Source organism: Periplaneta americana, chromosome 5, assembly GCF_040183065.1.
Source record: "Periplaneta americana isolate PAMFEO1 chromosome 5, P.americana_PAMFEO1_priV1, whole genome shotgun sequence".
In the NCBI taxonomy this organism is placed as follows: Eukaryota; Metazoa; Arthropoda; class Insecta; order Blattodea; family Blattidae; genus Periplaneta; species Periplaneta americana.
The window spans coordinates 127,191,205-127,335,383 of NC_091121.1; the positions used below are offsets into that span (position 1 = coordinate 127,191,205).

Consider the following 144,179-nt stretch of genomic DNA (forward strand, 5'->3'; position numbering starts at 1 on the left):
AATGTAAAAGACTGCCTACAGATATTTGGAAAGTTTCAGAGAAAATTCACAAATTCAATCTTCTAACACGATTTTTTTTTGTTTTTAAATAATTAAGTAATTTGCTGGGAGACATCGTTAGATATAAACCACTCTTACACTAAACTGGAGTAATTTGAGCTTATTAATCAGATATGATTCTACTTACTGTTTTTATACGCTCACCTGTTATATAATTTTTATTTTATGCATATTTCATTGTTATTGCCTGTCCAAAGATCGTTAGGAACGATGAATATTATTTAATATCTCCTATCTTTCTTCAAATAGAGTTTATATACCATGCTAATTTTCATTTGTTTTCATAAGTTAACAATCATGCACATTGGGAGCAACATATAAGAAATTATTTTCCTACACAATCCACGCTATATTCACTTCGTTTTGAAATGATTAATCGAAGATGGTTTGCTTATTGTTTATTACAAGCACATTTGTATGTAATTTCTATTTCATACGTTTTTTTTCTATCCATACGTTTTATTACAAGCACATTTGTATGTAATTTCTATTCCATACGTTTTTTGTCTATGGTGAATATTATTCATGCTTGTTTCCTGTATTTCTTAAAATAATGTTATGTGGCATGTTAGTTTTTATTTGTCGTTATTTACGTAAAAATGATGCGCCAAAAATAAATAATAATAATAATAATAATAATAATAATAATAATAATAATAATAATAATAATAATAATAATAATAATAATAATTTCGTACTCATTCCACATCCTACATATTCACATTTGTTTTTCAGTGATTTATTAAAGAATGTACTGGTATTTAAAAGACTAATAATTTAGAAACATGTTACATAAATTATCCTTGTGCCAAAAGAGAATGCTCCCTGGACCAAATTGTCGTATTTTGCAGTGGTCGTCAATACTCCCTGAAATGGGTAATAATATAATATAATTATGTTGTACGTAGCATTTAGAAACATGTTACATAAATCATTCTTGTGCCAAAAAGAGAATGCTCCCTGGACCAAATTATCGTATTTTGCAGTGGTCGTTTAGTACTCGCTGAAATGGGTAATAATATAATTAAGCCCCGATGATGATCCGACGTGTAGCAAATGATGTAAAAAGCGGGGTATCGGGGCTGCAAGCTCCGATGGTGATCCAACGTGTAGCACATGAGGTAAAAAGCGGGGTATCGGGGAGCCCCGATAATGATCCGACGTGTAGCACATGATGTAAAAAGCGGGGTATCGGGGCTGCAAGCCCCGATGATGATCGACGTGTAGCACATGATGTAAAAAGCGGGGTATCGGGGCTGCAAGTCCCGATGATGATCGACGTGTAGCACATGATGTAAAAAGCGGGGTATCGGGGCTGCAAGCCCCGATGATGATCGACGTGTAGCACATGATGTAAAAAGCGGGGTATCGGGGCTGCAAGCCCCGATGATGATCGACTTGTAGCACATGATGTAAAAAGCGGGGTATCGGGGCTGCTATAATTATGTTATGTAGGTTAGATTATGTGTGTAGTATTCTCAAAGGTTAGGTTAGGTTAGGGTAGATTAGGTGTGTAGCATTATATGAAAGGTTAGGTTATGTTAGATTAGTTGTATAGTATTATATGAGGTTATGTTAGGTTAGGGTAGGTTAGGTTAGGTTAGGGTAGATTAGGTGTGTAGCATTATATGAAAGGTATTATATGAGGTTATGTTATGTATAGTATTATATGAGGTTATGTTTGGTTAGATTATGTATGTAGTATTCTTAAAGGTTAGGTTAGGTTAGGTTAGATTAGGTGTGTACTATTCCTTAGTATAATTCGAAGGCATTTTCAGTTATTTAGTTTTATTCATGCAAATTTGCTGCAAGTGTAAAATCGCCAGTAATTTTATTTACCAGACTTGGCAACCCTAAACATACATCTTTTTTTTTGCCTTGGAACCACAGATTTTTTTTTATTTGCGAATTGTTTACTGAATATAATTGTGTAAATTTAATTTATTGAGCGTGATATATTTATTAATTTGTGCTTTGTGAAGTTATTCCATTTCTCTGTTTAATATGATGAGTTAAAAAAATGCAGAGAAAATCTGTTATTATAATATTATTATCTTGTACATAGCAAGATCGATTATTCAATTGATGGGATATTTTATGCGGTTGTCATGACTGAGATATCTATTGTCAATTGCTTTTATTTCTCAGAAGGCCACAAGCAACAAGTTATACTCACAGTTGGCTGTGGTACGCGGTGGAGAGCAGTGCTAGTCAGTTAGAAGCTGCGTCTTGTTGCGTACAGTGCTCACATTGTGTTTAACTTTCACTAGTGTTCAGATTATTTAAAATTTGTGCTGAAAGCAAGTTCTTAATTTTTGTGTGTTAATTACAATTATTATATTTATTTGAGTTACATTCTCTTCGTTTTTGGGCCGTCTGTAGACGGACCCATTGTGTTGTTTATTCAATATGACTTCTAATGAAAATTCGAGTGATTTTAGTGAAATTATAACTACTGCTCAGGTTCATTCAGACATCTATGATGCTGTTATAAATCCACAACTGGAAAAGAATGCCATTTCTTCGCATATTGATGAAGTTCATAACTCTTCTGGAACACGGCGTAAAGTCGGAAAAATGTCCTCAGCTAGAGAAGCCGACATACATGAATTTAAATTCAAGTCAGTACATAGTAAAATGAAGGGAGTTCTTCCCCGAACTTCAGCTACTCGTTTGTATAAGAAAATGGGAACTACAGTTCCGGTGAAAACTAACAACGTTTTCCAACCACTATTAGAAGATCCAGAAATTGAAATAGATAATTCTATAAGTCAACAACCTACATCATCAAATGGATTTTTCCACCACAGAAGAAAAATCTGCAAATTCCCAAAATGGAAGTCGGAAACATAAGCCACCACCCCCTATTGTGGTAACAAGTAAAGTTGATTACTTTAAGTTGCAACAAACTCTGAAGAACTCGCTTCAAATATTAGCAGAAGGAATGTTTAGTCCTGTCGGTCTGAAACTATATGTTTCAACAAAAGATGATTTTGAGAAATTACAAGATTATTTGATTCTGCAAAAGTATAATTTCTATACCTTTCCTTATAACATTTCAAAAGTATTGAAAGTTGTTCTAAAAGGACTTCCAAATGAATCTCGTCTGAAGAAATCCTAACTGAACTTCGGAGTTTAAATTATCCTATTGAGTCAGTTCGACAATTAAGAAAAAAAGTCCAAGATGAAAACACAGGCTTAATGACATGGTTGCCTATGCCAATTTGGGTCCTGACAGTAAATCAATTACAAGACAAACCCGATATTCGTCAGTTACGCAGTCTTTGCCATCTTAGAGTGGAAATTGAAGATTACATCTCCCGGCAAGGGGCGATTCAATGTTACAAGTGTCAAGGGTTTGGCCACAAGGCTCATTCATGCCACATCCAACCACGATGTGTTAAATGTGGTGAGAACCATGAATCATATTCTTGTCAAAAACCTACTTCTATTTCTGCAAAATGTGCAAATTGCCAAGGGGATCATCCTGCTAATTTTAGACAGTGTCCAAAATACCGAGCTTACGTAAATGGAGTGAAAACCAGGAATCCTACCCATAAGAGGCAGCCAGAGCTTTCTGCCCAGTCTTTTCCTCCACTTCCTGTCACTCAACAGGTTATTAAAGGATTCCGAAAGGTAAATATCGATAATAATACTCGACAGGCACTAGATCAATTTGCTGACAGTTCATCTTTTAGTCAATTTTTTCATGAATTGAGAGAATGGTGGAACTTTTTAAAAACATTCAATATCAGTTATTATTTAAGATGTTTACATCAAACCTTCTTGCAAGTGAAGCAAAAAAATGATATTTTTAATAAAATATCAGTGTTCATTGATGGTGTTTCTAGTCTGTTTGGAAATGGAGCAAAATAAACCCAGATAAAAGTTACACAAGCCACTAAATATAGTGACCTGGAATGCCAATGGAGTGACTAGGGATAAAAATGTACTTGACGACTTTTTACAGCAGCATGATATAGATGTGTTTTTAATCACAGAAACTCAATTAACACCTAATAAGAGACTCAGCGTTAAAAATTATACAGTGTATCGCTCTGATGGAAGTAATGGCCCTTTTGGTGGAACAGCTATCTTAATTAAAAATTGTATTAGACACTACAGAATACAATCACCCCAGCTTACACACATATCTATAACTTTAATTGAAATTCAGCACAATAACGAAACCATTTTAATTGGATCGATGTATTGCTCTCCAAATAAGCCTTTCTTAGTTTCAGAACTTGATGCAATATCCTGTATATCAAATAATTTTATAATTGGCGGTGACTTCAACGCTAAGAATATTGAGTGGAATTCACGCGTAACAACAACCAGAGGTCGCATACTCTCAAAACATGCTGACAAGCAGGCTATCAAATCTTAGCTCCTAACAATCCTACTTTCTACCCTCAAAATGCAAATCATAAACCAGATGTACTTGATGGATTTCTTTTCAGATGTAATACAGTACCCCTGTTTATAGACACTTTACAAGAACTGTCCTCTGATCATAACCCTGTTGTTTTAATCATTGAAAGAGCAACTACTGAGAGGCTAATTCCTCAAGCTTTCTTAAGCAGCATGGATTGGTCGTCCTATCGGGGATATATTTCACAATCAATTTCTGCTAATCCATAATTACAACAAAAGAAGACATTGATGAAGGAATTAAAATCTTTGAAAATACTTTGAAAGCAGCAAAATATGCTTCACTAGAGAAAGAACCAATACAAAGTTATCTCCATCAAAACTCGAATTTACGTCTACTAAGAATGGCTAAACAGAGAGCTCGTAAGCGCTGGCAAAAAAACTAGATCACAAATTGACAAAGACGTATATAACATTATGAAAAATAGAGTGCACAAAATGGCACTAGAAATCAAAGTTTCGAAATTTGAAAAAGATGTTGCTGATGCAGGACAGTCAAATAAAATTTGGACAATCACCAAACGGTTAATCAAACATGATTCCTACTCTAAAAATCAACCTTTACATGGCAAAGATGGCCCAGTTTATAAGTCTTGTGAAAAAGCTGAACTGATAGCCGATTGTTTTGAGAACCAATTTAAACCTGCTAATGAATGTGACAGCTTAGTTGAACATTATCGCCATGTCGAGGAAACTGTCAGCACATTCCTACTATGTCCCGTATCCCAGTACATTTGTTTAACGAGCCCGTCAGAAGTCAAAACCATTATTAAACGCCTTAAACCTAAAAAGGCACCAGGTCCTGATAAAATTAACAACATGGATCTTAAAAACTTACCTAGAAAGGCACTTATGTATATTACCAAGCTTTTCAATCAGTGTATAGCTCATCGATATTTTCCAGATGCTTGGAAACTTGCATATATTACTGCCAATCCCAAACAAAAGAAAAATCCAAAGGTTCCAGCAAATCGCAGACCAATAAGCTTGATTAATGCCCTTGGCAAAGTATTTTAACGAATTCTTATGACCAGACTTCTACAAAGTGCACCAAACCTTATTCCACCCTATCAGGCTGCATATCAACAAGGTCTCTCTACAACACACCAACTGTTGCGTCTTGTTGAACAAACAACTATCGGTTTCAACAACAGAGCTACTACCGTAGCAATATTTCTCGATGTCAAAAGTGCATTTGACTCTGTGTGGCATACTGGTATAATTTATAAATTAATCCAATCAGAGGTTCCTGATGCACTGATTCATATTATTGCTGATTTTCTTCGGAACAGACGTTTCTGTGTTAAGGAAGACGGCTGTTTATCAAGACAAAAGAAAATTCAAGGAGGAGTTCCTCAAGGCTCAGTACTGGGCCCTTACTTATATTGTGCATATACTTCAAATCTTCCAGAAACTGACGTCACCAGGTTAGCCTTATATGCAGATGATATACTAGCATACACTACACATCGTAATGCCGATCTAGCCATTGATCGACTTCAACGGCATGTCCACCTTATAGAAGAATGGTTCCAACGTTGGCGCTTAACTGTAAATACAATGAAGAGTCAAGTCATAGCCTTCAGTAGAACTCGAAGTGTACCACAAACTAAACTCACACTGTATGGTACTGCCCTTGAATTTCAGGATTCTGTTAAGTATCTTGGAATCCATTTGGATAGTCGTCTGTTATGGCATACCAACATTGCAAATATACGAGCAAAAACAATAGCAAGAATGGTACAACTGTATCCCCTTTTAAAAACTCGTGCATTGTCAACATCTAAAAAAGTAACAATTTATAAATTGCTGATTAGATCAGTGCTTTTGTATGGTTCTACAGTATGGGGATACGCACCTAAGACAACATTAGATCCCATTCGAGTTGTACAAAATAAAGTATTACTTGTAATTCATAACAGCGGCTGGTACACAAGAAACGAAGAGATACATCAAGATCTAAAAGTGGAAAGTATCCCAGTTATCATTAGGAGATTCGCTGAAACATTTTATAAACAGGCACATTCCCACCAAAATGTGTATGTATCAAAACTAGGAACTTACAACCCTCAGTACTACACAAGACATCGTACACCTTTGTTCCTCTTCTCATAGTTATCTGTCAAATTTGTTTTCACGCTGTTCATCCTGGTTATGACGGGAGTGCAGCATCATAAATGAACTACCTCTCAGCAATAAGTAAAAGTAATTAGGAACAGTCGGGAGATCACCCAAGATTTCGATACTGTATCCAAAAGTTGACAAATTAAAAAAAAAAAAAAAAAAAATTTATACTAAATATGTTTAGTGTAAAACTGGCCTATGTCTCTATAGTGGGCGGGACATAAGTAACATTCACCAAAAGTGAAATAAATAAAAACCACATAGAAAAAAAATGAACGGTAACTAATAAGTAGCACAAAAAATGCACATGATAATATAGTTACATACCTATCGATTCATGAAGAGGATGGATTTTATTAGATGCTGCCTGACAATTGTTCTATGTAAATTAACGTTGTAAGATCTTGCTGTGTGATGGCATCTAATTTTAGTGTACATTTCAACTGTTAAAGATACAATTTTTACGATGTGATTGTCAGGAAACTCGTTTTCTAATACATGTTACTGCAGTTCAGGAAATATTTCATTTAGGCCTATGTTTATCTGTTCTAGAATAGTTCTCTTTATCTTTATACCTACAGAACCTTTAGGTGGCATGCCATTTGTTTCCTTTAACAACTGTCTAATGCAACATTCACATAATCTACAAATCTTTACGCTGTCTGCTGATGGAATTGCCAAACCCCCATTGTCTTTTCTCAATAAAAACGCTATGTGTTTGAGGGATTTGTTGCCATACAGTGATTCCTCACATTGATGACAATGCTGTTTCTACCTATTTCATGGTGGCGTGAACATTCGCAGTCTGGTTTCAATTTTTGACAGCACACCTGCGCTCCGTGTGATTCTAGTATACTATATAACGTCTTTGGGAAGAATGGACATTTCGTCAGGCTGTATGGAGATAAATTGAATATCAATAATGAGATTTTCGATCTAGAATTTTGTTTAGAAAATTTGAATCAAAAGGAATTGGAGTCCGAGGTTATAGAAGGAAACAGGAGGGACTTGAAAATGAAAATGAGGAAGACTATAAACAAGCAAATGGGCGGAAGAAGTGAGATTAGTAGCCAAGGAAGTGTGGCAGGAGTTTCAAGAAGGAATTCAATTAGCTCAGGACAATCCGAAGCGAGGGCAGTAACCACACAAGGAATGTCTGAAACAGCAAGTTCAGGAAGAATGGAAGCAGACACGTATGACGTCATTGAAAGGAGAGACGCGTGGTCGCAAATAAGTCCTTCGTCACCATGCAAGCAACAGTCACTAAAGACTGCTGACAATAGCGGAAGGCATAAGATGATGAAATCAGCTGACAGCGGGAAGAGTAGGTCATAGAAAATAGGTCAAGAAGGTGGTTAAGAAGAAACTAGCAAGACGTCCGGAGCCGACAAAGAGGGGAAGTAAAGAAGATTTGGGTAGTCCATCTACTTGTGAGGGAAAGGAAGGAAATAAGGAACCGCAGAACTACAGTCTACGAAGTTGGTGCTTAAGGGGGGTGGAGTGATAAAAGTATGGCAAAAGACATAGAAACAATAAAGTGAGTGTTCAAGGAGTAAGAGTAACTAGCAAAATAATCGGAGAGAGAATGTATGAACGAATAAGTGAATTAGTGTCCAGAGAAACAAGAGTTCATAAACGAAGTGACTAGAGAAAATTGGAAGTGTTTGTTAATAGTAATTGGTAGTGAAATGTTAATAATATTGGAGTGTCGACTAAGTTAGCGTACAATCAGAGAAATTGAAATGATAGGAAGACAGCAAGTATTTTAATGTAAGTTTACAAATGAAGGTTGAGTTGACTTACAAAAATAGTGGCAAACGGAAAATTTATCGGGATGAAAGGGAACAGTTTAACAAAATAAACATGTGATTCAGTGTCTAATGGAGAAATAGGGGAAAGAGTGATGACAGAAGTGAGGAGAGGTAGAACTGATTGTAAATTAGTGATGAAAGTGAATGAGTATGATTAAATAGTGTTAGTAAAAGTTAGTTCAAAATAAGGGAAATTTTAGACGATAGGAAGTACTGTTGTCACGCCAGGAGAAGGTGGCTGAAGTACTTAGAAGGGGCGGAGGGGAAACAGTCGCGCATGCGCACCGCGCTGTTCACTGCAATATTCCTGTTTCACAAACATCTACTGCACGTGTCTATGAATCTTTGCGACTTTGTGATAATAATAGTGGGGTTTTTAATGTAGTGTTTTATTAGTTTCAACACGACAATTGTTTTCAGTATACCACAGATCTTGTATTGCTTTAGTTATCCTTTGCTTTTCGTGTTAATAGTGTTGATAATAATATAGTTAATAGCATTTATATTATTGTATACTGTTATTTAGGTTTATAGCTGTTTTTTGTTTATTGTAAATATGTCGACAAAGAGGAAACAAGGATTGACAATCTATAGCGAAGAAATGAATATTATTAGAAGTGCAAAATAATTCTGTGATTAAAAAGAACAACAGTGCCTTTGCATTCCACTTACGAAACCTACAGCAAAGGTAGAAAAGTACTCTAATCTATCCACAAGAACAATACAGCGTATAAGGAATGAAATGAAAGGCTGCACAGAAGAAAGTGCGTTGTCGACACCTGAGGGAGAAAAAAAATGTAAACGTCCAGACTACCGAAACGCAAATGCAGATGACTTCGACGGGAGATTGACAAAAAAGATATAATTGAGAATTTTTATTTGAAAAAGAAAGAGGGCCACCGGCGTAGCTCAGGAGGTAGCGCGTTTGCCTGCTGATCTGCAGTTGTGCTCGGGAGTGAGTTCGATTCCCGTTTGCGCTGACTACCTGGATGGGTTTTTTCCGAGGTTTTCTCAAGCGGAAGGCCAATGTCAGGTAATCTATGGCGAATCCTTGGTTTCATTTCGCCAAATACCATCTCGCCATCATCAATTCAATCGACACTGAAGAAGCTAGTAGTTTTTTACAGTGTCGTTAAATAACAAGTAAAAAAATAGTACCAAGCTGCAACAAAACGCTCTACCCTTTTACAAGAGAAAATTGATTTGAAATGAAAGACAACATTAAGACGAATACTGAAGAAAAAGGATTTCAGGTGGAAGAAGTGTGCAGCAAAAAAATTGAGGAAAACACTGTAAATTAGAATACGTGAAGATATCTACAGCAAATAAGAAAGCTTAGGAAAGTGGAAAAACCGATTTTGTATCTGGACGAAATGCGGACAGATAGGCCTACCAATTTAACGTTTCCCAAGTTCTGGCACGATAAAAATGTTACGGGAGTTTTACCGTAAATGTGTCCAGAACACTCACTGTTGTTCATCAGGATGGGGGCGGTGGGGCTAATGGCTTTGTTGAGAGATTCGAATTAATATACACGGCTGGAACATAAACAGACGATTATCATGGACAGATCATACTCCAGAAATTTAAAAAAAATGTGATAATGATAGTCATAGCGACAGCACCGAAGATGCGGAATCTTTTATGTCTGACTCCATTCCCGTGTAGCCAAGTAAGTGGACGAAGTTTTCAGGTCAGAGTGTCGCGTAAAGTTCCCCCGTCCCGCCTATCTACTCCACGCGCCAACTCGTAGCGCGAAGACAGTACTTCAAATATAAGTAAACAATAAAAGTGGTGAGGTGTTCATTAGAAAGAAGGGAAAATTTTAAGGGGAGTCACGTCATAACTCCCATTTGAATTGCATTAGCGATTGTACTGCCATCTCGTGTTCGTTTACTGCAGACGGGTGGCGATCCTGGCGGTTGTTCACTTCAAAGTGTAACCGATTTTAACATAGGAATGAGCAATCTATATGTGATCTGGGCCGGGCTTTACTCTGTAGGGCTCCGATTTAATTAGTATTATTTTTGTCAATGTTGTATTTTTTGTATTTCTGGTAGGATGGAAGAGAAGGCGGAGAAACTGCAGTTAGTGTCCCGCACTCCTTCAAATGTTACAGCATAGCGGGACAAATACTGCAGTAGAGCCGAATAGAATAGAATAATATTTATTTATTTACTCATTTATTTATTTTACCTGACAGGATTAGGGCCATAAGGCCTTCTCGGCTCTACTGCAGTATTTGTCCCGCTCAAGCCCCTACAGTCTCGCCTGCGCGAAACGAGGAAACCGGGGCAAATTGAACGCTGCGCTTGCCGCCATATTGTTGGAGAGCAGACGCATAATAGCAATACGTAAATCATGCAAATTAACGCTGTGATGATCTACAATTGACAGATTATGGCCATTTTCGTCATTTAACGTAAAATTAGGACGAAATAAACATATTTAAAGTTTCATTGATATGCGTTAGAACATTAAAGAAAAGAAAATACGTACGCAGCAATTTATAGAAAACATGCTCATACATCCATAAATAGGCCTACACAATACACATTATAGCTTGTATAATTTTATGATAATCAGCAAATTGTTAGGTTTCAGAGAATATAAAATTATATTAACATACATTACTCTTAGATCACAAGACATAAATATATGCACCTTGATTACACAAGTTCTCATTATAATCAAATTCTCAAGTGAAATAAATATGTGATAATCAGTATAGACTTGTTGTTAAGTTTTAGAGAATCGAAAATTATATTACCGATACTTCTAGACCACAGGACATAGGTAATCTGGCAAAATATAATGTGCGAAGGTAGCCAAATTACATTGAATTCATTCTTCAATTGATCTGTATAGCGCTAAATGCGCTGATCGATCAATAAATTATTTTAAAAAATTCTTCAATTAATTAAGTGAATGCTATCAATTATAAAAAGTATCTGCACCTAATACATTGCAAACAATAGGTAATTTGAAGACCTAAAAACTAAACAATCACTTTATGAAAGATAAAAAAAATCACATTTTTATGTGTGGATTTTTTACATATTGTATTTTTATTTTAAATAAATAAAATAGATATATTATCATTGCTTGCGGAGTGATGGTACATAATTTTATGCACATATGTAATATCAATAAGATGCCATTCCTTGCTTTTGTTAATAAAATATATGTCCGGCAAAATGTAAAAGAGTTATTTATAGGTGAATTCTGAATCATAAGTTCACAAAGAAGGCTTAGTTATTATAGCTATTTATTTATTTATTTATTTATTTATTTATTTATTTATTTATTTATTTATTTATTATCTGTATATTTATTTATCCATATATATGGATCTTGAATGAAAGTTTATAATCTTGCAGATAAATTTATTTACGTAATAAAAACAAAAATTTATCTTTCCACTAATGTTTTAACATTGATGTGTAAGTCTAAATAATTCACTCAGTGAGATTTTTCTACAGTCTGATAAGTATTCTTTATTGTCGTAAACTACTGATTGATTTTAATTATATTAATATTGTAACAACAGAGATAATATTATATCGTACCTTTTGCAAATGGATTGGAAAATTAAACAGGGATGGTATTATCGCCACGCTCACATGGTTAATATTCGGCAGGTCTGAGCGGCCTCATGCACTAACATTCGCCAGGTCTTTGAAATTTAATTGTATTATTCTTTTCAATTTCTTCCATTATTAAATGACACTTACTTGTCTAATCCACGTGGACTAAAACCGAGGTTGCAATGTCTTGTGCTGAGGACGAATATTAAGGTATGTGATTAAAAATTATTATTAAAGAGTTATTATTAAGAGTTAAGAAAGCCAACATAACAAACTAGTGCTTATTCTTATCGAGGAAGTAGACGTGACAACGTGACGCTTAGAGTGAAACCTACAGAGCAACAATCGGGCGGCAAAATTATGTTTTAAAAGCACACCGCACGTTATTGTATGATGCCGACATGTTAAGCATGAGTCCGCGGCGATAATATATCATCTTTAAAAATTCTATTGCCATTATTTTCACACTGTTCACTAAAAACACCCGAGACAAAAAAAGGACAAGTATGACAATCCTGTTTACCGCTCTATTTCTACCAGTAGCATGGCGGCGTAAACATGCGCAGACTGGCTTCAATTTTGGACACCACACCAGCGCTCTGTGTGAGTCTAGTATACTAGTATAACGTCTTTGGTCCCGCTATGCTGTAACATTTGAAGGAGTGCCAACATATTTCTAGCGCTTTTTGCGCTACCAACCTTAACTCATCTGCCTCCACTGTAACGATAATTGTTACTTATGCCAATCTTCCTCTCGATAAAAACCTAACGCAGGTCGAGCAGAGAGTACAAGACGCGCAAAGAGTGTAAAATACTGTTGTCTTATTACAAAGATTATGTTTGTAGTAGGTAGGAACGGTTCATCTATGGAACCGCCAACATAGGAACCAATTAAGGCCGAATTCGAGCCCCGAAAATATATAATTCATCATTATAGGTATTAAAAATTACAGGAAAAGTCCAAAACCATGCACACGCAAAATTCCACTTCCGCGAAATTACAGCCTGTAGTCTGCATTCAATGACGGCATTATATCCTGGGTTTGAGCTCCGAAAATTTATAATTCTGTATTAGAGACATAAAAATTGCAAGAAAAATCTAAAAAACTTGTATAAGACAATGCACATCTTCCGCCAAATTACAGTCTCTTGTTTGGACAAAGTGACGGCAATATTTTCTGAGTTCGAATACCGAAAGTGTAGGCTATAATTGTTTATTAGAGGCATAAAAATTTCCAGGAAAAATCTACAAACTTTTATACACACTGCTCGACTTCCGCCAAATTACAGTCTGTAGTTTGGACCCAGTGACGGCATTATTTCCTGGGTTTGGGCCCCGTAAACTTATAATTCTTCATTAAAGACATAAAAATTGCAGGAAAAATTTAAAACTTGTATGCACAATGCACATCTTCCGCCAAATTACAGCCTGTAGTTTGAACCCAATGACGGTATTATTCTCTGAGTTCGAGCCTCGAAAATTTATAATTTTTTTATTAAAGGAATAAAACGTTTCAGGAAAAACTAAAAACTTGTATACAAAATGCAAATCTTCCGCCACATTACAGTCTGTAGTTTTAACCCAATGACGGGTCCTGAGTTCGAGCCCTGAAAATGTATAATTGCTTATTGTAGGAATAAAGAATTCCAGGAAAAACCTAAACTTGTATACGTAATGAACCTCCTCCGTTAAATATCGGACTGTAGTTTGAACCTAGTGAGCGTGTTATCTCCCTAGTTCGAGCCCCTTAAAATTAAAATTCATTAATGTGGGTATGAAGGACTTGCTGGAAAATCTAAACCTAAAAAAAACATAAATATTGAACCCCTTCCACTAAATTTCAGTCATCACTGTCTTCTCAGTCATTGTTTTATTCTCAGTCTCCTCTTTCCTTCATGAACTGAACTTTGAGACGAGAGAGAGAGTGGACAGAGGGAAGGCAAAGGGCAGAGAAGGCACAAAAGTGACAGAGTGAACTGAGTGTACAGAGAGTGGACTGTGAGTAGGCCTACAGAGAGTGGAATGAAAGGACAGGCAGTGGACTGAGAGGACAGAGAGGAGACTGAGAGAATAGATGGAGCACTGTGGGGATAGCGAGTGAACTAAAAGAATAGAGAGGGACCAGAGAGTAAATTGAGAGAAGAGAGAGTGGACAGAGAGGATAGAGTTGACTGAGAGAACAGAGAGTGTACTGAGAGCACAGAGTGTGAACTCAGAGGACAGAGTGAAGACAGAGAGTGGAATGAGAGGACTGAGAATGGACTGATAGGACAGAGAGTGACTGAGACAAGAGGGAAGGGACAGAGAGTAGACTGAGGTGACAGAGAGTGGACTGAGAGAACAGAGAAGAGACACAGTGTGGATCGAGAGGACAGAGTAGTCTGAGAGGACAGAGAGTACAGAATATGGACTCAGGTGACTGAGAGGACAGAGTGGGGTGAAAAACTGAGAGTGGATTGAGTGTACAGAGACTGAACTGAGAGGATAGAGAGTGGACTGAGAGTGAACTGGGGAAACTGCGATTCAGAATTCTTTCCTCTCAGTCCTCTCTGTGCTCACTCACTGTAATTTCTGTACCCTCTCTTTGATATTTCGTTCCACTCTGTTTCCTTTCCCTGTTCTACTACCTCAGTCCTCTCTCTCTCTCTCTCCTCTCAGTCCAATCTGCGTCTTCTCAGTTCACTCTTTTTCTCCTCAGCCCACTCCATCCTCTCAGTTTTATTTGTATCACTTTCCGTCCTTTCAATCCACACAAAGTACTCTCAATTCACTCTCTGTAATCTCTGCCCCTTCTCTGTCCTCTCGGTCCACTCTCTGTTCTCTCAATATACTCAACTTTCTCTGTGTCCACTCTCTTTTCTCTCAGTTCACTCGCTGTTCTCTTAGCTCATTCCCTATCCTCTCAGGCTACATACTGTTGTCTGAGTCCTCTCCCTGTCGTCTCCGTCCACTCTGTCCCTTCATTCCATTCTCTGCCCCTCAGTTTACTCTCTGTAATCTCTGTCCACTTTCTGTCCTCTCAGTCCATTTCCTTTCCTCTCTGTCTACTCTCTGTCCCCTCCGTCCACTCTCTGGTCTCTCAGTCTACTCACCATCCTCGCTCTCCACCTTCTTGCCACTCAGTTCAGTCTCTGTTCTCTTAGCTTACTCCATATCCCTCAGTGCTCTATCTATCCTCCCAGGTTCCTCTCTGTCCTCTCAGTCCACTCTCTGTACTCTCAGTTCACTCTCTCTACTCTCAGTCCACTCTCTGTACTCTAATTCCAGTCTCTGTTCTCTCAGTCCTTGCGAAAGTTTCTACAGCTATAAGACATTTGTAACAGCGTTGTATCAACATGCCAACAACACCTAAAGGAACGGCAAGGGTTACGCAAGGAATTTATACGATTTCGCGTTTTCCTAACTATATAAGTGCAATTGACTGAACACATGTGAAAATACAATCACCAGTGGAGGAGATGCAGAAATCTTCAGAAATCGCAAGGAATTTTTTTTTCAATTAATGTGCAAATTGTCTGATTCTTCCTTTTTGATTCGAGACATTGTGGCTAGGTGGCCAGGCTCATCTGATGACTCACATATTTTTAATTCTTCAAGAATTAAGAGGCGATTTGAAGATGGAGAATTTTGTGCAGCCATTCTAGTTGGAGATAGTGGATATACTCTAGAAAATTATCTCATTACACCACTGACAATTACACACACGCCAGAGGAACAACTTTTTCAGGAGGCCATCATAAGGACTAGAAGTCGAGTAGAGAGGAGCTATGGGGTATAGAAAAGATTTCCTGTTTTAGCTACTGGAATCAGACTAAAATTGGACAGAATTCAAAGTGTAATTGTGGCAACAGCTATTTTACACAATATAGCTTGCAATGAGAATGAAAATATACCTCCTGTTACTGATGACCAGCTGGATGCCATTAACGCTGTGCATAACTTCCCTCTAGCAGCTAACAACCACCCAAATGTAACAGAAAATAATGTCAGGCGAAACCATCTTATCCATCAGTACTTCCATGATTTGTTGGGGAACACAATCACCATAATATAGAATCTAACGATGACATGACTTAACTGTAACTGTGTTGTATAAAATATTACTACTGATACACAAAAATTTTAACACATTATAGTGTAGTCACAATTTATGTACAAATCCCACTTTATTTTCATTACGCAGTGATGTTACAAGTTGAAATAAATCTGCATTTGTATCAAAATTATATTAATGTCGGATTTCAATGAAAGAAAGTAACTAATTACTTGAAATATGCAGTGTGTTTATTTTATAACATATAAGAAATTAGCTGGAGGGAATATACTGTCACATTATGTTCATGTCTATTAAAATAATTAGAAATGAAACTAACAATTGATTTATGGACATTTTGATGTCATGTCATAATTAGGCCTAGCCTACTGTTTTTTTCTCATGTATTATTCCTATATTATAAATAAGCCATATATAAATTATGTGATAGGTGATAACATGCAATTAATTTCGTTTTTCAATTGGAATTAAGTTAAACTACCTACTGATTAACTTGTTATTCAATTATTTAAGAAGCTACATAAATTTAAATATCTTCTGTTTTAAGTAGCATGATAATCTGATGTGATATGTTGAATATGGTATTATTAATACAGTGAATGATATAAACCGAATGACATTATGAAAATATCAAAATGACATCATAACATATTACAACCACTACAAAACTGAAGTTATCAGTATATAAGTTACCTAATGTGATTTAATATGTTAGATTAATTTTTTTTAATTTAAATAAAAAAGAACATATAGACTTGAACAAAATAAACACCATAACTACTTCAAAATCTTGTGAATTCAGTTAGCTGTTTGTTTTAAGGTCCAATTCCCTTTTCCTAACTTCAAGTTCAAGAATTCTTCTTTTCATCTCATGATCAAACTCCTTATTTTTTTATACGAAGTTCTGTGAGTTTCATCCTCACTCTATGTTCTTCTTTCATATTTATGTTACCGGTACTTTAAATTCATGCTCCATCCTTTGGAACTGAATTTGATCCTCTGTTGCTTGTTTTTGTAACTGCAGAACTTGTTTTTCTTGCCATAATGCCATAAGTTTATTTCCTGTCAATGAACTGTCTAGTGATGGTCTTTTCTTCTTTACTAGGAGTGGACTGGAAGTAGGTTTCCTCAGGTCCCGAATATTGAATTGACTGCTACATGGAATGGCTTCTACTTCATTAATTTGTATATTATCCTGAGATACTATTGGTATATATCTTCAATTACCTGATCAGTGGGATTTGAATCGTCATCTGCGACAAATGCTTGGGATTCAGAAGCTACAAACTTGTACAGATTCACAGATGAAAAGGGAATTACATTGGAATTTTGAATTGATTGGATTTGAGGAGGAAATTGTGGTTTTCCAATGTTTGCAGATGGATGCTCCACAGATGCGAGTAGTGATGACTGGCCAGGACAATCTGAGTCACATACAAATGGTAGCCCCTCAAGTTGTATTGTGCCAATAATCTCTTTTATTTTAATATAAGTTATTATTAAGTTCGGTTGATTCGGACCTCCACCTGCACCTGATGTGTATTTTTTTATCTTCGGAAAATCTCCTTTTACAGATCTTTTTGAGGTTTTCATACTTCCCCCTTTAATCTCTTACCAGTACTACAGTTCCACTAATTTCATTGAAACTTTCTGCTAGCTCTTGCCAAGCTTTTTCTTTGTCTTTTAAAGATACACTATCAGTTTTCTTACACTCTAATATATCTTTCTTTGTACTAAGTAAAGAGAGCAGTAAATCAATTTCTACTGGACTAAAATTCTTACTTTGTTCCCTGAATTCTCCATGTCTAAACACAGGACCTTACAGTGTACGTTAATCAGCTTATGATAATCTGATCAAAATTCATAATGGACGATGAAGCAATCATACAGTGCAACCAACCGTTTACTGAAATAAAAATAATACAAGAGGATGACACCTATTGTGAATATTTAGGCCCTGGGTTTAGGTCACTGGAAAACAGGACAGAGCAAATGTTGGCACCCTAACCTCTTTCTTTAACTTTATCCCTTCCATTACCAAACAAAAATTTGAAACAATAATTGTGCCAATTCACCAAACAAAAAGCTGTTTTTATTACATTATTTATAAATATTCATTTTTATTGAGCATGTATTTAACAATGATTTCAACATCCTACTTTAAAATGCTTTCTATTGCTCCCTTGCTCTGGGTATTTGCCCATTCTAGCCAATTATAAATTAGGGCCTGTGAATATTACATAAATAGATAAGGTCACATACTACAATGTTAAAAATAAAAGCTATTTCCCTTAGAATTATCAAGAACCTGGGTACATCAGTTAGGCCTAATTTAGTGGGTTACCGAACACGTTAAAAAGCTGGAAGTTGTCTTCTTGAAATTAATTAAGATCGTGATTTTCGGAGGGAAAGGAATAAACTAAAGGAAATTAATTTTTATATTAAAATGGATCCACACATGCCACCAGATAATGCACATTAACACAAGACACAAATTATTGTACGATCTTGCCTATCAGAGAAAAGTGGAATCGAGAACGCTTTCCAATAAATTCAAGAAAACAGCTGATTAAATGATACACAACACTTCACATGGGTATAAATGATTTATTTGTGAAAACTACTAGATGCAATCCTTCTTTATTCGCGTTGATTTGATTATAGCATTAATTCTCTGTAAACAACTGACATCGTGATCTGTGTCTGACATATTGAAAATCTGACGCGCCATCAGTAATCTTGCCTCCGATTGGCTAGTTATTCAGTGTAGCCAACACATGAGAAGCCATGGGCATCTAGTGCCAACATTAATTTAAACGGGTGGGCTGTCAGATATTTATGGAGAAAATGGAAGCATGTTTAAACTGAATAGTAAAGTTGAACGGGTTTAATTTATCCCAAGTTTAACTATCTTTGGAGAAAACGGCCCTAAACGATGCAATATAACTGCCGCCATTTGTTATGTTGAGTCTCAGCTATTGTGAAACGTACCTGCTAAAACGGTTTTAGTACATGTTACTGTTGGAGCACAAGCTTTATCTATGGTGTGGTAGCTCCTTTACTTGTGTGTGTCTTGCGCATGCGTAGTGTCCCATCATTGGAATTTTTATGTTTTGTTCTCCAAGTATTATAAAAAAAGTTAGGCCCGTAACACACTTGCAGAGTTTTCGCTAGCGAGAAATGTGTTGCGAGAAAGAGGAGGTTTTTCTGAATTTTGGGGAATTTTTTATTTCAGATAGGGGGATTTCTTCTTCCTTCGTTGGCGACACTGCGTGGTGCAGAATTTAAATTTTATGTCTGGAAAGCCTGAAGAAACGGGTTACGAAGCCAAGCCAGGAAGAGGTTTGGGTACGCAATGTAATGTGGAGAGTTTGGTTTTGATATCTAATACAGTAAAACTGTGTAATGGATTTGACGTCTTAGTGCAAATTAAGAGGACAATAAGGCTATGTAAGTATAAATTTGGGTATTATGAATAAGTTAACAATATTCTTGTCCGATAGGCTAGGCCTATAATGTAGCTATGTAGTCTACAATTAAGATCTGAAGATTAAGCCTTTTTGGTTTAAGGCTGGAAGGAACTAATATTTAGACTGTTCGACCCTTTACTGGTTTCGTTGAGGTGTATAGTGATACAGTGGTTTTAGTTTGCAGCCAGAAATACCCATTCGAGATGTTCAGGACGCAATACGATAATTTCCCAAGATTCGTTACACGCAAGGGTGCAATCCATATTCTGGAGTTTATCCATAAAGGGGTCTCCTTTGGTGTATCTTTCCTGGAAAAATGCTATACATCCCTAGGTACTATAGAACACCATTAGTGCTGAGGTAGTTCTCTTCGTACTCCGCTTACCATGTATTCCATGAGCCTGTGGGGAAAATTAGTGCTATATACAACTTAAGTTCCTTAACTAAGTATTAAAATTTCATAAAGAGCAAAAAATATATTTTTTAGATTTGTATTTTTGCTATTTTTCGCCATCTTAATGCAATTTCTCTTTGTTTGCTTCAAGTAAAGTTTTAATTGCTGGGTTGCTCATGATTATTTCATGATTACTAAGGAATCACCTGACCGGAGCCCTTAATTATTGAAGAACAGTGTCTTCATATGATCTCTAAAAAATCTGAAAGCACGTACGCATTTCTTAGATACTTTAAATTAGATTCTTGTTTGACTGTCACGTCCGTCACTAAAACTCACGCATTAGTTTTGTTTATGAACATTATTTTTAAGATAGTAAAATAATACTTCAGATTCATTGTATCACTGACAGAGGCTATCTAATGGTGCTTCTTTTGGGGTGAACTTTACAGTCGTTGACACTGTTAAGACATTTTCAGCAAGTTTTTATTTGTTATCCTCATTAACTGATGTTATTTTTTCATTTTAATTATTGGAATATGTAGGGAATAGTTCAGGGATTATAATGATAGGTTTGAAACATTTTCATTAAAAATATTGAATTTATTATAGGATACCGGAACACAAAATCTGAAAAAAATATCAGTGATTGGCATCTACATAGACCTAGCCTATATAGTTGTTGGCACTACAGTTATTGGCATAGCTAATTTAACAAAATCTTAATCTTCAGATACCTAGGTACGGTATATTCCAATTATTAGGTTTGCTATTTACATAATCCATACACTTGTAACAGATATAAAATATCAAATTCATTAGAATTGAACACTTGAGATCCATATTTAGCCATATATTTTTCATGCATACAAGGCACATTCCTTCTTTAACATCTTTAACGTGTGATTTAGGTTTTGAAATGCCTTGAATATCAATGCATGATTTGGAGGTTGATGGCTGTTGATCTTCTTCCAAATTACTCTTTATTTCCTGTTGAATTTCAGAGATATCAGTGATAAGCACAATTTGAAGACCTGATTTATATCTTAGCCTCTGGTTATTCAAGCTTCTTTGTTTTCAATTTACTTTCTTCTCTCTTGCGTTTTCTATTCATTTTAGCTTTTTCTTGTTTTTTCTTGGTTTCCTTTGCTTGAAACAAATCCTTCCAAGATTTGCAGGCTATTGCAAAAACCATTCCTTCTGTATTTCTTTAAAACTTTTATTTTAGAAGTAATTGTCCAGTACAGAACTTCGTGGAGAGAAGAAACAACGTCTTTGCCTTCTTTCCTTACATTACTACTTGTATTTTGGTCCTTTCCATGTGCTTCTTGGAACTCTGAAGTGCAATTTTGGTCTAAGATTCAGTCGCTGTTCTCCCAGATGAATTGGAGATCGATGATGCAATATGTGACGTCACAGACGATGACAATACTTGAAAACATGAATGAAATCGGGAGCTCACGCCCCCAATACCCCTACTACCCCCACTTTTCATTTGTACTATCCTACATCACTTCACTACACTCTCTTCCTCACATATTTTCCTCGATTTTACCCTCTACCTACTTTATTCTACAAATTACTTCATCTTTATACTACATCTACTTCACTACATATCTTTTCTTAATTTAAATTCAGGAATCCGCCCCTGAACACGAGTTCTACTCTTTCAGGGGTGAGCTAAAGTTTTCCAGTGAAAGTTACTTATGTCCCAGGCACTATAGGAACTTGATAAAATACCTTGGATTTATAGTATTCATTAGTAGAAATTTATGAGATCACTGGGAGAGCTGTAAGCCCACCCAACCCGCCCTAAATACGTACCTTACCTATATAAGCCAAGAAAATCGTCGTGCGTGAATGAAGAATACGACCATATTTCCTTAATGTGACAGTGAGTTTCAGTGTTACCAACATAATAATAATACTACACACCTAATAAAACCTAATCTAACCTGTCACATAATAATACACACCTGTAGTCACATTCCTCACATTTGGTATCATTTCGTTTGCATGTATTGCCAACCCTGCTACTCACGTCAAGAGCCACCTAGTGGGAGTGGATCGTAATGCCAGGAAGAAAATATGGCGAGTTTCATAATAATTACATTAGTTCATTAATTACACAATTAGTTCGTTCAATGTATGTTTTGTGATATATTAAATGTGTTAGTGTAGTGATAATTGCACACATATATATATATATATATATATATATATATATATATATATATATATATATATATATAGTACGATAAAAATTGAAATGTGTTGTGGCTGTGATAAAAGTATTGGCAGTGATAAAAGTGTGCAATATTCGTTCAGTGGCCGGTGGATACTCTACCTTGTCCTAAATTCCTAATTATACTTATGGGTAAATTCAAAATTTGTTATTATCGGTAATAAAAATTATATTATTATCGTTATTGCTATCGAGAAGTAGAAGACTGTATGTGAGAAAGGGAGTGCAGTGGAGTGGTATAGGGTGGGAGAAAGAAAAGTGTGATGTCGAAGGCGGCAGCCCTCGATTAAATTCATATTTTGAAGTATTGCCATTGTGCGTGACACATCATGTATCGTGTCATCGCTCTCCTATTGGTCTAGAAAAACAGTGACTGATTCCTGGATTTTACCACGATTTTCTATTGTTGTGCTGCCATTTACCTCATTTATGTGTAAGGGAACATTTTTCAATGGTAGAATATTAATGACATCTAAATTTTCATTATTTTTAATTTGCATTCCTTCATTTTCACTATTTTTATTTTGCACTTCTTCATTTTCTATACTTCATTCACTCTGAGCAGCGCTTCCTTTATACACATCAATAAGGGTTTTTGAAATGTTATTGTTTCCTGATCATTCATTCTCTGAAATTTAGATCTTCTATGTAAGGAACTTCCACTATTGCCTCAAATCTTTGATATGAAAGATATTTTTTTTTAATCTTGTGGTTCAGGATGCGATTTTTTACCAAGACACTTTGAAAAATTAATGTCATTAGAATTTTAACCCTACAGATTGCTTTGAACCATTTGGCAGGAGCGAAAAATTATTTTGTCAATACCTTCTCAGGGTTATCCCAGTGCCATTCTAATACTGCAGTCCTCCAGGCCATCTTCAGTGACTTGAATACAGCTACATCGACTGTCTGAATAATTCTTGTGGCATTAGGATGTAGGGTTATAGGTGAATTTTAAGCTCTGAGCGTAATACCATAATTCTTGAAGCTGCCTTTTTTACATTCAATCACGAATGACATTAAGGGCTGCCTGAAGATCAACTGGATTGTACCCTTTTCGTTTCTTCCCTGTTTTCCTTTATTTTCACTTTCTCTGTTTCTATTCATTGTTGAGTGATCTTGATTGAAATAAATTACAAATTGATGTGAAACACTTGGCAGTGCCAGTAACTGTCTTATCCTATCATAGGCACTCACAGAAGTAACATTGGCACTCATGCCAATTACAGTTAATTTTAAATAAAAATTAATGGGGGAAAATTACGGTATGTGTATAATAAACAATAATGATCAAGTACATGGCATTGAAAAGATCATAATATTTAAAAATTCTTCTCAACGCAGTTATTCGCATGGGGTGCCAACAACTGAAAATTATTAGCCTATTTTTACATTACAGTTACTGGCATCTCTGTTATTTGTAACAACAATGGTCGAATGGTAGCCTATGATTCTTTACTGTAAGTCGTGAGATACATATTCCTTATATAATTTGTGTGTATTAAAATCTTGTAGGCCTATGTTGTTTTTAATAGAGTCCAGAAAATGAAAACTCAAACCAGTTCCTTAACACTCTTCTTAAGAAATAGCATATAAAATGAAAATCCAATACATTGAAGACTATGAAGCCACCATGACAGACTCTGCACGTGTCATCAATCAGAGGTGCCACATTATAATCAAATCATTATTATAAGTCCCGCAAGCAAAACCGTGCCAATCAGTGTACAGGTGCTGATTGTTATGTAGTTTACCCTATTTTAATTGACATTGCTTATATTCTGAAAAACAGTATAAACGATGTGACATATTTATTTGTGATGAACGTGACATTACATACAGCAAGCCCAGGATCACTGAAGAAACAAGACAAATAATCTATGATTTTTATCAGTGTTCAATCAGCAGAGCAAATAAGATATTTTAAGTTGTTAAGTCCATAAAGAATCATGTAACAAGGAAACTAACTAAGAAAAGTATTATTTTAATCAACTTCGTCCAAAATATGTGTGGCATGTTTTACAGTGTATATTTGTGTCAGTATCATCCTAATTTGATGTAATCTGATGTAACTCTCATCTAAATCAAATTGTTGAATTCTTTGTAAGTTCATGCATATGTATATACACTTTTTGCTGGTTGAGTGGAAGAGAAGGCCTTACGGCCTTAACTCTGCCAGCTAAAATAAATCATTATTATTATTATTATTATTATTATTATTATTATTATTATTATAACTTGACTGTGCAAAGAAAGAAATTAAATGAATCTCAATTATTTTTATCAATAAAGAATCAATATTGGAAAATCAACAAATATTCTCTGGGTGGACCACCATGTCAGATGTACCAAAGATACAATCTAATGTCCACACCTGTGGAGTAACAGTCAGCGCGTCTGGCCGCGAAACCAGGTGGCCCGGGTTCGATTCCCGGTCAGGACAAGTTACCTGGTTGAGGTTTTTTCCGGGGTTTTCCCTCAACCCAATATGAGCAAATGCTGGGTAACTTTCGGTGCTGGACCCCGAACTCATTTCACCGGCATTATCACCTTCATCTCATTCAGACGCTAAATAACCTAAGCTGTTGATAAAGCGTCGTAAAATAACCTACTAAAATAAAAAAAATACAATCTAACCACTTTTTGTGACCATGCAACACAGATAATTTGTTGAAGGAAAAACAGGTGCATCAGAAATGATTTGTGTGATATAAAGTTTGAATATTATGTTAGAATACCGTTTTTACTTAGTGTCATTTTTCTCAAATGTGTTAAACTCAATTAGGCTATGATCTTAACAAGGCCTACTCTTTGGATGTGTCACATCTGTCACACACTCCTTAAAATTTTTAAAACTTACATTTATAAATAATTCAGCATGAAACTAAGGTGAATGCAATCTTCAGTGCTTGAACTCTATGTATAAATTAAAGATATTTTGATAACTATACAAAATTCGCAGAAATAATTACTTATACTTGCACTGCTCATATCTGAGGCTCAGTCACTGTCACACCATTGCATTTGTAAATTACAGACTGTCACACCCGTCACATCATTACATTTGTAAATTACAGATAAAATAGAGTAAATGTTTATAAGTTAACTGCCATCATGTTTTATTTTCCTCATGCCTAAAAAGTGAACAACATTTCCTGCAAAATGTTTCACAGTTTTTTTTTTTTTTTTTCAGGGAATGGTACCAAAATCCAGTCCCCTATGTTCACTCATTTCTTAGAATCTTCCTGTGTCACTGAAATGTTAATACTATCATCATCTCTAATATCTTTTAAAAAATACCTTTAAAATGTAATGGTCAAACTTTCTAGCAGTGCCACAGACTGCATTTAGATATCATGCACTTCATTTTGTACTTATCATATACAACATTTTGTATAAAATCTGATATGCTCCTAGACACATCTGGTAATGATGTAAGTAGCAGTGTCATGATAAATACAGAGGCATAAATGTTCAGGAGTGTCAGCCCTAAGACAGATGTGTTGTGGACAAAGTTCACCAAATCTTGTCAAGCCAATTTTAAATTTTAGGTAATTATTTTGAAATTGTTTGTAGGTATCACTCACAATAAGGAACAGGTACTGCTTTTGTACATTCTCTTTTTCACCTTCTGAATGAATGATGACATAATCCTTGGTCCCAGGCATTTGTTAGAACATGCTGTTATTGTTATAGAAAGCTGTAACAGCAGCTTTAACATCTTCTGTAATGTTCTCTTGCTGCATTGTGATCTGGCAGTCTTCAGTGTTGCAACAAGTGCCTGAACAATGTCCATTGCAACACATTTTCGAGGGCTATGAGAAAGGCCACTCTTTGCTCTTGCTACAGCTTTTCCGAATGAACAAGGTGACTTATAGCTTTGTGATGGAGATGTCTGAAATCCCTACCTATTCCAGAATCTTTACGTGAATTAGTTCAATCTTTAGTAGTGGGGAATTTTACTCGGATTCACAGTTCCAATCAGATCTCTGATCCAATTGTATTACAAAAAGGAGTTTTCCAAGGGTCACATTTATCCCCATTAATTTTTAATATGTCAATAGATTTTATTCTAAAAGAACTTGCAGAGAAATAGTCCGTGATAAATTTGGTTTTGAGGTTTCTGAAAATTTAGACAATCTAACTATGGCTGCCTTTGCTGATGATTTAGTAGTCATAGGGAAAGATATGTCAGCTGTCCAGGACCTAGTATGAATGGTGAAGGAGCTTTTAGAGGCATTGGATTACACATTAATTCTAATAAATCAACTTCCATTCATCATCGTCCTTACAGGTATTAGGCCTAGTGGCCTGTTACGGTCTCCGTCCATAATATTGTAAAAGGAAAGTTATGTGAAGAGGACCTGATTCTTTATGAAGATTGTTTTATAAGAGGGATCAAACAAGATGTAACTATAAGATATTTGGGTGTATCATTCAATGAGGAAATAAAATTTGTTAAGTCTGAAAAATGATTTGGAAAATTTAGTATCCACCTCCATGCTCCGTCCAGATCAAAAGCTCAACATTGCTAACCAGTATATATGTGGCCTAAATTTATAAGAGGGATCAAACAAGATGTAACTATAAGATATTTGAGTGTATCATTCAATGAGGAAATAAAATTTGTTAAGTCTGAAAAATGATTTGGAAAATTTAGTATCCACCTCCATGCTCCGTCCAGATCAAAAGCTCAACATTGCTAACCAGTATATATGGCCTAAATTGACTACCCATTACAAATGGCTCCTATCCATCAGTTACCAGGAACATTTTTAGAAGATATTGACAAGTTAATCCGTAGTTCTGTTAAACAAATGCTTATGTTGCCACCTGATACATCTACTGTACTAGTATGTTATATGCAAGCAAAAAATATAGAGGTTTGGGACTAGTCAGAGCATCATGGGAAGTGTTCTTGCAACATTGCAACATCTGTATCACTGTAATATTGAATGAAAATCCTTATGTGAATAGTATGCAACCTTTGATGTCTGAACTTAATTCTTCCTGTCAACATCTAAGTCTCTCTTGTCCAATTGAACTTCGTAAATCTGTGACTAGGAAATTAAGAGTGGAATTAAGAAATATAGAATTCGAATCGTGGAAAGCAATGCCTGGAAGAGGCAGAGGTGTAGAATTATACAGCGAAGTACCTAAAGCCAATGCTTGGATTTTTAATAAGTCTGGACTATCTATATCTGAATGGGTAATTTGCCTTAAAATGAATGCCAATTTAGCAGCACTTAGAGGAGTACCTGGTCGCTCTTTAGACGAATCCTGGTGCAGACATGGATGCCCGGAGACTGAAACTTTTGCCCACATCCAAGGTCAGTGTAACAGAGGTTTACTCCTCCTAAATGCCAGACACCATCATGTTCGATCCTTAATTGCAGCTGCTTTGAAAAAAAAGTCTTGGATAGTAGAAGAGGAAATTTTTTGCCTTGCTACTAATGGCTCCTTTAGACGTATTGACATCATAGCGTATTCCCAGACTACCAAGAAAGGATATATAATTGATCCTACAATAAGGATTGAAATGGGGAGTAGCCAGCTGGAGGATGTGAATCAAGAAAAGATCAAAATTTATCTGCCAACAGTTGATTAGGCCTACTTCAAAGTAAAATACCAGCTTGAAAACAATGAGGTGATTAGTCTTTTTATTGGAGCTCGTGGTGTGATTCCCAAGTTCTTTGAAAGCTTCAGGAAGACTTTTGAACTATTACAGAGACTTACTACTGACATCACAACTTCAGTTTTGAAATGCTCTTGCCAAATTTTGAGTCATCATATTCACTCTGTTTAATTTTTTTTTATCACTTTATAATATTCATACATGTTTATTTTAATTTTCTGTCAACAAAATTTATGTAAAACGTTCAATATTGTAAAATTCATGTAGGAGAGTATACTGAGTCCTTCTGGGCTACCTCCAATGTGAGGCAGTTAACAAAATTAATTTTTATGTATGATATAATATCTAAATCTCCATCATCAATTCCTTGTAATTTCTTCTTCAACTACCATTGACACTTATTGCACTCAGTAGTTTTCTCAATGCCTTTCTTTAAAAAAAATAATAAGATATTTACTAAATTCTTCACTACAGATCCATGTCTCTGCTCTGTATGTTATAACAGCCCTTATTAACGTCTTGCAGATCATTTTAGAATCTCTTGATTGACTGAATAATTTTGAGGGAAAAATTGTTCCGGAGCCGGGTATCGAACCCGGGACCTTTGGTTTAACGTACCAACGCTCTACCACTGAGCTACTCGGGAACTCTAACCAACACCGATCCAATTTTTCCCTCTATATCCACAGACCTCAAAGTGGGCTGACAACCGTCAAGCAACCAACTTCGAGTGCACACTAACTCCGTGTGACTTAGATTGTGGTTTTCTGTTAACGAACAGTGACTTGTATTATGCAAATCAAGATTTCAGGTATAACTCCCTGTAAAGTTGATTTGAATAATTTCGAGGGAAAAATTGTTCCGGAGCCGGGTATCGAACCCGGGACCTTTGGTTTAACGTACCAACGCTCTACCACTGAGCTACTCGGGAACTCTAACCGACACCGATCCAATTTTTCCCTCTATATCCACAGACCTCAAAGTGGGCTGACAACCGTCAAGCAACCAACTTCGAGTGCACACTAACTCCGTGTGACTTAGATTGTGGTTTTCTGTTAACGAACAGTGACGTGTATTATGCAAATCAAGATTTCAGGTATAACTCCCTGTAAAGTTGATTTGAATAATTTCGAGGGGAAAATTGTTCCAGAGCCGGGTATCGAACCCGGGACCTTTGGTTTAACGTACCAACGCTCTACCACTGAGCTACTCGGGAACTCTAACCGACACCGATCCAATTTTCCCTCTATATCCACAGACCTCAAAGTGGGCTGACAACCGTCAAGCAACCAACTTCGAGTGCACACTAACTCCGTGTGACTTAAATTGTGGTTTTCTGTTAACGAACAGTGACGTGTATTATGCAAATCAAGATTTCAGGTATAACTCCCTGTTTAACATACCAACGCTCTACCACTGAGCTACTCGGGAACTCTAACCGACACTCCCCGCATATTTGGTTGTCAGTGGACTGACACAATGCATACACATTCTTATGTATCAAGACAAATCGGATGAATGGATAAGTCAAGCTGTTGAAATTGTTCTCCTTGTGCTTTGGATAAATGTTGTACCATTGTAACAAATTTTCGTTCTCATTAATGCAGTTTTTTTCCTCACTTGACTGAAAGAGAACGAATGCATAGTGTGCTTCAGCAAGACTGGGCTGCAGTTCATACAGTGCAGACTTCATTGCGTGCTATTGCTAACGTCTTTGGTGACAAAGTAATTAGTGCAGAATTGTGGCTCTCCCAATCCCTAGACCTAATGCCTTGCGACTTTCATTTGTCAGATAGATAGATAGATAGATTTATTGATATAGTTCACAAAGTACAAAACTTAATAATTTAACAAAAGATCTATATACAAATGTAGTTCTACATAATAAATATACAATTTCCTAAACTAATTAATCTATCGCAAATTTCAATAATTTATTGATTCAAACTTGCACTTACGTCTTGTTTTAGTGCATGTTTAAACCAATCGTGATAACCCTTAAGACTTTAAACCTTATTTATTTGCTCCTTTTCAAAATTTAATTGTAATATTTAGGTCTTATTTTACATAATAATTTATTATTCCAATTAGGTGATCAGATGTCGACTTACTGTAAGTCATGAACCTGAAATAGCTGAATCGGTACATTCCATATGTAGGTTAATCTTTCTTTCTTGCAATGTTTTCATGTCAGCAGAAACGTTTGCGTAAATTCTATGAAGACTACCACATACCTGCTTAAAAACAAACTTGACAAGTTGCTTACATAATCAACCTCAATTTAGTTTCATCATTGTGTCGCATGTACTCATTATCGATTCAATGCTATTATGATGACTAATAAATTTATTATAAATGCATTCTTATTGAAATTAAAATATATTAGTTAACCAATTTATAAAGTCAAATTTACTTCTGAACTTTTACTAATTAATATAGCTATCGGAATACATTAATAACTACCTTAATTCTCTGTTTTCATTTTTCTTATTATTATTTTAAAAACGTTGACGTAATTCTATCTTATTTTCAAAACCTGTCTTCTTATCGTATTTAATTAATAATAAGTTTTTCTGATTTTAGGAAAATTTAATCTTTGTTGATGCCTATCTCTTAGTAGGTAGTTTCGTTCAGTATCTATAGTTTTGATTGAATCTACTTTATTTCTGTTAGAGTTTCTGTTTGTCATTTTACCTCTTATTAACTGTTCGTCACCTGCTTCTACTTCATCGGTCGGTATCGCACAGCTCCTCCAAATTGTAGCACTTCCTCTTGCGCACCCCGGACTACCAATGGCATGTGGCCTTCTTATTAATTGATCTTCACTTGCGCACCTCAGACTACCCTCACTGGTCGTTCTCTCAGTCTGTGCCCCAGCTCCCCAAACAGCATCTTCACTGATTCCAGCCTCTTCTTTCATACTAGATTTTCCTTCTTCACTCTTCTTTCTTCTAAAGGGATCTGTGAAAACAGTGCTGTCTAGTTTACTTAGGTATGCTCTAATATCATTCACTCTCATAAGCTCATCAATTCTTCTATTCGTTATTTCTGATTTCTTCTGCCCACTTGATGAATTACTTTTCTTATCAGTCCTCTCTACGCTTCTAGACTTTCTGTTTCGTGATGCACTTCTGTTTACATGTGGTGTCGCTGATGCTCTATTTCCACAAGTCTCTATTTCTTTATTTCTGTTCTTGTTGCAGCAACTGAATAAATCCCCAGTGAATTGATTATTTAAGGCCTCTACATTAACTATTTTTCCGTTTATCTTCATTTTATCTTTTACTAAAGTTGCCCTCAATCCTTTACCTCGAGCTTCTTTTAATATTGGAATTAGTTTCTTTCTTTTCTCTCTAATTTCTTTTGCAAAGTCATTTTAACTTTCATTTGTCAGACAGTGTATAAATCAAATCCGCGAATCTGCAGGATCTGGGCACTTGATTTCGGAGACCCTACTCCTAAGGAGTTTCCTTCACGTCAGCTAAGGAACACTCCCTTCACTTTCAGAGAAGGTTAACTCACGAGGCCTCAGGTGCTACTGTTAGCCTGCTAGAGGACTATCCCGAATGTGGATCCTGCTGCCTATTCACACCACATGTCTAGCCTCAGGGAATGTTATTATTGATAAGTTAAAGAGATATTAATCTTTCATACTTGAATGTTATGTTTTATTTAACGATGCTCGCAACTGCAGAGGTTATATCAGCGTCGCCAGATGTGCCGGAATTTTGTCTCGCAGGAGTTCTTTTACATGCCAGTAAATCTTCTGACATGAGCCTGTCGAATTTAAGCACACTTAAATGCCATCGACCTGGCCCGGGATCAAACCCGCCAGCGCTATACCAACTCGCCGACCAGGTCGACTTCATACTTGATCCGATCTTGATCCTTGTAAAGTAGACTGGAAAGGGATGTAGCATTGCTTTCGATCCTTATTCTAATGATAGAATTGAACGTAGTCCTGCAATACAAAACAGTAGTTTTCTGAGATACTTAAACTGATTATAGCCTCATGTACTTTAATGTTTTCTTTTAGATGGCTGCCTGATGGCCTTAACTCCATCATGGAGTAAATAAAGTCATATAAATACAAAAGCATGATTTAAAATTGTAGAATTTAAGCTTTACATTCAATCTGATCATCTTGTAAGCATACCGAATATCATCAAAATATGAAAACTTAAAATAATAATAAAAAAATTATAATAATAAATTGGTTCACTTGCCATAGTATGTCCGCAGTATCTAAAGTGTTTTTAATTAGTTAATTTTACGACGATTTATCAACTGCGATGGTTATCTAGCATATGAATGAGATAAAGGTGATAATGCCAACAAAATGAGTCCAGAATTCAGTACCGAAAGTTACTCAGCATTTGCTTTTAATGAGATGAGAGAAAACCCGAAAAAACCTCTAAAGTGGTAACAAACATCCTTTTAGTTCAATAGGTAATTCACTTGCTGTTAATGTTTGTTAAAATATTAAAAAATGCGATTTGTCAATAATAGGGATATGTTTTACAGGTATTCTTCAATTGAAAATGAAGACGACGGGGTGAATCTTCAGAGATCATCGGTAAGTGAAACTTGGGAAAGGAATATGTTTTGAGTTGAATTAGAATGCTGCCAATGCCGATGCTAAATTGGAATCTTATAGCTTATTGTATCTTTAAGTCTGCTATCTAAAACGAATATTCTGTTTAGTTTACTTTGTAATTTCCATTTTGTCTTAAGTAGTAGGCTATAGAGAGAAAATATTGTGATGCTGCAAAAAAAATAGATGTCTAGAATTTAATGGAAATGCACATTTTCAGCATCCCTGCTACTGAAAATGTCATTTTGTATACAACCATTTCTCTTAAACTAAGGGATAGATTTTGTTCATATTTAGTACGCCTACCCAACAAATTTAACCAGGATGATACATATGAAATGTAATGTTTGCTAAAAGAATTAATGGATCCTTTAAAAAACGTAAAATGATTTACTCGAAAATGAACCTAAAAATTTTTCTCATTTTTATCTTATACATGTATAAGATATAGGCCTATGTAATTTTTTGTGATGGAATAGGGATTAGAATTATATTAACTATAAAGTGGTATTGTTACTTAGTATATATATTTAATCAGGCGCCCATACATGCCTGATATAAAATTACATTGACTATATTTGGGTAGGCAAATATCATTTATAACATTACGAAGATTATATCTTCCTAAAGGAGGCAAGTAGTCACCTATTGAACCTCGTGCCAAGTGTATTACATATGCAAGTTGCCGTTACAATCATTACCAAGACACACTGTGGTTAAGTTTGTTTGTTTTCTAAGCTTCTGTGATTGGACATAATATGCATTGCTTCTCATACCACAGTTAAGTATTCAGAAATATCTGATAACAGACATGGTATGAGAGGTGGTTAAATATATATGAACTAGCAGTACTTCGTTATAGTGCATATGATTCCAATCTCTAATCATGAATGAAATGACATAGGCATTATGTCCCCAATAAATATTCATATACATACCATAATACCAATGGAGAACTTCAAACCAGAGCTTTATATCTTAAAAAATATCTGTATGAATTGCTTTACAAAATTAAGGTAACCCTCACTGTTACATAAATGTAGCAGTTCAAACAGACTTAAATTTCGTCGAAAAATTGTGGAATTTTAGCGTCACTTCAATATTTCTTCCAACTAAACTTTTTCGGTTAACAAATATCCACACGAAATAGTTTTCAAAAATAACGTAACTTCAACTATTACAAAAATAGAGCAATAAAGAAGGGACTAAAATGACAAAAAGAAACATAGGGTTTAAGAGACTGAGGAGAGATTTATCAATAAGTCTCGAAATGTAACATACAATCAGGATTTGTTCTTCGCCATAAATAATTTGAAAGTTAGGAAAGAACAGATAGAAGAGTCGCCCATTAGAATGAAAGATTACTAGTATGTGCTTTTAATTTGTAAAAATATGCTTTGTATTTGAGATGGATTGCGATATGTTATTTCAATTTGAATAATTGGTTGCTTCTCAAGTAGTACCGGACATAGAATTTCCTTTTCATGCATGTGTCAATTTTAAATAGGTACTAACTTTTGTAAAACCAAATTCATATTAGAAGCGAATACAATATACAAAGAGCTTTATTATGGAAATTTCTGCAAATTTTAAATAAATTAAAATATTTTGGCTTGTAGGATCATAAAGAATACCTTTTTAGGAAATTCAGGAAACAAAAATAATTATAGTTTCTTATTGCATAGTAGATGAGTTCATTTATGTATGTATTTACATGATTGTTTAAAAACGTAAACAGTAGTAACATTTGCGACATGAAAAAACTGATTTTTTTGTGAAGGATAACATGCAAATCTGATAACATTTTATGGAGTTGTCAGGTAGCTCACGAAATCTTCAGAATAACGCAAGTTAAACTTCATTTGACTTGAACTCAAAATATAACTGAAGTGATAAAGAAAATGTAAGAAAGTTTGAATGTGACTGGAATTTTATATTAGAATCTTTGGCTAACATTTTTTTAATCAGCTATTTAGTGGTATTGTATCACGCAGTTATTTAGTGTTGATGGAATTGGTGATAACAAAATGGTATTTGTAATAAGAGTCTGAAATTTTTCCATGGGATTACCTAACATTTACCTTACAGTTGGAGAAAAAACAATAACCAGAGCCAAGCACATTGAAAACACAAATTATACTTGTTATTACTCTTAGATCACGCTAGTGTTAAAGTTAAATTAATGATTGTACCCATTAGAACTAATGCTCATTCATATACTCAGGTGCCATAACTTAGTACAACTATCTAAAACAGGGTGCTTCTAGTGGTTCTGCAAGAATGTCCTAGGGGTTTCCCTAAATTATTTTAAAATTCTATTTTATATGTAGAGGATACTGTAAAATGTACAGGTACAAAATCACGAAAATATAAATCAATAATAACATGAAACATCACCAATTTATAATAAAATTATTATTATTATATTATTATTATTATTATTATTATTAAAACTTTAAAACGCAAAATAATATTTATTATTTACAGTAGAACCTCTATTATCAGTGGTAGTGAAAGGGGTGGGCTGAATGGTTAATCAAAAAAATCTGATAATCCATACCATGAAATATTTTCGTAAATTTAGTGAATAATACACTTTTGTAAATTCCTCTGTAGCCTTGTATTTAATACGCTAGGTAATAGATTACAAGTTCACTAATTTAAGTCTCATTATTATCAACGACGGGTTTTGAAGGGCAAGAAAACTCCTTGTAATAGCTGCCTGTGGAAAGATAAGAATAGTGAGAGTCTCGTGTTGTAGATTTACATATTTTATACACTCCAAACTCGTATTCTGTTGCGAGATGAACCACAGTTTCTCTTTCCCCAAACCACTCAATTATTTACACTCCCCCCACCGGATACTTAGCACAACAAGATTTCTTTTGACACCTGTAGAAGACATTTTATACAGAAGTTATACAGTACCACAATTCGAACAGTAGACTATACTGTGTAAGGAAAAAGGCTTGTAACACTGGTCAACAGCAAAATTGCGACATGAGTGGTATATACAATTTTTTATTAATTGGGCACCCCTTATGACGAAACTGTTACTGAAAGTTGTCAGTTGCTTCGTATTTTTATAGTATGGCATATACTTATGACAGGAAGTTGTAACTAGATAAGAATGTAGAGGAATATAGGGGATGAATAAACACACTTAGAAGGACGAGCTGGGTTTATCTTAGGTTTGTTATGGTGAGGAAGGGACTAAGATAAACATACAAAACAAGAATTCATTTACAGTAGATCTCCTCAGTGCCTGAGAAGTGTTTCGGAGTGCAAATGTGATTTACTAACAGATAAAACTCAAGTAAAAACTTCGTCTTAAAACGCTACAAAGAAATTTGTGACATAGTGTAAAATTAATTTATAATAGTAAATAGTAAATAAATAATAAATAATAGTGATAAAATTTTAGGTGTTGTTAACAATGCCACGTAAGTGCATAAATGATCCTAACAGTTTTTGTTACATTTGCGGGGAAGTGGTGTTTGCTGTGGAGCGGAGAAATATCACTCCTGTTATAAAACAGCTTACAATCTTTATTTTGGTGAATTCTGCAAATTAGGAGACCAAAATAAGAGTTGGGGCTCCACATATCTGTTGTAAGACTTGCTACACGAATCTTCTGGATTGGTTGAATCACAGGAGACCTTCGATGCCTTTTGCCATTCCAGTTATTTGGTTGGAGCCAAGAAATCACACTGACTGTCTATTTTGTATGGTACCACCACTCAATGACGAATTATAAAAAGAAGACCATTGTATATCCCAACATACATTCTGCTACTCGTCCTGTACCCCATAGTGATGAGCTACCTGTTCCTACACCCCCTGAATCATATTCCATAGATTCGGAAGAAGAACCTTGTGATCCAGAACCATCCACATCTACAGATCCTGACTTTGCACCTGATGTTAAATCTGAACATCACAAAATTAGCCAAAATGAACTAAACGATTTAGTGAGAGACCTGGAACTTTCTAAAGCCAAGGCAGAGCTGTTAGCCTCCAGATTCCAACAATGGAACTATCTTGCCGAAAATGTGAAAGTGAAATTTTTTCGTGACCGTCAGAAACATCTTGAGAAATATTTTTCTGTGGAAGGCGATTTAGTGTTTTATAGTGATGTTAGTGGCTTATTGAGTGCTCTGAACATTAATCACATTTCTGATCAGTAGCGGTTGTTTATAGATGCCTCAAAATTAAGTCTCAAAGCTGTATTACTCCATAATGGCAATCAGTTGCTGTCAATTCCTATTGGTTATTCAGTGCATATGAAGGAATCATATGACAGCCTGAAACTCCTTCTTGAATCAATTCATTATAACACTTATCAATGGAAAATATGTGCAGACTTCAAAGTAATTGCAATATTAACTGGACTCCAACTAGGCTACACTAAACACTGTTGTTTCATATGCGAATGGAACAGTAGAGATAGAGCTTCTCATTTCATTAAAAAGGAATGGCCTTTACGTCAAGCTATGGAAACTGGAAAAATGAATATTAAACATGAACCTCTGGTGGAATCTGAGAACATTTTAATTCCTCCACTACATATGAAACTTGGTCTCATCAAAAACTTTGCTAAAAAGTTGGACCGAAATGAACCGGCATTCAAATACCTAGTTTCAAAATTTCCTAAAATGAGTGAGGCCAAGTTGAAGGAAGGAGTTTTTGTTGGCCCACAGATTCCTCAACTTCACCAAGTTGAGTTATTTGAATACTTTTTAAATGATGTTGAGAAAGAGACATGGATTTCTTTCAGAGAAGTCGTAAATAATTTTTTGGGAAACAAACGAGCTGAAAACTATGTGGACCTTGTTACGAATTTGCTGTCTTCTTATCACAAAATGGGATGCAACATGTCCCTTAAATTACACTTTTTACACTCCCATCTGAATTGTTTTCCTGAAAGTTGTGGGGAAGTAAGCGATGAACATGGGGAACGTTTCCACCAACAAATATCATTAATGGAAAAACGTTACCAGGGAAAGTGGAGTGCAAGAATACTTGCTGACTACTGCTGGACAGTCATCAGGGATGCTCCTCAACTCGACTACAAGAGGGAAGCAAAGAGAAAGCACATTTAGAAAAGGTAAGCGATGTTTTACAAGGCATCAGACAGATTTTCATAGAAAAAATGACTATCGAATTTTTCTTAATATTACTCTGAAACCAGAACCAACCTAGCATTTTTGTTATATTCGTGTTCAGCATAGTGTGATCCTTTAGAAAAGTGAGGTTACATTCATGTCGCAAACAAAAAGTCAAAATTTGTTGTCCAGTGTAATCAGTGAGGGAAGTGGGGAAAAAACCAGAGGCAGTATGCTACCCCAAGATTTTCCTCTGGCATACCTCGATTTAAAAAGAGGCATACCCCCTCCCTTACAACATAGACATAAATAATGTATACAATAAATTGTTTTGTACAGTCAGTAATGTGAATCTTTGAAGCTTACACAACACTTTAAATTTCTTAATAAAATACGAGTAATTTTAACTTACTTCGGTTATTTACTAGATCATTTTATAATGTCCTTTGAGACTTATCATTTAAAATAATGTTGAAGCTTCAAAGTGCCTTATTTAATTATTAATAAAAAGTGCAATAAAAAAATGACACACTCACTAAATTGGCAACAATGACCACCACAGGGTACAGACCACAGCCTTCTATACTTGAAGTACTCCGTTGTAAGCATTCCAGGGGTTGAGCTTATCAAATAAGCTTGTCTAAATACACGCTGAATACAGTTCCAGAAGGCTGTGGTTTAGATTTACGAAGCAAACAGATAGTACTGTAACGTTTTTAAAATAAACAACAATGAAATTTTATTATCTCAACAATAGGATTTGCTCTCCACACAGTAACACAGTATTCGTTAGTGCACTCCACAGACGACAATGTCAATTTACTTGGACTATTATGAACAACAACGAACTGTTAATCTTAACTAATATTTACAAAGCACTATTTACAAATCAAAACTGTCAGTTCACAGTTCTTCTAGCTCAGTCACTCGAGTTCACAGTATCTCGAACCACAGACTTCCAGAGACAGTCCACTGTACTCGAACTCAGGTCCCTCCAACTGCGTCCACTGCACTCGAACTCAGGTCCCTCCAACTGCGGTCCACTGCACTCGAACTCAGGTCTTCGGATGCTGACACAGTTGCGGACGCACACTCGAGTCGAACTCTGTACACAAGACTGACTGGCTTGCTCTGTTCACTGGCTTACTGACTGAACTAATCATGAATGAATCTGTCGTTCCTTCGCGTCCGTAATTTATAACCACAGCGACGTAACCGAGAAAGTTCGAATTCGCGATTTTTCCACTTCGACGGATTTCTTGGCCTTTCTAGGCAAGCAGAGGATGCGCGCGCAAACTCCCTCGCCACGTAGGCCCTTTCCCCTCTCTTCTCTCCTCCGCGCGCCGTCCCTCAGTGCTTCGTGGGGCCCGTGTCGACTCGCGCGATCTGCTCTCTTGCGGGACGCTGGTCGTGAGTTCGAATCTCACATCGCTGTCACATTGCTCCCTCCTTAGGGCTGCTCGTCCCGGGCAGTCCCTTGGTAGGCTGCTAGTCGGTCCAGATGCACCACCATCATCTTTCCTCGAGGTTGTCGCTGGATGCGGTACACCACGTCGTTGATCCGGGTCACCACACGGTATGGTCCATCCCAGGCACGCTGCAGCTTTGGTGATTTCCCTTTGGTCCTGGTAGGTCGATACAGCCACACCAGGTCGCCCTCCTGGAATCCTGCAGAGTTGGCTAATCTGTCGTAGCGCACTTTCATCCTGTCGCTGGCCATCTTGAGGTGCTCTCTGGCCAGTTGGTGGACTCCATTCAACTTCTCGGTGAGTTCTGCCACGTAGTCAGTTGCTAGCTGGTCGGCGCTGGGTGGCGTGCCAAACAGCAGATCACAGGGCAGGCACAGCTCTCTCCCGAAGACCATGTTTGCCGGTGTCATCCCTGTTGTATCGTGGACCGAAGCTCTGTAGGCCAAGAGGAACAGTGGAACTCTGGCATCCCAGTCTCGCTGATGGTTGGACACCACCTTCCACAGGTGCTCCTCCACGGTTTTGACGTATTGTTCCACCATGCCGTCGGACTGTGGGTGGAGGGGAGTGGTCCGGGTTTTATGCACCCCCAGACACTCGAGCAATTCTCCCATCAGGTTGGATTCGAAGTTGCGCTCCTGATCGCTGTGCAATTCCTGGGGCATCCCGAATCGGCAGATGAAGTTGTCAAGCAGCGCGTCGGCCACCGTCGAAGCCTCTTGGTTGGGAATCGCGTACACTTATGGCCATTTTGTGAAGTAATCCATGGCGACTAGCAGGTAGCGGTTCCCGCGATCCGTGACCGGGAACGGTCCAGCAACGTCGATGGCGATCCTCTCAAAAGGAGCTCCCACGTTGTACTGCTGCATGGCTCCCCTGCTGCGTGTCCTTGGTCCGCGACTGGCTGCACAGGTGTCGCATCTTCGGCACCATTGTTCCGTGTCGGTTCTCTGATGTAGCCAGTAGAACCTCTGCCTTAGCTTGTCCAGCGTCTTGTTGGCTCCCAGGTGGCCTTCAGTCACTCCAGCATGAGTCTCCTCCAGCACTTCCTTCACCTTGCTCCTGGGCAGGACAAGTTGTTCTATGCGGGTCCTTCCATCGGCCGACTCCCAAATCCTCTTCAGGATACCGTCCTTGACAGTGAAGGATTCCCACTGGGCCCAGTAGCTCTTGTAAGTGGTGCTATGGTTGGCGATATCGGCCCATACTGGTCTCTGGCCGGACTCCACATCACGCAGTAGCTGTCCAATGTTTGGGTCCTCCAGCTGCTCCCTCCTTATGGTGGCGTTATCCCATCCTGGGCTCGGCTGGGCGGCAATTGCTCGGACTCCGTGGGCGCCATCCCGCTCTTCTACTTTCAGGCAGTGTTTGCAGCCATCTGGGCACGGGCGTCGTGATAAGGCATCAGCATTGGAATGGTTCTTCCCCTGGCGGTGTTCAGAGGTGAAGTTGTACTCTTGCAGACGTTGAACCCAATGGGCGGTCTGCCCCTCCAGATTCTTGAAGCCCAATAGCCAGGTGAGTGCAGAATAGTCTGTCCTCAGATGGAATTCCTGGCCATACACATATTTGTGGAAATGCTTCAGGGCTTCCACAATGGCAAGAAGTTCTCTACGCGTCACACAATAGTTTCTCTCAGCCTTGGATAGTGTTCGGCTGAAGTAAGCAATCACCCTCTCTTGCCCGTCCTGTTCCTGAGAGAGTACTCCGCCGATGCCTACGTTGCTAGCGTCCGTGTCGAGCGTGAACTTCCTTCCAGGGATGGGATATCCCAGTACAGGAGCAGTGCAGAGTGCCTCTTTCAGCGACTGGAAGGATGATTCCGCCTCGTCCGTCCACTGGAATTGTCGTTTCTCCTCGGTCAGCTGGGTTAGAGGCTTAGCGATATTGGCGTACCCAGCTACGAACCTTCTGTAATAAGTGCAGAGGCCGAGAAAGCGGCGCAGCTCCTGCTTGTCCCTCGGTCTCGGCCATCCTCTGACGGCTTGTAGCTTCTCCGGGTCCGTGGCCACTCCGTTGGTCCCCACCACATGCCCCAGGTAGCTGACCTTCTTCTGGAACAAATGACATTTCTTCGGGTTCAACTTCAGCCTGGCTTGTCGCAGTCTCTTGAACACTTTCCTCAGGTTCGACAGTTGTTCGCCGAATGTCTTGCCCACCACGATGACGTCATCAAGGTACAGCAAACAGGTGTCGTATGTCAGGCCTCTCATTACGGACTCCATTAGTCTCTGGAATGTAGCCGGGGCGTTGCAGAGGCCGAACGGCATAACGGTGAACTGCCATAGTCCCTGGCCTGTAGAGAATGCCGTTTTCTGCTTATCCTCTGGATGTAGCACCACCTGCCAGTATCCTGACTTGAGATCTAACGTCGAGAACCACTCTGCTCCGGCCAGGGTGTCCAAGGTGTCGTCAATTCGTGGAAGGGGAAAGCAGTCTTTCCTGGTGACGTCATTCAGTCTTCTGTAGTCCACGCAGAAACGCAGGTCCCCATTCTTCTTCTTCACCAGCACCACAGGTGATGACCAAGGGCTGTCGGATTCCTCGATGACCCCTCTTGCTTTTATGCCCTCCAGTTGGCTGTCAATCTCCCTCTGTTTAGCTAGAGGGACGCGTCGAGGAGGCTGTCTGATTGGGCGAGCATTTCCGGTGTCGATGCGGTGCTGAACTTTCTCCGTTCCCCCGTAGTCGTTTTCAGACAGACTGAACACGTCTTGAAATTCTGTCAGTAGATCGTGAACTTGTCTTCTTTCTCCTTTGCTTAAATTCTCCGCCAATTCTCGAGCCAGCTCTTTCAGTGATGGGTCTAGATCTGGACGTGGTCGGTGACACTCCTCGTTATCTGCCAGAGATGTCACAGACACTACCGGCTCGACGCTACCTAGTACAGTTCCACTAGGCACCTCCTTGTCCCGATTGGTGACATTCAGGACCCTCACTGGTACCACCTTCTGATTCGGGAGTAGGGATCTGGCCACATAAACCCCATCTATCGGAGTTGTCTGCGAATCGAGGAGCAGGTTTCTCTTAGGCTGTCCGTCCAGTCTTGCCGTCACCACCATCTCGCAGCCTGCAGGGATTGTCACTTGATTCTCCAAGGTGAGTCTGCTGGCCATGGGTTGGTCTTCGACGTCCCTCAGGAACACTTCATCCTGACCAAAACGCAGGATACGGCGCCTGACGTCCACCATTGCATCGAAGATCCGCATGGCGTCGAGTCCCAGGATGACGTCTTCAGTGATGTTGGCGACGAACACCCACATCTCCAGTCTCCTCTTTCCCAAGGTCAAATCCAGGAAAACCTCTTTCTGGATGGGCAGGCTCTCGCCTGAGGCAGTACGTAGCTCATACCGGCGCAGCGGCGTCCTCCCAGGTAGACCACGCACGACTTCCGGTCTGGCGATAGTGAGCGACGCCCCAGTGTCTACCAGTACTCTGCATGGGCGGCCTCTTACTCATCCGTCAGCAATCAGCCCATCGTCGCATCTTCTGTTAACCGTCTTCAAGATCAGCCGAGGGGATGGTGATGACGGCGCCGACGTGCCCTTCATCGCATCGGCCCCATTTAGTTTTCCTGTTTGTGACCAGATCGGTCACAGTCCCTCCTCAAGTGCCCAGGTTCGCCGCAGGACCAGCAGGTTGGCACTCCTCGCCTTCGTCGCTCGGGTGATTTCGGTTTACGTTCCTCGACGACGGCTGCCGCGACGCTCCTAATCCGGTGCGATGCCGAGACGTTCGCAGTCAACTTGGCTGCCTCCATCCTGAGGGCCGCCGCCAGAGCTGCGTTGATGGTGCAATGCTCTTCCAAGAGTAGCTGTTGTCTTATTTCCGGGTCTCGAACTCCGCTGCCGAAGGTGTAGGCCGCCTCTCCAGCGATGAAGTCATTAGGTAGGCCCCTGAGGGCCTTATGGGCCAGTTGTTCCACCACCATCGCAAATTCTTGTAGGGACTCGCCTGACTGTTGGACCCTCGTTTTCAGTTGGGTCCTGAATGCTGCCGCAAGTTGATGGTCACCATAATGTCCCTCCAGGGCCGCCATTATCTCAGCAGCTGTCCCATCTTCTGGAACGCTGTGAAGAATCTCCGACGCCTGTCCCTGAAGCGCGGCCAGCAGCTGAGTGGTTTTCTCTGCCGGCGTCCACCCATTATGCTCTGCGATGGCCTCGAACTGGCGACGGAATATCGCCCAAGACGTCGTACCGTCGAACTTCGGTGTCTTGACGTTGTAATATCTGGCTGAAGGCGATGGTTCCACAGGGCCACTATATGGAGTCTTCAACTCTGTGGCCGCTTCTTGCATGGCCCGTCGAACCTCCTCGGCAACTATCTGTTTCTGTTCTCTAGCCTGGCGATCCACCAACGCGAGGATGTGCTTGTTTTCTTCAGCATGTCGGTCCATCAACGTGAGTATGTGCTTGTTTTCCTCGGCGTGTTTGTCCATCACCTCACTCGTCTTGTCCAGCAACTCGCTCGTCTGCTCTTGACGACGCTCGAGATCGCGGATTTTGCCGTCGAAATGGTCTATCTCCTGTCTCAATTCGGTTACTGTCTCGTTTATAGTTGTAAAATTCTTGTTTAGGTTGTCAAGATCAGCTTTGAGTTCGTCTTTCACGATGGCGACAATTCCATCTACGTGGGCTGAAACGCTTTCAATTTGCGTAGTGACGTCATCTTTCACTCCGCTTATGTCGCCTTTCACTCCGCTTATGTCACTTTTCATCTCCGTTTTCACTTCACTTATATCGTTCTTCAACTCACTGATGTGCTTGTTCATTTCGTCTTTCATTTCTGCTTTCATTTCCGCGATGGCTTGCAGGATCTGCTGTAGGTTTTCCATTGTCGATAATATCCCGGTTCTGACACCAGTGTAACGTTTTTAAAATAAACAACAATGAAATTTTATTATCTCAACAATAGGATTTGCTCTCCACACAGTAACACAGTATTCGTTAGTGCACTCCACAGACGACAATGTCAATTTACTTGGACTATTACGAACAACAACGAACTGTTAATCTTAACTAATATTTACAAAGCACTATTTACAAATCAAAACTGTCAGTTCACAGTTCTTCTAGCTCAGTCACTCGAGTTCACAGTATCTCGAACCACAGACTTCCAGAGACAGTCCACTGTACTCGAACTCAGGTCCCTCCAACTGCGGTCCACTGCACTCGAACTCAGGTCTTCGGATGCTGACACAGTTGCGGACACACACTCGAGTCGAACTCCGGTACACAAGACTGACTGGCTTGCTCTGTTCACTGGCTTACTGACTGAACTAATCATGAATGAATCTGTCGTTCCTTCGCGTCCGTAATTTATAACCACAGCGACGTAACCGAGAAAGTTCGAATTCGCGATTTTTCCACTTCGACGGATTTCTCGGCCTCTCTAGGCAAGCAGAGGATGCGCGCGCAAACTCCCTCGCCACGTAGGCCCTTTCCCCTCTCTTCTCTCCTCCGCGCGCCGTCCCTCAGTGCTCCGTGGGGCCCGTGTCGACTCGCGCGATCTGCTCTCTTGCGGGACGCTGGTCGTGAGTTCGAATCTCACGTCACTGTCACAGTACTCTTTGCTGTGAAGAAATGTATAAAGAAATTTTTATGATCACATTTTTTCAGTGACGGTATGTTATTTTTCACTAATGGTATGTTTTCTGGCTATAGAAACCAGTGGCAGTATTCCATACCGTCGCATACCATCTCACTTCCCTCACTGCTTGTAATAACACTCTCTAGAAAAAATAACGTGCTAATACAATATACAGTACTTTATATATTTCTGCAGAAAAAACGAGAGAAAGACAGACGGATAATTCACCAATCAGTTAATAGAGTGACAGATAATCGGGGTTCTACTGTATTACTTTTATCATTGGATTGTTTGCATGTGTGTCCACCAAAAGAACAAAATATCCTAAAAGACTAAATAAATGCAGAAGCAGAAATGAGGTTACCACTTTCTGCCATAAAATCAGATTTAAAAAGAATCTGCAGGCTTAAAGAACAAACGTATTCATCCTATTGAACAGAATTATTGAGATACTAGCTTCCAAATGTTTAATAAAATTATTAAATATCGATCAAAGACGTCAACAGGTTGTTTAGTCCCATTCATTTGAGACTTATGAGATTTGAAAGCGAGTAAAAAAAAAAAATTAAATAAACTTTGTGAAAACCTTCTTGGAGAAAAACAGAATGGGTTCCATAAAGGCCGATCTTGTCATGATGGATATTTCTCAATGAAGCTACTGGTAGAGAAACATAGAGAATTTAATATACAAACTCATTTTGCTTTCATTGATTTTAAGAAAGCTTTCGATAATGTAAATAGAAATAAAATTGTTAGAAATCCTAGCACACAACATTTGCCACAACAGTTTATAAATAATTACACAGTATTTATAAAACAAATTTAATTGTAGTTAAAATTAATAAGGACCTCAGAAAGACTCGAAATTAACACAGGAGTAAAATAGGGTAGGGTTGTTGCCTTCCCCCGCCCCCCTTGCTATTTGTAATGTACATGAATAAAATTATTCAGGAATGGAGACAAATTCAACATGGTCAGTGCCAGATAATTATTTTAAAAATAGATTAATTGATATTTGCAGATGACCTAGTTTTAATAGCACCTACAGAAAATAATGTACAATACTCAGTATATAATTTAAATATTAAAAAAGTGTCCGGCTTAAACCCAGTATAAAAAAAATATTTATTACATGAAAACAAATGGAGAAATTCCAGTTAAGTAACAAAGAGACAAAATATTTTATGTTTTGTGGTTGAATCCGCAAAAGTAATGCACATGTGCTGTTACTGTATACGTCTGGAAAGTGTAACCATAGTTTCAGTTAAGATGTGGACTCCGCAGCAGAAAGTGTTCTGCGTGCTTGCTCTTGCCGAAGTGAAGACTGTAGCATGGGTGCAGCATCGTTTTCTATGGGAGTACCAGCTGTGACTGCTGATAACATTCCAACCTACACATCAATTGTGGCATGGGACAGACAGCTGCGTGCAGCAGGAAGCCTCCATAATGTGTGATGTGGACTAATGAAGGATAAGGTCATAGGCCCCTACCTCTTCACTGAGAAAACTGTAACTGGAATCATCTATGTCAACATATTGACGGAGTATGCTCTGCCTCAGCTTCCCGTTGGTATAATTTTGCAGCAAGACCGCACCATGCCATCATGCACTAGTGGTACGGGACATTCTGGATGAAGCATTACCTGGGCATTGGATTGGGAGACAAGCTGAACCCATCGCTTGGCCACCGAGATCACCAGACATTACTCCACTTGATTTTTTTCTGTGAGGTTTTTTTGGAAACTCAAGTGTATCAAACAACACTAGATGGCCTTCCTGATTTACGCTGCCACATCTGTGCAGCTATTTCGAACGTAACATCGGTAATGCTGTCAAACACATGACAGGAAATTGAGTACAGGTTGGACGTGTGTTGTGCCACTAATGGTGTGCATATCGAGGTGGGATAACATGTGTAAAACAGTTTTTATTTGCTGTCCATGTACGAAAAATTAACATGTCTACAAAAATGTTTTGAGTTGATATCGTGTAGAAAAAAATTACATGTGTAAATTTATTTTTTTTTTCAGTTGCTGGATAATTGAATTTTCCAGTTAATTGGAAAACTATTTTATAGGTTATTTAAAGACATAGTAATTGGTACACTCGTGCAAAGATGCCACCATTTTGCAAGTGCTGTCCCCAAACCTACCTAGATCACTTACCTGGCTATCTCGAAAAGGGGCTGAGACCGTGAATTAACTGTTCCATCACTTATCGAGCGGGCAAGAAGTGCGTATTATTCACGTAATAGCTAATTATGCACCCAAAAGAGGCACCTAACATCAGCATCTTGTGATATCATCTCAGTGTATGTACTGCACATCTATATAGCATGTAACAGAAGTCTGCAGAGGGAACACAGGTTCTTGTCCACTTAAAAAATGGTGACTTCCATTCTCACTTCCAGCGATCTAGATGCCTGTTTCTTTGTTTAGCGTGTGCAGCAACTGTGTGAACATTGATAATACTGCAATCTAGCGGTGGTAGTTTCAGGTGCCTAACTAAAAAAAGTAGGTCGCTACTTCAGTTTGTAATTTACTTACTGACTTTCCCTCGTATTTTTATTTTTATTTTCCTTATTCAAAAGTGCCATTGTTTTGAAATTTCCGGATATCTGGGTGCCAAATATTAGGAATTCCACTGTACCTTGAAGATTAAGAGTGTGAGCTCTAAAAGTGTCTTATTTTCACATTCTGATACATTTTGATCATATCTTGTACCGGTATTTACAATTATTGTCTTACGGCAGTGACAGATTTCAGGAAAGATCCTCAATGGCCTAATGGTTATCGTGCCTATCTCTGATTGATATCTGGATGAGGACAGTACATTTTTAGTGTGAAAAGTTTTAAATATAGCATCCATTGGATGAAGTAGCGAAGCCATTTACGGGGTACAGTAGATGAACTGCTTGTAAAAAGATATCTTTGCTCATTAATAAAGATGAATAGAGTAAACTTTAATGTCCACAACATAATAGTCTGAATTTGTGGAAGTTCTAGTGTTAAGAAAGTCTGATGTAAGACATTCATAGTGACTCTTGATATTAAAAGATGTTTTGCCCTACAGTAAATAATAAAGTCAAAATACTATAATGCAAATGATTTAATGTTAATCTTATAAAGGTTACCTTAAAGCAGCAACATAGCCTAATTACAACGTGTAAACAATTTAAATTGTGAATGTATGTACTATTTGTGTATTAATTAATTTATTTATTTAATGGTTTTATTATGTAGATCCTGAAGCCGTCAAAACACAAGAAAAACCGAGAGCCATTGCAAGACTTAGACTTTAGATTAAACAGTGATGCAGATGGATTTTATAATAACCATTCATATACTAGAAGAGTTAGTTTTCACAGGGCTGTGCAGACAAAGTAAGTACGTGTATATATTTATGAATTCTAAATAGAAATACTTCTACCTAGCTACCAAATGAGATTATTAATTATTGTTGTTGCTGGTGTAAAATATAGGAATATTATTTAATTTCTGATCTGATTTGTGTTGTGCACGCTTCTTTTTACTTATTTATTTATTTATTTACTTTTGTTGATTATGAGACAGTTCTTAATAGTGACGCAATAGCTTTGTTAACATGTGTATTCTTGTATGCTCAAATTAATATTTGGAAGCTCATACAAAATAGATTAAAAATAAATGTTCATAATGAAATTAGATAATGGACTCAGGTTTTTTTATAATTCTTCGAGTTAAAACATTTGGTGATCCCAAATCCCTGTCCAGGAACATAACATTGCAAATACAGGGTGGAAGGCAACCACTGCACCAAAATGAAACTGGTAATAGATCATGAGGAGAGATTTGAAAAATCTAAAAAAGTTTTTTTTTTCTAACATTCACCATTTTAAAGGAAATTGTTATGTTTTTATGAAACATTGGCAACATTATGGCTACTGCAGTAACTCCAGCAGGTGCAGAATTCACTGACAGAGCTGAGTTAATAGTTCAAGATGATGTGACCTGTAGCAGACATAAACAAAAACAACTCCTTGCGTTCGTCTGTCTTTAGGATAGGAAGGCAATGAAATAATGTACTTGTGGCTTAGTGATTGGAATTTTAAACGGAAATACACATCTTGTGATATCAGAAATAAATTGTAATAAGTTTTACTACATTAAATTACCACTCCTCAAAATGAGTCATTAAGGCACACGGTATTATTGAATGCAATTTTAGACTGTAAAAGGTTAACTTAACGTAAATGTTAAATGATGTACCAAATTAAAACAAAACGTGGAAACTGGATATCTAAGCCAAATGAGAAAAGTACAAAAAAAAAAAAAACTTTCTCGAAAAAATTACATGCAATTTACAAGAGATGCTCAAAATGCCCTCCATTGGCAGTGACACATGATGAATGTCATAGAAAACTCTCGCTGACTCTTCTCAGTATATCATTTTGAGTGACCCTGTGAACAGCTTCAACCACACATTCCCTCAGATCTTCTAAGGTATACACTTCTCTTTAGTGCACTTTATTTTCTAAGCATCCCCAGAAGAAAGTCTAAGGGATTGAGATCAGGACTTCTCACCAGCCAGCTGACATGTCTATCGTTGAGGAAGGTAATGTGAGGAGGTACTCCATCGTGCTGATACCACAATTCTTGCCTGGTTTCCAGTGGGATATCCTGCAATAACCCAGGAAGATTTTCTTGGAGAAAATTTATGTATGAAGCACCATTCAGTCTTTGAGGTAAAACCACAAGTCTTATGATGGTGTCCCCAAAACCCCTATCCAAGCATTAATAGAAAACCTTTCCTGGGCCATTTCATGTCAAATCAAACAAATCTACATACGTTTTCCACCACACCATCTCAATTTTGAAAATACACACATCAAAATTGTCTAAGGAACACAATATTTTTCATTTAATTCTCAATGAAGAAACATACTACATGATATGCAAGTATTATTATGTATTATTTATGTATAAGAAAACATTCTACATGGTATGGAAATGTGTAATAATGTTAAAAAAAACACGCATAACCCTGTTCTCAGAATGAAAAAGTTAAAGTTTTAAAATCTCAATGCTTTGAAATCTTTACAATACTGCTATTTTTCTCAACTTCACACAAAACTTTTGTCATTAGTAACGAGTAGCACCACCTCTTGCATTCAGTACTGCTCGACACCTTGGCATTGAAGATATGAGATGAAAGATTTCATCTTGACCAATATTCTGCCAGTGAATTTGGAGACGTGCGAATAGCTGATCGAGAGTCTCAATGTTTTCAATGTCCTCTAGAAAGCTTTTTTGAAGGTTATCCCACAAATTCTCAATTGGATTAAGGTCTGGGGACTGAGCATCTCTCGTATCTTTTCCCTTCATGAAGCTAAACTGGTCTTCTTCCAACTGTTCTTTCATCTTAGAATATAAACGTCAATTCAGTATTCACAGAAGAATCTTCGCCGAGTGTGATCTCAGATAGTCCTGAACTCATTACATTTCTTGGCATTATTTTTCTTCGGTATTGAAAGCAACACTGTCTCGATAAAATCTTCAGGCCAGTCGCCTTTTTCATATATTTCGTTGCATAATGATAGAATTTCCTTCTTGTCTTCACCCAAGCATTTCTTCAATTCAATGGGGATTCTATCAACTCTTGTTGCTTTCCCATTCTTCATTTCCCTAAATGCCATTTCAACTTCTTCCCTTAAAATAGAAAATCCTTTTTCGTCTTCTGATACAGCTGCTTCGGCTTCTATAGCCAAGTTACCTGGACGATTGCCTGTCTCATATAACTCTTCCACATATTTCGTCCATCTATTCAATATTCTTGGTTTGTCTGTTTTTTTCATTTCCGATTTCATCCTCTATCAACCACTTGGATTTGCTTTCCGTATTTGTGAAGTCCAAACATTTTACTTCGTGGTACATTAAATTACTGTATATCTTTCTCTTCACTCTAGATCCTCTATTTCTTTACATTTATCGTTCATCTAATGGCCCTTTGCCTTATCAGTTTCTCTTCTTAGTTCGTTATTAAGTTTCCTGTAGTTCCTTTTACGTTTTGTGTGTAGATGTTTTTTTCATTTTCTCCTTTCCTCCATCTTCAACGTTTTCCCTATGACACAAGGTTTCTTAATTCTCACACCTGTGTATCTTATTGTTTCTTCTGCTGTTTTCTGCATGCAGCTTTTTACACGAGTCCAGTACTCATTACTATTCTCAAGTGTGGATTCTAATGTAGCGGCTTTCTTCAAATTTTCTTCCTTCCTTTTTATTCTTCAGTTTCTCCATGTTCAATTTCTTCGTCACCTGTCTTCCTCTTATCTTCTTCAGATGAATATCTACTTCGCCCGTCAGCAGGACATGATCTCAGTTAATATCTGCTCCTGGTAAAGTCTTCGCTTTCATTAAGCAATTTTGGAATATTTCCTGTACCAGTATGTAGTCTATGCCATGTTTGTAGTTTTTCTTGGGAAAGGTAAATTTGATTGCTTCCCATTGATATAACCATTTAAACGTGAAAGAATTGTTTCACATACAGTACCTTAAACTCTTATTTCAACAGTAGAGAGCAGAATTTAGGCAAAAACCTATTTTTTTCCTTGATACATACATGCTTGAGATTTAATATTTACATTTTTCATGGAAATATAGGTATAAATAAAGGAGTTTTATAGTGCCTAAAAATTCCTATTTCGACATTAGTGCCTATTTTTAAGTTTTTTCTTAATTTTTGCATCATTTATCGTAACTGTTTACTGTTTTTCTTAACATCCTGTACCGTTTACATTCCAAGATGGATAACAACAACTCCTTCTTAGCAGTGAACAACACAGTAGAGAAGTACCTTCGGACCACCTCTTCTCATTCTTACAATCTTTCAATCCTAAAATTCCAACTTTCAGTCGGCCTGGGTAGTTGTATAGCGCTGGCGTTCTGTGCTCGATGTTGCGGGTTCGATCCCAGCCCAGGTCCGTGGCATTTAAGTGTGCATGGCATGTAAAAGAACGCCTGTGGGACAAATTATTATTGTTGTTGTTGTTATTATTATTATTATTATTATTATTATTATTATTATTATTATTATACTGTATCTTCCTCTGTCTGTCAGCAATTTAACACAAACTTGCTGGGTTGTACCCAAATAAGCATTCTCTTACATTCCAAGACAGATATAGTAGGTGCCAGGGATTTTGGCAGATGGATTTTGTTAATGTGAACTCGAGAGCGAGTTACTCACCGCTGCAAGATCGGTTGTTATCTTTGTCACAGCTGGAATGGGTAGGCCATAAGAGTAAACATGCACGCCCGAATATTCTATTGGACTCTGGATAGTCACCTCCAAAAACTAAACAAATATTACAGTAGTCTATATGTGTCTTTGGTTCGATTAATTAAAATGTGTCTCAGTGAAACTTACAGCAGAGTCCATATAGGTCAGTTTCTATTTGATGCTTTTCCAATTCACTGTGGGCTAAAGCAAGGAGATGCAGTATCACCTTTATTTTTTAACTTCACTCTAGAATATGCCAGTAGAAAAGTTCAGGATAACAAACAGGTTTGGAATTGAACGGGTTACATCAGCTTCTTGTCTATGCGGATGACGTGAATATGTTAGAAAAAATCCACAAACGATTAGGGAAAAACCGGAAATTTTACTTGAAGCACGTAAAGCGATAGGTTTGGAAGTAAATCCCGAAAAGACAAAGTATATGATTATGCCTCGTGACCAGAATATTGTACAAAATGGAAATATAAAAATTGGAGGTGGAAAAATTGAAATATCTTGGAGCAAAAGTAACAAATATAAATGACACTCGGGAGGAAATTAAATGCAGAATAAATGTGGGAAATGCCTGTTATTATTCAGTTGAGAAGCTTTTGTCATCTAGTCTGCTGTCAAAAAATCTGAAAGTTAGAATTTATAAAACAGTTATATTACCAGTTGTTCTGTATGGTTGTGAAACTTGGACTCTCACTTTGAGAGAAGAACAGAGGTTAAGGGTGTTTGAGAATAAGGCTCTTAGGAAAGTATTTGGGGCTAAGAGGGATGAAGTTATAAGACAATGGAGAAAGTTACACAACGCAGAACGCACGCTTTATATTCTTCACCTGACATAATTAGGAACATAAAATCCAGACGTTTGAGATGGGCAGAGCATGTACAGTAGGAGCGAGGAATTTTGGCAGATGGATTTTGTTAATGTGAACTCCAGAGCGAGTTACTGCTGCAAGGTTGGGACAAGCAATGGTTGGGACATGAGAGTAAACATATCCAAGTGGACTCGAACAGTCACCTCCAGAAACTATGCACATATACTAGCTAACTATAAAACTGCAGTAGTCTATAATGTTTGCATGCATATGAAAAGGGACCAGTTCCCGACACACAGTTTTCGAGATAATTTCAGTTGCTGTTGCATAACCTTTTCCTCGTTACTATGAAGTATAAAGACAACCTATATTATAAAAAAAAGTATTCTGTAATCAACAGACTGACTGACTCATCACCTTAAACCCTAGATGTAGCTTCTGTTAATCTTTAGTCAAAAGATAAAACAGAGTTTTATGAAATATGATAAAAAAATTATACTGATTTATTTTTTGAACCAACCGACATGCAGCCTTTAAATTTAAAACAAAGTCCCCTTTATAAAATTGGGTTAGACTATTTGTCTCTCAGAATTGTTTCTAAAACGTATAAAGAATGTAAAAAAAATCAACTTCATGTACTCCCTTCAAATAACTTTTGAGAGTTTTTCTTATCCCCTAACGGGGCAGAGAGGAGAGAGAAAGTATTTGACGGTTTTAAAAATTCACTAAAGTATTTTGAACTAGCAGGCGTAGAGACCTAAAATTTAAAATGACTAATTCTCTACATTCTTGGCTAAACATTCTTAGATTTTTAAAATACCATCTCCTAAGGTACTGGTGAAAAGGCAGAAGGTAGTGAGCAATCTTATGTTATCTGATCTCGACGAAAGTAGATATCTGGGGATCTTTGAGATCACAGAATATGAATATGGTACTATTTTGTCCGAATTTATCCCTGAAGTTGTGGAGTGGGACAAAATGTGTGAGAAATTAAATTTGATATCACAGAGGTTTTCGAAACGAAAATTACGAATAATAAAATTTATGCGAATTCAGTATGACAGATCGAGTACTATGAATTATATTTAAAAAACCAAACATCTGGTAGCACAGAATAGACAAAAACACAGTTAACACATGCATTTTTAAGGGGTTATGTAAAACCTTTCGATAGTATAAATTTAGTAAAATCCAAAAAATTAATTTGTACATATGCTGAATGAATTTTGTGCAGGAATTTGGTATAGTCATCAAGCAATACTTCTAGATTAATAAACATATTTTTAGAATCATAAAATATTTATTGTGAATGGTAATTATATTTTTCAATTGGTGCAATTTGTGCAGGAAAATTAGTTTCCCCGATATTTTTTACAGTTTTGAATATTTTTAAATACTTTCTTCTCTGTTTTATTCACAATACGTTTGAGGAACGTTCATTCATTAAATAGAAAAAAATGATAATTTCCTCCATTTCCTTAGGTGTACAATACCTCCTTAACCGAAAATTGTCCTGTTCTTCTAAGGCACAAATGAATGTTGATATTTGCGTTCACAATTATTGTGCAAATTATAGTAACTAGGTCAGCTGCATAAACATCTGCAGATAAAATAATAACTCATCTTCTACAAAAAAAAAAGTGATTTTTTTTTTTTTTTTTTTTTTTTTTTTTTTTTTTTTGCCAAAAATTACCAAATTTTCACTTTTCTTGTGGTGCTAAAGTTTACAAGGCAAAAAACGAAAAGGATAATTCAAGTTCTGGCCTTTCGTTTCAGAAGGCCGCCACAAAGAAAAAGAACCTTGTTATTGGAGAAAAAGCGAAATTGCTATCACAGACTATGAAGATGGTAAAAAAGTGACACATTTTTTGCGTTCCGTAGTTTGGGGACGTCTTAAGAAATAAGAATTTAAATCTGTTAATGGCGGATGCGACAAGTGTAGTAATTACCACGGTAAAAAAATCATCCATCAGACTCAGACTAAACAACACAAGAATCGAATCGACGTCTTTTCTCGTGATCTATTGCTCAGAGATTGCCTCATTGTCTAAGCATTACCATTTCTTGTAACACATGCTGCATATGAATTAATTCATTAAATTAAATTCTTATATTCATCTCTTTCCATTAAACCTTTGGAACATGAGGTTTCTTGCCTAGTTTATCGAATTACGTATTTTCTTATTTCAGCATGCCTCTTCTTTTGGTTATTTATCGCTCTTCATATCGAACCGCTTCTGCAACTCATTCTCATACTTCATGAATGTTTGTTATTAATGAAGACAATTTGACACAATTCATATCTATTTTTCGCCTGTCGCTTCATGAAGTAATAAAAATTTGCAATAATTTCTTTGTTCTGGTTATGCAATGCTTTTTTTCCTCTTAATTTAGAAAATGCAGGAAGCGAACGAAAGACATTTATGGCACTCCCATGAATCGGACTGTACTATGGTGTGTTTATTAATTAATAATGACGATACGAGAGGTGAGTGTGAACATATAAACAAAGACAGACAGTGTTATCGCAATTCATTCTTGCAGTTCTCACAAAACATTGGCTCGCCTACTGGAAATGTCATTGAGGTCATCTGCCAAAATCGCTGCCTCTGACTATAACAACCCCTTCCTTTTTTCTCACTATTTGTAAGCACAGCAGTGAGCGACACAATAGCCACCATAGGTGCTGATCATCTACTGTGAAGCAAACTATGGAAATGTGATTGGTGAATGAAAAGCACTAACTTAAATACAAAATGTCTTCATTTTGTGTATGCATGTGTTTTTGTGTACCCTTGTGAAATGTGTGGAAGTTTCTTTTAATTCTAGAATTTTGCATTAAATAAATGTTGAATCTTATATTAGTGACATTCTTTAACAAGAAAAGCCTATTTTTTTATTTTATAGAGCCTAAATAAAGGAGTTTAAGAGCCTATTTTAGGCACCTAAAATGCCACTTTTTAGAGTCTAAAATTCCGCTCTCTATTCATCAGTCTTGAAATGTAGAAATTTCTCGATCATTAACTGAATAATAATTGAAGGAGTAAACCTATAGTGTCGTCCACTATTGCATTAAACTGATGGGACTTCATAAAGAACATTATGAAAGGGAATATGACATCTGCTTTCTATTTGTGGCCATGAAAACTTAAGTTGTTGTTGTTTTCTAATGCCAGGCGTTTGACAATAAAGTCATTTGACCTCTTGCACTCCAATATTTTTCAAAGATATTATCATGGCCAGCCACTGAAGCACAGATTTTGAGGTATGAAAACTTAAGTTCACTGAAGTTCACTGTCACCTTTTCTAACCATGAACTTGACAAGAAACGTCTGTTTCGTCACGCAACAATGAATCCAATATACCATTGTTGATCATACATTACTGCAACACATTTCCCAACTTTTAAAGTATCAGCATTTACTGAAATTGCAGTTTCACCTGTCACTCTTGATACACTTCCCTCTTCATCTGAAGATAGTAAATACATCCTTAGTTTCATTGTGTTTATTGGAACAAATCTGTGATGAACTTCTGGTACCAGGAACTGTTTTAGCATACTCGAGCCTATTCCATATTTTTGGGCATGGGTCTGGATCTCTTCATCACTTTTATAATAGAAAGTAATGTCCAAAACTTTGTTTTTAGTCCAGTTATACAAGTCTTCTAGGGTTAAAATATGATTAGTCACTGTGGCTTGTAGGCTAACATGAGTCGCAAGTTGTTTTACTGTGCCTCTAATACCATCACATGAGCTCTTACCATGTGATGTTGCAAAAAATTCCATTCTGCAGTAATTTGAAAATTAGTTTCATGGTAACATAAATTGAAAAAAAAAAAAATACGATTCTTATACTGTGAACTTGCTCCATCACTGAAATAGTGCACTTTTTTCAGCTGGAGAATTATTGTCACCAAATGTTCTAAAATACTTTTCAAGAAACAGTGAACTGTATGAGCTGTATTGTCAAGAGAGTAATTTATTATATAGAAACTTAAAGAATGGGGTTTTGACATTGTTAGATAATGACTGATTATAATACTCTACAAAGGGATGTAATGTAGCCTGAATTGTTTCTCAGTGAAATCCTTGTATATAGTGTGTTGGCATACAAAGGCGTAGTTTACTTCAAAGTACAACAATATAACAGCTTTATATTGTGGTAACAGCTTATCCTTCAGTGTTCTGACATAAGAGGACTGAGATTTTGCTGTGTAATGATGGACTCTTAGTTGATCTGTGGTTCTGCAGATTTTCTCAATAAAAATCTACAGTACTTGTTACGGAAGTGATCCTTACATGTCCATCATGAATCCACTGTTGGTATGTTACATTATCTTGCATGTCAAAATCATTTTGTTCATAGAGTTCTTCCAGAATGCTCTGTAGGTGTTCTTGGCCAGGACAATTTGAGTAACTGTGGAGCATACAATTCCGAGAATTTATAGAACACATTGTATTTTTCAGAAGATATTTGTAGTTCTTTCTCTCTGGCAGTTATGCAAGGGAAAGATAACCTTGTGACCTATGCGTGCAATATGCCAACCTGAGATAACATTTTGAGAACGACCGAACATTATTGATTGGCATTGCAGGAATATCACAAAACACTTTAGATCAGAGGAAAGACAAATATTTTATCTGTATGAGTCTTGGATAACACCGATTTGACTTTCCAAAAATGCTGGCAGAAAGGAAAATATGTTAAAGCTATTGTAAAAGGAAACAAGTCCTAAAGACTTATAATAATACATATAGGTTCAAAAAGTGGATTTTTTATGGTGGTCTTCTCATTTATAAAGATGGCTCACTCAACTACTGGTGACTCATCGAGAGAAATGGTTGAGGGAGTGAGTAATTCCATACTTGCCACCTGACTTTGTAATAGTGCTTGACAATGTCCCCTATCATTCAGTGCAAGTAGCCTTCCATACCAAACAAAGAAAGAAATTGTCGCTTAGTTAAGGAGACATGGCATCTCTTGTGAGGAATTTTATTTAGTTGATTAGTTAACGACCTGTATCAACTAGTAGGTTATTTAGCGTCAATGGGATTAGTGATAGCGAGATGAGGCCGAGGATTCACCATAGATTACCTGACGGTTGAGGAAAACCTCGGAAAAAACCCAACCAGGTTAGGGAGTCCAAGCGGGAATCAAACCCATGCTTGAGCACAACTTCGAATCGGCAAGCAAGCACCTCAACTGACTGAACTGTGCCAGTGGGTTTGTGAGAAAAAGATTACCAAAACAAAATATAAAGTATCTACGTAAAGATTAATTTTTTGGTCCTACAGAATACATGTTATGGTAACAATTGATATTAGAGGAGAAAAATTCGCTCTTGCGCCAGGGATCGAACCTGGGCCCTTGGCTCTACCTACCAAGTGCTCTAACCATTGAGCTACGTAGATTCTTCGAGCAACAGTGCATTTTACTGTGGAATCCCGACCACCAAGTCACTCAACTGAGTGTGCTGGAATCGAGGAAAAGAAGAAGGAACAGGCATTGGAAACATACGAGATTCGTTCAGGATTGATGTGAGTGATGGACAAATAAAAGAAGCATACAGAATCGGGAAAAATGTAAATAGACCTATTTTAGTTAAATTCTCAAGTATAATGGCAAAAGAAAAAAAATTTTGAGTAAACGAAAGTGCTTAAAAAACTCAAATATTGGTCTGGAACATGGTTTTGAATATGAAGATGCAGGAGAAGAATATTGATTCCTTTTATGAAGGCTGGAAGGAAAAATAGTCATTTCACTAGATTATATGGAGACAAATTAAAGATAAATGGAGAGATGTTTGATGTAGAATTCGGTTTGGAAAATTTGAACCATACATAGATAGAGACAAATGTTAATGAAATGGAAAAAAGAGAACTGAAAGAGGAGATAAGAAACTTTATAGTAAAACATACGATGGAGAACTATTTGGAAAATTAGAAGGTGGAGAGGTCATCACACAGGAAAGAATAGCAAGCGATGGAATGAACCAAAAAGAGAGACCAGCTACCAAAGTAAAAATGCAGAGTGCAGCAACAGCAGTAGATGAGGATGTCAACAAGCGATTGACAGAGAAAATGATGACAGCATCAGGTAGACAGGGGAGAATCGAAGGACGTCATACAGGAGCTGAGAACAGCAAAAAGAATTCAGTGAATCCAGCTGGAAGAACAAATATGGGCCAGCAATTACAAAAGGGATTGAGAGATGAAGAAGAAACCAAGATAAGAAGTCAAGATTCTACAAGAACTGGAAGAGATGAAGTAACATTAGTGACACTGAATAGAAGTACGTCAGTGGGAAGAAGTAAGGGACAGAAAAGTTATAACTTAAAGAGGTTGGTGCATGAGTGACAAAACATAGGAAAGTGATAAAGTGAAAATAGTATGCATGAGTGACAAAACTTAGGAAAGTGAAAATGGTACTGGTGACAGAAAAGACAGTAAGGCAATGGAATAATATTGAAAAAGGATAAGATACAAGTAATAACCAGGGAGAGATAATAAGTAAGTGGTCATACAAATATAATAAAGAAAGTGGGAATGGAAATATAATGATAGTGCAGAAACTACTTCGTCTGAAAATATACAGATTAGATTAGTGGAAATAAGTGGTCAGTAAAAGTTAGTGATTCAAGTGAATAAATAAGATGACAACTATGGAAGAGTTCAACTTAATGTATACAATGTTGGGAACAATTAATAAGGATCTCACTTCTATCAACCACATGGACCATGTATTGTAGGTCCCTATCACCATGTCATGGTGCATCCTCAGGTTGCAGATAGAGGAGACGGCCTCTAGATATGGAGGGTAGCTGCAAATATATTGAATAAGCAGTCATGGACAGCCGATGAGGGGTGATCCTCCAGCTTTGGAATTGGATGAAGGGCTAACAACCCATCACCATAAAAAAACAGCTTGTTACGAAACTCCAAAATAAGAACTGCATGCATTGTATTCTTCACCTGACATAATTAGAAACATTAAATCCAGACGTTTGAGGTGGGCAGGCTAGTAGCACATATGGGCAAATCCAGAAATGCATATAGAGTGTTAGTAGGGAGGCCGGAGGGAAAAAGACCTTTGGGAAGGTCAAGACATAGATGATGGGAGGATTATATTAAAATGGATTTGAGGGAGGTGGGTTATGATTGTAGAGACTGGATAGGGACTGATGGCGGGCTTATATAAGGGCGGCTATGAACCTCCGGGTTCCTTAAAAGCCATGAGTAAGTAAGTAATCAACTATATGTATTTCCTGTTCCTGTTTGCGAAGTCCAAACATTTTACTTCGCCATACATTAAACCATATTTCTTGTATATGGCAATCTAAGTAATTTCTCATAATGTATTACCGGTAGTTCTTGTTCTTTTAGTTACCGTAATTTCACACAACTGTGGTCCAACATCACACCACTTTTTAGATTTCTCATTGTAATTTCCAAAATAATGCTATTCGAATTTTTTTTTTTTTTTTTTTTTTTTTTTGCTATCAACTGCAGAAAGGTCAGAATTTAATATCAAACACATTTGTTATTCCACATGTAGTTTATATATGGAATTTTTTTTTATAAACTATGGACTATAGCCTAGGTCATATATGTAACAGATAACTCATCGCTAAGTTAAAATCAACAGCACTTTGAAGAGAACAACCGCCAGGATCGCCACCCGTCCGCCGTAAACGAACACGAGATGGCAGTACAGTCACTAATGCAATTCAAATGGGAATTATGACGTGACTCCTTATGTAACAACTAGATGGCAGTGTAGTAAACTGACAAAAGTTGTTAACCTCAAAGCCTATAAGGCCGACCTATCTGGGTATATATGATCTAGGACTATAGTTGTATTATGAAGTCACAACTATAGTCCATCGAATATTTCCTAATATAAATCGCTCATGTTCTGTAGTTGAGAGGATGTTTTGCAGCTATGTCATACAGCAGTCAATAATTTTTAATATAAAATACAAATTGTCAGAATACAGTAAGAAAAATTATTTATTTCTTCATTTAACACAACTGCTTATTCTTTAAGAAAAATACAGTTTGTATCAAATAATAAATTCAATATAAAACCAAAACAAATTCAAGATAACCATTCATAATCAAATATTCTCAAACAGGTACATAATCAATTTGTAAATTTTTTGCTCAACTCCATAGACACATGGAAAAGCTTTCTTTTCGTACTTTGCTGCTTTCGCTTACTCATAGATTGTTTAATATCCTTTTTAGGATAAAAAAGGCAGTCTGCCTTATTTGGCCACTTCCATAGGTTTCCAGATCTGGTCATGCATTTTATATATGACCCATGGGTCTCCACTTTCGTAACTTTCCCAAGTCAGTATTCTCTTTCATAATCAGAACTACACTCCTCACTTGCAGGGAGATAATCATCATTCTGGACCTCATGGTTTGATGTATCTTCGAAGGTTTCTTCAATATCTGACAAGTTCAATGAAGCATCTGATGCCAAGGAATATCCACCATAATCTTCCTCGGTAGAACTCTCTACTGGCTTCGCCTTACGAGAATCTTTCTTTCTACTTGAGCAAATTGCAATTTTGGAGGTAGATGGTAATGTAAATTTTTCAGTCTTCTGCTGAAATACTTTTACCTGGCTCAACATCAAGCTTCTTCTTTCTCTCTTTATTGATGTTTCTTGTTCTGCTGCTTGATTCCTTGTCATTTCTATATATTTTATGAATGTGTCTGAAACAGCACTTCCTTCTGGGTTCCTGACGTTTGGATCAGAATATGATGGCAGGCATTCTAAAACTTTCACTGCACAAAGAGGAAAGATTTCAGTCTTCCTAAATTCAGCTTGCAAATTGGCTTGCGACATCGGAAAAATGTTATGCAAGAGCTTATTTAACAATGAAGGAAATACATTGTTGGGGACTGTTAACATGTTTCTGCCATCTGGTGTTGCTTTTCACTCATCAAGTATTTGTCGCCAGTGGTATTTTAATGGCCCAAAACAAGCTATGTCTGGTGGTTGCATCAGATAGGTCGCATTTGGAGGGTGCAAAACCTGTGATAATTCATTCTTGTGACATTCTAAAAGCATTCCGCCCAATGTCTTCCATATGGGTTCTTAGTGAATTCTGGTACTTTCCGGTCTTAGCTACCTAGGTACATTTTCACAATACACCTAAGGTCAAATAAAGTTATCGGAAATCCAAAATTGGATGTGGTTATAGCATGTTCGATGAATGTGTCGCAATAGGGTTTATAGGACCTTTCTGTCACCTTTCTACTGAGAATTTTATTAGGCGGCGCCATCAGAAACTATAAAAAAACATTTTGTAATTGTAAGAACTGAAACCAGAAGTCGGAACACAACTATGGTCCACAAAAATGATAGGACCATAGTTGAACTCCAAGTACAATTTTCTATTATTCTTCCAATAAATATGAAAATACATATGCAACTGTAAAAATATTCCTTAAATGTATGTAAGCACTAAATTACCTGTCATGTAGACCATCAAAAACACAGAACTGCTTGTTGTGGTAACCGATGGCCAAGAAAGTTTGCAGGTGACGAGGTAACATGCAAAACATAACTCCAATTGACAGTTGACTTGCGAAAAAACATGCCAGTTGGGGTGCGTTCCATAAGCCTTACAATATTACTTTATCTATGCTCTCTACTTCAATATTTAAGTAATCACTAAATGTCACTTGAAATTCAGATATCGATGTTTTCGTGAGTGCGGGTGTTTGGACCATAGTTGTGGCTTAGGACCATAGTTGTGTGAAATTACGGTATTCAATTATATTACGAATATTCGTAAGAATCTGCACGGCAACGAATATACTTGATTTTACTGCTCCAGTAAGTAATTTTAGCGTCATATTTTGAAGTAAATTGAGTTTATCGAGCTAGTTTTTTGTGATGTTATCAGTATTGCTCCACAATATTGAATAATTCGTTTGATGTATATTTTGTATGTTGTATTGAGAGTTTTTCTTGTGCATCCTCACTTTTTCCCTGTCTAATATAACTTTTATGTTCTTCAGGGAATTCTGCAGGGAAGAAGCTGTGACGGCTAATTGCCGTACTTACTTGGAAACATTCAAAAACTCTGATTCATCTTCTCACCAGACTGATAGTAGCAGGTACCAAATTATTCATATTTGTATATGTGACATGTCAGATAATGATTTACTTGATATATATTGTTAGCATACATGCTTCATTCATGTTCTTTTCCTCTCCATTCAGTTCCTCTGTATTAGTCTTCCTTTTCTTCTTCATTTTCTACTTGTGGGGTAACAAAATTGTGTCTTATAAAAGGATCTCTTGCCACTTCACTTAATACAGTCAACTCTGTTATAGTGAACATTCGGCTATAGTGAACCTAAATTGTTGGTCCCGACCCGCATACATTAAAAAGTACCGGTACATTAATATTTCCATTTATAGTGAACCCTCACTTCGGTTATAGTGAACCTAAAATTATAACTTCATCAAGAAAATGTAATTTTAAAATGGCCAGAACGGTAATTTAGGAAACCCTTTCTCTTATAAACTTCCAAGAATATGTTGAGAACAAAATCTCAAATCTTAAGTGCATTGAAAGACAAAGGATTTGTTCAGCTTCCTAGACAGCTTGAAACATGTTAAAGAGAATAGTGTACGCAGTGAGGGATAAAGAAAGGATTAGTTCTGACTCCTTTAAAACTTTAAAAGAGGTTATTAGAAGAATAGGAAGAGAAAGTGTTTTAAATTTTTTATTTTTTTTTTATGTTATTGGGTTATTTTACGACGCTGTATCAACATCTAGATTATTTAGCGTCTGAATCATATGAAAGTGATAATGCCGGTGAAATGAGTCTGGGGTCCAGCACCGAAAGTTACCCAGCATTTGCTCATATTGGGTTGAGGGAAAATCCCGGAAAAAACTTGCCCCGACTGGGATTTGAACCCAGGCCACCTGGTTTCGTGGCCAGACGCGCTGACCGTTACTCCACAGGTGTGGACCCAAAAGGTAAATACAAGAAGGATTACAGTATAATGTTTCTCAACCCTTCCTCCCACATCTTTGTAAAAGTGAACCTGGGGAAATTCCAACGCCAAGTACACAGCATACCTCTAGTGCAGGGGTCGTCAGCACAGAGCGTGCTGGGCCTAGCCTCTCTTACCTACGGAAAACGCAGTGCACTGTAGTGCTCTCATAGCTGCTAGCGGGTATGCTCTCTATCTCTCCCTGTTGCATGACGGTGCACACGGGACGGCACCGCGTACCCATTGAACATTTCAGCAAGTGCTGACGACCACTGCTCTAGTGGGAAGAGGCGCGAAATCGGTCAGTGCCTACTACCTACATGGCCAGATTAGATTCAAGTTTCGAACTGTGATGTCAAAGCATAAAGTGTGTAAGTTGGGAGATACAGCGAACATTAGTACTGGCATTGAACATGGTGTGTCCCAAACGGGCATTAATACTGTATGTATAGCAACATCAGACACTTCGGTTTTAGTGAACCTCGGATATAGTGAACGAAATATGCTTGTCCGTAGAGGTTCACTATAACCAGAGTTGACTGTATTTGTAATATTAGTTTGATCTTTCAGCAGTATATTTTAAGACATATCATAGGAGAAAATCGATAATATTTACATTCTGTAGAAACTTAATATTTTATGTTTGTCAGCATCTGTTAAAACCCGTGAACAAATTTGATGGAATAACTGTATTTTTATGAATGGAAATTATCATATTTAACCTTCTTGTTGCATATACACTGCTACACAATGCATGTAAATGCTAAATATTTCTTTTGTGGTAATATATTTCTTTCCCTCCTTTCCCCTTTTTGTTCTCTTTATCGGCCGATGAATTTATTAGCATAGCCATTTTATTGTGAATTTTATTTAATATTCGTATTTCTTTTCTTTTTATTATTATTTTGTTACATTTCCATTTTGTTATATTCTACCTTACGTTTTCCATATTAACCATTTGTACTAAATGAGTTGCTTTTACTAAATTCCAATGTATTTTACTTTCTTTTTTCTATTATTGTATTATTTTCATGTTGTTTAGTGTAGATTTTATTATGCTATTATTATTTTTTTTTTGTAATATGTTAGTATTCTGTTCTTTAACTTTTTGTTAAATTTTAACTGCTTGTAAACTTTGTGACCTGGTAGAGTGTAAGAGAAGCCCCTATGGCCTTAACTCTGCCAGTATAAATAAAGCATCATTTATATTCTTTATAAAATGTAATTTGTCTTGTAGCCTAAATTGTTTGTTGCACTTCCAATAATTTCAATGATAGCCTACCTAACTAGGGTTTCTATTAAAGAAAAAATTTAATTAAATATAAATATTCATTTAGAATTGATTAGAAGGCCGATTATTAAACCCTGGTTGGGACGGCTATCAATTATTATTATTATTATTATTATTATATTTCGTTCATTGTTTCAGCTCTCTGTCAGCATTCAGTTTCACATTTTCTTTGAAATCAGCAGCAACAGCAAACTTCGGGGATTTGGAAGAGCAGCGACAGTGTGAAGATAGTGTATTTTTATATAATTGTAAAGAGGAAGAAAATAATTATGGTCTAGACACTTGTGATCAGTCAAACGACATGGAATTCACTGAATCTATTGACGCTTATAACTATAATGCTCATCACAGAGGAAACGAGTTATCTAGTAACATAGATATAACAGAATCTTCGACTTACCACATTAATTTAATTGAAAAAAACTGTGTTTCGTCTAATATGTTTCCTGAATTTCAATCACACATTGAACCCAAAAACAAAGCAATTGAGAACAATAGAAGTGTTGCCAGTAATGCTTCTCTTAATATTTTAAATTCAAAGTTTACGCTGGAAGAACCTGTAGAAATAAAAAACAAAGAAACAACTTATCTCTTGAGCAAGGACATGCCATTTAATAAAGTATCAAATTTCAAATTGCAAAACAGTGTGCAAAATAAATCAGTTGATGTTAACAGTAATCAGAGAAGAAAAATAATGGCACATAGTCTAATAAATAAGAATATTAGCCATTCTGATATTGCTTTGAATAATCAAAATATAAATGAAAGTTCTGAACTCAATGAGAGTCTGCAGTTAACTAATCCTATAAAAAGACCGACATTTTTTAATAGTGGAGAAGGGGAAATGTTCAGAGCATTTATACCACAGAAGTATGAGTGTGATATGATTTCATCCTTCGGAAAAAATGTTGCTTGTGCTCTTTCCTCTGTTGACTGCAGTTCTAATAATATCCACAATTTAGAATTTACTAAAGAAATGGAACCAAAGGATGGCAAAAGAAACAAATCAATTGCAAAAGCAAATGATCATATGGAGTTTTCTGAGAGTGATAAAAACCGTTTTCTTTCTTGCTCAGATTACTTTGGAGAAGAAGTAATTCCTGAAAGTACAGAAGTGCCCAAGTACAGTTGTACTGTTGGTAGAGTTGGTAATGTGAATTCTATTAGCAGTGGTAGTTCAAAAAATCCAGAGTTACGTTTTGATATCAGTGATAAGTGCATTAGTCATGCAGTTGAAACTACCATGGACTTAACTAATACTTTAACAATTGCCCCAATATTTAGACCATCAAATGCAACTACACATATCAATGATTCACCAATACCATTAAAACAAGGGGAAACTGACTGTTTTGTAATGGTAAATCCAATGACATTAGATGTTTCATCTGAAGAAGAAAGGAAAATCCTGGTGCCTACCTTCACAAAAAAGTGTGACAGCATGAAAGTATCAAGCAAAATGAAAGAAAGACAAATTTTGATACCCTCATCAAATGAGAGTGATGACATGGAGTTATCAGGTACATTGACAGCAACACAAAGTTTGATGCCCACCTTTTCAAATAAGAGTGACTGCATAAAATTAAAAAGTACATTAAATGAAAAACAAACTCTGTTTCCCACTTTCTCAAATTCTAGTGACAACATGAAATTGTCAAGGACAATAAATGAAAGAAAAGATTTTATTCCTTCATTCTTTAAAGAAAGTGACAACATGGAATTGACAAGCACATTGAAAGGTACACCAACTTCAGTACACACATCCTCAACAGAGTGTGAAAATATGAAATTAACAAACACATTGAAAGATACACAAAGTTTGGTGCCCACGTTCTTAAATGAGAGTGAGGGCATGGAATTAACAAGCACATTGAAAGAAAGACAAATTTTGATTCCCACTGTTTCAAAGAAGAGCGATATTGAATTAATGAGCTCGTTGGAAGGGACACAAACTTCTATGCATACTTTTTCGAAAGAATGTGACAGCATTGAATTAGCAAGAACATTGAATGAAAAACAAATGTTTATGAACACATCAAAAAAGAATAACAACATAGATTTAATGGACACAACAGTGGAACAACAAACTCTCCTTCCTGCTTTCTCAAAATCGAGTGACAATATGAACTTACCAAGTACAATAGATGAGAAAAGAGATTTTATTTCTGCTTTTTATGGAGAAAGTGACAACATGGAATTGACAAGCACATTGAAAAATATACGGACTTCAGTATCCACCTGCTCAAAAGAAGGTGACAGCGTGAAATTAAGCACAGAAAAAGAAAAGCAAAGTTTGATATTCTTTTCAGCAGAGTATGAAAATACGGAAGTAACAAATACATTGAAAGATGCACAAAGTTTGATGCCCACGTTCTTAAATGAGAGCGAGGGCATGGAATTAACAAGCACATTGAGAGAAAGACAAATTTTGATTCCCACTTTCTCCAAGAAGAGCAATACTGAATTAATGAGCTCGTTGGAAGGGACACAAACTTCTATGCATACTTTTTCGAAAGAATGTGACAGCAATGAATTAGCAAGAACATTGAATGAAAAACAAATGTTTATGAACACATCAGAAAAGAATAACAACATAGAATTAACAGGCACAACAATGGAACGACAAACTCGGCTTCCCACTTTCTCAAAATCGAGTGACAACATTAACTTACTAAGTACAATAGATGAGAGAAAAGATTTTATTTCTGCTTTCTATGAAGAAAGTGACAACATGGAATTGACAAGCACATTGAAAAATATACAGACTTCAATGCCCACCTGCTCAAAAGAAGGTGACAACGTGAAATTAAGCACAGAAAGAGAAAAGCAAAGTTTGATATCCTTTTCAACAGAGTGTGAAAATACGGAATTAACAGATACATTGAAAAATGCACAAAGTTTGATGCCCACATTCTTAAATGAGAGTGAGGGCATGGAATTAACAAGCGCATTGAAAGAAAGACAAATTTTGTTTCCCACTTTCTCAAAGAAAAGCAGTATTGAATTAATGAGCTCGTTGGAAGGTACACAAACTTCTATGGATACTTTTTCGAAAGAATGTGACAGCAGTGAATTAGCAAGAACATTGAATGAAAAACAAATGTTTATGAATAACAGCATAGAATTAACGGGCACAACAGTGAAACAACAAACTTGGCTTCCCACTTTCTCAAAATCGAGTGACAACATGAACTTACTAAGTACAATAGATGAGAGGAAAGATTTTATTCCTGCAGTCTGTGGAGAAAATGACAACATAGAATTGATAAGAACATTGAAAGATACACCAAATTTAGTACCCATTTTCTCAAAAGACAGAGACAATATGGAATTAGGCACAGTAAATGAAACACACAGTTTGATATCGTCAACAGAATGTGAAAATACGAAATTAACAAGCACATTCAAAGATACAAACAGTTTGATTTCTGCCTTCTCGAACCAGAGTGACAGTATAAAGTCAACGAGCACATTCAAAGAGGGACGATTTTTTATGCTTGCCTCAAATGAAAGTGGCAGCATGGAATTATCAAGCACATTGAAAGGTAGACAAACTTTAATGCCCATCTTCTCAAAATCGGATGAAAACGAGGAAATAAGTACATTTAGAAACAGAGAAAGTTTAATAAACTACTCCTCAAATATTGACAATATGGAATTAACATTAAAAGAGAAACATCGCTCGGAAACAACATGTTCAGCAATACAGGGAAACCTTGGTGAGTCCTATCAAAAGGAAAGTAATAGTAATGTTCTTTCAAATACTATAAACAGATGTGAAGTTCCATTAAGTGAATCTGCTTTAACTCATGGTGGGGTGTTAAAGAACATAAGACCAATGAACTGCAATGAACTGTTAAGTCGTTCTGGAAATGACACAACCACAGAATTAACAAGTGTGTTGTTGAATTTCAGTCCTATAACAGAAAAAAGTACGTCCGACATTCGTAGTTCCATGAAAATAACAAGTCAAGTAAATCAGCAAACAAGTTTTCATTCAGTAAATATGTCAAGTGAATTACGTCTTCCTATAAAAACCATACCCATGAGTGAAGATGTAATTGAAATGTCTACATCATGTAAAAATAACAGTAATATGAAACAAAATGGTAATTCAGAAGATATCACTAATTCACTTCCAGAGGTGTCTAATATGGAATTGATAACCAGAAAAAAAGTGGATGGTGTGACATATGCGACAAATAAGTTGGTTGATTTAGATCTTGCCACTTCTATGAATAAGGTTATAAAAGAAGTTTCCAATGAAACTGACATGAACTCTACACGTAGTCTGAATGTAAGTCTTGAATCATGCGAGGACACTCAACAAATACCAACTAATGATTCAAGTGTTCTTAGATTGAACGATAAGAAAATATTAATGACCTCACATAAAGAAATGATTAAAAATGTTCAAATATGTAGGCAAGAATCTGACAATATGAAGGAAGACCAAATTGTAAATAGAATATTAATGAAATCAGGTATTCCTTATGGTTCTGTAACTCCACATAATATTCCCATGAAAGTGGTGTTGAACGCTAAAAATGGTTGCATAACTGAAAGCAATATGCAAGAAAATTCATTGTTGAATGTTAGATCATTACATAATATTGAACAAAATGCTTCATATGACTGCACTAATTTGAATGAATCACATGAAATTCCATTGGAAGAGAAGAATCCTGAAATGTTATGTGAAGATAATAGCATCATAAATCTTGATCCGAAAGAAAAACTTGACAATTTACAACTGAAGAATTCAACATCACTGTTAGATGAAATGAACTTGAGTGATATTGAAGACTTGTCAGTTTCTGATTTATCATGTAAACAATATAAACTATTAGGTGAAATGAGCTCGAGCGATACTGAAGACTTCTCATCAGTTTCTGATTCACCATGTAAACAACTTATGGAAAGTATAAAAAATGCAAATAAAAGCATAAAAGAGATAATGTCCATATCAAATGCGCAACACACGTTCAGTAACCATTCTGCTCATTGTTTGGCGAATAACGATAATGAAGGCAGCATATTGGCGTCGGAAGTACACGTTATTAGTGAAAAGTGCAAAGTGAAGTCAATTACAGATGCTGACACAAGTTTTAAAAATGAACATTTAATAATTGATAATAAAAATGAAGTTGTAACAAGAGAAGCTACCAGGAATTTTTCACAGGAAAATATGGAAAAAGTAACTATGCTGCAAGAAAGTGATACTATCACAAATGGCAGTTTCATGAAACCTTCTATAGAAGAACAAATTAGGGAGCAGGAATTAAGGTCAGTGATATTGCATTATTGTTCATTTTATATGTCTTTCCTGCCACATTTTAAAATTTTATTTTATATTCGCAAGTTTTTTGCATGTTGTGTGTCAGTCAAGTTAGACTGTTTATCCTTCATTTACCCCTTTTTCATTCCCTTCTCTCTCAAATGTATATTTTTGTTGCTTATGTAGAGATACCATCCTCTCAATGAGATTCTGGCTGATAGGTTCATCTATTATCAGACAGTAAATTTCATTTGACGATATGTGTCAGAGGAAGAACAATAATTGTTTGTATGCATCTGAAGTCTGATTAGTGTAATAGGTAGCTAGTCGGTGATGTATGCAATGGAGTGAGAAAGGAACTGGCCACCCTACCCATTATCTCCTGGCCTAGTTGCCTTATAAGTGGTGCCTTCTTAGTATCATTTGTGAGGTTCAGACCTGTCTTCGGACAGTTGACTAAACAACAACTGGAGATACCATTTTCTGCTTTAAATTATACACAATTTCAAAAAGATTGCAAAATCTTTTGTGAGGTTGTAGGACAAGGACATTTGGAGCTGTTTGAGATAGGGAATGCATATCTGCCGAAACATCCTCTCACAGCAGAGCTACGTATTTGTAAAAGTGCAGCCTCTGCAGATGGACACGTTGCTTGAAATCACTGGCCCATTTGGTACCTGGTAACTGCATCCGTGTTTCAAAAGAATTGTGATAAAAACTTTGTGGGGTTGTAGGGCAGGACATTTGGAGTCCTTTGAGGTAGAGAATACATGTCTGCCAAAGCCTCTTTTCAGAGCTGCGTCATTGCAAAAGTGCTAACCCCTACAGATAGGCAAGTTTCAAAAGCCCTTTCTGTGCCTGATAACTATCTGGGCAGGAAACAACAAGCAAGCAATACTTTAGGCAAGAATTGGTACATTTGGGTAATAGTAGGCAATAGTGTCTCCATGTATCAATGTTAGGTGTGATATGGCTGCATTGTCTCTTGCCCTGAGTTGCAGTCTGTGTTGACACTGTACATTGAATGCATCGTCATTGATCATTCCTTGTTCAGGCCAGTAAGTAGTGGAGCAGTGACAAGAGAAGAGCATAACATAATCACTTGTTTACATTTAATTTATTACGAACTGAGATACTTCAAATGTATTTCAAATTGAAAATAATGTTTTATGACACAAAATAAACACAACAAATGTTCAGCACAATCATTATGTTTGTTTTGAGGTCCACAATTTATGACTGAGCCACTCCTCTCTCATGTCACTATTTTACTGTGCTAATACATCTGATCAGGGATTATCACATTTACAGTGACATAGCTCTGAATGGAGACTTTGGCAAACATGCATCTCCTATCTCAAATGGCTCCAAATGTCCTGCCCTACAAATCCACAAATGATTTTGTAGTCTTTTTGATCATATGAGACTTTTGGATTTTAATGTACATCTGGCAATAATAGTGGTAGTTGTGAAGTTTAATCATGAAGTCCCTCATTTATGAAAAACGAAATATGAAATAAAAAAAAATTAGAATTCTAGAGTAACAAGTCATGCTTTGAATATATATTGCAAGTTGAAGTAATGAAATGAAATTGGTTAGACAAGTGAAAATTAAAGAAGTGTAAATTATTTCCACAGTGAAGGTGACACACTAAGTCCCTCTTTTCCCAGTAACCACTGTTTTTCATTCTCCAATAGTGTCAGTGATGGAAAATGTCGTGATGGTGCATATCCTAAATACAGAGTGTTTGCTTCAAATATGGGCTGAGAGAATGGACCGAATTGCAGTTAGCTGATGTTATGTCACTCTAAGACCATGTAATGTGTGTACCCATCTTGCAGTTTAGTTCCGTAGGTGCCTTTGTTCTGCAGTTTGCAGTGTAATAATTCTCCTGAAGATCAAGACGTGTTATGCAGTGTGCAGAGTGATATGTCTCTTAAAAATCAAGATGCATCATTATTTTTAGTGTCGGTTTTTTTCAAATGTAATTTCAGTATATGTGTCTTAAATTAGATAGATCATTGAAATGTCAGCTAAAATGTTCATGTTAGAATAGTGAATTTTTATGTATGACACATATTTGGGAAACCGACTCATGTCAAGACGTGTATGCAATTTAGAGAAAGATTCCCTGACATTTCAGTTCCAAATAGAGAAACAGACAAATTGTTCTTAGATTAAGGAAACTGGGATCACTAAATGCTATATTTCCAAAATCGAAATGAAGGATTCTAACAGAATAAAAATGCTATGAGATTGATGCACCAGTGGAATGTTCTCCAAAGAAATCTCTATGTCTTATTTCACAGGAAGTAGGCATTTTTAAAACTTCCACAATTTTTATCTGATTTCAATGAAAGTTTAATCACTAATTAATTCCTTCCATTAAGATCAGATGATGTTGAAATTTTCAAATTTTTTGATTTGTAAATCTGATCCATAAAAAAAAAATAGAAAAATGTATAGGCCTGTTATACCAATAAATCAGATTACACGTAAATGAATAAAGATTTTTTCTAGTTTCATGGCTTAATGTCTAGCTGAATAATTGAGTAATGGAATTGTTTACTGTTTTTTGCTTTTTCTTTAATTTAATTATTTATTGTCTCTTTAACTTATAGCTAAAGTCATATCACAACATTCTTTATAATAAAAACTTATTTTGACAATAATATCACATTTAACAATTTACATTATGTAATTTTATCAAATAATCCAGTTCGTTTAAAAAATTTCAAGACACTAATGCAACTAAAAAGGTTCCCAAGAGATCTTGCTATATGCATGGAGATTTTTAGTTATTATTAGAGAGTGAAATATTTCGCGAAAAAATATTTGTCAGCATCTAATTACAGTAAATATACATCCTTCAATCCATTTATGCCTGATTTGAACTCGCGAAATCCATATCAAGTCTGGAATTTCTTATGTTTTTGCGAAAATGACGCGATTTTTTAAGCAATTCGTGAATAATGTGCGCGAATTTTCAATTTTTAATGTTTTTGTACTACAATCGATAGCCATAGCATAGATAAGGTTGATATTTATGATCGCTAGTATTGCACATTTGAATCTGAATCTGTTTTAGTTCAAATACCTGGTCTGAACACACTCCTGATGTATGTGATGTATGTAGCAACATTCAAGAATCGTGTCGTAAGCGTTGTTAGCCTGCTGAATGCATCCTTTGTTCATATTATTTTGGAGCATGTTGTGTGTGCGTGTTTTATTTGTTTATAGTGCCGCGCATAGGCGAAAGAACATTATTGTGTCCCTGTGAAAGTAAGGCTACGAGAATGCCTAATAATAAAATATCTGCAAGGACAGAGTTTTCCAGTATAAAAAGCATGGGTTTTATTGCACAGACAAAAGTACAGTCATGTGTAAATTTTGTGATTGTCAGGTCTCATGGGAAAGAGAGATACTGTTGAAAAACATTTGAAATCGGCAAAACATGTATTGGCAATTAATTTTCGCAAGGAAGACAAACGAATTGCAGAGAGTGGTGAAAAACAAGCTGAGCTCTGGTGAAGAAGTGGACATTATTTCTGTACTGCAAGGAATGACCATAAACTATCCTGATTTTGCACAATCTGTACTTCGAGTTATGTGGATGCCATGTGGAAATGCAGACTGTGAATGTTTCTTTTCATCATACAATAATGTTTTGTCTGATAAATGCCAATGTTTGTCAACAGAAAATGTCAATCTTTTTTCTAAAATGTTTTTTGAAAGGTAGGGTATTTATCATGCTATTAAAGCTATGTATTTTGAAAATATCGAAAAATTCAATTGAAAACACTGATTTTCCCATTTGAAAATCCCACAGTTGAACTCGACAAAAAATTCCAATCTCTAGTTATAATCGTAGCTGATTATATTGAGGACAGTCCCGGAAGATATCTTTGACAGAAAGATTTTCACTGCAAGTGTTACAAACTGGAGGAGGTTTCTTGTTTAGTAAATAATCATAGGTGAGCTTGATATATCCAATACCTAGTCAGTTGATGAGAACCTGATTCCTTTGGGATAGATGTTTGGTTGGATAGGATAAACTGGAAGCAGATCTAATTTCCCTGAGTTTGCTAGTAGATGTTTGAAATCAATTGGTGTACCATGTATCATTAAATTTTTTATTAAGGTGAGTGGCTATATCATTATGCCACGTATCAATATCCATTTCCTATATAGGAAAACAAGTTGCTTCTTTCGCTGCCATATCGATTTCCATGCAAACCTTGATGGAAAGAGATCCAGACTACGATGCTTTGTTTTGATTGTAGATCTCGATGTAGTAATATTGAATTTCATTGATCAGTGGAGATTTAGAGAATGAGTTTATGTAGGGCTTTTTGTAGAAGATTGAGAATCAATAAAGAGTAGATGTCAGTTGTCATCAGAATGTTTCATTACATTCCCAAAGGCTTTTTTATTTCATATACTTCAGAAGAGTAAATGTGTACAAGCTATGCAGCATTATGTGAGTAGAATAGACTATTGCACATGCAGTACCGTCTTCAATTTTGGAACCATCCTTATAAATATGAAGATAATTTGGATATTATCCACAAATTTCGTTGAACAATAGTTGGTAAATTTTTCTCTTTGTTCTTTTGGATATTTACAACATATGGTACATTGATCCTCCAAGGTAGTAAATTTGTTTGTATTTTTGAACAGAAATCCTTCAGATTTCATTGAGGTATTTCTTTAATCTTACAGAAAATGGTATGGAATGTGTTAATTCCGAAAGCATTTCATCAAACATATTGGAGAAGACATACATATACAATCTAGAGTTCGAAAAGGCAGCTGTTTTGAGAGCATAATTAATGCTTAGTTGTTTTCGTCAAATGTATAATGGTGCTTTACCAGCACCTTTTATAAATATACTGGTGATGGGACTAGTTAAAAATTGCCCCAAAGCTATATGTAGAGCTGAAGTCTGTATTGTATCAAATGTTTTCAAAATAGTAGGTCTTGCTGAATTATACACTGCTGTTGTTTAGTCAACTGTTCAAAGACAGATTTGAACCTCATAAGTGACACTAGTAAGACATCACTCATGAGGCAACCAAGCCAGGATATAATGAGTTAGGGTGATAAGTTTCTTTCCCCCTCCATTGCATACATTGCTGATTACAGTGGAATTCATATCTCCTGACATTGTGCAAGCGTGACATCAAACTGCAGAGTGGATGATGCATGCTACACCAAATTCGTCTGTTAGGAGGGATGAGCGGGCAGAATTAAAAACATGTTCCGTTCTCAATAAGAAAACAGTGTATGGTATTTAAAAAACATAGCTTTAAAGTGATGTTTGCTATTCCAAGGGGAAAACCAATGGTGTGTCTTCATCCTCTGCTATCATCACCAACATCATCGTCGTCATCAACACCAATATCACTGTCATTTTCATCAGTATCATCTGTGTCACTCTCGTCTTGTAAGTTAATAATAATTGGTTTCACAATATCTTGACATCCTATTTTATTCGTGAAATCCTCTTCTTTCAACTTCTCTGCGTGTTTCACATAAGCAATCTAGTTTTCCCTAGTCATGCTATTAAGTTCGTCATAAATTAGTTTTTCCACATTTGACATTCTGAAGATCGTATTTTTTTTTTTAGCGACTTCCATTTCTCCTGGGCCAAAAAATTAATTCACATTATATTGGCAATGATAGGACAGAAGCCTCACAACTTCATGCTCCTTTCAGTGGCCAGTTGATCGAGTTCATATAATTTTATCACTACTTTTGAAAGCCTGAAAAATTTTGTTTCTAAGGGAGAGGAATGAATGCCTTTATGTTCCAGCCACTCCATGATTTCATGTTTTCTGTTGGACATTTTGGGGATTTTGTTTATGCGAACAGAATGATAGGGTGCCATTATAATTATACTGCTTTCTTCTGAAAAATTAAAGTCACTTCCTCGCGATAATCGCTAGTTCTTTTAGACTAAAACACCCATTTGCTATTAGGAATGAAACAAGTTTTTGCCGAACCTACATGACAAATAGTCTGTTTCCCTACAGGCACTTTGAGACCCCCATTTCTAGACGAATCCTGCCAACATATTTTGAATGTATGATTTTGGTTCACCCACGTTTTGTTCATGTAAAATATAAGCCTAGTGTTACCTGATTCCCTGATGTGGTGCATTGTGCACAAGAACTACAATCTGGCCGCAACTATATCATTTCATTCCATTACAAATTTTCGTTCATCATTAGTTTTTCTGTACCAGAATCCGTGTTGTATCATAGTCTCTGAGTGGAAGAAACAGAACCACTGTAACCAGTTTTTTCATTCAGCAAAGGCGATAATTTCTTAGTTGTTGAGAATTCTCTTGTATTATAGAATTAACAAATGGTGCAGCTGGAGGCAGTGATTTTGGCAGGTGACCTTGATGACATTTCCAGTAGGCAAGCCAATATTGTTTGTGTAAGCTGCATGAATGAGATGCGATAAAATTCTGAGTCGTTTATATTTTCATACCAGCAGCTCATATCAATTATCATTATTATGAAACACTCAACGGTACAGTCCAATTCAAAGAATACCTTAAATAGCCTACATGTAAATGACTTTCGTTCGTAATGATTTTACAATACATCTCCATTTTCTAAATTAAAAGGAAAAAGCATTGTGTGTGTGTGTGTGTGTGTGTGTGTGCGTGCGTGCGTGCGTGCGTGCGTGTTTTTTTTTTTTTTTTTTTTTTTTTTTTTTTTTTTTTTTTTTTTTTTTTTTTTTTAAGGGTAGGATTATATATAACAGGGAAATGATTCAGACAGCAAATTTTGTTTAGGGTACTGAAAGTGTTAGGGCTGGCTCTGGTTTCTCGCTAAAAATGTATTTGAAGGACTGAATACTTTTCAGTTAAAACGTGTAATAAAATTCTGTGAGTTTTATTACAGTATCTAATTTTATGGTCCTCAAGTTCAGTCAGCCTCTAACTGAAGTACTTGGGGGGATAAAATTGTCAAATGTATAGGACTGTCATCCCTTCTGCTATACTGCTACTAATGCCGATTATCTGCAAAAATGAAAATGGGGAGAGTCTCTCCTTAAACATAAATACTATTTATAGAAAATCTATATATAAAGATTCTAAGTTAGGTTAGGTCAGGTCACGTCACGGTGGCTATGGGAGGGTTAGGATGACCCTTTGCACTGAGCCTATTGTGCACCCTGACTGTTATGGAATGAATGAGGATGAGAGTGTACCAGCCCATCAGCTGCATGTGACCCTTCACCCACTCACCCAATGGGGGCCTTCTATCCTCACCTGCTCTAAGTTCGTATCAACAAAGTGACCATGCAGCACAGGATCCATTCCAACAGTCCTTCCAAGGTGTCGAAGCTCTTAAGGAATGAATCCTGGCAGAGAGATTTCAGAAGGCTGGGAACCCAGGAACGGTTATGAGGAGGATGCCCCCTCCTGTAAGCAGATGAAGACATGCGACTTGACCTGAATATGTCTATTGAACAAGATAAAGAAGATGAATGATATGATATGAAATCTAAATTCTTTTTCTACACAGGAGGGGCAGGGAAGATGGACCCTGGCAATGAAAATTCCACCTAGCATTTGTCTAAGTAACTGTGGAAAACCACGGAAAAACCACAGACAGTTTGGTCGGCCTGGAAATCAAACCATGGACCTCCCAAATGAGAGTCCCATGCGATATGCATGAGCCTGGCTCGGTTGTAAAAGATTCTAAAAATATAATAGAAAAAAATAATTATCATTAGTTTTATTATTTCAATAAAAATATTGGTTTTGTAAACCAAAAATAAGGAACACCTTTTAGAACTTTAGAGAAAAGATCATATTTTCCACAGACAGTTGTGGGCTTCTGAGTCCTGTAATATGGATAACTTTACTTTTAATAATTTGATAGCAGTATGTTTTTCTGACTGCCTTGTCTCCTTTAATGTACCACTGCACTTTTTCCTATATTGTACACCTAAAAATAGTAAACTGAATTACCTGAACACAAAAGCAAAAATATAAGAAGTTCTCTTCGTGGAATTCTGGCTGTTACCATAGTTAGCATAGAGGACATTGTGTAATTAGTTTATTAGAAACCAAATCATTTTCATTTAAAAAAGAAAAGGTTTGTTCAGTGATATAGTGTATTTAAATTGGGGAATCAATATACTTTTTTTTTTACTAATGGTGGATACTTGACTGTTCGTTGTTTATCCATATGAAGCTAGTTACATAGAACAATTTACTGACATAGTCATTGCCCAGGGTGTGCAGTAGAAGGCTAGTCTATGCTACATCCTGTATGAGATGAGGTATGATGGAGATTTGTAGGGATGCCACAGGGGAACTGGAGTGCCCCTGTATTATCTTCAATGTACTGTTTATTGTGAGTGAATTTAAAATAATTGGTGTAACGGTGCATCATTTCCATCTCTGTGACAGATTGCATCTATCATTCAGCCATACTTCAACTATTGCAAACTACCATACTCACTGCATAGTGGATCAGTACCAGCTGATAATCTAAATTACTTATAGCTATGTGTTTAATGTACATTAGAATGAGATTTAGTAGATAGTGTCGCATATTTTTCAATTGTACAAATAAAAAAATATTTTATTTAACAGGTCTGGATGTGTTTGGAGAATTTGTGACTTCAGTGCAGAAATGTGGATTTTTGAGTACCTTGACAGATCACTGAAATTATTTGTAAAACTTGTTCCATGTCACATTAAACCTGTTACCGACATATACCTTCTTTCCAATGTATCAGGTAAGCAATATTGGTGAAATATCAGTCATTCACCACTTTTTTCGTTTGCTGATTGTTTCAATAAAATTTTATTGCTTTCAGAAAATACAGATCCTATTCTGAAATTGATGCACTACATTCTTCAAAGCACATTTAATGAGCAGACTTTGAAATCAATTTGCAAGTCTGTAGAAGATATTATGAAAGTTCTGGAAGCATTGTCAAATGAAGTAAACAAACTGAATGAATTTGCAAGGGATTTATTTTACTTAGATATGATGGAGATGGCAAAAATTGAGAGTAACTGGTAAGATTTGATTATATTTTTACTTTCAGAATAAAATAGGATGACTGTATGAGAGGCTATAACAATTATTGTGATTGTTTTAAAATGATTCTGTGGATATTGATTATTCAAAATGCTAATGCTTCTTAAAAAGTAGTGTTAAAAAATTGATACAGACTTTCTGATATATTTCACAACAGTTGATTTCTTGTTGTCTTGTTGCTAGCGTGATAATTTTATTACTGAATGTAGATTAGTTTTTTTTTTTTTTTTTTTTTTTTTTTTTTTTTTTTTTTTTTTTTAACTATTATTCGAAAGACATAAATAAAATAATTAAATGGGAACTTTCTTTTTCGATTGCACACAAAAAGGACCTTATTTATAGTTCCAAAGGTAAGACATTTGACTGCATTTGTATATTATACAGTTTAAGTAGATACGTGTAATTTGCACAGATTTAAATAAAGTAGAGAGGAACAGAGATTAAGAGTGAGAATAAGGTTCTTAGGAAAATATTTGGAGCTAAGAGGGATGAAGTTACAGGAGAATGGAGAAAGTTACACAACGCAGAACTGCATGCATTGTATTCTTCACCTAATATAATTAGGAACATTAAATCCAGATGTTTGAGATAGGCAAGGCATGTAGCACATATGGGCGAATCCAGAAATGCATATACTGGGTGTTCAGTTCAAAATGTGTCTTGGCTCGCTGTATGCCGTCATGTGGCTAGCTGATGAGCCTAGAGAATTCAATCTTCCTACACTTCCGCAGCTCAGGTGTATAATCTAAGAGGCAGAGAAGTTGGCTAGCAAGTACGGCGTTCATTCTGAAGAGTATGTGCCGATACGTACGGTAACGCCGGTAGTGGCAGGAATGTGAACTGTTTGGAAATACGTACTGTCGGGATAAGGGGAGAGGGTTAAGATGATTACTTACGTATTTGTTGACATTAACTTCGACGGTCAACATGGACACGGAGCATTTGATTTGTGTTGTGGAATGTTACCGTACGCAACCGATGATAACAAATACCCTGCGTACGACTTGCCGGCGCAAAACACAGTTCGAAAGAGGTTATGGTAGCACACAGACCGTACAGACTGCCATCTGTTGCTATGACGTTCAAGTTATACCGTACACATTCTCAAGTTCAGATTGAAGAACGCCTTAAATAATAGGCAACTTCTCTAACATATAAGCTGAAACTCGCTTCAAATCGGTGACCCAACAACAGTGAACACTCAGTAGAATGTTAGTTGGGAAGCCAGAGGGAAAAAGACCTTTGGGGAGGCCGAGACGTAGATGGGAGGATAATATTAAAATGGATTTGAGGGAGGTATGATAGGGACGATGACAAGGCTTATGTGAGTGTGGTAATGAACCTGCGGGTTCCTTAAAAGCCATTTGTAAGTAAGTAAGATATTCCATATTGTAATAATTATTTGTACGCGGGCGCGCACACACATACACACACAATCGAACCCATTTTTAAGAAATCTCTAAGAATTACTTTCCTCCCCCCCATATTTAGGTGTTTCCCTTAAAAAGGAGGGGGTGGTTATATAAAATGGGAAGGAAAGACTTAAAATAGCTAGTACTAACACTTGTGTTTAATTTACAGAATAAATTCATTTGTCAAAGTAATCATATTTTGTGATTTAAAATCTGCAATTCAGGCTGCTGTTTCATTTACATCAGAAGTCAGGAGAGTGAGAGAAATCTATACAAAAATTTAAATTTCTGCATACAAAAGGAGACAAAAAATAGTTGCTTTACAATGAATACCTTCTCATTGTGGAAGGAAATGAAAGGAACTGCAGTCTGAGATTTCGTATTATTCAGAGGTAAATTTACATTAAGAAGTTATTATTAGAGGGCTCATGAGAGAGACTTCTCTCTAAATATTGTCTTTCAGATCTTCTAAAGTGTGGGCATTGTATCTATGCGGAGCAGTCAAATGAAAAGGGTCAGATGCCAAAAAGTATGATAGAACATTTACAGTGAAACCTCTCATTACAGACACTCCTCATGTATGGACAGATTTTTATATCCCTGCTGAAATATAGAAATAATGATAAATTTAACTCTCGATTACAGACACTCTCAGACATGGACGCGGACAGCTGTTTCACAGTCCTAAAGCTTGCTTTACCTCCTGACTGCGGACAGAACTTGGATTTCAAGACCTAATGTGTTACAAAAATGGAAAATTTAGTTTTGAGAACTGTACAGAAATTCCTTGACATGAAAGAAGACAATAAGGATCTTGTAGGCTACCACTAGCCCAGCTGGCTACCCCTTGTTAGCTGAAAGCGGGTGGATAAACAAAGTCATAAAACTTAACCTGTTTGATGGGTCCAAGGCTTCTGCGATCTTGAAATTGTATTCGACACATGATAGGATTAGTAGGATTATTCTCTTCACTTTAGTCAGTTGTACTGTTTCGAGAGACATGGCACCTGAAAATAAAGGTTAAGTTGAAAATTGTAAATTACAGTACTGCATAATAATTGTAGTACTGTATTTTCCTTTGCAGTCTTATCTACTGTAGTTTAAAGTTGCAAAGAATTTATTGTAGTATACTATATTTAGAATTAAATTACAGTAATACATTTCATTTAAAGCATGAAGGGATACATAATGCATATTATAAATTTACTGTTAAATTGGGGAGCCTCCCTCCCAATAAAGGACACCTCCCAGATGCGGACAGATTGTTATGTCCCTTCGATGTCTGTAAGTGAGAGGTTTCACAGTACTTACTTAGCTGAAGCTTTTCCCAACAAATCTCTGAATCATATTCCTCATGGTGTTGGCAGTATGTGGGCGGGCATTATCATGAAGAAGGATAATGCCGTTCGATAGCATTACAGGGCGTTTTGACTTAATGGCGCATCTTAGTATCTGCAAAGTTTCTTCATAACACTGTGCATTGATTGTAGCCCCATGCTCGAGAAATTCAACAAGCAGAGGACTCCTAGAATTGAAGAAGAATGTCAATATGGCTTTACCGGAACTTGTGTGTATTGCTTTGGACTTTTTCGGTGGGGGAGAATCTATGTGTTTCTGTTGTTGGCTTTGCCGTCTGCTCTCCAGTTCAATATGATGACACCACAATTCATCCCCAGTGACAATACGAGACAGAAATGCATACTCTTCCTCATGGTATCATTGCAAGTAACCCAGTGAACCAGCCATTCTGTTGGTTTTTTGCTCCTCCGTCAAGTGATGTGGAACCAATTGTGCGCAGAGTTTTCTGTAATGCAGGTGCTTTGTCTCAAAGACGTGTATGTGACTTATTCCCACCAAACGACGAAGTTCTTCCACAGTGATCCGTCGATTTCCTCGTATAAATCTATTAACCTCAGGAATAACAGCAAGAGTGATGGCACGATGAGCTTGTTCTGGGTGAGCATCATCTTGCAGTGACACGTGTCCCTCTCGGAATCTTTTGTGCCATTCCAGTACACGCGAACATGACATGCTGTGTTTGCTGTAAACAGCAGACATGCGATGATGGATTTCTTTTCCTTCTACTCTTTCACCAGTCAAAAATCGCACTACACCTCACTGTTCTTCTTTACCTGCCTCCATTAGTGGTGATGTTGGACGAACATACGTATCTCTTACCTCACTTCCAGCACAATAAACGAATGGCTAGTGTGTAAGGAGATATTGTAACTGTGCTTTCGCTAGTTGCCACCAGATGTCAGTTCAACAATCAAATTCCAGTCGTACCAACTTGCCCGCCATGAGATATATGCATGGTGACCCGTTTTCATTCGACTGCCCCTCATATATGTCACTTGTTTCTTTAAATTTTGCCACAGATACAAATCTCATGACATAATATCAAGAGAGCAATTTCCAGTTTCATCCATCTTTCCTTCTGTTTGTCTCCAATGTCAGTTTTTTCTTTCTAAAATAGACCAGATATTTCTTTTGTTTCAATTAGAGCATTGTATAAGGTGGATTTGTTGAGAATGGCAGTATCAGAAATTTCTCATGAAATGTTCTTGTCTCCAATTACCCAATTTTCAGAGAAATAAATCATAAATCAGTGTTCTAATACATATTATCTCTTGACATAACACTTAATTGATTATTAGCACTGACTTTGCATTCACTGATGTTTTAGCCAGTAGGAAGGAGTAATACCTGATAAGATTGGAGCCAGTGAAGTGTATCAATCAGCACATGAGAGCAAGTTGCAGTTGTTTGAAGACGAGGCTAGTTAGTATTCTTCACTAAGTTGTGTGTTGGGATTAGTTAAAATGTGCACCAGTTGTTACCGTGTAGCATCCTTGGGAGTGTGTCTCGAAATATTGACAGTGGTAATGCAAATAAAGTTTGTGTGTCAACAATTGGACGTAGTAAATCCATATATAGTATAAAGAGTCAGCTAAAATAATTAATTATGTAAGTAAATAATAGTATTTTAAGAAGGAGCAAGGACAATGGCATGACCCACTTGCAAAACCATAGCTGCAACAGAAGTACAGTGCTCATTTGTTCTGTGACATGAGAACTCACATTCAGTACCCATTGATTTGCTGCAAAGAGCACTAAGAATTTTGCCTTAGTCAAGGCAGTTCAATTTGCATAAAATACATACACTGCTCTTGAAATTAAGTTACAACTAAAGTCACTGTGTCTACACAACTCTGCTTTCCTATTTTGGGCACGCTGTGTTAGTTTAAAATATTTTGCCATTATAGCACATATTTTGTTCAACATTGACCGTGGTATTTCTCGAAGCAATTGGTTTTTGCAAGTGGGTCATGTCATGTCGTGTTCCTCCTTCCTTAAAATATTCAAAAGCAGTACATATCGTCACCTTTCAATGAAGAGGCATAACTCAAAAAAAGTCGATTTTAGAAATATGCCTGTTTTGAATTCATCCATATGTAGATTACATCATCATTATCATCCTCACAGATTGTAGTCCTTTGAAGAACTATTACAGTTTACCAAAGTTTTCATTCCATTAAAATTTCACTGGTCTTCAAATTAAGTTACAACTAAAGTCACTGATTCTACGCAACTCTGCTTTCCTATTTTGTTAGTTTCAAATATTTTGCCATTATAGCACATATTTTCTTCAACATTGACCATGGTATTCCTCGAAGCTTTTGGTTTTTGCAAATGGGTCATGCCATGTCGTGTTCCTCCTTCCTTAAAATATTCAAAAGCAGTACATATCATCACCTTTCAATGAAGAGGCATAACTCAAAAAAAGTCGATTTTAGAAATATGCCTGTTTTGAATTCATCCATATGTAGTTTACATCACCATCATCATCATAGATTGTAGTCCTTTGAAGAACTGTTACGGTTTACCAAAGTTTTCATTCCATTAAAATTTCAATGTTCTTCAAATTAAGTTACAACTAAATCCATTGATTCTACACAACTCTGTTATCCTATTTTGGGCACACTTTTTTTTTTTTTTTTTAGTTTCAAATATTTTGCCATTATAGCACATATTTTCTTCAACATTGACAGCGGTATTCATGTCTAAGCTACTGGTTTTTGCAAATGGGTCATGTCATTGTGTTTCTCCTTCCTTAAAATATTCAAAGCAGTACACTTGGTCAAAATGAAAGTGACCGGCCTCTTGAGCAGTTAAAATTTACTAAGTCCCTTCGGGGGAACACACAATTCACTACCATAAACCTCTGTGCACCACTTTAGTTAATTCCATAATACAAGGTGCTGATTTGGGCTGCCTCCAGAGCATGCTTCAAATCTCCGTAGTGAATTTTTTGTTTTGATCTTTCTTTTGTTTTTTACAACTCGTTTTAGTGTAATATAGTCAAATCGTTTTGCTTATGTTACGTCATGTTACAGATAATTACAAAATTGGTGAAAATTTGTGGTTATAATTCTAGGAAATCAGGATATATTTTGTCATCAGAATTATGGTTTTTCTTCTTGTTTACAATTACTACATTTAGGCCCTGATGATCACGGATTTAGGCTAGAATAATAATCATATTCCCTGTAGCACAACTTGCAAATTAATTATTGTCAATTATTTAATCGTCAACATATTTATTGAATGTTCCTTAGGCAATAGGGTGTAAAGCAGCAGGGATGAATAAAATAATTAACACAGCATTTTAATACCTCCACAGCATGCTTGGCATGGAGCAGTGCTAACTTCTATGTAGACATTCGAGTTCGAATCTCTGTAGTGATTTTTTTGTTTCGTCCTTTCTTTTAGTTTTGCAACTCGTTTTAGTGTAATATAGTCAAATAATTTTGCTTATGTTAATTCATGTTACAGATAATTACAAAATTGGTGAAAATTTGTGGTTATAATTCCAGGAAATCAGGATATATTTTGTCATCAGAATTATGGTTTTTCTTCATGTTTACAATTAATATGTTTAGGCCCTGATGATCACGGATTTAGGTTAGTATAATAACCATATTCCCTGTAGCACAACTTGCAAATTAATTACTGCTAATTATTTAACCGTCAACATATTAAATTTACTGAATGTTCCTTAGCAATAGAGTGCAAAGCAGTAAGGATTAATAAAATAATTAACACAGCATTTTAATATGAAAGCCCCTGATTGTCATCTTTAGTGTTACTTCTAGTTAGCATCAAAAGTTTCTATTAACACGAGAAAAATAATAAAGCAAAAGGTATTGTAAGGATAAAAAAAAAGACGAAAACCTGTTATATTTTCACTGATGCATTTAAAAGGCAAAAAAAAAAAAAAAGTTTAGTAGCTCCAAAAAGATTTGAACTTGCAATCTTACGAACACTTAGCTAACACTATACCACTACGCTAAGAGTACTGCTGCAGTAAGAACGGCATTGTAATGTGCAATGGTCATACTCAGGCTTGAGAACCTGTTATATATAATGTTTGTGTTACAATATTCATTGTTTAAACACTCTGAACGATCTGTCTGTTTTAAATCTCGTATATGAATTATTTTCTCGGAAGATTTTAGTGTTTAATAGTTGTGTTCCCCATTATAACTACCTACTAGAAGAATATACGCAATCCTTTAAACAAAGCCTGGCTGTTCCGAGCTCTCACGGAAATACCTACCCGATTCGAACTTAATCTCTCAGATGCCGATCAGTTTCATTTTGACCAAGTATACATATCATCACCTTTCACATGAAGAGATGTAACTCAAAACGATTTTAGAAATATGCCTGTTTTGAATACATCTGTATGTAGTTTACGTCACCATCATCATCATTATCATCCTCACAGATTGTAGTCCTTTGAAGAACTGTTATGATTTACCAAAGTTTTCAGTCCATTAAAATTCATACATTGTTCTTCAAATTAAGTTACAATTAAATTCACTGATTTTTAGACAACTCTGTTATCCTATTTTGTGCACACTTTTTTTTATTGACTTAAAATATTTTGCTATTAGCTATAGCACATATACTGCGCAAAAAAATTAGCAGAACAGGTTTTTTGTCTCCTGTAAATTCTTGGTATAAGACAATAGCTGTGCTGTAATATCACCACCATTTGCGTTAGCATCTTTTCTATTCAGGAAACATGACATTTGGTTTTCACCTTCATCGCAGTGCAAGGGAACCGGATAGTAATCCATCCATGCTGAAAACCAATATGATTTAGATTGATCTTCTCTGTTTGACTATAGCTGTTTTAGAACATATCAGAGGCTACTGTATGGTCATTGTTGTGCTCTAATTCAGATGTTATTGCAAAAGAATTACAAAATGGTTGATATCAGGGCAGTTGAAATCACATGAGTTGTCACCCTCATTCAGCAGGGATGGGCTTATCTTCAGATTGCCAATGACCTCCATTACTTTGTGTCAGTTGTGTATAGAGCTATCAAACATTATAGGGAGTCAGGACAGTACGAAAGGAGACATGGGCAAGGACGTAAACGAAAGACAACTGGAAATCAAGACAGACTTTTACTTCTTTTTGCTCTGCATCGACGTACATCCACTGCTTGTGATCTGCAAAACAACTTCAAGTTAGGTATGAAATATCAGTAAGTGACCAAATGGTCAGAAATGTTGTGGGAAGTTAATTTGAGAGTTCAGAGACCTTTATGTGCCCCTCGTTTTGAGGTTCATCACAAGCGAGCAAGGTTAAAATTCACTCTGGAACATGTAAATTAGCAACTTTGACATTGGAGGCAAGTACTGTTCACAGACGAATCAAGGCTCTCCCTGACTTCTTGTGATGGACGATTACGTGTCTGGAGACGTCGTGGAGAGTGTCTTGATGAACCTAACATTGTTGAAATTGACACATTTGGTGGGGGCTCAATTATGGTCTGGGCCAGCATCAGCTTAGAAACTAAAACCGCTCTGACTGTCGTTTCTGGCCTGCTAAGTGCAATTGGTTTTGTTGAGAATATATTGCAACAACATGTTCTGTCTGTAATGGAACATATGGGTGCTGAATTCGTGTTGATGCATGACAACATGAGAGCCCACTTTGTCGCCGTCTCCATGAACTTCCTGAACGAGCATGAAATTCCTGTAATGGATTGGCCAGCGATTAGTAGGCCTACAGATTTAAATTCTCAGTAGTGAATACATATGGGATATGCTTGAAATATGCATCCGTAGGCACCATCGAAACCTGCAGAACCTCGAAGAGCTTGCAATGGCACTTACTGAAGGGTGGATGAATATACCCCAAATCAACATTCGATGTCTTGTGAGAAGCATGTCTTGTAGGTGCCAAGCAGTAATTCATGCTCATGGAGGGCCACATGAAGTACTACAGTAGCGTGCAAATTAATCTGAACAACGTAATTACTTATGCAAAAACACTCAAACAGGATAAAAAAAAAGGATCTAATACATACCTCAGTAATCTATGTGGCCTCCCTTATTCCTAATAACAGCTCTGAGACGATTTGGCATGGATTCCACTAATTTCCCGCAAATATTCTTCATTTCTTCATCGCGAAACCATACACCAATGAGGGCAGAAATCATCTTCTCCTTTGTAGAACAATCCATTTTTTGCATTCTTCTTTTGCAAATTGACCACAAGTTCTCAATGGGGTTGATGTCGAGTGAGTTGCCTGGCCAGGGGAGTACCTGAATATTCTTCTTGTTGAAGAATTCTGTAGTTTTTCGAGACGTATGGCATGGTGCCAGGTCTTGTTGGGACACACCTCTGCCATCCGGAAATGATTTTTGCAGCTGGGGTACGATTCTGGTTTCCAATAAGTGAATATATTTGTCAGAATTCATCATTCCCTTGATAGGTATTAATGCTCCAGGCCCTTCATGTGTAAAACAACCCCAAAACATTACTTTAGGGAGGGTATTTGGGTGCTTGTTGGAGATGAGCTTCTGTTACTTTTTCGGATCCTTTCCGTACGTAAGAAACACTGTGGCCATGGATCTCGAAATGAGACTCATCGGAAAAAAGTACATCCTTCCAGTCATTCACTGTCCAGTGTTGATGTAATTTTGCCCACATTAAGCGTTTTTTGCACATAACAGGAGTTAGCAGTTGCTTCTTAATAGGCTTACGAGCCCTTCGTCCAGCTTCCAAAAGCCTACGCCGCACTGTTGTGACGTGAATATTCGCCCCAGTGGTAGCCATTAACTCGCGGATTAAGTCGACAGCAGTTAGTCTAGGATTTAATTTACTTTTCCTGACAATTAAACGATCATCTGCAGGTGAAGTCTTCCTTTTCCGGCCACAGTTTCCTTTTTTTCTGGGGTGTGATGGATCCAGTCTCCCTGTATCGTTTTATGATCGAATTAACAGTAGCCAAACCGATGTGACATTCTGCAGCAATTTGCCTTTGTGTCATAGAAGAATGCACTGCTAATGTTATAATTTTAGACCGTTTTCGTGGAGTTGTATCCATTTGTGAAGACGACAGAATGTACACAGGATTGCAGTATTAAGTCTTCAACACAGCTGAAATGCTTATAAGTACAAAATGACAGGCAAAATGTCACATATTATAAAAAAATAATGACAGACCTTCAACAATGGAATTACACGTACTACAGATGTCAATTAAAGCGGTATGAGCAGCTGTGAGGCCAACAATGACAGAAAATGTAAAAATATGTCGTGTTCGGATTAATTTGCACGCTACTGTAAATCCAAGTGGAGAATAAAGTGTTAGAATAAAGAATCAGATTTTTCACTTTGTTTTGTGCAGTATCGAGTAAGATGACCATTGTTGACCACAACTTGGTTGTAAATGGCCATGGAAAGTAATTTGTTATAAAATATAGAGTCTGAAGTTCATGCTGTACTAAGGAACAATATTCTATGTTTTCATTGTTCAATAAAAAATTGATTTCAAATCTTGCTCCGCTAATTTTTTGAGCAGTGTATTTTCTTCAACATTGACTGTGGTATTCCTGTCGAAGTTATTGATTTTTGCAAGTGGGTAATGTCACGTCATGTTCCTCCTATATTCAAAAAGCCTGTCATATGAAGAGGCTTAACTCAAAGAAGTCAATCTTAGAAATATGCCTGTTTTGAATACATCCATATGTAGTTTACATTACCATCATCATCATCCTCACAAATTGTAGCCCTTTAAAGAACTGTTATGGTTTACCAAAGTTTTCATTCCATTGTTTCTTAAAATGTCTTTTTTCTGTTGGATTATAATTCAGGATTGCTTTTTGTATTCTATTGTTTGACATTAGATTTACATGTTGATATTGATGTATGTAAACCAGAACAGGTATTATTTGGAGCTTGTTCAAGACTATTTTCCTGTAATATTTCATATAACCTGCTGTGTGGCTCATAAACTTTAATTTCTTTTGTAGTAATCCCATTTTCATCACGTCTTGAAAGAGTCCAAGCCTCAATGCCATAACACAGAGCAGGTTTTATAAAGGCGGAAGCATGTATGCCTTTGGACTAATGATGGTTTCATAATGGTGTTGATGATACCCACAGATTTATTAAATTTAAGAATTTTGTCTGTTATATCTGATTCTGCTATAAATCATATTTTATAACCAAGATAACTGAATTAATTTATTCTTTCTAATATTTGATTACTGATACAAATTTTGCTTGGTATTTGTTCTTTCCATAAAAAGCCATAACTTAGATTTATTCTTAGAAATTTCCATTGAATACCTGTCTGCTATTGATTTCAAATTATGTACAGATCTTTGTAGGTCATCTTCTGTAGAGGCTAAAAGTAGTTTACATACTGAGGTAAATTACATATGAATGTATTCAAAATCGACATATCTTTGAAACTGACTTTTTTTAGTTATGCTTCTTTGTGTGGAAAACAACGATGGCATGATTTTAACTGACTGTGTATATTGTGACGGCCACGTGAGGTTCGATCTCACGACCGACAGAGGAAGGGCAAAGTCGGCCGTGTTGGGCGGGTTGCGCACGCATCTGCTTCCTGGGGCATGTGCTATGGTGGGGAGAAAGGGGAAAGAGTGACTGCGGCAGAGAAGAGAGATATCTGGATGATTCGAGAGTGGAATCTTTCGCGAACTCTCCAGAAACTATAGTTTGGTTATAAAAGAGAAGATGCAAGTGAACGTTAGTCAGTCAGCCCGTCAGTAAGCCAGTGTTGTTACAGGCAGATTTGGACAGTAAGCGAGTTAGTCTTGTGTAGCAGTGAAGCCAGCTTCGAGACCAGAGCGCGACTTGAGTTGTGTCCATAACTGTGGAGCCTGAAGCCCGGAGTTCGAGTGCAGTGGACCGCAGTTGGGGGACCTGAGTTCGAAGTTCAGCGGATCTGAAGGTCTGGGGTTCGAGATTCTGTGAACGCGAGTGACTGAGCTAGAAGAACTAGCCAAGACAAACGAACTGTGAACTGAGAACTGACAGTTCTGTGTTGTAAATAGCGCTTTGTGAATGTTAGTTAAGATTAACAGTTCATTGTTGTTCGTAATAATCCAAGTAAATTGTCATTGTCGTCTGTGGAGTGCAATAACGAATACTGTGTTGAGTGCAAATCCTATTGTTGACGAGAGCGTTTAAGGTGAATTGTAGAAAGGAATTATTGTTGCTTTAAATAAAAGTTACATTGTTGTTCAGTATAAAAATTTACAATATATTGATTTACCACGTCCAATTTGGTGACAAACATTCATTTTCATCATCATTTGAGACATAAATTCTCAAGAATGCCACATGATAAGTGGTTTACACTTTTAACTAATCCCAACACACAATTTATTTTCGGGTCGTAAGCAAAGAATACTATCTAGCCACTTCTTCAAATGTGTTGCTTCCCTGGTTTCAGTCTGAGCAGGCACTAACTAAAACACTAGTGAATGCAGAGTAGACACCAAAGCAACAATAAATTGAATTTGAACTACATGTGAGTTAACAATGAACCAGTTTTCTTTTGAAGTATGTTCCAGACGTTTTTAATTTCTGAATGATATAATACTTCATGTTTTGCATGTGGATAGAGAACCTCCAGTGCTATTCAGACTGCTTGTAGACTGTTGTATAGTTTAAAATTGGCATTATATAATGACATCTGTTTCTTGAAATTAACATTTTATTCAGCATTTCTTTTGTAGTTAAGTGAAAAATTGTTAAATTTGATAGAAAATTTGCATTATTTATTGTGATTGACCTTCATACTAAGTTAAGAACTGTGGGCTGTAGGTAAGAACACACTATACTAAGCTGCTTCATGAAATTAGGTCTTAGACCTGTTAACATGGCATCAAATTTGTTTTCTCATATCATTGTATATTTTATTGGCACATTCGTTTGTATATACATGTTCAGATGATACTGTTTACAGAGGGGAAAAAAATCAATTCACTCAGACATTCAATTTTACCAGTAAAACCTGTATATAGTGCTTCGAAAAAGCTTTTGAATTGATCAGTAATAGTATATTACTACACATAGCAATGTTCAGATGATACAGGTTTTCTCAAATACTCACATGGATTTTTCTCAAGCTTCATGACTCATCTGCCTGCCATGTGTTTGTGCACAGAGTGCATAGAAAACAATTGTGAATATTAGTCTCAAGACTCAGATAAGTTTAGTTTAAGAAAGCCCTGTTTTATTGAACAAAATATTGCATATCTGAAAGAACAAACATTTATACAGCAGTTTTCAGCATGGAGGGAAATAAGCTGTATTTTAAAATCGGACTTTTAAGAAATGGAAGAAAAGCAGTGACAGGAATTTTGTAACTGGTTTTTATTATTTCCATTTTTTCTCTGTTAACATTTACAGTATATTTCATATAAATCACAAATTTATACACAGTTGCTTCTTGCCAAGGAATGGATCATGCATCTCTTTAAAAAAGTTGGCAAATGCAGTTTGAGCGAAATGAGCTGAAACATCTTTTCATCATGTGTGCACATTTAATATGTGATGGAGCCCTATGTCTGTTGACTGAGATCCTCAAAATTGTAACCATTTTTTTTTTCCTGACAAAATTATGCAATACTCTGCAAGCTTCCACTGTCCAAATAGCTGCTTCTATATGAACATCAAAAGGTCAGTGAAATGTTTTCTATGTATATATGCACACTCAACATATCTTCTAACTCTAATCAACTGGTAGTTATGGAATGGAACTATGACCCAGCACTGCGACCTTTTACAATCTGTTGTGCTAACCCTCAAGCTAAGTGCATTCCCAAACCCACATTGGCAGACTATACTAAGGTTCACTGCTTACCTAGGTTTCTAACAGGCAATCTCACTTGTCCCTAGGCCAGCCCTTTCTGTGCATCTCCAGCCGGCATTCAGGGAATGCTATGGATTGATAGAGAAAAGTTGACAGAATTATGTAGATGCCCAATATAGGAACCTTGTTTGCCACAATTGTCATTATGGAGTTTTCAATTTAAAATTTCAGGCCTGTCCGGGACTTGAACCCAGATCACCTGCGTGACAGGCTGAAGGTCTGACCACTCAGCCACCACAGGGCAACTGGTAGTTAAATATCCTTTTCTTTCTATCCAGACTGATACCTATAAACAGTTGCAATAAATTGTCATGTAATGAAAAACAGCATCTCCAACGCAAATTTTCTTGCGAAAATCCATTTAATGTCCTGTGTCATGGTCTATGTTGAGTACCTTCCGTTGACTTCTTCAAAAATTGTATTTCTTTGAAAATTGATGAATCAGTCTTTTCCATGTGATCCTACAATCAGATATACAAGATGGTATTCTGAATTTACAACTCTAATAAAACTATTGAAAAAATAATCTTTATAGTTAAAAATATAGAAATATAAAAATATAGAATATATGGTTTTTTAATTCTTATATGCTTTCCATCCACCTTGCCAATACAGTGAAAAAAAAAAAAGCTTTTGTCTCAGAACTTTTAGCTATTTGCTCCCATTTGTCACTTGAATCTGATAAAGCCATAAATTCACTGTACAGATTATTCCATATACTTTCACTTATTTAACTAACTATACTGCTGATAGTTGAAATACAACTCGATATGAAGTATCAATAAAGTTCTTTGAAGGAACACCCATATGCAAAAATCTGTAAAAATGTAAATTATATATCAATTTCATCTGTTCAGAATTTAAAAAAATGAGAATCTGTTAGGGATACTTGGACAAAAGCTAAGATTCTTTTATATATTATTTTAATGTACCGAAGTACATATGATATTTCCATGCAGATATTCTGCGTCATCATACGATGAAAGAGTAATGGAACGGAGAAAAATTCTCTCCATCGCTGGGATTTGAACCCGGGTTTTCAGCTCTACATGCTGATGCTTTATCCACTAAGCCACACCGGATACCCACCCCGGCGCCAGACAGAATCGTCTCAGTTTAAGTTCCAACTCTTGGGTTCCCTCTAGTGGCCGCCTTCTCCACTACGTCATAGATGTCTATGAACATAGGACTGAAGTCCACACATGTGCTGAGGTGCACTCATTATGAGTGACTAGTCGGCCAGGATCCGACGGAATAAGCGCCGTCTTAAATCACGAAGTGATATACGCATATCATATATATATATATATATATATATATATATTATTTTAATGTACCGAAGTACATATGATATTTCCATGCAGATATTCTGTGTCATCATACGATGAAAGAGTAATGGAATGGAGAAAAATTCTCTCCGGCGCCGGGATTTGAACCCGGGTTTTCAGCTCTACGTGCTGATGCTTTATCCACTAAGCCACACCGGATATCCACCCCGGCGCCAGACAGAATCGTCTCAGTTTAAGTTCCAACTCTTGGGTTCCCTCTAGTGGCCGCCCTCTGCACTACGTCATAGATGTCTATGAACGTAGGACTGAAGTCCACACATGTGCTGAGGTGCACTCGTTATGAGTGACTAGTTGGCCGGGATCCGACGGAATAAGCGCCGTCTTAAATCACGAAGTGATTTACGCATATCATATATATATTATTTTAATGTACCGAAGTACATATGATATTTCCATGCAGATATTCTGCGTCATCATACGATGAAAGAGTAATGGAACGGAGAAAAATTCTCTCTGGCGCCGGGATTTGAACCCGGGTTTTCAGCTCTACGTGCTGATGCTTTATTCACTGAGCCACACCGGATACCCACCCCGGCGCCAGACAGAATCGTCTCAGTTTAAGTTCCAACTCTTGGGTTCCCTCTAGTGGCCTTCCTCTGCACTACGTCATAGAAGTCTATGAACGTAGGACTGAAGTCCACACATGTGCTGAGGTGCACTCGTTATGAGTGACTAGTTGGCCAGGATCCGACGGAAAAAACGCCGTCTTAAATCATATGTACTTCGGTATATTAAAATAATATATATATGATATGCGTAAATCACTTCGTGATTTAAGACTGCGCTTATTCCGTCAGATCCTGGCCAACTAGTCACTCATAACATAACAAATGCACCTCAGCACATGTGTGGACTTCAGTCCTACGTTCATAGACATCTATGACGTAGTGCAGAGGGCGGCCACTAGAGGGAACCCAAGAGTTGGAACTTAAACTGAGACGATTCTGTCCGGCGCCGGGGTGGGTATCCGGTGTGGCTTAGTGGATAAAGCATCAGCACGTAGAGCTGAAAACCCGGGTTCAAATCCCGGCGCCGGAGAGAATTTTTCTCCTTTCCATTACTCTTTCATCGTAAGATTCTTTTACCAAATGTTCAAGACCATAGATATCAGCAGCTATTATTTTTAATAATACTACAAACACTAATGTAATCTGTAAGAACATCGATGGTAAATTAAATCAGTTGCAACTACTGGAGACATTGATAGAAATAAAAAAGCAAATATAGAAACCACAAATACCAAGGAATATGATGAGGGAAGTGTATAATCTTTGATTAGAGCTAATATTAGCAGATCCATTCAAAAGATGAGAAAAATGAATGAAATTGACACAAAGATGATTTACATTTATAGACCATCAGTTAAATGCACCTAATAAAGATCAGGATAATCGTCATTTATAATTTTCTAAAAGTTCGATTCCTTCACTTGAATCATTTTATGATGAAGAAACATTAAGAGTTTCAAAGTGGAGTTCTGTCATTGATACAACATAAGAAAAGAAACGTAATTTCTCAAAACTTACCTGCACCATTACAACCAGAACAAAACATGAGCAGATATGTAATGAAATATATTGCACATCTTGATTACACAACTTTTAACACTGTATCACTTCGGAATATGTATGATAAGACTTTCTTGTGTTAAATTCTAACGTACCTTGTTTACATGTTTCGACCTTTTATGGGTCATCCTCAGAACTGGTCGTTGTTGGTCTTGGCACCTCTTGTTTTGTTTCCTGTGAGGGTGTGTTCGTTTGGTGTAATGTAGAGTCAAAGAGTGTGTGTGTTCTGAAATTGAGTTGTGTGTTGAGAATTTCGTTGGGGTGTGTTTTCGTGTGTCTGTATATTTCATATTGTTCTAGTGTGTTTAGTTTCTGGCTTTTTGGTTGGATGTGTAGTATTTCCATGTCTGTGTTGATGTCTCTGTGACATTAGTGATGTGTTCTGCATATGTGGAGGTGTTTTGTAATTTTGTTATGGCTGTGATGTGTTATTTGTAACGTGTTTGAAACGATCTGCCTGTCTGTCCTATGTAGAAGTTGTTGCAGGTGTTGCATTTGAGTTTGTATATGCCTGTGTGGTTGTATTTGTTTGTTTTTGTTGTTTGAGTGTTGAGATGTTTTTGTAGACTATTGTTTGTTCTGTATGCAATATTATTGTCTGTGTGTTTGTTGTTGTCTTTGTTTAGTATGTATATCTGTTCTATGTGGTGTAAGAATATTTCTGCTAGTATGCTGGAAATGGGTGATTCCATGGGTAGGCCTTCGGTTTGTGTGTAATATTTGTTATTGTATCAGACAACATCATATATTGGCACAGATACGTAGATAACATACTAATACTATACAAAGGAAACAAAAGACAGATCCAAAACCTACATCAACACATAAACAAAATATACCCAAGGCTACACTACACATTAGAAATTGAAAGTAACAAATCCATAAATTTTCTAGACATCACAATAACAAAAGTAGACAATAAACACACATTCAAAGTATACAGAAAACCCACAACAACAACAGCACACATACACAACACATCCAACCACCCCACACAACACAAACAAGCTGCATTCCGAACAATGGTACACAGACTACTCAACATACCAATGAACCAACAGGATTACAACGAAGAGCTAAACACAATCAAATACATAGCACAAGAAAATGGATACAACCCTAACATAATAGACAACATAATACGTAAGACAAAACATAATCACAAAAAACACAAGAACACAAAAAATACATCACACTAACATAACGAAAACAAAAACACACAAAATTGCAACCTCATTCAAGAAATTAAATTACAGCATTGCATACAGAACAAATGACACTCTACAAAAACATCTCAACACACAAACAAACAAATACAACCACACAGGCATATACAAACTCAAATGTAACACCTGCAACAACTTCTACATAGGACAAACAGGCAGATCGTTTCAAACACGTTACAAGGAACACATCACAGCCATAACAAAATTACAAAATACCTCCACATATGCAGAACACATCACAAATGCTAACTCACCCACAGAGACATCAACAAGACATGGAAATACTGCACATCCAAACAAAAAGCCAGAAACTAAACACACTAGAACAATATGAAATATACAGACACACGAAAACACACCCCAACGAAATTCTCAACACATAACTCAACTTCAAAACACACATACTCTTTGACTCTACACTATACCACACGAACGCACCCTCACAGGAAACAGAACATAGGCACCAAGACCAACAACGACCAGTTCTGAGGATGACCCATAAATAGGTCGAAACATGTAAACGAGGTACGTTGGAGTTTAACACAGGAAAGTCTTATCATACATATTCCGAAATCTTATATCTTCAAAATATGCATTATGCATGAATTTACTCCCAAAAAAGGCCAAAACATCCATGAAAAAAGTGCAGTTACATGGAATTGATATCATAAAACGAATATTTGCAAAGTTTCACAAGTGTAACCAGCTTATAAAAAAAAAACATGCATTTGTGTGGAAATCAGTGCTCTAGTGATAAATATATGTTAAAACATTGTATGTAAAATAAATTCATCTGATTTTTTTCTTTTCAGTTTGTCATACATTGTGGCAGATATGGACAGTCATGTTATGTTCCATGTATGTGTAAACCTAAGTAAATGGGAGGATGTTTCACCAGCTGATGTGTCAGTTGAAACTCTTATAGGTAATGTAAGGTAAGTTATGTTTTATATGTGTTTTAAAATAAATAATTATAGGAATCTCTCTTTAAAGTCTAAAATAATATTGGCATTAATTAATTTTGAGTTTAATGAAGGAGATCTGCTGTAAGGAGGAAAATATCCTTATTCACATGAAAGACAAAATTATCTTGTAAAAGGGGTAACTTTTACAAAATAGAACTCCATGTACAGAGCATTCCTATGCAGACCAGTCCCAGGTAGTAATGTTATGTTGGCTTAATGGTACTGCAGAACACCTGTTCCAAGGAAGCCAAGTGGTAAGGGGTGCAGTGGGACCAGTCTGCGTAGGGAAGCATGCACAGACTGTCTGTACACTGGTATATGCAGCTCGCTGCTTGACAACAGATTTTGTTAATTATAGATTGAAATGGGATCAGTCCGCATAGGAACTCTCTGTACTAGGAGATTTAATAATAATATAGGGAAGAAAAACATGACAAGATTCAATGTGTGATTGTGATTAGGAATGTAAGAAGTAAAGTGTACTTGAAAAAATTTCTGAAAATATTGCTAATTTTTGTAATTAAGACACAACTAATCAAAACATAAAAAAATGTTGGTTATTATCTGTAAATTATGAGAATATTTGTAATAACATTAAGTTATTTTCGATGTTATCATTTAGGATATTAGCTTTTACTTTCTCTTTAAAGGACAGTAGATATATTATGTTACAAAAAAATCTATTGGATATTTTCTCAGAAATACACATTTTCATCATCTCTGATCCTGAAAAAAATATTAATGCACTTCGTAGAAGCATATTTCAAATACAGGTTCATTAATTAATTTATCCAGATTATAAATGACCAATTAATACAGTACATTACACATTTTCAAGTACAAACGTTTAAAAATTAACAAAATAAAATAAGTCTGCCGTCATCCAGACTGTAGCGAGCTTGAAACACTTGGACACTTGCTTGGACAATGCCCTAAAGGCGAGCTGCTGATCAATGCTAGACATCATTGTGTACGACATGCTTTGGCGACATCGTTGAAAACTTTAAATTGGGAGATTCATGAGGAAGTACATTGTGTATCATCAGATGGTTCTTTTAGATGGGCAGACATTATTGCTATTAACGGACGCTTAAAACGGGCTCTTGTTCTTGACCCTGCTATCCGTTTCAAAAGAAATCTAAATCAGGCCACCGAAGTTGATATTGAGAAGAAGTCTACATAATACCTTGTCTGCCATATCTTTCTCAAAAGTACAACGTCCCTCTTAAACAATGGTCTGTCATAGGTTTGCTGTTTGGCAGTAGAGGTTCAATTACAAAATTCACATGGAATTATCTTAAGGAACTTCAGATTCCTTTGGATTATGTAATGTCTATTCTTATAAATATTATCAAGGATTCTCTTCAAATATTACATCATCATCATCATCTCTCTATTTATATGACTCTGTTTGGAGAAATAAATTATTACTAAAACTCCAGAAATTAGGTATCTCCAGCAATATGTTCAGATGGATATCAGAATTCCTTAGTCAACGATTCATTGCCACTAAATTCAATAACTCACTTTCTAGTTACAGACAAACATATCGAGGTCTACCTCAGGACGCTGTCCTCAGCACAACTTTATTCAATATTTATATAAATGACTCACCCTCCCTATTAGAGGAATCAAACATGAAAACAGCACTATTTGCAGATGATATAGTTTTGTGGACTTCCGGATCTTACAGACATAGAGACAAAATTCAAAATTCTGCTCTTAAAGCTCTAAATCAACTACATGAATGGAATACATCAAATTTGATGACACTCAATTTAAGCAAAAGTAACTACCAAATATTTTCACTCGGTAAAAAAGAAAGAGAATTCAATATCCAATACAATGGCCAACACCTTCCTAGGACTTATGAATCCAAATATCTTGGAGTTATTTTCGATAGTAAGTTAACATGGAGCAACCATTTGAAATACATTTCTGAAAAAGCTCGTAAAAGATTCTCCCTTCTAAAAAGACTAGCAGGAAAGAAATGGGGATGCTCTAGGAATACTTTGAACACTACATACAAAATGTTTATACAGCCAGTGCTGACATACTGCGGAGAAATTTTAATTACTTCACCTTTCATAAACGACAGAGAATATGTTCAAAACCAAGCTCTCAGACTCATTACTGGTGGAATCAAAACAACTCCATTAGATTCTATGAGATTCCTCACTAATATTAACAGCATCAAAATGACAATAGAAGAAAAAGCACTGATTCAATATGAAAAACTTATTAGATTACCAGGAAACAATTGGCATTCATACAGTCCTCTCTGTAGATTGAAAATTCAAAAAAGTTTCATATCCATTGTTCAAGAATTAAAACAGAAAATCAATATCCCGAATTTAAAAGAAAACTTACAAATTAAACCAAACCCTTTAACTCTATTAAATATAGAATATAATCTAAATTTAACAGAAGAAATACTGAAATCAGAAGTAAACACTGAAATACTAAAACAATTGTCTTTAGAGATAATTAATATTAGATACCCTCCACAAAACTGGCTTCATTTATACACTGACGGATCCTTGATCTCCAGAGAACAAGGTGCCGGTGCAGGTGTTACGTGCTGTCTCTTCTCACTTTATAGATCTCTTGGATATGGAACAACAAGTTTTGATGGTGAAATCAATGCAATAAGTGAAAGTCTCAGGAATCTTCTATGCCACATCAGTAAATTTAAAAATGCAGTTATATTGTCAGACTCCAAAGCAGCTATTCTATCAATAGTCTCTAAACACACACCTTCATCTCAAACAGCAGAAATAACTAAAATGCTCTCTCAATTAATATCACTCAATAAAAGAATTGTATTCCAATGGATACCATCCCACTGTGGAATCCTGGGAAACGAGAATGCAGATGCTTTAGCAAAGAAGGGCAGCACTGCTACTTACAGACCTGTTACTAAATCTACGTATTACTCTGTGAAAAGATTTATTAAATCTACATACTTAGACTTCAACAAACAAAATTTAATAACACAATCCCAAGGGAAAAAATGGAACTCTCTGTATCAAAATCCACAGTTAATTCCCGATTTACCACGAAAATCGTCTGTAGCTGCATTTAGATTGGCAACAGGCCATGATTGTTTGGCCAAACACCTGCATAGAATTGGAATATATCAGTCCCCTAACTGTCCATTGTGCAACTCAAACCAAGAAATGGATTCGGAACACCTCAAAATCTGTGCTTCAGTGGCTGGTCATGATAATATATTTGAAAAATATTGGAGTGCAAGAGGTCAAATGACTTTATTGTCAAACGCCTGGTATTAGAAAACAACAACATCTCTATTTCAATTAATCCACTTATATTTGCCTTCAACAATTAGCTTTCTTTTTTCTTTAATGTATCACATCACATAATATTGTACATGTTTATTGTATTCAGGACCCTTGTGGTCACTCAAATTCTTTGAGCTGATGTCTATAATTTAGAAAAATATATAAATCACTATCAGAATTATATATAATATGCAGCCCAAAATTCAGCAATCCATTGTGCAGGGAATACAACGGATATTGTGGATCATGTTATGAGCAAAGTTAATCTTTAGTAATTTATCCCCAATTCTTCAGATTCTGCTTACATCTCCATATCCCAGTTCCAAGTCTATTTATATTTTTCTGTGTTACATATGGGAAGTGGTATCTGGCAGGAAGTTCCTCTTTAATGTTCTTCAGATGTAATATAGGCTTATAATTGCAGTTGAAGCCAATAATTTATATTCAAGTCTCTTCTCTTCAAAGAAGTGTGATAACGTTAAACATATACATATATATTACGAGCAAAGTACTAAATTCAGGTATTATATAGAATAACTAGGAGCTGTATAGAAACCAGGTGATTTTTGACAAAGAGTAAATTTCTTACTTTTTAAAATGTGTTTCATATATTTCCTAGGCATTGTGTGTGTACGTGTGTGTGTGTGTGTGTGTCTCTCTCTCTCTCTCTCTCTCTCTCTCTCAAGAGAGCAAGTAAAGAGATAGGTGTGAAAGTAAATCCTGAAAAGACGAAGTATATGATTATGTCTCGTGACCAGAATATTGTATGAAATGGAAATATAAAAGTTGGAAATTTATCCTTTGAAGAGCTGGAAAAATTCACATATTTTGGAGCAACAGTAACAAATATAAATGCCACTCGGGAGGAAATTATATGCAGAATAAATATGGGAAATATGTTTTATTATTCGGTTGAGAAGCTTTTATCATCCAGTGTGCTCTCAGAAAAACTGAAATTTGGAATTTATAAAACAATTACATTACCGGTTATTCTATATTGTTGTGAAACTTGGACTCACTTTGAGAGAGGAACAGAGGTTAAGGGTGTTTGAGAATAAGATGTTTAGGAAAATATTTGGGGCTAAGAAGGATGAAGTTACAGGAGAATGGAGAAAGTTACATAATGCAGAACTGCATTCATTTTATTCCTCACCTGACATAATTAGGAACATTAAATCCAGACGTTTGAGATAGCACCTACAGGCAGGGCTTGTAGCACCTATGGTCGAATCCAGAAATGCATATAGAGTGTTAGTTGAGAGGCCGGAGGAAATAAGACCTTTGGGGAGACCGAGACGTAAATGGGAGGATAATATTGAAATGTATTTGAGGGAGGTGGGATATGATTATAGAGACTGGATTAACCTTGCTCAGGATAGGGACCAATGGCGGGTTTATGTGAGGGCGGCAATGAACCTCCGGGTTGCTTAAAAGCCATAAGTATTGTTATTGTTATTATTATTACTATTATTATTATTATCATCATCATCATATTAGTGTGTTTGATTAATATTAAAATATGTTAAAAAAGGAAGTGCATTATATTTTTCTTCTATTTGTATTTATTTCTACCAATTATGTTACCTAATGACTTTAATTTATCAATAATATTAGTCTTCACCAAAGAGAACATGGTTGTATTGAAGACAAGTAATGTTATAAAATAAATAAACATTATGTTCTTCAGTTTAAGATTCCACGTTTTAATGATTATTTATCCACTTTACGTAATAGTGAATAATTCTATGTGTTATTTTTAAGTGTTTTAGGCACCGCTTCATGGAGCCTGTTTCTTTCTATCTTATTTTTTACTTAGCTACAGCGTTTAACATTTACGTCACATGTTAATTTATTAGCTGTTAGTATTATAGACAATTTTCTCAATTTTATTTCATCTGTCATATATAACAACACTGAAAGTTAAATAGGCCTTTCATACAAAATAACTCCGCAAATAGTTGTAATCACGCAAATGAAATTTGCAAGCACCATTTTGCAATGAAGAGAAGCACTTTTTTCTCGTCAATTGGCAAAGCAAAAGCGCTTTTAAAACACGCTTGGTTTCACTTTCAAAGCACGTTCTAAAATCGACTCAATCTATCTAAATTTTAAATCTGCCGCCACAAATTTGTACTCGGTTCAACCGAGTAATGACGTCACAGTACTGCTCCGTCCCCAGCCCTAAATTAAACTTTTTTTTAATCAGAAAACTAACTAAACATATAAAATTACAGTTCAGTTTTCACACAGTTGCATAGAAAATTTGCTTAAGCCAAGATTCTTATAAATCCGGGAGGTCAGAGAAGATGAGGTCGACCACACTTGTGGTGGATTGATGGAGTGGAAGAGGATGCCAGAAAGTTGGGGTGCAAGAATTGGAAGGCTGCTATACAAGATAGAAATGGATGGCGACAATTACTAAGGGAGGCCCAGGCCCACCAAGGGCTGTAGCGCCAATGATGATGATGAAGATTCTTATATTTTACAAAAGTTGTTTTAAGATACTTAATTATTAATTTATTCAATTCAGTTGAATGCGTAAAAATACTAATAATTAAATATGAATATATTCTCAAAGACTTCGAAATTTTTCAAAAGCAGTTCTAAAAATACCAGTAAATGAATATGCAAACTGTACCTATCTTTTAAAAGAATGAAGAGCATAAACATATTAAATTACCAAAAATTAAAGAGTCCTATTTGTTGCAACAAGGGAGGAATGAGTGGCACTTAGAATTTCACTGTATTTTATTTTTCACACAGACAAGTAGGATTATCAGAAATGTGAAATTGGTGTAGGTATAATTGTGTGATAATGTGACCCGTTCTGGCTCTTGTTAAAAATGTTTGAACATGTCTGGGCAAGTTTTTATACATTTCCAGGTCATTTCCCTCATTTCTCATGAAAAACAAAAACTGAATAGACTACAGTGGATTATAGTGGACTTTATGTTGTCAGCAAACAGCTGGATACATTAAAAAGGTTGATTATTTTTCACACAAAAGTGCTTCATATTTCGGCACCTGGTCTTGTATATACATGCATCTGATGAATTCTTGGCTGCCTTCTGTAAACTGAGGGGTGGTGGCTGTTCAGAGTGCAATTTCATGATTCGGGACATTTTCAAGCCACCCTAATTCCTTCTAAATGGGCAGAAGGACATTTTTCATCAGACTTTAACTTCATTTTATTTGCCTGCTGTTCAAGATTAGATGTAGAATCTTTTCTTCCCACAACAGCTTCCCTGTTAAAACAAAGATTGCATAAAATCTTGACCTCATAAACTTCTGTTTTGTCCACACCTGTGGAGTAACGGTTAGCACGCTGGCTGCGAAACGAGGTGGCCCGAGTTCGATTCCTGGTTGGGGCAAGTTACCTCGTTGAGGTTTTTTCCGGGGTTTTCCCTCAACCCAATATGAGCAAATGCTGGGTAACTTTTAGTGTTGGACTCTAGACTCATTTTACCAGCATATCACCTTTATCTCATTCAGACGCTAAATAACCTAAGATGTTGATAAAGCGTCGTAAAATAGCCTAAAATAAAATAAAACTTCTGTTTCCTCATCTTTGTCATCTTTAAGAGCATGTCCACAGATAGAATGAAGTTTTCGGTCACAGTCTCGACATCTATGGGCATCAGAGATTTCTTCTGAGCAGATACAGAGACGACATTTGAGATGGACATATGGGCGAATCCAGAAATGCATTTAGAGTCTTGGTTAGGGAAAAAGACCTTTGGGGAGGCCGAGACGAAGATGGGAGGATATTAAAATGGATTTGAGGGATATGATGGTAGGGACTGGATTAATCTTGCTCAGGATAGGGACCTGTGGTAGAGCTCAGTTAGATGAAATTGTTTTTAGACGAAAGTTCCTTTAATGTTCTGTCTCATGCTCCGTGACCAATTTCCAAATGAGTTTCATGAAGTATGTGAAATTGATCAGAATCTGTAACATGATACTGAAAATTACTGGTTCTTTCTTTAATTGCATAAATTAATTTGCCTCTATTCTCAACAAGTACGTCATATTATACACCTTGATTACACAACTTTTAACATTATATCACTTCAGAAAATGTATGATGGCCAATAGCAGGCCGAAACATGTTAACAAGGTAACATAAAATTCAACACGTGAAAGACATATAATACATTTTCCAAGATACGTCATACCTCTTCAGTAGCCAATAGTCCCGAGGTTCCTTCTTTGTGGTCGTTTTAGCCTTTAACACATCCTACACGAGTTTATCGTAACTTTCATCCATGAGAAAAAACATAATTTTCAGCACTGTTACTTCTAATTAGAGTTCGTCACATTACCGAATTTTCATCGAATCAGTCTGATCCTGTGGAGATTCTGACTCAGGTGTAACAATCTCTTGAGACATCTTGAATAACACTGAGGAAAATACTGGTCTCCCTTGTAGCGAGATGAGCTAGTATGCTATGCAAAAATGACAGAGTTTGAATTTAAATACGAAATATTGTACTTGGCCTGCTTCGATTTTGGCATTCTTAGAATGCCTAGAAATTGTGTAAAATAATTTGTATTTCATACTTTACTTTCTCATTTTTGGCATTCTTTACAATTCCTAGACATTTTATAAAATACGGATTTTAAACATTGCCGGTAACAAATAAACCATATGTTTTGCATTATACAGTTTAGTGAAATGAAAACTTAGGTCATAAAACTAATGTCAATGTCTGAGCTCAACTATTAAGATTTATTTAAAATCATCCATCCTCAAGTGAGGTTGACCACTGGGATCCAGAATTAACAAACATGAAAGATAAAGGAAAATGAAGTGAGTAAAATAATTATTCGAGTTGTACATTAAAACAAAAATTTATGTGTTAACATATAAATGATAGTGCAGAATTTGAAGAGAGGCCTTCAGAATTTCCATCACAATCTTCTGAACCTCATAAAAGGAAATTTTAAAGGATTTAAGCATATTACATGTAAATTTTGGTAAACAAACCCTTACTCCAAATAGTAAGCCTGTAACATCCCAATTGTAAAGCGAAATGCCATATTTTTCACTGAGATATGGAAGACAAGGTACATATTTAGCTCGCTTGTCATCATTTATCTGCAGTGCCTGATTCGTGTCTCGTTCAAAGCAAATTGTAGGGTCTAAGACCATCACTTTCTGGGTTCTTCTATTGATGGCAATTATATCCACCCTTTTATGAGAATCATCTTCAGACACACAATGAATCTCCTCATGTACTTCCCCTCCTCTGTTTCATAGCAGGTTGGCAATTGCTGTACGGGCAGTGAGATGTGGAGAGAGAAATGTTTTTAGCATCTGTAATACCAAATATTTAGAGTTAGTCTGTCTGTGCGTTGTCTTTACTTCTAAAACCATAATTTAGCTACTGCTTTAAGTATGTCATATGTATGACACTGTGTATAAATTTTTACATAATATGAATGTAATGTAATGTGCTTATATATCATGAAATTTGTTTTCAGAGAGCAAGAAATCAAACAACTAGTAACTGGTGCTGCAAGAGGTCCGAAATGTCTTAAACATTATGTGAATATCATTAAAGAATATGTAGCTGTACTTGCTAAAATTTAATTATTAGTGCTTTAAACCATTATTTGATTATATTACCATTCATACAATAAACTTGCATTCGTGCATTCAAGTTAAAAATAATTATTCTGCTTGGCATAATGTAGAATCGTTTCTTACAAAGTAATTCTATTTTCATATAAAACAGTTTTATGTACACAGAGTGGAATGAGCCCTTTTTGTATTTATTTACAGTGATGAATTGTGGGCTATTTTTTGTGATCTTCGAGAAAAGAACTCTTTGAACCAGCCAACTTTTATGGTCCATATCAAGAAAACTACTTACTTTGATGATATAGTTTGTATAATGTTGTGGTATTCGTATTCCTCTAAAATGTGTAAGCAACAGGGCATACTCTGATTGGGTATGCGAATTGAAGTGAGCATTGTCGTTACATAATGTTCACAATACACCAGTCATTTTTACATGTTTGTGAAGCACAGATCATTGCTTTTCAGTGTCGTAACTGTGTTTATTAATTTTTATGATAAAATAAGAATGTCCAAGAAATGGTAGCTGTAGCTTTATAAATAAATGCATATCTCAATTCTATTTTGTACAAAGTTGTAGGATGAATTTTAGAATAAATATTTTATTCCTTGTGGGCTATTGCATAAAGTAAAGTAACATTAGTAACTGTTAAGATAATTTTAGCAAAATCTCTCTCCAGCTTTTGTTTTACTTCAATCATTATGAAAATAATAACGCAGTACTCTGTAATTCTCTTTGAAGTTCATTATGGTACTGGAAGACTGTCTTGCCAATGACTTGAATTCCACATTTGCGCTGTAATTTACATTTTCCCATCATTTACATGGTTTCTTTTGCTCCCTGGAGTTTTCTTACTTTGATAATATACTTTCACCTTGCATTTACAGTAACCAAATTTCAAGTTTCTTGCAGTCGACAGTTCAACTGTTAGGAGAAACTACTTTTGAATTAGGACATGCATTTGTGACGAACTCTAAACTAATGTCAAGCTATTTCTTGTGGTATCCATGACACTCGCATTATGTTTTTTATAAACATTTCTAAATTAAATTAGTACTGTTTACTCGCTGATACTGCAATACAAGAAACTGAACAGAAAGGGAGTTGTATGCAAGTAAAATGTCATTCATAACAAGAGTAATATTTTTTCCACGATATTTAGTTTTTCCATGCTAATGGCTATATTGGTATATTCAGTGCTCTTTTTTCCTAAAAAAAAAAAAAGTATAAGGGGACTCTTGGACTCTACTTAATATTTAAAATTTTCCAATATAGTAAATTCCATAATGTGAGAAAAGTTGTGGTATAAATTATATTACAATTACCTTTCCTCACAGCAACTTCTAAATTGACATCATTTCGTTAGTACTGTAATCATCATGCTTTCTCCCTTTACTCTTGGTGTCTGTTGCAAGATGTCTGTCTTTCATAAACCAAGAGTTTACAAAACCAGAGATTTAAATAGCTGCAGATGAACAACAGATTGCTGACAGTAGAAAGATGTAACGAAGCTCTTATAGGTATGATGATGAGATTCATTTGCGAAAATCCACGCTCACAATCACTAGTGGACATGGGAATACAATTCATAGTGTTCACAAGAGAAAGGAGGGATGTTGACATCTTCTTTTCCATAAGATAATCCCGGAAACCTCTAAGGATTTGTCTTTCAGGAAGTCCAAAACATTTACACAGGGCCTTTTTGTCTGTTTCACCATACATAATTCCAGTTGAACAGTCCAACACTTCGGCACATTCAGGAATGCCATGTCCTCTGTTCGTAAAAGGTGATTCTCCATCTGTTGTTTCAAAGAATCATAAAACTTGTAAGGGTCAAGACGATGGCTTCTTGATACTTTTTTGTAGGACTATTCCTCTGAAGTTTAGATGTTTTTCTGCCTTGAGAGCTACGCTGTAATGAGGGTCATGATTAAATTTCCTTTCCTCAAACACCATAACTTGGATTTTAATCTTTCGGTGTGATGTCTCGTGACTGCAGCTCGAGACTAAGTGCTGATAACTCTTGAAGGGCATCACACCTTAAGGTTAGATCGAGGTTGAAGTCAACTTTGGTGACATACTTGAGCAGCTCCACTTATATATTTCTATGAATTTCTCTTTCCATTATCTTTAGCAGCTATGGAGTGAGCAACCAAAGCATTAAAATTCTTTTCACACAGCTGACACACTTCTAAAACTCGATGCACAATGCCAAACCAAAACTTGTGAGAAATGCTTGCTCATTAATGTGACAACTCCTTTATTGCTTCCCATTATCACTGCTGCCCCATCTGTTGCAACTGCAATGAGAGTTTCATTGAGGAAATCCTAGGGTTTTCAAACAGTTTAACGATGTGTTAAATATACCCTCAGCAGTCACATCAGACACCTCAACTATATCAACAATCAGGTATGTCATCTAATTTTTTATCATATGCGAGTTCACTCACCATTATCCATCAACATCGATGAAGTTTTTGAGTTTTGACATGAACTTGATTCCTCACTGCTAAGTTTTAGCTTTTTAGATGCAGGAAAGTAAAATAGTTATTTTACGGCTCATCGCATCAACTAAATATTGCTAGCTCTCAGCTTCACAGAACAGAATAATATGACAACACAAGCCAAGGCCAAGCCAGAAACAGGAAGTGAATGCAGTGTTGCCAACCCATGATGTTGACCTGTTTTCTTTGACGCTGACATCATTCACGTGATTTTTCTTGAGAAACACAAATAAATAATCAGTAGTAAACATGAAAAACTCGCTTAAATTAAAGAACATGATCAAACACGAAAACTAAAAAATGTAATCATCACAAAATTTGAAAAGTTTAAAAAAAAAAAGTGAAGAAAGTTTATAATTATTTCCTGGGCTTCACGGCTAGTAAAAGCTTAGAGGTACAGATCCCCCAGAAAAAGAGCACTGGGTATATTTGATAAATTTTGTATTGTGAAGGGCATTTGTGATTTTCGAATACCTAATAAGCTGGACTGTCTGTGTGTGTCTATATACACACAGTGTGCTATTGTGATATTTTGCTGCCAATGCTCTTATGTGGCTGATAGGCCAAGCCACACACTCAAAAGCACTGAGTGACTGGTCCTGGCAAATAGAGCACACAGGATACAATATCAACACTTAACTGTAGTTATTCCTCAGTGCTCTGGAACTCAAAATCTCCAACATTTCGGAACTACATACAAGTTTCATCATCAGATCAAATATGTTAGGGTAACCGGGGCCTATTGCATAAAAGATACTAGTGACAAGTGACAATTTACCAATATATAGATGACAAACAACAAGTCTTAGAAAATTTCTGTTGCATAACACAATTTTACTAATTTGTCATGACTATTATATTTTACAAGTGAAAGACAGCCATATTGACAAATTCTGTTTTAGAATATTGCGAAAAAAGTAGTGCTATAATAATAAAATCAGATGTAAATATTATTTAATTTTGCATTTACTTAATTAAGAAAGACGAAAGACAATTGTAGTCTGTGATGCACACAAAATATTCAACATTTATATGTTTTCATTGTTTTAAATATTTCGCGAAACTATCTTTGCATCTTGGTTCTTAATAAAGTAGGAGAAGAAAACGATGTATTACTATTTAGACAGTTTTCTTCCAATTTGGTAAAGAAATTAAAATCAAAATAAATGAAAACAACACCACACATGTGTTCAATCAGGACGAATAGAAGAAATAGTGTACGCACTTCTATGCTTACCCATTGTTGGTGGAGGACCTGACAACTAGTGGCGCTTCGATCACTAGGATCTATCGGTTGTCTGTAGTTGCTAAAATGCTTTGTTGCTGAGGGTTATGTAGATGTCTTCAATTTGTTGTGTCTTAAATTAAATTAACCAGTGACAAAAGAATATTGTGTGGTGGTTTACAAAATAATTGCAAAAGTTGCTAGGAGTTGTTAATATGCTTTGTTGTTGAGGGTTATGTAGATGTTTTCAATTTGTTGTGCTTTGAATTAACCAGTGACCAAATAATATTGTCTAGTGGTTTATAAAATAATTATAAAAATGCCTTACTGTTTTGTTCCGGGTTGTAGATTAGAATACAGTAGAAATAGTGTAACAAGACATTTCTTTTCATCTCCCAAAGGAAAAGATGAGTTTGGGAAATGGGCCAGAGCAATTCCGCAAAAAAATAGGCAGCTTTCGGTAAATAACCGTATTTGTGATGTGCATTTTTGCGAATACATAATTATAAAATCAGACTGTTTTATTATAAAAAGTCATGACAAATACCACGAGTGCGTTGAAAATTACAATCAGGAGCTTGTACCTCACATTTTTCCTAATTTACCGAAATGATGAAACATATTAAAATAAACGTTACGGAGTGGTAATATTCGATGAGGTCAAACTCAGAAAAGAAATTCAATTTAATAATGATTCCCTAAAGTGGACGAATTTGTTGATTTCGGAGATCTCACGACTGATGTCCAAAAGAAACAATTAGCAAATCGTGCATTAGTATTTATGTTTATGCCATTTATTCAAGATTGGACTCAACCAATTGCTATTTCCGCTAGCAGAAATGCTACTCCAGGTAATATTCTCGTTAATATTCTTATACAAGTTACCCTACAATAATTAGAAGCAGGCACCTAATCATGGTGAGTAATTTAATTCATTTAAAGACACGTAAAATATCATTCAACTCTTTATATACTAACATTTTTGTAGGTTTTGTTTTCTGTCTCTGAATTTGCAACTTGTTACGAAAAGATTAATTACTTAAATACTGAACTTATAATTGCTTTCACGTTTCAGACCCCATTGTATTTTCTGTTACGGACATTCATAATAGTATTACCTGATAGAAGACTATTAATTATGAATAAGGGACTATAAAGATATGTAAGTTACGAATAACTGGGTTAAATGGAAGAAATTTTGCTTTTAAAAAGGACTACATTCAGTGTAACAAGTACTGAGAACTCCTTCCGAGTCACACTCATAGCAGTTGTGGCAGATCCGTGTAAACTCACAGAGTGCGTACACTATTTCTTCTATTCGTCCTGGTTCAATCAATTGGTCTGGTACTACTGGTACCAATTCAAAACATACATGAGCGACAATTTTGCCATAGGAAGAGAGCTATGATATGTATCTACATATTATCTTTCAAATGAATATTATTACTAATTTTTAAATTATTGTTATTAATTTTTTTTATACAGAGTTTGATTACTATTAAAATAGTCTTCTTTTGGTAACAGGTCTATAGGTAAAATCTTGTTGCAGGATCTAAATAAGGCTTTGCAGTAGCAAGCAATGTCTCAAATTTAATTTTTAACATGCAAAATCTTTCTTTAAACTGTAACTCTTGAAAATCAGTATTTATTCTTGGCCTGTTTTCCTCTGCCAATATATAAATTCTTCTTCATTCTCACAGCTTAAAGATTGTCATATTACATTAAAAATGTTACTTTTACACTTTTAAGAACGTTGACCAAGAACAAAGGATTGGTAGAAAACATGGTGGCGATTCTAACTATTTTACAAATGACAAATTTTTATACTAAAAATGAAACTGTTAGTAATTACTAGTGCTTGTCACTTGTGACAAATATACAAATACAGATTTATGCAACGAAAATTACTGTTTTTTTTTACTAATTTGTCGCTAGTAAAATATGAGTAGTAATTTTAGCTTTATGCAACAGGCCTCAGGCATCCCGTTTTTAATGTGATTGTCCCTTTTTCAGCCTCTTATACTCTGTCCCAAGAAAAATATGCTCGGGATGCCAAATGTCCTTTTTTTTTTTTAATTGTGTCCCATTTCCCTAAATTATTGTTAAAATAATTCTTTTTCTTTTATTTTATTTAATGATCACGTAAAACATTGATTAATTCTATACTGTTTCCACCAGATGTCACCATAATGAATTCAATAAAGGCCATGTTAATCACAAAACATCATTTCAAAAATGTGTCTTGCATGGACTTCTATAGTTTCCTGAAGGAAAGGCCAACACTTCTAGAACAAATTCACTCATCAAATAAATATGATGCTGATTGCACAGTTCATCATCATCGTCATGGAGAACAGGGGCGTATTTTGCGGACTACCGGGGCTACCGGCGGTAGCCCAAGGAAATTACAAAAGAAAAAGTTTATAATATAACATAATGTAATAATTTTGTATTATTAGTTTTACCACAGTAATTAAAATTAAAGTAATTGTTAGATTTATATGCGCTCTCTGCTCTCGAAAAGAAACAAGTTGTCAAGGCGGCATCACTGGAGAAACTGCTTGCTACGTGAGGTAGCCTGTGACCGTACCGCACACGCTGTCCTTCGCACAACTGCCCATCCCCCCGCTCTCTTCTGTTTCCATCGTGCAGTGTAAGGCCGGGTGAGTTTCCGCTCTCGTGATCGGTTTCTTCGCAGGCACGAAGCAACAATACGCTTAGCACGCTAGCTCATGAATGTGATTGTGTTCTTGCAGTGCAGTATTTTAAATTTGTGATTTGTTCGAGTGTCTAAGAGTTATATTAATTGTGAATTATTAAGTTTTTAATTTCCCAATTAAGTGATATTGTGAAAAATATGGCAGAACAAGTTTCTGGAGAGGTTCGTGTTGAAAATGACTGTGTAATAGAAGGTTTATTAAAAGTGCCTTTTAACCGTCGTACATACAACGAGGAAGTTGAAATTGTGAAAATGGAAAGACCAACTCCTGAGTTAAATTTGTCCATGGACGTAAAAGAAAAACAGCGTGAGTACACACGCCATTTCACTTCAACATCATATGGTAAGTGGAATTGGTTGTGTGGTAGTTCTAAACTGTCTAAACTATTTTGCTGGTCATGTTTGTTATTTAACTGCGAAACTAATGTGTGGTCAAAAGAGGGTTTTCTAATATCAACTCCCTTCGAACGGCAGTCCTAAAACACGACAAATCAAAAGCTCATATTTGTAGTAGCATGAACTTTGCAAACTTTGGGAAGACAAGAATTGATTTACAGCTAGATAAGCAAAAAGCTCTACATATCAACTAACACAATGCTCCTGTGGAAAAAAAATCGGGAGATTTTACTGCATCTTATTAATGCAGTCTGCTTTCTAGGAAAACAAGAATTGGCTTTTCGGGATCATAATGAGAGTGTGGAATCAGACAATAGAGGAAATTATATTGAATATTTAAGTTCCTTAAGTGAATTTGACCATTTACTGGCCAATCATCTTGAGAGTTCAACAGTATTTCGTGGTACTTCTCCCGCAATTCATAATGACTTAATATTTGCTATAAGTGGGGTTATGATAAAGAACATAAAATCTGAAATAGAAGAAGCACCTTTTGCGGCCATTGTTGTTGATGAAACAAGTGACTGCTCTAATCAGAGTCAATTGTCCACTGTTTTAAGATACGTCTATAGTATTGCCAATGTTCAAGAACGGTTTATAGGATTCACAAACGTCAGTTCGGGCAAAACTGCTGCTGCTTGGTTTCAGCATGTGGAAGGTGTTATAGCAGAATACAATGTCGGCAATAAGTTAATTGCACAGACATACGATGGTGCTTCAGTTATGGCGGGAAATATTAATGGCTTAAAAACAAAAGTTCAAGGAAAGTATCCTCAAGCACTGTTTGTCCATTGTTACAGCCATGTTCTCAATTTAGTTTTGCAACAAACTACTTTATCCATTCCAGAATGCCGCATTTTTTTTTTCAAAACACTGTCAGGTTTAGCTGCATTTTTCTCATCATCTCCTAAAAGATCAGAAAAACTCAAGAATTTATGAAAAAGAAACTCCCAAAAGTAGCACCAACTAGATGCAATTTTACATCTCGGCTTGTAAATACAGTAAAGTAATACAGAGAACAACTGACTGCTTTCTTTGAAAATATCATTTGTAATGACTCTGAAGAAAACTGGGTTGATGATGTAATTGTGCAGGCTCAAGGATATTTGTATTTTTTTCACACAGTTTCAGAATATATTTCTTCTTGAAGTCAATGCTAGAGTGTTCGCACATACAGATGTGCTCTACAATATTCTTCAGACAAAAAGTTTAGACATAGCATACTGCTTGCAAGAGGTATCAAAGTTAAAAAATACTATATTCGAGTTCAGACGAAGTGGGTTTCCGTCCATATGGAGTAATATGGAAAATGAAAATTCTTCAGCCAATACAATGGAACCAACATTAAAGCGAAGAAAAGGAGATGATGAATTGAAATACAGGCAGCTGTACTACAGCATACTAGATCGTATGCACATGGAAATTACTGACAGATTTTCTGATTATGGAAAGCTTCAGTTCACATATCTTCTAGATTCTCAAAAATGTTCTGCTTATAGAGAAAACTTCCCGAATGAGGCACTAAATTATTTCAGTCCTATAACAGTCACTTTGATCCAGTACATTTGAAAAATGAATTAAGTGTAATATATTCAGCAGAGGTCTTTGATTTTTCGAACAAACCTATCCATGAAATATTATCTGCCATATATGAAAACCAGCTGAACCAAGTTATTCCTGAAGTCCTTAAATTGGCATCAGTAGAAAGAACATTTTCTGCGTTGAAGAGAATAAAATCCTACTGTAGATCAACTCATACATAAGAACGTTTATCCGGCTTGGCACTGATGTCCATTGAAAAGTCATTTCTACAGAAACATCCCAAGCGGCCCAACTGTAATTTCAATGACGAAGTCATCAAAGTATTTTCGTCCCAATCAAGACATCTGGAATTCATATATAAATAGGTAAGGAATTTTATTATAGGGACTTTAAAATATATTTTGTGTAATAATAGGGTCAGTGGTAGCCCAGGCCCTTCAACCAGTATACGCCACTGATGGAGAATGTTAAAATAGTTTAAAGTTAATATGAGGCAAAACAATTTTGTTAATAAACAAGTTCAGAATACAATGACATGGATATAATGTAAGATCCAATTAATCTGAAGTATTTTTAAACAGATAAGTTAACCTAATTAATCCAGACTAGTAATATAAACACAATGACTTAAGCCAAGTATCCATGCTACTCTATTATGTACACTTAGCGGCAAAAAGAATGGGCCGACTCTTGGTCGATAGAAATGCTAAGTTCTATCGCGCGGTTCACTCGTGTAAAGTAACCCAGTGCAAGGCTTTGCTGTGGTGTCTCTTCATTGAAAGTCGTCCGTCTATAATGTAATAAACCTTACGAGCAGTGTGTGGCCCAGTGGTAAGAAGTCTGACATCCGTGCCAGAGGTTGTGAGTTCGCCTCCTGGTACGGTACAATTATTTTTTTTTTATTTTAACTTTTACTTAATTTATTAGTTTAAATGTGAAATGGCATTTGTTAACAAACTTCGTTATGCCTGCCTTGTAAAAATATTATTGCCCATCACCTGTGGGCTATTAATAGGTGAGACCTGGTCTATATAAACAAAAATACTTGTTTCACATCCTAAAAAAAACCAACGCATATCAAACACAAATAATTAAATTAACAAAAACAAACAATTTGTTAATATATCAACAAAACAAGGCTGTGGTGGGGACTAGCATCTCGTCCACAAGCCACCTGCGTCAACATCTGCCCTCATTCTGCGCGGCATGGAGTCCACAAGATTATGGAACAGGTCTAAATTCTTGGCCATCTTCTCCCTTGCATCTAGAACTCTGTCCCACAATTCATCAGGTGTCCAAACAGGTGGTTGTTCTGCCAATTAGAGCGTAGGATCCTTTTGACTGCAGCCCACAAATTTTGAAACGGATTCATATCTGGTGAATTTGGAGGCCAATCGACTGGGTCGACATCACGCCTCCTCATAAACCATCTTTGAATCCGGTTGGCGCTGTGTATGGGATGATTATCCTGCTGGAAGAAAAGTGTTCCTTCTGGATATCGTTTTCGGGCGGAAGGGATCATTACATTTGCCAAAATATGTTCGTAGACTTCTGCCGTAAATAGACCGTGGATGCATTCCAGAAGTCCTGCCCCATCGTATGACATCCACCCCCAACATGACCCTCACGCGAAGCGTATCGGTGGTCATTCATACAATAAACTGGGGCAGTACTATCATTGCTATTGGAGACAATTACCTGGTCGGAGAAAATGACATTTCTCCAATCGAAGTCCTGTTGGAGAGTAGCATATGCAGAATAACCTATGCGAACCAGGGCAATGAGTTATTGTTTCTGTGCCATCTTCAAGCGTAATGATGAGACAGAACATTATATTAACAGATAGCAGTATTGCTTGAAAGAGAGAGGGAGGTTTATTATTATTAGAGTTTGGGCATATTCTAAGATATATTGCCACATAATTATAGCTTTGCGAGACACATATGATGGCAAATTTGTAATAAAAAAAAAAAAGAAGATTGGGGGAGATTTGAATCTTGAGCTACTACTACTACTAACTTGTTCAATATACCAATGCCATAACAATTTACACTACTGCAACTGTTTATATCAGTTCGGCATAATACATGGTTTTCCTATTCATATTTGCTCCGGTCGATTTTGTAGTTATCAATTTTATTACTATTTCACTCTTCAAGGGCCCTGATGTATCTAGAATCAACCCACCATTCGATTTTATTACATATTTTAGTCTCTTAAACAAAATACAGCAAATTTAAATGGTTTAATTATGTGTTACCTAGTGAACTACAGCGTTGACGAGACGAGCATGCGCAATGTATGTCTCTGGAACTTAGAAATTGTCGGCCGGCCCATTCTTTTTGCCGCTAAGTGTACTTGCATAATTATTATAGCCTAGTTATTGAAAGCAATGTATTTATTACTTTAAAATAAATAAAACTGGACCTTATTGCTCATTGACATTATACTGAACATAAGTACTAATGTTTATATAAAATATTGATTCATGTCAACTTTAGTAAGTGTCCCGGTTTTTTATTTTGAAAATCTGGTCACCCTAACTGTATGTAGTTCTGAAACATGATGTTACATTCCAGGGCATGGTGGAATATTTTTTATTTTAGTAGGTTATTTTACAATGCTTTATCAACATCTTAGGTTATTTAGTGTCTGAATGAGGGAATACCCAAAACACATTCACTATGAAAGTCTGAAATCTCAGTGAAATTAGTTTGAAATTAATATTATTTTCTTTAAAATATTGTTTTTAGTTCCTTTTATGGGGTTTGCTTATGTAAACGTTGTCCATTAGATTTCTACACAAAAATCGTAAGAAGTAAAATCAGGGAAATGTGGTGACTATAATAATTGTAACACCAATAAGCCAATCCTTAAACACCGCTCTTGTTTAATTGGAGTGTCTACTGGTAACGAAAGTAACCAAAAAATAACTAATTTAAGTAATTGGAAACGAAAATGTAACGAATTTGAAGAACTCGAATGATTGTGGGTATGAAATTATGCATTTTGCTCTGCTTCACTTATTTAATTTAAGTGCTGCTGTCTGAGGTGTGGTGGTTGATAGTCAGCAATTACATATTCAAGTTCAAATGCTCAATCGATCATTTTATTGGTGATATTGGGCACATGGGTACTTTGCCAAGATGGTTTGGGTGTTTAAGAACATTAAAATGGCACATTGGAATAGCAGAATCAACCGGCCTGGATAATCCATTTATAAATGTCTATATTGATTCTATGTATATTTTTTAGATACAAAAGAACAATATTAATGATCAAATAAACAGGTCTTAGTTGATTTAACATGACGAGAACTTAATCATGATCTGAAGTTAACATGAATATAATGAACAATAAATTACAATCCGAAATCAGTATTACACAAAGGACAATTAATTATTGTCGAAACTCTATTGTTAATATCAATGCAATAAACAATTTACCATTCTCTGAAATTAATACAGTATGATATAGTTTGTTTCACATTTGACATGTAATCTCAAAAGGTTAGTCAAGCAGACACAGAGCAAGGCAATCTACCCTATTTTCCAAATTGCACCAATTCATTCCCCCACTACATTCCTTCCCTGAGATCAACTCTGCCTGTTGCTGCTTCACTTGCCTACTGCACTCAGTTCCAGTTTGCATCATCCCCCTCCCCCTTCCTTCTGTGCTTGCTTGATTAATGGTGCCCCACCTAAGATTAGGAAAGATAAGGATAGCCGCCTGTGAACAAATGAGGTTCAAATGGTGCCATTCGAATTCAAAATCTAATAGAGTCTAAAGACCGGGAGAGAAATTGGAAATTGGCTGCATAGCCATTGAAATGAAGATCAAAGAACTTGAGACAGGTCGTAAGATGACTGAAATATGATGCTGCAACGTTTTTACACTGCAATTAATTCCAATTACTGCCTTACCCATCTTACATACATTATTTTTCCCACCTCTGTTTGCATCTCCAAACTTTGTGTTAATGATGTCGTCACAAGTCCTACAATCTTATCTTGAAAACTTTTGCGATTACCTTTTCTAACAATGAAGCAAAGTCTGTTATTTTAGTGTTAATACTATTGGGAAGAATTGTACTAACACAAAGAAATACTCAGATTTCTTGTTAGATGCGTCAATACTTAGCATAACACATTACACACAATACCTTTGCTCTTAGCATGAGCTGCAGAATATTTTGGTTAATAAAGCTTCAAACAAAGCAGATATGATATGATAAACGAATGAGATTAATTAACAGATTTTGTTGCTGTTTTTCAATGTACTGCATTTAACAATGAAGCCTTTAGCAGTCAAGCCTTCCAGTATTTAGAAACAATTCAACTTTTATTGGAGGCAGCAGGGCAGAATGACAGATGTTTTTCGTCTCTATTACCTTCACTATTATATAAAAATTAAGATTGGAAAAGGAAATGTTATTGGCATGTATATACGAGAGACATTTTATATTGATTTACACTTTCAAATTTTGCGCTATCCATGGTCGGCCATTTGGCTTGGCAGTACAGTACAGAGGTATGTAATTCCTGCAACTACAGCGCATTTCCCTAACTGTTGTCATTACGTAAGTGGACAGCATGGAGAGTGCTGGACGACGTGGTTTCTGTGGGAAGAGGGTGTAAACAATGCAGATATTCACACGCAATTGGTGGCAGTGTGTGGTGAGCATACACAGTCACGAAAAACTGTGTACAACTGGGTGGATGGCTGGAAACGTCACAGTATTGATTGAGCTTTGGTCTCTGGCTCATGATAATTGAGCCAAGTCTCATCGCCAGTCACGAGTTTGGACATGAAGCCTTCTGGATCCTGACTGTGGCGCTGAAGGAGAACACTGCTCATGTCCTTGCGCTGTTGTCTGTGTGCTGCAGTCAGCAACTTGGGGACCCATTCTAAGGTGTTCATGCACTATGCAGTGCAGAGTGATTCTGGCAAGTCCTGTAGCCTCCTCCAGTTCCAAGAATGTGATGCACCTGTTCTCCAGAATATGCCGCTCCACTCTAGAGAAGTTTACTAACGTCACAGCCACTTTCTTTCCAAAACTGGTTCCCTTGTTTGAATGTGTGGCCATGTTTCCAGCCATCCACCCAGTTGTACATGGTTTTTTGTAACGATGCATGCTCACCACACACTGCAACCAATCGCCTGTGAATATCTGCAGTGTTTACGCCCTCTTTCCATAGAAACCACGTCTTCCAGCACTGTCCTTGATGATCACTCTCCATGTTGTCCACTCACATAATGACAGCAGTTGGGGAAATGCACTGTAATTTGCAGGAATTACACTCCTCTGTATCGTGTTGCCACCTGGGGGCAGACCAATGTGCTACATGCTTGCAACTGTAATGACAAGCCAAATAGCAGGTCATGGATGGTGGGAAATTTGAAAGTGTAAGTCAATATGGAACTCTCCTTGTATAATTCAATTTGCAACCCCCTCCCTTTCTCTAGTTCCTCTGAAAAGTTAAGGTTTGGCTATGTATCATTGTGACAGAAGTATTATTATTTTTAAGCAATGTTTCAATAAAAAGTTGTCTGGACTTGATTTTCTTTATAAAGCTTTTCAAACTCACTTGATGTTACATGTTTTAATGAGAAGGGGGAGAATATTGTTTACAGTAATTTTTTACTTGTGCACGAGGTTTCAATGACACAAAATCAAACCTTTCACTATGACTTTGTATCAATAATCCAGTAATCAACGCAGCAAAAATCTTATTTACTGGTACTTCGAGATGTCATGGGTATTATTTCTTTCTTCTACTTACAATTAGGGAATTGTGTATTATGATGATATAATCACAATATGTATCATATGAATAAAGACAATTTATTTCATTTTTATACATTGTGGTGTAATACTTAACAAAGCTTCAGATTCTCTTATACTTTCTGTGTATATACAATTTTGTTTTTTTTTTTTTATTATAATTTTTTATCGTATGAGTCTTCATTATAAGTGTATAGCATTGTACAAAAAGCATTGTAATATTCATAATATTGTGTAGTAAATAAATAAGCATATTCATAACAGCTTTTAATTTGTAGTTTCAATACATATTCTTCTTTGGTGTATAGGGCACTGTGTGGTGGTCATTGTATCCCCATTCATTATGCCCTTGTATATAACAACTCTTACAGTATAGATCATTGTCACAATCTATGCAACGAACAGTAGCATTTTCATTACAGATGATACACCATGGCAATTCTTCCTGTAAAATAAAATTATAATACACGTAAGTTTAAGATAATGAATATACAAACTATAGTATTTTTCCCCTCTAACTTTCTAGGGGGAAAAAACTATGTAATGTTCAATACAAATTACACATGAATCTTACATCATATCAATATGAAGAGGACTCAATTGTGATTCTCAACATGAATCATAAAATAACATGGAGTGCACAAAAATGTTACTTATTAAAAGACTACATATAGTGGTATAACATGGCAAAGCTGCTGAGTATGCCACTTATAAGCAGAATTGTCACATTAATGAAAGACATGTGACACTGTCAAACTGTGTTGAGTTTTACTATTACCACTATGCCCCAATTTGCCTGAGAATCTCCACCTCTCTCTTTCTGAATGCCAACTCTTTAGCAATATGCGAATAGCAGATTACACAAATAATATACTCTGAAGCTTCTCAAATTCTACTAATTATCATTTTCGGATATCATACATCAATACATTGCTCCTGGATGAATAACATTTGTGCAATCTCACATCAAGTGCTTTTCTTGGTAGGTCCACTTTCTGGCATGCCTGGCTTCCAAATTTGGGTGGGGGGGGGGGGGCACATCTCTCAGTCAGAGAGAATATGTTCTTCGATTTTTGTTACGTTCATAGTTCTGTGTACTAATAAAATATAAACAGAGTTGTGTCAGTCGATGCTATAACACTGTAATGCACAGAAGGATGGCTAGTATCAGCAATGTTACTCTGTTGTCAGCAGATGAAAAACTATTAAATAAGGGTAGGAAAATATAAAGTCAGTCGATGCTACAACATTGTAATGCACAGAAGGATGGCTAGTATTAGCAATGTTACCCTGTTGTCAGCAGATGAAAAACTATTAAATAAGGGTAGGAAATTATAAGGTCGATTATGTGTGTTCGGGAGTTGCTCATTCAAAAGGGATAAACCATTATTTAATGCTTGTGAAATATATAATTCTTCAGCAATATGTATACATGGATTGTCATTCATAGAGTGAATGGTCCATAGTGTATCATTTATATTGGTTAATTCGTGACCTTGTTCTATCAGATGCATTGAAAACGATTTTCGTCTACTATATTTGAAATCAGAAACATGTTCATTAAACCGGGTTCTGTAATTTCTGCTAGTTTGACCAATATTTGCTAGAGCAATTTTTGCATTGTAGCATATATATGCCACTATTTTTAAATTGATCTCTATTATGAAGTTTATGTTATTGTAATATAATTGTAATAACTTTGTTAATTCATATAGCTTATCAGACCCAACATGGTTTTCAAATTTACTGCTGTAGTTCTGAATCTCTCATGTATTGTGGGTCCCTATCACCACAGCATGGCACGTCCTCAGATTGTGGATAAAGGAGATGGCCCCCAGATATGGAGGGTAGCTTCGAATATATTGAATAAGCAGTCGTGAACAGCTGATAAGGGGTTGTCCTCCAGCTTGGGGGTTGGGCAAATGGCTAACAACCCATCACCGTAAAAAGCAGCTTGTTACAAAACCATACAATAGGCCTCGAAATGGGACTGATTCTCTGGCACGACCACAGCAAAGGAATAAGGTTATGAGATTTGGTACTTGGAACATAACTAGTCTTTATAGAACAGGTGGGGTAACATTAGTAGCAAAAGAACTAGCTAGATATAGAATAAGCTTCGTGAGAGTACAAGAGCGTAGGTTAGATGGGAATGGCATATCACAAATAGGAGATTACTTGTTGTATTATGGGGAAGGAAACAATGGGCCGTAAGAATAAAGTTGAGCATATCCTTTTACTCTACTATTTTGAAGGATGTGCTTCAGATTTTAATAATAAAATGCAGAGCAAAACCTTTTGCTCTTGATGACGCAATAGGAAAAGAGCACTTGCTTCACAGGAAGAAGCATTTGCTTGGAGCGCAACCTTTTGCTTCAGAATTAGAAAAAAATGTATGAATAAAGTGAAGCATATCCTTCTAAAAAGTGAAGTCTGGTCAGGAGCAGACTCATCTCTGTGGTTTACTGATGTGGTTGAATTACCAGTCGCATTACGTCGTGAAAAATACTACAAATTGCGTTGGTGTACTGTTGGGGAGCAGTATAAGAGTTTATATACATTTAATGAAGAAAATATCCAATGGATTACATCTCATTTTCTGGAAGAAACACAGGAGAGAAGAAGAGGGGCCCAAGTGCTAGCGTGCTGTCTGCAATCCCGGAGGCCCGGATTCGATCCTCGGCCAGGTCGTGTTGGAATTTGTGGTAGACCAATTATATGTTGCAAAGAGTTTTCTCGGGATACTCGCGTTTCCCTCTATCATTCCATTTCATCTATATCTGCAATAGTAAAAATAGGTTAGAGTGAATTCTTGGGAGTAGTACGGGTTTCCGATGCTGATATAGGAAGGGCTTGGAGCTCCGGCCGCTGGGGTTTATCGTCGCGAAACGGGACCTGGCCAACCTGTCAGTGTCAAATTCACGAATGCCACTCAGGTCACCTGTCGGATTTGGACAATCATCATATACAGGGCGCACAATGGACCAAAGGGTGCTCAAGTGTACGAATCTGTGTCGGGTCCAGCCCTCGTAAAACCAATCAGCCACCCAGCCAGCCATCCTTGGAAATAAAAATGAAGTTGTTTTTTTTTTTTTTTTTTTTTTTTTGCGGTTCATGGTCGATCGGAGATTCCAATCAGGTATTGCAGAAGAGATGGGTATACGTCGGACCACTATGAGTAAAACTGTTATTAATGTATTTAAATATAATGGAAAAAGCGAACAAATGGCTCAAGTTATCATCATTACAAGATATAACTGTTGCAAAACCTGAATAGTTATATAAATTAAATTTTCCGAGTGTAATCAGTGTATTAGACTGCACTCGTGCGTATTGCTAAACATACACAGCATGGTGGTATGGTGATAAAATTATGAGTAGGCCTATGTTGCAAGCTCCATGCAAAGCAAAGGAATGCTTGACTAGTGTTGCAGTTAGTTGGCTAGGGTCCGTTCTTGACTGTAGAATATGGAAAAATTCATCAGTTCGTGATGTGTTTAGTGGATTTAAAAATACTGTCCTATTCGGTGACGGCTTCGAACCATGGCTCATGGTATCATATCGAAATCGGATTTTTAAATAAAGAGACAATTATTTATCATAGAACGTTCCTTTGGCTAACTAGGCCTAAGAAGCAGGTTTCCCATTCTACATACTGTACAATTGCTGCCTCAAACATTCCAACAATCATATTGTTTGTTGCTTTGTTTTTCACTATGTAAGCTAGGAAGTACCTATATGATCATAATTATGACTTTACAGACAATATATAGGATTTAAATGAAAATGAAAATACTGAAGAGCAAGAGGAACCTGCCACTGGAAGGATTTCAAATACATTCACGTCACTGCATTGGTATAATTTTACTACTCGTATTTTATTGATGCACACAGATTAACGTAGAAACTTTAATTAACTATCAATATTTCTTATAGTAGATTTAATTATAATATTTAATAATGCTATTATGGGCACTTCAAAGACGCATGTTAAGAGGAATTTATTACTATGCCGAATTTTCTTACAATAATTTTTATAATTTTCTGAAATGCTGCCGCTTTTCTTTCCTTTTCACTTTTGGAACTTGTCACTTTTTTAAATATTCCAGGATGTGTAGCTAAAAATGTAATTGTACTTTCAAGGGGCACAAAGCTACCGCTGTCTGAATCGGAAGATGCAGTTTTAACCACGTGGAATCCTTATTTAGTTGTGATTGAAATGTAAAGTAAAAGTAAATCCATGGCTTTACAGCCCTGAAGGGCCAAGACCGACCAGCCGGCTGCTGGCCTCACGTTCACATGCCGAAGTAGAGGTGGACGATCATCCAACCAGAATGGAGGTATCGTGTGGTTAGCATGATGATCCCCCCAGCCGTTATAGCTGGTTTGCGAAACCGAATTTTCGCTACCTATCGTAGCTCCCCAAGTGCATCACGATGCTGGGTGGGCACGGTCCCATACACTGGCCGAAATTTCATGAGAGAATTTCTTCCCTCACGAGGACTCGAACCAGCGCGCATTCCGTAACGCGAGTCCTAGGCAAGATGCCTTAGACCACGACGCCACGGCGCGGGACTGTGATTGAAATGAGTGTGGTTTATTAGCATCAGAAGGAAACTTGCTATGTCATTGGGATATCTACCATTGCTGCTTATCTCATTTCTTTATGAAACCGAACACCCGCACTCAGCTGACAAAGAGCGCCGACAAATACACAGTACTGCAACATGAAACGACACAACAACATTCATGAGCACATGCTCCTGTCTTAGAAGCATAAGGTCGAAGGATAAGGTAGAGGTTATTCTTACACTTTGAAGCATATGCTTATACTTCAACCTCTTGCTTCGGAGCACATCCTTATACTTCAACCTCTTGCTTCGAAGGAAATCCTTCAGTTTTATTCATATGGCCCAATAATCACCAATTAGGAACAGGATTCTTTGTTCATAAAAGAATAAAATCAGCCGTAAAAAGGATCGAATTTATCAGTGACAGGATAGATGGTGCGATATCGTAGTTATAAATGCTCATGCTCCTACAGAAGAGAAAGACGACCATATAAAGCATAGCTTCTATGAGGAATGTGAACACACTTGATCAGTTATCTAGATATCACATTAAAATTTTATTGTGGGATTTCAATGCTCAAACAGGACAGGAGGATATTTTTAAACTCATTATTGGAAAAGAGAGCCTACACACGAGTAATGACAATAGAGTTAGGTTAGTCAACTTTGCGACATCAAAAAATTTAATTGTCAAAAGTACAACATTCTCCCATAAGGATATGCATAAATATACTTAACTTCGCCAGATGGATTGACACACAACCAAATAGATCATATCTTGATAGATAAACGAAGACATACTAGTATAGCAGACATTCGAACTTTCAGGGGGGCAGACTGTAATTCTGACCATTATTTGATAATTGAAGAATTAAGAGAAAGATTATCAGTAGCCAAGCAAGTAGAGCAACAAGTTAATATTAGCAGATTCAATATCCTGAAATTAAAGGACGAGGAAACTAGCAACATTATCAGATCGAAATTTCAAATACGTTTGCCACTTTAGGAAATTGAGACATTAGACGTTAATAGTGTGTGGAAAAATATCAGAGATAGTATCAAAATAGCATCTGAGCAGAGCATAGGTTATTATGAAACTAAGAAAAAGAAACCGTCGTTTGATGAAGATTGTTCCAAAGTAGTAGAAAGAAGGAAACAGGTAAAACTGAAATTCTTACAGGATTCAGTTGAGGCAAACAGAGATAAATATTTCAATGAAAGACGTGAAGCAAGTCGCACACTTAGGAATAAAAAGAAAGATTACTTGAAGGAAAAACTGAATGAGATGGAAACAAATAGAATAAAAACATTCGAGATTTATATAAGGACATAAAGGAATTTAAGAATGGATATCAGGCAAGGGTAAACATGATCAAGGATGAGAATGGTGACTTGCTTGCAGACTCTTATTCAATCCTGAACAGATGGAAAAACTATTTTGGGCAACTACTAAATGTACATAGGCCAAATAGAAATGATCCAGGCGAAATTCAAATACAAACTGCTGAGCAATTTATATCCGAACCTACACTTTCTGAAGTCGAAATTGTGATAGAAAATCTGAAAAAGGACAAGTCTCTAGGTTTCGATCAAATTCCAGCAGAATTAATACAAGTTGGTGGAAGCATATTATCTAGCGAAATTTATAAGCTTGTACTTGCTATTTGGGAAATGGAAATTGTACCAGAACAATGGAAGGAATCCATAATTGTACCTATTTTTAAGAAGGGGGACAAAACTAACTGTAGTAACTTTCGAGGAATATCACTTTTGTTGACACTGTACAAAATTTTGTCCAATATTCTTTTGAGAAGATTAATTCTATATGTAGATGAAATATTGGGGATCATCAGTGCGGTTTTAGGCGTAATAGATCGACTATTGAGAAGATTTTTTTATATTCGACAAATATTGGAGAAAAAAATGGGAGTATAAGGATACAATACATCAGTTATTCATAGATTTCAAAAAGGCATATGTCTCAGTTAAGAGAGAAGTATTATTAACATTCTTATTGAATTTGGTATTCCCAAGAAACCAGTTTGATTAATTAAAATGTGTCTCAGTGAAACTTACAGCAGAGTCCGTATAGGCCAACTTCTATCTGGTGCTTTTCCAATTCACAGGGCTAAAGCAGGGAAATGCAATATAACCTTTACTTTTTAACTCCGCTCTAGAATATGTCATTAAGAAAGTTCAGGATAATAGAGAGGGTTTGGAATTGAATAGGTTACATCAGTGCAAATTAAGCTTTCAGGAATAACTCCCTGTAAAGTTAATTTGAATAATTTCGAGGGAAAAATTGTTCCGGGGCCGGGTATCGAACCCGGGACCTTTGGTTAAACATACCAACGCTCTCCCACTGAGCTACCAGGGAACTCTACCCGACACCGATCCAATTTTTCTCCAATTAACTTTACAGGGAGTTATTCCTGAAAGCTTAATTTGCATAATACACGTCACTGTACGTAACAGAAAACCACAATTTAAAAAGTCACACAGAGTTAGTGTGCACTCAAATGTTGGTTGCTTGACTGTTGTCAGCCCACTTTGAGGTCTGTGGATATAGAGGGAAAAATTGGATCGGTGTCGGGTAGAGTTCCCGGGTAGCTCAGTGGGAAAGCATTGGTACGTTTAACCAAAGGTCCCGGGTTCGATACCCGGCCCTGGAACAATTTTTTCCTCGAAATTATTCAGGTTACATCAGTTTTTGTCTGTGTACAGTAGATGACGTGAATATGTTAGGAGAAAATCCACAAACGATTAGGGAAAACATGGAAATTTTACTTGAAGCAAGTAAACAGATAGGCTTGGAAGTAAAACCCGTAAAGAGAAAGTATATGATTGTCTCTCGTGACCGAAATATTGTAAGAAATGGAAATACTATGAAAATTGGAGATTTTTTCCTTTGAAGAGGTGGAAAAATTCAAATATCTTGGAGCAACAATAACAAATATAAATAACACTTGAGAGGAAATTAAACGCAGAATAAACATGGGAAATGCCTGTTGTTATTTGGTTGAGAAGCTTTTGTCTTCTAGTCTGCTGTCAAAAAATCTGTAAGTTAGAATTTATAAAACAGTTATATTACCAGTTCTGTATGGTTATGAAACTTGACTCTCACTTTGAAAGAGGAACAGAGATAAGGGTGTTTGAGAATAAGGTTCTTAGAAAAGTATTTGGGGCCAAGAGGGATGAAGTTACAGAAGAATGGAGAAAGTTACACAACGCAGAACTGCACGTATTGCATTCTTCACCTGATATAATTAGGAACATTAAATCCAGACATTTGAGATGGGCAGGGCATGTAGCACATATGAGTGAATCCAGAAATGCATATAGTGTTAGTTGAGAGCCCGGAGGGGATAAGACCTTTGGGGAGGCCGAGACGTAGATGGGAGGATAATATTAAAAAGGATTTGAGGGAGGTGGGATATGATGATAGAGACTGGATTAATCTTGCAAAGCTCGGATGAATTTAATTCCAGAAGGGAAAAACAAATCCACCCCCGAAATGATACAAATTTATTCCCATCCAAGCTTTACCAATCTTATTAGGTACACAGAAGATGCTTTCTTGGAAATAACGAAACCACGTTTTTTGCAGGCTTCTTTTATTTTCACTAATGTAAGGGTCGTAATGTACCCCTCCCAAAAAGGCTCAATTTTCTTGGCCATTGCTGCTGTGCTGTGAGACACTGTGCAGCCTGACTATGAAATCACTCACTACTGGTCTGTCATCTCCCACAACAGTTCAGCTATTGTATGACTCCTGACGCATATGACGTCATTCAAAATTTGTTTTCAGAGATCAGTTAATATTATATCTTTTCTACTATGAAATGTATTTGAAATTTCCGCCTCAGCTGCCATATTAAAATCCGATTGTTATTAATCGATTGGAAACTTGACTACAATCACAGTCTAATACATACAGTTGCGCAACTCCGACACTTTTTTTTTTGCCAACGCTCGACAGCTTATGCGACAGTAGCGCTCCAACAGCAGTTAAGTTAAATGTGTGCAGCATACATATAACACAGCAGAGAAATGATACTGTGTAGTTTGATATTTTTATAACTTACAATAACTGTATATGATTCTTATTAATTTTATTTTAGAAACCTACAAGACTCTTACATCCACTTAATCTGAAAAAAGTTATAAGTTCGAGAAATTGAGAATAAACTTAAATCCTTCTGCTTCTTACTTTCAAGTGAATCATAGTTTGAGATATATAATTTTTCGAATCTGGATGGCAAATTCAGTTTATTTCTATTTCAGTTTGAGTGAGAAGAGTACTTGCAAATTGAATGAAAGTAGTTTGTTTGACCAGGCAGTGATTTTTTTTTTTACTTTATTATGTTATTTTACGACGCTTTTTCAATATCTGGGTTATTTAGCGTCTGAATGAAATGAAGGTGATAATGCCGGTGAAATAAGTCTGGGGTCCAGCACCGAAAGTTACCCAGCATTTGCTCGTATTGGGTTGAGGGAAAACGCCAGAAAAAACCTCAACCAGGTAACTTTCCCCGACCGGGATTCGAACCTGGGCCACCTGGTTTCGCGGCCAGACGCGCTGACTGTTACTCCACAGGTGTGGACCCAGGCAGTGAAATTAAAGTCTTTTGCCACAGTAAGCGAAACAAACACAGAATTTACCAGTTGATTAGCTAATAAGAAATTGACAATGTTCTTCAAAAGTTGTGTCTCAGAAGATCAGTATTCAGAGCTCTTAAAAATTGTTCAGTTTTACTTTTCTCTCCCAGGGCATAATGCTAACGTAGAGAGGGTATTCTCCTTAATGAACACTCACTGGACTGAAGACAGAAGCAGATTAAGTTTGGCATCAATAAGGGCAATTCTTGATATTCAATACCATATGTCAGATATTAGTTGTAGTGAATTTTATAAACTGATTACAAGTAGCAAAATGTCGAAGTATCTAGATTCTGTAAACAATCTTCTGAAAAGTGTGCTTGGTATAAGAAAATCTAATGCTCATAAAGTTTAAAGTATGTGAAATTCTTAACAAAGTGTCAAAAATCAAAATACATAAATGTTCCATAACAAGGTGTGAATTGTACATCAAGTTCTCAAGTAGTCTAATAAAATACTGACGTGCAATGTACTGACATTGTACCATCATTAGTAAAGTAGAACTCATAATAACTTAACCCCGTACCTTTGTCCCGGTTTTATAGAAAATAATTATGGCAACTCTACCAATATGTGTAAATTTGATGTATTTTTAGTTCATTCATCAACATGTCTGCCACAACTCCGATACCCTGCAGGACCAGATCTGCCATTTTTTAAATTATCCAATTGACTATACGTATCAACCACGTTTAGGAGTGTGCTCATACGCGTGTACTTGGTCTGAATGTACTCTTATTGTGTCAACATGGCTTAAGCTTCCATTCACCTATGCCATGCTATAAAACTAAATTTTATAAATACATAGGCTTAGTACTTTCTTTTTATGATATTCATATTTATGACTTTCGTATAGCAATGTGAAATATATATTTTTACGACGCTTTATCAACTGCTATGGATATCTAACTGTCTGAATGAGATGAGCTCAGGGTCCAGTGCCAAAAGTTAATGGGTTGAAGGCAAACCCCGGAAAAAACCCTCAACCACGTAACTTATCCCAACCAGGATTTGAACCCAGGCCCGCTAGTTTCACCGTCAGATGTGCTGTTACTCCACAGTGGTGGACTGAAATACTTATTGTACCGAAGAACTATGAAGATAGCAAAACTTCAGCACTACTCGTTTTGACGTCATTTTACTTCCATTGTACTGATATAAATTCAATTATAATATCACGATTCTTACCTCTTATACAGTTCTTACCTCTTGATCTTCTGTATTATCCTCTAAAGCAATTTTATTTTCTTCTTCTTCCAATGCTATTTTATCAAGAACCTGTTAAAATACAAAATCATTTATTATAATACTTCAATGTAAACAACTTATTTCCTACTTCAACAGTTTTTACCTTTATCTATCAAATACTTAAATTATGTTCGTTTGCAGGACTTGGTCATCTTATCCTCTCCCCGAAATTTTCACTTAAATTCATTTTCACTACAACTATTTATGAAAGATTGTGGGGAAGACTATCTCCATTATGTACTGATATAGGTAATAATATATTTATTTATTTATTTATTCTGGTGTAGTTAAGGCCACCAGGCCTTCTCTTCCACAACACCAGGAATACAAATACAATAATAGAAATAAACAGAAAAAAACACTATATACAAAGTAAAGCTACACAAGAAATAAAGAGAGAGAGAGAGAGGAAAAAAACACTATAAACAAAGTAAAGCCACACAAAAATATACACAGGTTGCAGTCATACAAACTTTAAATGAGTGATTAAGTATCATAATTAATTGTATCCTAACTAACTAACATAAACAAGAAACTTGCAATTTTAATCTAGATTAAAAAAGAAAAAGAAAAAACACAAATCAATACTTCTAGCAATACCTAAACAACATTAACTAAGACAAAATTTTCCAATTTAATTTTGAATTGTGATAAAGTCTGGCAGTCCCTGACCTCATTAGGTAACGAATTCCAGAGGCGAGGTATTTCTACAGTATAGGAAGATGAGTATAAAGACGTTCTATGATGAGGGATAGAAAGAAGTGCTTGATGTCGGTTTCGAAGAGTTGTAAGAAATTGAAAGCATGATAACAGATAATTTGGAGTAGAAGTATGCATGATTCTAAACAGAAGAGACAGTGAATGTAATGTTCTTCGTTCCTTCAGATGCACTCATGAAAGCAACTGGAGGGAAGGTGTTATATGGTCAAATTTACGAGTATTGCAGATGAATCGTATGCACACATTATGAACATGTACATTGTAGTCTCTCAGCTAAGAGTGAACTTATATTAGTTAGCAAGGAATCGCGATAATCAAAATGGGGCATTACAAGCGTCTGAATAAGATTCTTTTTTAGACTAAGTGGTAGAAATTCTTTCATATGAAACAAGGAGTGAAGTTGAGAAAATATTTTTTGCAAATGTATGTTACTTGAGTGTTCCAATTTAGATCACTATCCATAAAAAGGCCAAGATTTTTAATTGTTTCACTGTATTTAACAATAATCCCATTCAATATTATATGTGGTATAGTACTACCAGAGCGTTTAGAATGGAAAGTGTAGTAACTCGGCAAGGGTCTAATGGGACTTTTAAACCCCCTAGTGCCACGGCAACTGAGCGAAACATTGGCATGGCGATCGTTCTAAGATTGCAGTTTTCCTCTTAATACTATGGACAGAGCAGGTAAAACTCGTTCTGCTATGGAATTAAGAAGATATTTCTTGTGGTATTTGGGTGATTTTTATTGTGCCATTTATGTGAGCGAGTAGTAATAAGCCTAATTGTTTCGTTCTTGATGTAAATCCAATTATACTGTATACTCTGTAAGGAAGAGACGTTTATTTTATCCATCCATAGAATAGACTATTTTTCAGAAGTGGTGTAGAGCAATTCCACGAACAAAGAAAACTGTATGCTCGTTCTTATATCTGTGATATCCGTTTTTCTGCGGTTTTGATTGTGATTTTTTAAATTATGATTTATTTAACGACGCTCGCAACTGCAGAGGTTATATCAGCTTCACCGGTGTGTCGGAATTTTGTCCCACAGGAGTTTTTTTTTACATGCCAGTAAATCTACTGACATGAGCCTGTCGCATTTAAACACACTTAAATGCCATCGATCTCGGCTGGGATCGAACCCGCAACCTCGAGCATAGGAAGCCAGCGCTATACTAACTGTGCTACCAAGGGCGACTTTTGATTGTAAGAGCCGATAAATTTATTATTGCCAGTAAAGAGGTAGGACTTCCACGCAAGAACTGGCGACCAAAACCGTATGCCATAACACAATTTTCCCAAACTTGCCTCGATATCTTAAAAAAAGAAAAGAAGAGAAAATATCCAACGAAGAGGACATCAATCCTTTCTCATAACAATGTACCCTTACCAAATACCATCTGGCTATGACCAATTCCATTGAAGCTAAATAATCCAGCAGTTGATACAGCATCGTTGAATCTGCAGTGCTTGGGAAAAGTGACATAAGTCACTTTTCGCAAACCTTTTTTGATAATTTATTGACAACTTACACTGGTTTATGTCGATTTGATTTTTTTCTGTATGAATTATTGTAATGGGAGGAATAACTATGTATTTTTTTCCAAGCGAACAGATGTTCCGCAAGTTGTCAATAAATTATCAAAAAAGGTTTGTGGAAACTGACTTGTGTCACTTTTCCCGATCACTATAGAAATATCCGAGTAAAAAATAATTGGATGTGACACGTGACACCTTAGCTAATCATGCACTTGTATGCATTTATATGCCATTACTCCACACCTGAATGCCCAAAATTATGTCTAGTTACATTGACCGTAATTCCTTCCAGTGAATGAAGTCCAGACCAGCATTTCAGCTGTTTAGTGTGACTTTTTCAAAATCGATACATTTTTTAGAGTCATAAACTATGATGGGTTCGAGGAAAGTGAAAATACAAAAGAATTCAAAGGTGAATGAACGACCTTGCAGATACGCTGAACTCAAAGACTCCCTCGTCTGCCCTGTACAAAGGATTCTAGCATTACACGATTTTAGAAAATATATGACACGTAATTGACAATACAAAGAACACGTTTGCCTAAGAAAGAACCTTGAATTATTTAGAGTGACAATTCAGAGCACTAGCAAAAAATTCTTGTGGGATAGCAGATTTAAATATATTCTGACAGAAAAAAATTAACTAGGATCCTCTAAAGCGACATTTTCGAATTAGAAAATGATTATCATGTGATGATTACCATAGACTTTCTACACCTAAACATTTTTCAATCTATGTGCTGTATTAAAGTGCTAATTGTGAACTCCTAATTGAGTCCAAGCACCTAGCTTCTACTTCATTAAATATGCATGTTTAATTATTAATTATTTTATTTTTAATAATAGCACTTTAGTCGTAATTAACGTAAAAGTTAATTCGGCAACAAAAGTACAGTATAATTCTACTTTGCATCTAGGCTAGAACTTAATCTGGTTTACAATTTCATTACACTTGTTTATTACGTTTCCACATCATAAGAGATTTCTAATCGAGCATATGAGAAAGTAATAGATCTCATGGAAAAGTCGTTAATTTAATATTCTCCAATAAGTAGCATACAACTACTTAATACAGTGCTACCAAATTGTTTTAATTTTACAAAACACAAAATAACCTAGGTATTTAAAAAGATCAAAACTTACATTAGCATAGATATAATATCGAAGCTTAATTTACGAGTAAGTTGCACGTAATATTTCTTGTTCCCCTGAATTACGTATAAACCAGATACAACTGCAACTAATGACTAAATAGTAGATAAAAACTATTGGTGAAAATAAAGTGTCTCCTTTATTATATCACATTTTTTCTTGTGTATAAAAACTATAATAATGCGTATTTTATAATGCCATAAAAAAATGCTGTACTTTTTCTTGCGTATTTTTGGCTGAAGCCGGCACAATATTCCATTTTTAGGTTAATTATTATATTTACTATTCAGGGTTGTGTTATATAACTCACAATTTCTTAATGTAGTAATATTACATTTTTAAAAAGTAAAATATTGTAACTAAAACTCTACAATACATCCTTATCTAATGGGTTATTTTTAAAAACCTTTTGCATTCGCTTGAATAGCCACACGGCGACAAACCACTGAACTAGAGGAAGTAACGTCACTTTCTCTTCTACCCGCTCTGGTACTACTATCAAGAGTGCTTCATAGACGATTGCGATTTCTCTGGATTTAACCTTAATCCAATTTGTGTGTCCACAGTGAAATCGAATTCAAGTCTTCGTTTATTTTATTTACTGCGTCACTAGTCTCGTCAGGGTGGAAATGCAAATAAATTTGCAAGTCGTCAGCATACATATGGTATCTGCAGTGTTTTATCATATTAGTCACGTCATTAATATAGATCATGAAGAATAAAGGTCCGAGAACTGATCCTTGTTGAATTCCAGATTTCACGACACACCATTTTGAACAATAATCGCATGCAATGACATATTGTTGACGTTCGCGAAGGAGGATTCAAACCAAGTAACAGAACTTTCAGAAAGATTCCGAAGTCTTCATTTACGTAATAGAAGGTCCGTGTCAACTGTATCAAATGCCTTACTGAAGTCAAGTAATGTCAGTAATGTGAATTTACGTTCATCCGTAGCTTCACGTATATCCTCATTCACTTTTAGTAGTGCTGTAGTCATACTATGTCCATTTCTGAACCTGGATTGGTCTTAGACAAAAAAAAATGACTGGCTGCATACACTAAGTCCCCTCCAGACTCCATGAGAGCTGAGGTTTACACGTGAAGGAATTTCTTAAGGGTCCTATACATACTCAGTTAAATGATGCAGTTTATCATGTGTAAAGTCATACCTGACAGATTAACTGCGTAAATTGTGCAGTTTGTACCGGTAATAATGCAGGCCTCAGACCTGCACTAATGGAGCCACTTTTGTGACGATAAACTGTGCAGTTCACAGTTAACCTGTATGCTTCCTCAGTCTATATTCCACCACTACCGAGAAAGATGCTATAGCCTACTCACTCAGTGCTGTTTTAACACACTGGCAAACCCAGCGGCAACAGATTATAAGGGAGGGTCTCAAAATATTGACAGTAGTAATAATAGTAGTAGCAATAATAATAATAAAAACAATGGAAGAGACTAGTTAAGTGCTTTGTGTGGAGTGTGGCATTGAATGGTGCAGAAACATGGACATTACGACGAAGTGAAGAGAAACAACTATAAGCATTTGAAATGTGGATATGGAGCATATGAGATGGACAGACAGAATAAGAAATGAAGCTGTGTTGGAAAGAGTGGATGAAGAAAGAATGATGCTGAACCTGATCAGAAAGAGGAAAAGGAATTGGCTGGGTCACTGGCTAAGAAGAAACTGCCTACTGAAAGATGCACTGTAAGGAATGATGAATGGGAGAAAAGTTTGGGGCAGAAGAAGATATCAGATGATAGACGATGTTAAGATATATGGATCATATGCGGAGACAAAGAGGAAGACAGAAAATAGGAAAGATTGGAGAATGCTGGATTTGCAGTGAAAGGCCTACCCTTGGGCAGAAAAATATGAATGAATGGATAATAAATATATAATGAAATTAAGTTTTTATTTCTCGAGTAAACTTTCATTCATTCAATAGTACTGGTATTGTTTGTTGCAGCCTCTCTGTCCTACTACTTCACATCTCTTGCTGTCTCATTGTGTCCATGCGCACCTTCTGTTTAAGTACCACATCTTATTCTGTATATTCTACACTTTCTTTACTTATGCTTGTCAGATAGCACAGATGAAGAAGGAAGCAAACAACAAATTGCAGCCCTTCTTTCATCCACCATATTTACATGAGAATACTCAGAACTGAACTGATGATAAATAATAATATTGAACTGCCCCCTATTGAGGGTAGCCCTTACTGAAAAAAAATTAATATACATATGTAAACATAGATATTAAATTTTAAAGGAGGGAAACAAAGAAAAGGGCGTGAAAAATTACAATTGCTATTAATGTGGCACCATGTGATTAACTAGGATTTGGCAGGATTTTTTTAACACAATTATCACAATGTCATCCCTCAGAGATGTTGACAGAGCAAACTGCCATCGAAATTCTTCGAAAAAAGCTGGTATAGTCCCTCAAGTACCTATGAGCAAGCCGAATACCTCAACGTGAATTAAGGCATATTTCAGCTTGAAATAGTTGACTGTAAGCTCATAGATCGACTTCTTCTCAAGGTGGACCTCTAACTGATGAACCTGATGGAAAAACATAGTTGTACCCACACACGTCCAGTTCAATTTTTCTCTCACAGTTCTTTTATGCAGTTAAACTGAGGATGTACGGAGCCTTTTATGCACGGCTCTGCTCTGTTTTTCCTTTTTGTTTGTTTGTTGCTTTTTCTGTCTGTTTATAGGTCAAGTGTTATGAATAGTCTAGAACGAAGATATATTCAAGGAGTAAATTGGGTATAAAATAAACATCCTTTCCATAGTTGTGTGACTCAGGCACTGTCCAAAATTTCACACTACAGGAGAGCAGTCATTTTTGTGTCTAAGGCTGTACATAGTTGTGCCATAATCTCTCCAATCCAAAAGTAAAAGAAGAGAAAAAGATAAAACATACCCAGGTGCTGTTACTCAAAAAAGTATTGAGCACTCTCTTGAGGCCTGATACAGTTCTTTTATTACATCTTTGCCAGTGAGTGACCGGTAAATTTCAACTGGACTAACTTGGTCATGGGCGTCAGAGCATTAAAAGCATTGCAAACTTCTGCTATCTCTCTTCCCCTTCACTGTAAACTGTGACATTGCGCAGAGGTATAATAAAAGAACTGTATATTGCTAAGTCCATTTGCTTAAAAGCTCATTTATTAACATCAAGTTAAAGTGATTCTTATGTTTCAGCAATATTATTTTTCAGAAGAAATTCGAAATCAAGCTCCTTTGATACAGCTACTTTCTGTCCTATGTGGTTAATACGCATAAGATCCAAGTTCGAATCCTAATGTCCGTGTATATCTTTATTTAAACTGTTCTATAGAGGATTCCACATTTAAAAAAAAAAAAAGCATGGAAAATATGTGGGCTGTTCCATCAACTATTTATAAGCCTTTTCTTGAAATCCCAGTTCTTGTTCATCTTTACACCGAAAACTGCCTTGGCCAAAACAAGAACCACACAGCTTCAAGAATTTGCCTCACACTTACTGACACAGCACCTTTAAAGTGATCAAGCAATTTTTCCCTATAAGGGGACACTTGTACAATCCTTCTGATTGGAACTTTGCCATAATCAAACACATCCTATTAGAAAATGTGATAGAATCTACACAATAAAAAATTATATGCCCTTGTTGCAAATTCCTCCAAGATATTGTGCCCTGCACCCTGACCATAGTGGATACTGTTCAAGCTGGTAGAGCAGATTCTACAAGAGATCAACTGTCTCACTTGAAGCACAAGGCAGACCACGTACAGAGAGGTTACCTTTAAACATTTCAATACTTCGAGTACTCATCAGAAATGAAAGGCGTGTTATAAGCAACTGATGAGATCAGTACCTCAGTAAATATTCATTCATTTCGGCTGAAAAAGCCTGAAATAGTTGAGTTGCCATCTATGAAAGCATATCCTGCAGAAAAAGTACTGATAAAAGATAGTAAAATCAACAACTTGAGAAAGGTTTATGAGTATATTGCTCATTAATTTAAATACTTTCATGATGAGATTTTCTTGTGGCCAACATCTCAACACATTCAGACTGTTGAGATGATACTAATACTCTCTACTTTGTAGGCTCAAAAAGTAGTGTTTTCTTTTCTATATTTGTTTTCAACATGTTTTTGTTCATACCTGAAGCAATACATGATTATCAGCAGAATAGTGTATTTCATGTATATTTTCCCTCAATATATCAGAAGAGTATCATCATTCACTCGACAGATTGTAAAAAGGTACCCAAGTCAACCATTTTCAAAACAGAACTTCTCCATTGCAACAGAGTTAAAATTACGAAATACGTCCATAAAGCATCAGCGCGTACAGCTGAAAACCTGATTCCGATCCCAGTGCCAGAGAGAATTTTTCTCTGTTCTACCCATCCTTTACCATATGGTAATGCAAAATACTTGCATGGAAATATCATATGTACTTTGGTATATCATAATAATATGATAAGCATAACTAATCACTTGGTGATTCAAGACAGTCCTCATTCCTTTGGATCCCGGCCACTTGGTCACTCGTAATGAGTGCACCTCTGTACATAGTGTATTGGACATTGTGCCACTGTCACATATTCTGTGACACAGTACATGAGAGTAGGCCACTAAGGGAAATCTGAGAAGGATTCAATCTGGCATCAAAACTGGAATCCGATGTGGCTTAATGGATAAAGCATCAGCACGTAGAGCTCAAAATCCAGGTTCAGGTCCCAGTGCCGAAGAGAATTTTTCTCTGTTCTACCCATCCTTCACCATATAATCAAAAGGTACCAATGTAAACATCAGCCACATTGCTATCACTCTTTATAGTTAAACACATTAGATATACCCACATATACTACTTTGATCTAATGTGACATTACTAGTTCTTCCTTTTCAATTTCGTATGTGTTAATTTCACATTCTTTTGGATGCAATACTCTGAAACCTTTCTTTTTATGAATAAATAATTAATGTATGTGTTGTAAATTAATTATTCTGCAACATCCTAGAGAAAACTAAGTAAAAATTAAAGTTCTTGCCTGTGAAAATGCAATAAAATAATTTAAACTTTGTTTCTTTCATTTCAGTAATTCATATATAAAAAATAAAGTAATAAGTTTCCTTTCATTTTGTACACAAATGATTTCTATATCAAACTCAACTGTTAAAAGAATAAAATCTCGCCCCTTGCACTTTTCAAAACTTGGAAATAATGTCACTTTCACTTTGCTGACCTATCAAGCACGAAGGAGGGTGAATAACTATAAATAGTAATGGATCCAGTATCCACCTTCCATTTTGGATCAACAAGCCGTTATTCTCTTTTGAATAACTTCAGACACAAGTGAAAACCGTTTAGTCTCAGCATGATTTGGCACATCTTTCACTGAAAATCAAGCATTCTTCAATCTTTCCTATTTTCCGCCTTCCTCCGCATATTATGATCCAGGTATCTTAATGTTGTCCACCATCCAATATCTTCTTCTGCCCCGAACTTTTCTTCCATTCACCATTCCTTTCAGTGCACCCTTCAATAGACAGTTTCTTCTTAGCCAGTGGTCCAGTCAATTTCTTTTTCTCTTCGTGAACAATTTCAGCATTATTTTTTCTTCACCCACTCTTTCTAGCACAGGTTCATTTTTATTGTCTGTTCATTTCACATGCTCCACTGTTCTCCATATCCACATTTCAAATGCTTTCAGTCGTTTCTCTTTACTTCACTGTAATGTCCATGTTTCTGCCCCATACAATGCCACACTCCACACAAAGCACTTTACTAGTATCTTCCTTAGTTCTTTTTCCAGAAGTCTGAAAAAGATGTTCCTTTTTCTATTAAAAGCTTCCTTTGCCATTGATATCGATAGCTTACCATCTTTGGTTTTCCTCTGATAACCATGGTCTTTGTCTTGTTTGCATTTATCTGCTCACAGCTGTCATTTAGCTCCAGCATGTACCTTAGTATCGTCTCTTCCTCTGCTAACAATGCCATATGATCAGCTAAGCTTATGCACTATATTCTTCTTCCTTTTACCATTACCTTTCCCATGTTCTAAAAACAGTTCCTCACTAAATCCTCCAAGTAGATATTGACCAGGGTAGGGATAATGGACATCCTTTACATACTCCTCTCCCTATTCCACTTCTCTTTGACATTTCTTCTCCTATCCTGACTTTGACACGTTTCAAATAAAGGTTACAGAATAGCCTCTTCTCTTTCCAGTGCACTCTGGCAAAAGCCTTTCCACGTCCACAAATATTACATACACTTCTTTATGTTTCTCTAGATATCTTTTGCTGATTGTTCACAGCAGTCCAATTGCATCTCTCTTATCTTTTCGCTTCCTGAAGCCAAATTGAGGAGCGTTTTTGCAAAAGTCGATAGATGCAGAAATTTTCGAAAGTGAGTTACATATCGATATCGTATGTTTTCTACCTCCGGAATCGATCAATGAAATCAGATTTACCAAAACTTGATTCATACCGTATGTAGAGACTAGCAAACCTTCCAGGTTTTTTCAAAACTCGATAGATCCTGTCACTTAGTGTAATTTCTGTAAAATCTTGATTTCTGCATCTATCGAAATTTGCAAAAACGCTCCTCAATTGCTCTTCTTCCAACTCTCCTTCCATCCTAGATTATAAATGTCGATTCAGTATTCGCAGGAGAATCTTCACTGAATGCAAATTCAGGCTGATAGTACTGAACTCATTACATTGCTTAGCATTATTTGTCTCCTGAAATCTTCAGGCCATTCGCCTTTCTCATAAATCTCCTTGTCTTCGCCCAAGCATTTCACTAATTGAATGGAGATTTCATAAACTTCTTTTACTTTCCATTCTTCATTTCCCTAAGAGCTTAGTTCAACTTCTTCTCTTAGAACAGAAGATCCTTTTCCGTCTTCTGATACAGCTGTTTCATCTCCGTCTTCTGATACAGCTGTTTCATCTTCTATACCTAAGTCATCTGTACAATTCTCTGTCTTATATTAAAGTTACCAGAATTTTTTCACAGTTTTCAGGAGCAGATATCGACATATAAAATATACTTTTAAAATTTCCTTTAAATTGTCGTTCACTTATATTGTTTTACGCAATTAAAAAAATTCTGGTACTCATTCTATTTACAGACTAAAGTACTGTCTTTTCTGAAGAGTGAATTTTTTAAGAAAATCTTATCTACTCGTAGATCTTTTTTTTTTTTTTCCTAGAAAATTCCTCACAGGTCATTTTTGAAGCATGGTTCAAACAGTTTCTAAACTCATTATGTATTTTTGAGATATCCATAGCATGCTCAGTAAAGAATAAACTTTCCATTGAAGCATTACTTCCAGGAAAACATAAAAATATTTCAATCAACAGGGATCATTTTCTCAGAAAAAAATAAAATTAAAATGTCATTCCATTTTGAGCAAAAGGTAGCATTTTACTTCATTCAATTTTGTCATTTTCTCTGAAGTCACATATTTCTTCAAGCAAGAAATTTCACCAAATAAATTATCTTCATCCAGGTCACGTCTATCTACATTTGAAGAAAAATAATGGACTGTCTCTTCAAATTTCTCTCTTTCTAGAAATCTTATCTTGTGAATAACATAGGCACTGGAATATTCAACAGCACTTTCATAAAATCCATAAGAGCGACTGAGAATTCTGTTGTGAAATAAGAGCCACTTCTTCTAAAGAAACCCAGAAGTTGTCTTATTGATAGCGGAATAGGTTTTTCTTCTTTCCTGGAGTTTAGTTTTTTTATTAACTTAGATGACAATCTCGCCTTCAGTTTTGATTATGTAATCATGATAAAACTGCAAAGTTGCATTAATAAAATTTATCACAGAAATGTGCAAGGATCATTAAACCATACTAATAATGAACAATGAAAATCTGGGGATATCTGGGGACATTACAGGGACAGAAAGAAAAATTCGGGGACATCTGGTAACCTTATCATATATAGCTCTTCTACATATTTACAAATTCTGTTCCTTTGGTCTTTAGAATTTACTTTAAGAAGTTACTGTCACTGAACACCTTCCACTCCATATATCCTTCCCAGCTTTGTTCTTGTGTTGTTTTAACAATTTTTTTGTTACTTTGCTTCATTTCTTCTTACATTCTTTTTCTACTTCTGCATGATTGTGATGCAAAGTTTTTATGTAAACTTTTTGTTTCACTTTTACTGCTTTTCAATATGTATTTTCATTCCAGATTTTTATACATTTCTTTACTTTCTTCTTGTTGTCTTGGGTCCAAGGATTTGAATGCTGCTGATTTTATTGCTATTAAATTTGTTCCATTCTTCTTCGATATCTGTTGTTTCTTCTTCCTATGTTCAGAAAGGATTTCAAGCAGTCGGTAACCCTCCCACGTGAAAATTGAACTACACATCAGCAGTCAAGTGTCGCCTGCTTCACTCAAACTGACAAATGAATGTTAGGACCATTATTCTTCTATTCCAATTTAAGTTGAGGAAACTGCTCTTAAATTACAGCAAACTGAAAAGAGGATCAGTAATTTTATACCTTCTGGATGGTCTCCTGTACTTCTTCATCTGAGCTTTCTTCACGTTCTTCACCTTGCTTCTCCTCTGATAACATTACCTTCAGTTTTGCTGCCGGCTGACTGTAACATATAAACACCACCATTTAGTATCTGTTTCTTAGAAATTCATTACTATGACAATGAAATGAAAATTTGCACCCATCCTTAGGTGTGGAAGAGAACTACCGTCGACCAGGGTAACTTTACACATTTTAAGAATTTCTGGTTACAGGATCTCCTTAATAAGGACACACAATTCAGACTACTACACACATGTGCTGTTGTCACATAGAATCAGTTCCATGGAGTTGCTACACATTGTCTCTAATGTGCTCCCATCTAAACATTTTTTCTAGAAATGTGTAAAGTTACCCCCTTATGTAAAGTAACCCTGGTCGACGGTACTGAATTTAGACTAGTAATGATCTGTTAATACAGTTTAAAATATAAATGATAAGAGTTCATACTAAGGTCGTGTCCTGCATGGGGTGCAGGGCCGACCACTTCAAGCAAATTCATGCTGCATCGCATCTCAGTGTGTCCACCTTGCTACTCCGGACAGCAGCGATGATATCATGAGATGTTTGGTTAATCGTGACAATAGGAGGAC

At 36.3% G+C, this 144,179-nt stretch overlaps 2 protein-coding genes across 11 annotated transcripts in view; one reads left to right on the forward strand and one right to left on the reverse strand.

The window, feature by feature from the left end:
* Window positions 1-19,207: 19,207 nt before the first annotated feature.
* LOC138700177 (serine-rich adhesin for platelets-like) lies at window positions 19,208-112,755 on the forward strand. Of its 5 annotated transcripts, none has more exons than XR_011332286.1 (10): window positions 19,208-19,521; window positions 32,340-32,391; window positions 47,817-47,956; window positions 62,692-62,790; window positions 65,109-70,256; window positions 78,873-79,018; window positions 79,100-79,304; window positions 79,655-79,676; window positions 97,912-98,034; window positions 106,851-112,755. XR_011332286.1 is itself a non-coding variant. In XM_069826596.1 (10 exons), coding segments are annotated over exons 1-10 (5,982 nt in total). In that variant the 5' UTR covers window positions 19,208-19,519; the 3' UTR covers window positions 107,155-112,755. The 5 variants fall into 5 exon arrangements, 3 of the variants coding, with proteins under 3 accessions (XP_069682697.1, XP_069682696.1, XP_069682698.1); XM_069826596.1 differs by lacking the exon at window positions 79,655-79,676 and having other exon boundaries at window positions 106,851-106,914; window positions 107,152-112,755; XM_069826595.1 differs by lacking the exon at window positions 79,655-79,676.
* Window positions 112,756-121,255: 8,500 nt separating this feature from the next.
* Window positions 121,256-144,179, reverse strand: part of LOC138700178 (abscission/NoCut checkpoint regulator) — a 115,548-nt gene continuing 92,624 nt past the window's right edge. For 4 of the 6 annotated variants that reach the window (XM_069826603.1, XM_069826598.1, XM_069826600.1 and 1 more), the window contains 3 exons: window positions 143,551-143,650; window positions 131,556-131,627; window positions 121,256-121,564 (listed from right to left, as the gene is read on the reverse strand). In XM_069826603.1, the coding sequence (XP_069682704.1) occupies window positions 121,400-121,564; window positions 131,556-131,627; window positions 143,551-143,650 (337 nt within the window). In that variant the 3' untranslated portion in view covers window positions 121,256-121,399. Of the gene's footprint in view, window positions 121,565-124,198; window positions 130,558-131,537; window positions 131,628-143,550; window positions 143,651-144,179 lie in introns of those variants that run through there. The other 2 variants (XM_069826601.1, XM_069826599.1) reach the window with 2 other exon arrangements.

Bases quoted from the DNA above. Each gene is read 5' to 3' on its own strand.
- LOC138700177 (XM_069826595.1), top strand. The intron at 79,019-79,099 runs GTAAGCAATATT...TATTGCTTTCAG, and splicing joins CCTTCTTTCCAATGTATCAG to AAAATACAGATCCTATTCTG. The intron at 98,035-106,850 runs GTAAGTTATGTT...ATTTGTTTTCAG, and splicing joins ACTCTTATAGGTAATGTAAG to AGAGCAAGAAATCAAACAAC.